Raw genomic sequence first — 144179 nt, forward strand, 5'->3', positions numbered from 1 at the left:
CAAGCTAAATAATAAAAGAAGAAATAGGTTTTATAGTTTGTTTTTATTTATCGTTTTGTATTCCCTTTAGTAAGAGATTCTTACTTTGACTGACCTTATCTAAATGGTTAGTTTGAGATTTAAAAGTCAGTAAAATTAATTTTTAGGCTAGTTAAAGATTTATAAAACAACTTTAAAAAAATTAACCACACCACCCCGACATGATCTTTATTAATAAAAGGTTGTGAATCTAACCTCATCCTTATTTTTTCAAAAAAAAAAAATCCTACTAAGTGAAAGCTAAACTTATTTAAAATAAATATAAGCTTTTTTTAATTTGTAAAATCTTTTTTTACACAGTTTGTATTATCAATATAGGGCAAACACATTTTAAACTTGCATGTAACTTTTTAGCTACATTTTGCTTATTCAAATAGTAAAAACTATCAAAAGACAATGTTAATTAGTTAATATTTAAGAAATATTAAGTGTGATATGTAAAGAAAGTAGGTTGCCTTTGTTTTATCTAAATACTGTAAGATAATCTGAAAAAAAACAGATGTAAAAAATAACGGTAAAAGTTTTATGAACAAGTACTAAAACAAAAATCAATATAAACACAAATAAAACTATGAAATTTTGTAATTTTTACCTATAATGACTTTTAAAAAGTTTTTTATAATTTTTGGTTTTGAAAGTTTTAATTTTGTTTTATATGTGTTGACAATTGGTTTTTTATCTGCAACAATTAATTCAAAATGTAAACTTTTCATTCAGTAAATTCAGTTTGTTAACCATCATTAAATTTTAAAATGCATGTTGTTCAAAACTATATTTTTAATTCACGCAGTGCTGCAATTCATTGCTGATCCAAACTTGAATTTTTTAAACAACTAATTGTATAGAAGATTTTAAATGCAGCTGACAAAGATTGTGCATATTTATTTTAACTTATTTTACTAGTATTTAAAGGTCAAAAAAAGTATCAAGTTTAACATTAAATTTGATGAAAAAACGAGAAAAGACTGAAATAAATGAAAAATTTGTTTCTTTTTCTATTGTTTTTTGATAAAGTCGAAAAACAGCTCCAGTGTGCCGTCCCGAAGACCCTGGTATGATCTATTTTATTGTACTTTAATAACCTGCACTTAGTAAAATATTTTTTATCGTAAAAGTATATTTTTAGCAATAACATTCAATATGCTAAATATTTTATTTAGTTTTTATCCTAGTTTATCTATCAAGTCAATTGTCGTAATATGGGTGAAATAGTTCTTTCTTACTTTTTAAATCTATTCCTACTTTTAATATTTTAAGCCGACATGTTACCAAGGGGTCAAAACAATGTAGCTCATTGGCCAAATATGTACTGTGACGTGCAATTAATCTAAAAAAATAAAAACACATTAAATGTCTTTGTCTAAAGTTTACTAATATGGTTGGAGTATAGACTAAGTAGAATATGCTGCCTAATTAGGTTTATTTTATTAATTTAGCCGTTTTAATAATACTTCACATTTTAAAGATACTCTTTTTAAAACTAGTACTCTTTGTATAACAGTAATAAACCAGCTATCATGCAATATCGGCGTTCTGTGCATATAACAATTAAGTCAGACAATAACAATAAATTAACTATAATGCAATAAATAAAGCAAACAAATAAATAAAAAACTAAATTAATTAATTAAAGTGAAAATATATAAAACTCATTTTGCATCTCATTTCTTCGTCTGCTTCGTAAATTAAAGTAATTATTTTCCCTTTCTATCAGTCTTTTTCTGTATAGTAAATCGGTACTTGGCGCATCTCATTGCTAGCAGCTTCTACTCATCAGCTCTTATATTTAAGCTATTAGGTCGCGCGTGCATACGTCCTTGAAACGTAGATTTCGGCGACTTCGCTTTCGTTTGCCAATAAAGAACTCTCCATACAACAAAGACTTTGGAACTCGCTATCTATTTATCCTAAAGACCGAGCTAGCAAACCCTGTGCTGACCGAGGGTATACAGTACGTGGTTTTAAAACTAGTACGTCTCAACAACTCCTCGTTGGTAATCTTTTGATGCCATGCTTTTCTAAGTTTTGACTTTGTTCTGCTTTGCGCGAGGCAACGTCCTACATAACAGAATATTGCATGTCATACACGGAAACAACAAACATTAGACTTTGTGCGAATGCTTAATTTTAGTTATCCCAAACTATTTCAGTCAAACGACTGAGAATGTCCAAGATTTTACAAATACGACTCTTGGTTTCTGTGTCCAATAATGCGTTTTACAGAAAATTTTAGTCAAAGTTAAAAACATTGTACTTAAACCCGCCTGGTAAGTTTAAAGCGGTTTTTCGTGACTATGCCTGCCTGATGAGTCCTAATAAAAACAAAAATGGTTTAGTTTGTCTCAGAAGCTGTTGTTGTTGGTCATGTGTTGAAGTTTACAATTTACTTTTATTTTAGTTTATACTGTTGTATTATATGTTTATTAAATGTTTCTTATTTTTTATTTATGATAGTACATTTGAAAAATATTGTTATAACAAAAACAAATTAAGTTAAATTTTCAATTTTTTTATAAGACGAATCAAAATGTTTGTTATTCAATAGAAGTCAACAAGAGTTTGTTTAACAGTTAACACATTCTAATTTTTTTAAAAGTATATTTAAGTTTAAACTTAAAATGTAACTTTTACATATAGTTCGTATAGCTTCTCCTTATATAAAATTTAGTCAGAGCGAAATGATGGGACACGTTCAAAATCCACCTGCGTTCAAAATCCACCCGCGATCAAAATTAAAAATCATATATTTATTTTTATTAAAATTTTTTATTTAGATTTTTGAGGAACTTTTCATAAAATTTTTTTTTTTAAATTTCCCATATATTATGAAAATAGAATAAAGTTATTTTTAAAATCTATTATCTGTTATTCAAATAGAGTTTTAAAGAGAGCAGCAAAAATGGAACTTTACAACTTACATATAAAAAGTTAAACCTTCATCATTAAAAACAATTGATTCCAAACGGTTTAAGTATTATGAAAACAACAACAGTTTACTTCTAAGCAAATATAAGAAGTTTTTTAATATTTATTGACATTAATATACTGTTTTAACCTTACACTTTAAACAACAGCCATATACATTTTTTTAGTTAGGTGTTATTTAAACAGCTTCTAGGCTTCTATATGTTAGGTAGTACATATTTTACTTGATCAATAGTAGAATATCTAAATATTTGATTTTTATACTTCACTTTAGAAAGTGAAATAAGAGTCTAATGTTATGTTTTTTTTTTCAATATAAATAAAAGCATCTAGCTTAGCTTTAAAGTTATCTCTTAACTTATAACTTAATAAATAAATTTTAATAAATTAAATATTGACTTTTATTACAACTTTATTATCTGTATTTTTAAACCAAAGCATAACTTGGTTTGCATCTAAAAATTATATACTAGTAAAATAGTTTAATCTAAACTATTAATTTTAAGCTATAAAAGTTAAAAGATCATAATGAAAACTAGTGAATTTAGTAAAAACCTCAAGTATCAAATTTCAATATTTTTAAACAATACACAACTTTACTTAAATAATATTTCAATAATAGTCGAATTATAATGGTCTTTTTTTTGTAAAAGAAATCAAAAAAGAATATTAGATATTATTCTGAAATACCAATGTAATATACGCCTCAAAGTTTGCTTTAATTTATTTATTAAAAGTGTTAAAAAATTTTGCCTCACAATATTGTGTTCTAAAAGTATATCATTTATTCAAAATTTAGTAATAAACATTGTATTTTTGCGAAGGTAAATGTTATTTCTAGTTCAAAAACAGAAAATTAGAATCATATACTTTTCGTTTTTTAATTTTTAATTAGACTTTTGAGGAACTTTTCATAATATTTTTTTAAACAAATTCCCATATATTACGACAATACAATAAATTTGTTTTTTAAAACTAGTTTCAACTAGAGAAGTAAAGAGAGCAGCATAAATGGAACTCTAAAATTCACTCATAACAAGTTAAACATTCATCATTAAAAGTTTAGCAAAAAAGCAAAACCAAATCTTTAGATTGTGACAACGTTTAAAGTAAATAAATAAAAAATAAAAATAATGTATATTTTAACTTTATATTTTCAAAGGATTGCATAGGCTTTAAGGAACCAGTCAAAACTTGCCTTTTCAAAATAACTCAAACTTAAATTAATGATACTCCTTAAATTATATCATGTTATAAAAGACTTAGGTTATTTAAATTATTTGCGTAACACATAACTTTTTTATTTAATCATGATATATATTAGATTGAAAATTTCTTTAGAAATTTAATATTGAAAAGTAGAATTGTTAGTTTTTGTTTATAATTAAACATATAACAAAAGTACTTACTAAATATTATTTTTTCTGTGCAAAATGATTATAGTAACTAACAAAAAGTCTTACTAAATCTATTTGAAATAATCAATGTTAGTAAAAATGCACTACACTAACTACTTTCCTACTAAACTTAATTTAGTAGTTAGTCGTAGTTTTAAATTTAAATCATACTTAGATGTTGTAATTTATTTAGTTTGTTTTTTTTTTTTTTGTTTAAACAGTTCTAATAAACAGCTCTTTTTCCTTAACAAAACTTATCAGAAATGTTTTTAATACATTAATACATCAATTACTTAAAATTTTATAATCAACAAAACTACAATATAAGCATCAAGTTAAATACTTATACAAATTTGTTGAAGGTTCAATAGATAATAGTTTTTAGTTTTTATAATTAGTATAATGTCTTAACTTTTACTTGTTAGTAAAGTTTATCAAGCTTTAGTTCTCTTTTAAAGTATTGTTAAGATAGATAAATAATTGTGTTGGTAACTTACGAATTCTAAATTTAAGTATGTAAGATTATTAAAGTATGTTTTTTGTCGTACAATACTTTGCAAAAATAAAAGAACCTAAATTGTTTTGGAAAATTAACATTCAAAATGTGACATAAACTTGCTCTTTTTAATGTATTCGTTGAACCGTGACCAAAAAATTACAAATAATAGCTTAGTTAAAGTATTTTTATCTTAATTATTATGGACTCTAAAGGTTTAGCCCCACCAAGCAAGGATCAAAAAACTGTTACAACAGACCAGTCAAATAAGCTGTCTAGTTGCAAGACTCAACAGAGTTTTGGTTGCTTCTTTCCTCAGCTAACAACTTCTACCGTTCGGAATGACTCAGGGTACAATAGTTTTAACGCCCAAATGAAAAATGACTCGTACTATCCTCAAAATTTAGGTAACCAACAACATGGTCATTACGTACATTCAAACATTCCCTATGATAACAGTAGCTTGTCTAACGCCCAGTATCTAGGTCCACAACAGCCACAGATGATGTCTTGGCAGAACAACAGTCAACAACATGCGACTTTTCAGAGTCAGCATGACGGTCGAAATGCTTCTAACCAATACAACGGGAGACCAATGACTCATGTGCAGAAATATAACCAATGAAACTTGGTTCACTATTAATATAAGCTTGGTAACATAATATTAATAACTATAAACTTGGTAACACTTATAATATAAGTATATAACAATTATATTTATAAAAAACTATGAAGGTTAAAAGCAAGGTAAAAAAGTATGTAGTTTTTTTTAAAAGGTTGTTGGCTGTAACCACAAATCAAAAAGTTATCGATATTTGTTTTATCAGATTTTCGAATTGTTGGCAGTTATATAATTTTATGGCAATTATATAAATTACGCATTATATGATTTTTAAACATAAATCAGTTTAGTTGTGATTAATTTAAAACTTAAACGGGTATTTAATGAAAAAATTATTTGTTTTATCAGGTTTTCGAATTGTTGGCAGTTGTATAATTTTATGGCAATTATATAAATTACGCATTATATAAAATCAGTTTAGTTAGTATTAATTTAAAGCTTAAACGGGTATTTATAGCACAAATATTTGTTTTATCAAATTTTCAAATTGTTGGCAGTTATATAAATTAAGCATTATATGATTTTTAAATATAAATCAGTTTAGTTGTGATTAATTTTAAAACTTAAACAGGTAATTAATGGCACAAGTTTATGGCAATTATATAAATTACGCATAATGCGATTTTTTAAACATAAATTAGTTTAGTTGTGAATAATTTAAATTTTAAACGCGTACTTAGTGATAATAATGTTTACTTTATTTTTATATTATTTTTTCAATCGTAATTAGAGTTAATTGATACCATTTAGTGATATTTGTTTCCGTTTAAACGCTTGATATAAAAAAGTGAACACTTTTTTACTGAAACGTTTTCAGATTAAAATACTACTAATTAAAAAGATTTTAAAGTTTGTTTACTATAAAATATGTTTACTTTATTTAGTTATTTTTTGTCATTGTTACGATTTATTTACTTAGCATTTTATGCAGACGAAATGTTTTGAATAGTGAACAAGACACCTATTAATAAAAACGACCAAATTGTTTTAGGTAGACTTTAGTAAATCAAAACATACAGCTTTCTTTTCTCCAAAGAACAAGTAAGTATGATTTTAATTTAACTTTTATTTTAATCTTATTCTTTTGTTACAAAAAATTATTAAAGCATTACCATAAATTTAAATAAAGATATTTAAAAAAATGTTGAACAAAGCTTTGGACATTTAATAAATCATAATGTTATTATATACAACTTACACATATGGTTGAAATTATTAAATAGTATAACTTATCATATTTACTGTGATATTACAGGTTTGCCACTTTACCTGGAAAAACCTGGATATTGACAATTTAGGCAAAAAAAACTTTGAGTTTGAGAAATTTTGAAAAAAAAAACACTGGAAAACCCTGGAACTCTAAACAGTTTTTTCATGTTAAGTAAGAAAATTTTGATTTGACACAAAAAGTCTACCATATAGATAAATAAAATATGTCATTATTCTAAGTTTTTTAATTAAAAAACACATTTTAAGAGTAGCTTAACAGTATCTTTTTAATGTTGTTTTACTTCTAACATATTTTTACCTTATATTTGATTGACCCAGAAGCATTTACTTTTGAAAACTTAAATGAAATTTCTCACAAACCAGTGGCCAACCTGTTATTAATTGAAAAATCATCACTTTGTATTTTCTGTTTTATTTTTTTTCAGCCCATATGATCAGAGTCGGATTAGCCTCTGGATTTGATCTACATTTGGACAACAAACAGAAGAAGCTGCCCACAATTTCACCAGGTTGGAAATATATTTTGACAACTAGAAAGTTAATATTATTCTAGTTATTGATATTTAACTTGATTATTTGAACTATATATATACAAGAATCAATTAATTTAGTAAGTATAAGTATTTTGTAAAGAAAGACGAAAAAACCAAAATTGTATAACTTTTGTCCAATTAAATTAACATTTAAACCATTAGATAGTTGCATGTTTAGCATTTTCATAGGCTAAAGTGTTGTAGGTAGTTATGACAATATAAATATTTTCTAAATACTTTATGGCAAAATTAAGTACTATTAATATAACTATATGTAACAAAGTTTGATTGGATATCATAAATAAATATTTGTCTTATAAATAGAAGTTAAATGGTAATTTAAAATAAAATTTGAGATAAAGTTACATTGTGGTAAATTTCTAAATGCAAAAATAAAATTAAATAAAAGGCAAGGTTTACACACATTATAAACAATTTAAAACAGTTTGAAGTTTTTTAAATTTCAGAATGACTCAGTCTAAATAAGACTAATTTAAAATTTTCTGAAAACAAAGTATGGCTAACTATTTTACAAAAAAATTTGTTAGAGAACTGATGTTGTTGATTTAATTTTTTAAAGGATTTGATTTAATAGAACAGTTGTTTAGCTCTAAAGAGTGGAAACTTAAAAATATAAACAATAAAATTAAACATAGATTATGTTAGCTTCTAAATTGTTATTAAGATAAGTCTTGAATTTAAATGGCCAACAAAATTCTAACATGGAAAATATCCAATGGTTTTTAAATGTTTGATAGAACTCTTCATCAAGCCTGATTAAATGCAGTAACTTTTATTTAAGTTTGTTAGTTTAAAAAATAGTTAGAAAAAAAAGTACATCATAATTTTTCTGTATATGTCCTTTCAAATATTTATCACCATATTTAACCAAGCATCCATTGATAATGGGTGGCTTGTACATAGTATTTCATTTTTTCTCATCATATTATGTTTTAATTGTTTTCTTTTGAGACAAGCTCTGACTTGGTAAGTATCTTACCAATTATTGCATGAGTTTGGCACTTTTTAGTCCTCAAAGCTAGTTTTTATTTCTTAAAAGTTTGCAAGTGTTTTATATAAAAAGTTTTTTGAAGAGTGAGACAATTTAACTGTTAGTTTTAATAAGATAGTGTAGAGTAATAATGTCCTTCTTTTAATTAAACTATCTTATGTATTTAAATTTTCAAGTATGTGACATCCAAAAACAAAGTTATTCTTTTCTAGAGCAATAAATACAAATTGCATAAATAATCATTATATTTTGGAAATTTAAATTATGTGGTTGCATTATAAATATTTTTAGAAATGTCCAGTCTGGTATTAGAACTTCAGTACATTTGGTAATAATTAATTTATTATTAAGTTATTTGTATTTAATTAAGAAGTTTTATTTATATTAAACAATTAAATATTACTTCTTAATTAACCTTTTTTTTCACTATTGGTTTAATATAAGGCTGATTTTGATTAGTGTTTGATCACTCAGATTAGATTGGCCTCAATGCTTCAAAAGCCTGTCATAGATTAGCCATAGCATTTATAAAAAAAACAAAATAGTTTGTCTCTTTTATTGTTTATTTAGGTATTAAAAATATCAAAATTTTTAGGTTACAAGTGTTGATTATAACTTATTATTTTTTCTGCAACTTATTTGTGTTGACAGGACATCTTCGGAATATACAATCGATGAAATTTTGACCACTGATGAACATGAATCGTCTCAAGGACACAGCAACTAGATCTCAACCAAGGAAGGAGACTAAGTGTTCACTCTCAATAACAAGGTAAATACATAATAATTCTTTTTTGTTCTAATCATAAACAACAAATCATATATAGTTAAATACAAAGAGAGGTGACAATATTTTCTAAATTGATTTAATTTTTTTCAGTGAAAGATGTTTGAATAATTAGTCTTCATAACTTTGACATCATTAAGTATTGCTTTAAACACATCAGAAAATTAAAAAAATTGCTAGTACATAAAATCATTATTGTAAATATCAAGTATACTTAACATTTTTCTGTGAGCTTATTAATAAAAATTATTGTGGTCATTACAAGTAAATAGTAAAACTTAGGAAAAAAAACGTTAAATTTGGTTTAAAAACTAATAATGAATTTGGTTTAACTATTAAACACAATTAAGAATGCTTGTTTTTAGGAGGTGGATTAATTTATAAAATAATTAATTAATTATTTAAAATGTTGTTACAACAAAATTAATTTTACTCATTTATAGTATTATGATAGTTTTAAATGTTAAAGTTTGGTGAAGAAAAAAAAAAAATCTAGTGTTTTTCTTAAACTCAAGCAATTTTGTTTTCACTAAAAGTAGTAAAAATAAAGAAAAAGGCTATGATAAAATTAGATAGTAAACCATACTTGATTATTTTTGCCCATCAACAACTATATATATAATGTTATGTATTGATATGTATTATAAATAAGCTTGATGATAACTTACCACTTAAAGTTTATTGTTTACTGAGATATTAGCAGGCTTCGAACTAAATTTTCAAATTATCATTAATTGAGAAATTCATAAAATGTAGCAAACTTAACTATTGAAAAAATTATTGAAAAAAAACAACGAATTTTAATTTTAAACGTAACAATCATATTTCTAAGGTTCAGAAATAATGTCATTAATCTTTTATAACCACAGTCTTAACAAAAAATTGACCAGTTTTTTAGTCTTTTAAGCTTTAATTTTGGTTTAGAAAAATTGTATTTATAAAATAATGTAAAAAAAATATTTCCACTAGGTGGCACCACGGAGTCGCAATTTTGTACCGATATTGAAAAGACTAAGAATTAAGAAAATAATTTTAACTTCTTTTACGTGTTTTTCTGTCACTGTTATGGCTTTCAAACCTTAATAATTAACTAAAAAACGTAAATTACAGGGATTTTCACATATTTTTCAATTATTTCTAGGGATTTTCAGAATATGTGCATTTTTAGGGATTTGTAGGGAAGTGGGAAGCCTGTATTAGTTTTAGTTAGATGTGTTGATTAATGTCAGTGTTTAAGTATTTTTAAATATACAAAAACTATGAACAAATAAAAACACAAAAGCAGATGTTATTCAGCTATTTATAGTTATAGTTTCACAGAGCTAACTTTAAATTATTTACATCAAATGTTGTAGGTTATCAGTTTGTATATTAATAAGTTGTGTGCATAATATAAATGTTAGTGGAAAGTTTTTGTTTAATTTATAAACACATAAGTTATAAATTGTAAAGCATAAGTATTATTAACATAATAGTTTTGTTAAATCTTACAATAAAATATTGTCATTGTTATTTGAAATCGCTATAAGTTTATCATTTGAAGCTGTTATGTAACTTGTTTTATACTATCTATGTTAATTTCAAACTGCTGTTAATGAAATATATTTAGTCCAACTGAATGATTAGTAATTATCTATAGTATACAGCAACCTGCCAGCTAGGTACGAACTGCCGGTATGATACGCACTTTTTAGCCGAAGAACACAGTGATTAAAACAATTTTATTAATGAAATGTTTTACACTACATATTATAATTTTAATTTTGTACTTTATTGTACACTGCCGGCTGGGTACGCATTTTTGCGATGTATTCAAAGTTGGTAGGTTACTATAAAATAGTTACTACCAAATTAAGTTTAATATAATATCCATTTGAAAGTGTTGTTATTAATAGAAAACTTATAATTTAATAATATTTAAAGTTACCAATTTTCAATTGTTTTCATTCCTATGTTTTATTGAGCAAACGATTTAACATATTAAAAAATTAAGTTGTCGCTTGTATATCAATAACACTAAAGCATGTAAGCTGTATAACAGTTAGTATAATAAATAATCTTACACCAAATCGAACAACAGGATGTTATCGAGTTTGCGGAGTACAGATGTGGAGTCAACTTCAATGGAGTAGCAACAACTACTTTTTCAGCTAAGACGAGTGGAAAGATACGCACTGATTTAAATTTTGTGTTTTATTTTTAATAAACCCATGCCAATTTACATTTTTTTGATTATTATTTTCATTACATTTTAATTTGCCACCAAAGTGATATATAAAATTCCAATTAGTTGCATTTATGCATAAAGCTTGTTTTAAAACCACTAAAAGTTCTATTTTTACTTGCCATTGTTGCATTAAATTGAAATATTCTGTCTTATACCAAATTTAAAGCATATTATATAGTCCAAACATCAAACTCTTACCATTTTTAGTTGATATTTTTAAAAGTTTAATATTAATAATTTCGCAGAAAAATTATTGAAGAATAGGAGTTTTGTAACAAAATTTAATGTCCTTACAGCCAGTTCATAACATTTACTGTATTTAAAAATAAACTGTTCCTAATAGATACCTAAGTTATATTTATAGAATAAGTCCACGATTATAAATTTCAAAAGAATTTGACAAATAGAGTACTTGTAGTTGTTTAGCAACATGTTTTATTGTTGTTTTTAAGCAATTTTTTCAACTATATTGGAAACTAACGGTCTCCTAAATCAATATTCCGTAATCTTAAGGTCATTGCTACTAACGTAGATTACGAATCGGTTAATTTAATTATCCAAAAATATTACAACACGTACAGTAACCTCTCGCTTATTTACGCACATTGTGTCCATAGAAAAAATGCGTAAAGATACGAGAGGTACCAAAATATACTTACTATAATGGATGTTTTTTAATATTCTTCTAGTTAAAAGCAGACTGGGGACTTCCCACTTTAAGTATTTTGTTTACTTTATTTAAAATTATGAAAAAAAAAGATAAAACTATACTTATAGTACAAAATGTATTTATATAAAATAAAAATACGAGTAGAAAAACTTCACTAATTTCGTTAAAAAGTAGATTTTTAACTTTTGTTTATATTTGATATTTAACATACTACTTAGCTATTTATAAATAAGTATCTTTTTACAATTATAAAACGATGTTTATTCATATATAGGGCGAGAGTGCTGTATTGTTTATTCGTATTTTAAACTCTCATGATTTCATAATTCTTTTAGAACTTGTATTTAATCTCTTATTAACAAAATTTCTGATATTCTGAGGTATAACTAAATGTTTACCAATTAGTCAAGGATAATAAGTCTAAAAATATAAAGAGATGAGTTAGCATTTAAAAATTTTAAATTAAAAGTATGCAATAAACCTAATTTGTGCATCATCAAAAAAAATTAATCTTTGATATGGAACTAAGCCATTTTAAAGTGCATAATGACACTTCTACAATTGTCATAGAATACAATAGCACCAAATATACAAAGCCTTTTTAAAATACATTATCAAAACGTCCATCTACTCAAAATCAACACAGCACCTCCCCCTAATAAATAAAATTAATCAAAAGCTGAAAAAACGAAAAAGTGCCGGTAGGCACTTCTTCGTTTTTTTCAGCTTTTGATTAATTTTATAAGTTTCACTTTAGGGAAATTCCCAAAATTCGCGGGCGGCTCCCCTCAATTAAATTAAAAAAAAAATAAGACCTTTTTATATCACAAAATACTATAGAAACCACTAAATATAACATTATTTTTCGAGATACATCCCAACAAATTTTAAGTATGTAACTTATAGTTTTTAAAGTTCCGTTTAACTGAAAAGAACTGCTTTGTGAGTAACATGTACCAATATAAATTGAACAACAGTACAATTGATCAAGCCATACCTAAGTTTAATAATTATTGTCACATGCCTATAACAGCATAAATAATAATTGCATGCAAATGAATAATATCATCTGAAAATTATTTGTAAGAGAAGGCATATGAAATATAACACAATGGCAATAGACTTTAAACATTAAGACAGCTATCTAATGATAGAAGCAATCATTTTAAAATATGCAAATACACTCTTAAGCAGTCTATAAAAAAATTCTAAAAGGTTGATTTTATTACAGTTAAAGATACTTGTTTAAGATGGAAGCAAAGAATTTAATTAGTATGACTTTCTTTTTTAGTTGCTTGAAGCTTAAATAAAAACAATGCTGTTCAGCCAGTTCAAAAGATTCTTCTAAGATGCTACAAAATTTAAATATGTATTCACATTTGTAAGAACAATGCAACAAGCAATTGTTTAAAACTTCAACAAACAAAAAAAATCATTATTTGTCAAAAGATGCTGATTTATTAAAGTTATAAATACCTTTGTAAAATGAAAACAAAGAATTCAAATAGCGCAACTGTCAAATTGTGATTGCTTGAAGCTTTCAAATTATCTTAAATGTATTTCAACACCAGTGTTTCATCAGTTTGAATAAGAATAATGATGTTTACAAGTAATAACTCCAAACTCTGAAACAAGTATGTATATTCAGCAGTTACAAATACAATAAGAAGAAATTGTTTGAAATTTCAACAAAATAGTACAGAGCTCTTTGATAAAAGATGTTGATAAACATGTATACATTTTTTACAATTTAAAAACAGAATTTAAAATAAATCACCAAAAGATTAAATCTTTTAAATCTGTATTAAGTCTAAACAAAAAAGTCGTTTAAGATCAATTGTAAAACGCGCATGTCTAAATAAAGAATTACAAATTAATGATTGATGTTTTTTATGATGTTTGTAATTGCAGAGAAGCATGCAAAAAAATAATTGTTTTATTAATACAGGACAAGAGTGATATGCAAATTATTTTAATATAAATAATCTATAAATAAGAATTATATAAAATAAGTTTGTTTTTATTTTATTTTTATCTCATTGAAGTCTTAAGCTTTATAAATAAAATACATAAGTTGTTTATTACTTTTTATTTTGTACTACAGAGAACAGTTTAGAAAGCAAACTAAAAGTTCTCAATTATATTATCTAAATTATTTATTTTATCACAGAAAGCATAAGCAAACAAAGTACAGGTTTTATAAACACAGTAAATAATTCAGTTTATACTAATTACTTTATTACAGAGAAGTGTACAAAAGAAAGCCAAGTACAGGTGTAGCGCGAAGAAGAACTGCATGATAAGTAAGAAGACGAGAACACATTGTGCTCATTGCAGGTATCAGAAGTGTATCAGGGTCGGAATGATTAAATCAGGTTTGTTTATATTTATTTGATAACTAATTTATATGTATATGTGTGTTAATATATCAGAAGTGTATCAGGGTCGGAATGATTAAATCAGGTTTGTTTTATTATATTTATCTAACAAATTTACTTGTATAAATATGTATTTCTGTATATGTATCGCAGAAGTGTATAAGGGTGGGAATAATTAAATCAGGTTTGTTTGTTTGAAAGTAAATAACTATTCTGCTATATTTTCTTTTACTTGTTTATCAAACATCAGGTACCGTTTAGTTTATAAATAAAACTTTTATAGATTCCAATTCCTATGCCATAATTAGTTACAAATATGATAAATAAATATCATTAAAGAGATTTGTTTTTAAAGAAATTAATACAATAATATAATGATACAAACTTGTTGAACTTAGTATTTTTATTAGATATAAGAACTGAGCGCAAAATAAACATTTCACCAAAGGATTAAAACAATAATTACAGAAATTTATATTTCAAATACAAGTTCTTTTTTTCAGACTTTATTTTGTGGCAAAGTGTTAAACAAACACCAATAAGCATGTATAATTGTTTTGAAATCTAATAAAGGTATTATTTTTGAGATAATTATTTAGTCTGTTTTCTTATTTATCTCATGTTTTTCGATTGTTTTATTTAGAACTAAGTGGTACAGCGGTTTTTTAAAAAAACAATTTAGGTTTTTTTTAAGTTCATTTAATTGAGCTTTCATAAACCAGTTTTTTGTTTTTTTATTTTAATTTTAATTTTTTTTTGAACTTAACATGAACAATTCGTTTGAAATTTAATAAACTTAAAAAATAAGATTTAGATGTAAATTTAATACAATCATTAATACTTATTAAATATCTGATTGTTTCATAAACTAATCGTTTTGCTAAAAAAGTATCAGAGATAGTTTATAATAAAAAATTGAATTCTATTTTTTATAAAGTATCTGTTTAGAAAACAACATAGACTATAGTTTTCTTAAGATATACCAAAAAGTTTCTAGGCTATTGTGGACTAAGTAAAATAATAAAGTATTACTAAGCATTGGTTAGTTATTAATTTGTATCAATTTTTTATGATATACATACATAAAACAAAGCTTACTTATATGCTTTAATAAACAGTCGTTTAATATCTAATACATGTACTGTAAATAAGTTTCTATTTTATTTGCACATATGCTAAACAATTTATGATTTTTATTTTTCCTTGCTATGAAACTTAAAACAAAGTGCATTCCACAACAGGTAAATTCTAAATCCATTGTAGTATACCAAAGCATAAAATAACTATAACATTGACAATTTTCGTAAGAAAAAGTTATCAACCTTTGATTGTGAATAAGCAGCTGTTCTGAGCAAAACTAAAATTTGAAACAACACTTTTTAGACACGTTAATCAGATTTATCTTGTTTAGTCTCTATGTGATTGTAATCCAACTTCTAAAACTAATTAACTTTGTACTAAGTTGCAAAAAAAAATATAAATTAACATGAATTTTTATATTTAAAAAAAAATTTTTCAACTATTTATAAAACTTCTAATAGTGTTTAACCTCGTACTTAACTACTAGAAATATATATATCAACTGATATTTTTTTAACAATTGGTTTTTATTTGCTTTCAAGTTTTTCAAATTTTTGTAAACTTTTAACAAATAGTAATATTCTTACAGCTGTACGTACCAAAGAGAAATAATCAAAGAATCTTCAACTAAAGATGATCTACACAGCCTCAATATTTATTTAACAATATACAAAGTTACCATTCCTACTGGTGTATGCAAATACTACTGGTAGTAATGATTCCATTAAGCTATTGCTTTTACCCTAAGCCTCAAAATTTGAAAACATATCCAGCATTTAGTTTTGTTTGTTCCTACCTCAGTTATTTTGCATTAAAACAATATTTCAACTATTAATTTAATCTACATTAAGCAGTTTTCTAAATGCAACTAAAAATTAAACTTTATGTTTATAAAACCAAGTACTTTGTTTTAAAGTATTCATTTGCTTACATATGTTTTTATATTCAAGTACCACGACAACTTTTGCTCTTACTTTTGTATTCAAGTAAGTAAATTTATTAGCAAGTTACTCAACCTTTATTGATTTTTTTTAAGACTTTAATATATGTACCAAAATTTTCATAGCGAAAACTTTAATCAGAAGAAACGAATAGTCTGTTAACACCTTAATCTTTTAATAACTTACATAACTTTAAAAAAATTAAATTTCTTAAATACGTAGCTATACTTTTGCAGTTGAGTAATTAAAATGTATTATCAAGTTTTTTTTTCTACTCTATTTTTTTTTAATTTAAACACTTATGAAGATATCCTTACTCACTGCTACTTTACCGTTTGTACTTGTTTGCTACTACAGGACTTTGCGCTGTTTTTTTTTTCGTATGTGTTTTAATTTTAAACATTTTGTATATTAATTCTTAAATTTAATTCAACAGTTGTCAACAAACACTATTTTAACTTACAAGTCATTCACTAAAGTTATTTTTAAATTATTATAAAAATTAAATTGAAAACACTACTGCCCATTGTGCTTAATAAAACATTTAAAACAAAACTTTGAACATACTACTTAAATAAACTTTTTTACAAAAATGTCTGTAAAGTAATTACTGTATAACTAAACTAAGCTAAAAAATAGCTTTGTATAAACTTTGAGTACACTTTTCAAAATATATATATTGCTAAAAATATTATTTTAATAAGACTCAAATGGCATTTATAACTTTGTTTAGTTTTTATAATATTAAAACTTTTTCAAACATGTTTTTATAGTTTGTGGTAATGAATTTCCTAAATGATGTGAACTTTATTAGTTTTTAACTAAAAACATTCACTTTAAGATACCACAATTTAAGTAGCAATAAATTCAACAATTTGAAACATAAAGTTAAGTATTAATAAAGTACAAGTGTTTTTAGTAAAAAAAAAATTATTTTAGCCTACTGATATATTATAAACAACTTAATGTACAGTATATAGTTATTATATAGGTAGTTTTGTATACAAAAAGACTTTTAAAAAGAAGCGATAAAAAGAGAAATATTTCTTCTCAATTAAAATGGTGTTTTTTTCTCAATTTTTACGCTATAATCAATTGTGTCAAAAAAATCCATAAAAAACCTAAGCGTAGTTAATTTTGTGGTTTCCGCAAATTAAAATTCAATTAACAAATTTAATTTAATTTTATTTTAACCAAATGTGTATTGTATACGGGTTTAATACACATTGTAGAATTTCGTGGTTTTCGCAGGTTTTTTTTACTGAATTTAAAATCTTTTTTTAATTTACACAATTGCAGCAAAAATTCTGCAATAATAAACCAAGAACTCATTTGGTTCTAGACTTAATAAAACTTTAGTTGTTTTGTTGATACGCCAATTAAACACACATAACTATAACTTGTGCATAAGTATTCAAGTCGATTATGACGAAATAAGTTAAAAAAGAGTGTATTATACACTTTGTTAGCAGCAAAAAACACGTGTAATAAAGTTTTTGTAGCTCTTCATATGAATATTTTTCTTAATTAAAAATATTGTTAAGTTTACTGTAAAGAAAAGATATTTTGATAGCAATAAAAAAACAAATTAAACATTTTGTTTATTACCAGATTTCAAAGAGAAAAAAAATCCTTATGAAACCTGGTAATAAAAAAATTAACTATTGTAGCTCTTAAATTAAAATATTCAAAGTTTTTTTAATTAAACTTAATGTTTTTAATATAAGGGTGTACACATTTAAAATTACTAAAACTTGAAAAAGATTTAGTATACTTACTTTAGTTTGACTGTCTTTAGTTTCTACAATAATATTTTTGCACTAGTTTGATTTTTTTTTTTTGTTATTTATTACAATATCTACATTTTATGTTGTAACTAGCCGTCTTAATTAAAACTTTTATAATATCAACATATATTATAACTATTAATTAACTAAATCAATTAGAAACAGCAACTATTTAATCAAGTTTTAATGATAAAAAGTTAAAAAACAAAATTAGGTTGTCATAGAAATTATTTAATGAGCTGAAACTTTGCAAAAATAGATATGTGCTCAAACTCTTACCTTGTGTACTTTCTAACATAACATTTTTAAATGTCATTTAAATGTCAAAATTTTAAGTTAAAATTTAGAAAACTTGTGGCTTCTTTTGGCACAGAGTAAACATGTGAAAATTTAAAACGACCATTTTGTGTCACATACACATGTGACAAATTAAAATTCAATTATCACAGTAATGTTTATTTGTACAGCTACAGAGGTGTAGAAACTAAAAGTATGATTGAGAAAAACTATTGTATAATTTAAATAAAATTCAAACTAGTTTTTGTGTTGTATTTTCAATTGGATAATTTAACTCTATTTGGTTTTAGACAAATGTAAGTATATCCTAGTTTGAGTTGTAATTGTCGTTTTATTAATCAAAAAAATGGATAAAAAGGCAAGAATAGTTATTATTGTTAATAAGTAATTAGTTCGGGTATATCTAGAACAAAAAAGGTTTCAGAGAATACTATGATAGAATGGCTAAACGCACACATCTATAGTAATTTTTGTTTTTTATTTAAATTACTACCCTTTAGCCAATGAACGCAAGATTTATAATTAGCACAGGGTTATATGTTTACGACAGTTTTAACAGTTTTGTAGTAATAATACACGTGAAAACAAGACACTGTCAAAAATATCGAGATTGATTTTCGATTGTTTATTGAAATTTTTAAAAAACTTTTTTTATGTTCAAACTTCGAAACGATGAACTGTTTTTGTTAATTTTGTACTTAATGAATAGCACGCGTGAATACGAAAACTGCTAGCAAAAAATATGCAAAAAAGAAAATTTTGCTGTTATTTTTTTAGTTTGTTTTTTCATCAATGCACAGTGCTTCAATTTAATAACTGTTGTATAGAATAGTTTGTTTATAAACAAAATAGTTTTAGACTTTAGAATGCAACGTGTTTATAAGCGTTTCATAAAGTAGTTGACCGTTTAAGATTTTGCTTCTAAAGGGCGACAACTAGTCATTGGACGAAAAAGCAAACGGGTAACTCGCTAGTAAAAAAGCAATATCAAACAGAGAATGATAGTTGATTGCAAATTTGTGCAAGTTAATCAGTTGTTATTACAGTTAATTGAACTAAAAAAAATGCTTTTAAATAAAAAAATATACTTTTTTATACATGTTTATATCTTTCGAGCTTGAAAAAAAATCTATTGAAACATGAATTTTTTAAAATTTTTTAAATAATCAAGTACACTTTCGTGATAAAAACTTCTAATAAATAAATTTAGTTATTTTTAATTGTACTTGATAAAAATTTTACAATTAAAATTACTATGGTTAAACTCTAATTTTGTATTACTTTTCATTACAAATAGTGTTTTTTTTTTGTCGAATCAAAACATTAATCTTTGTTTTTATCAACTTTAAATGATATATATAAACTAATGTTTTTTATTAAACTCTTATCTCATCGTTCTATATGTAAGTTTTAGCGAATAAAAACTTTTATTTAAGTGATTAGCTGTTAAACATATACTTTAAAAGTTATTATTTGTATACTTATACAACTATGCTAAATGATTTACTCGAGCATATTGACCAAAGTTTTAAGATTTTTTTCAGTAGTTTAAAATAACAACACTATAACAGTATTACTTATAAAACAAAGTAATTTCACTATGTTTTTATAAATTTTGTACTTTTCTCCAACAAAATATTCAAATATCATAATTATTTCAAATATTTAGTTTTGTTTTAAAAAAATTAAATTTACAATAAAGTTTGTACAACTTCAAGTTTGAAACGAAAGTTGGCAAAAAATAAGAAAATGTTAATGTTTGTTTTTCTCCTTTAAAATCTGCTATCGTACATGATATAAAATCTTTACAAGACATCCGCAAAATTATACTGGTTTTATAAACGGTTTAAAACTAAATCGTATGTATTATCTTTAAGGTTTTTTTTTTTGAATATTTATAAAAAATTTTATTGTTATTTGAATAAGTAGTAAATTATTTTTATTATTGTTATCATTTACCATTGTAGAATTTTTTAATTCAAACAATAGGTAGTAAATTTTAAATGATGTGAAGTAATAAATCTACAGAGTTCGTTATTTTTTGGTAAAAACTTAAAAATAATTGAAGTTAAAATATTAGACAATAAGAAAATAGCTAATATATTGTTTAGTGAAATTTATAAAGTTATAAATATTCAAACAGAATGAAGTTTAAAGAAAAGAAATAATTTTTAAATATTTATCAATATTAATTTATATATATAATAATAAACAGTAATATACATGTTTAAATACAAATGCTTTTAACTAGATAAGATTGCAATTTCAAATAACAAAAAAACTAAAATTGTAGAAAATAAACAAAGTTTAATGTAAATCATATAGTTTCTTCTGATACATGTTTATACTCTTAAGCAACTACTAAAGATTTTATAGTGGTCATTTAATGTTTCAATGGATGTTTATTTTTTTGAATAAAACTCAAAGTATTAGTAAAGCAAATTAGAAATAAAGTTAGAAGTAGTATTGTGTTAAAGTTTTATTCTTTTGCCTTAAAAAAAAGTTAAGTAAGTTTAATAATGCACTTAAATGAAACAACTTTGCAGTTCAATTCTGTGTTAATGAATATGTAGTATATAGTGATTTACCAGCTTAACTAGAACAGAAAGTTTTCAATTATTACGTCATATAACTCAATTATTTGACAAGTAATTGTTCAAGTTGACTGACGTCCTCTGTGCTAACCTATCAATGCTGCTCCACGAATTTTTTATTAAAGCTTTTAAACTAACTAGTAAGTAGTACAGCGGTCTGCAAACTGCGATCCGAGGGTCAAATTAGGCCTCAAAACAAAAATCTGTGGTAAGCAAGACATTTTCTAGCAAAAATATGTTTTTTAAGCAATTTAAAAAAAAACATTTTAGGTGGTGAAATTTTGAATCTCTTAACTTGATAATTATCACTTACGAGTGCTTTAATATCGCTTGTTATAACACATTTAAAAAGAAAATAGTGTATTTATATTTGATAATGCATTCTGCAATTATTTTAAAAAAAGTTGACGTTTTTTAAATAGTGAGCCCGCGAACAATTTGTTATAAAAAGTTTGGCTTAAGACATACAAAAGATCTCTGACCAAATATCAACTTGAAAAGCTTCATAAAGAACTCCGTAGAACTTTGTTTACTAGTTTGTTATACAAGTTTATACTACTGTTATTAGCCAAAAAACTTATTTATTTCGAAGCTTTTTAGCGAACTTATTTGGAATCTAACACTTTTTAACATTTGTCAGTAAAATTCTTAGTTTGCTTCAAGATTTTTAGGTTTAATAAACTTCTACTCACATCAACTAATTTTTTTTTTATAGTCTGAGAGACTTTAAATTTAAAACACTCGTTAAACAGCAATTATTTTCATTTTAATAGATATACATATGTTTTAAAATATCTTTGAGTAGGTACTTTGAAATTATGTAATTCAACCACAGAAAAGTCTCAAAAAAGTAAAATTTCATCAAAACAGTTTTTAAGATTATATACTTTAAATTTTAAAATTATAAAATAAATATTAACACTCGCTAAACAGTTTTTCTAAGCAAAAAACAAATAAAATGAATCATTAACTTCCGTTTGTTTAATACTTGTTTTATGGTAAGCTATCCTCAATGTTAATAATAAATTTTAATTATTTTAAGTTTTACATAAATTTTTTATAGAACGACACTTAAAAATAAAAAATATGTTTTAAAGTAATTATTTCTGATACGAATAAACTTCTTAGCTTTAACATTTCAACTAACTTTAAATTATTGCATTTTTTTATGTAATAATGATTAAAACTTAGGATGTACCATGTAGTGTTTATATTTTCATTTATTTATCTTACTTTAGTTTGTTTACGTCAATTTATATGTTAAAATTTTAAATCTAGTATACTTTTTGAAACGGAATTTTTCTTTGATAAACATTCTTAAACGCTAAACCTGTTGCGATTTAAAAAATAAAGTTCGCTCCTTTAGTTGAACTTATAACAGTAGATATATGACAACATCAAAATTCTACGTGTTTATGAAATTTTTACTAAGTGTATTTTAAGGAAAAATAGTAATGACTAACTCTCTAACTTGAAAATAAATCAAAAATATGAGTCAAAATACGAGTTTTAACAACAAAAAGTAGTAGTAAGATTAAGTAATTACTTCTAACCCAAAAAACGTTTTTTATTTAACTCGTAACGTTAACTAAATAGCAAAAATATTTTTTTTTTAAGTTTTCACTAGATTTTATTTTTTTTTTATAAAAATTGTAATACTTAACAAGTATAAATATTATATAAACCGTATTAGCATAAAAAAAATAAGAGGAATCATTTACTTACTGTATAGCAACACTTTATACGTACGGTTTCTATCCTTTCAAAAATCTTAATCGAGAATTTTTTGCAACAACTTTAAAACGCGTACTTTTTCAAAATGAGTAACCTCACCAGGATTTCCAAATTAGGCCACATGGCCTCCTTCGGGCATAAGCTAATTTTGGGGGACACAAGCTGCAAAAGGGACTGAAAGGGACCATGAGGTCACAATTTCAAACTTACACACTGACATTCTTAAAGTGACGATGAAGAGCAAAAAAAGGTCTTAGTCGTATTTAAAGCTAGTTTTTTCAAGAAGTTTTGTTGGGAGGGGCTAAAGTTGTTTTTGTTTCATTAAAGGTCTTACGAAAAAATGTGCGCAACAGTTGAACGTTTTTATACTTTTAAGGTTCTATAAAAGTTTATATGACATTTCAAACTTGGACAATTCAAATTACGACAATTTAAGCCTAAAAAAATTTAAAAGGCATTTCTCAAAAAAAAAGTAAGTTTTATAAAAAAAAAAACAAAAAAAGCGGTTGTAGTTTCAATCAATAAAACTATTATAACAACAATAAAGTGACAGATTGGTAAATTGTAGTTTTGAATTTTTTAATATCTAAATAGTGGTATACAACTTCATAATTTATTATAAATCGTATCTAATTAAATCGAAATTTGATACAATTACTAATTTTAGTAAGCTATACAAAAATCTTGGACTATTTTACTTTAGTTTCATTTATTTTTTTATCAGTCCTTATATCTTTTAAATATAAAACTCGTGTACATATTAGAATCAGCATTGAAAATAGTTTACAAATTATATTTTCTGCTTTATTTAATTGTTAAATATGTTTTTTTATTGTTATAACAAAAATAAATAACTAACTGTAACTTTATAGCTGGTTTAGTTTTATGCTGTTCTTTTTTTTTGTACTCAAAATTTGTTGCACTTTTATACCAAAAAAAAGTAAGAACCATCAGGATGCTTTCTAGTAAAAATAATCATATTGTTTAAAAGTATTCATTTTTTTTAGTTATTTGTGTGTGTTTAAATAGCTATTTTTACATAGTTTTAGCTTATTTCAGTGGTTTATATTTTTCACTTAATGCGAGAGAGTTTATATCTTGGTTAAGTTTATAGTTTGATTATTTTTTTAGTGAATTAAAAATATATTTTATGGAGCTAAATTTCTTTTAAATGTTAAACATTGTTTTAGCTTAAAACATAACTTAAAGTTGTAAGTCATTATTAAACAAACAACTGCTTTAAATTTTATATCTGATGCAATTTTTAAAATATAACTAACATATTGAAAGATTTGTTTTAATTACATTGACTTAGTATAACTAATTTCAATTGGTACAATTGTGTTGTGTCAAGTGAAATTAATTATAATTTGCTACTTTTGAAGCTAATTACATAATAAGCAGCACTACACTAAAGTTATAAGTAAGTATGTTCAAGTAATATTAACTATGTACATTAAGTGAAGCATAAACAGTATTATTACTAGTTTTGCTCTTAAGTACTTTTAATTCAAAAATATTATTAGAATCAAGAGCAATTAAAATGACAAGTGTTATATTAATAAGTTAAGAACAAGGAAGTTAATTTCGAGTGTTGGAATTAACAGGCAGAAAGAAAAAAAACACAAAAAAAAGTTTTGAGCTCTTTAATTTTTAGTTTGTAAATAACTTATAGTCAAGAAAAACTTGAGTAATTTTTTTATTATGTTACTTTATTTTATAGTTTAAAAGGGTCAGATTCTTTATTAACAACTCATTTCTTTTTAGTTTTTAAATTTTACTTATTTAAAGCATAAAAACAATGAAAATTCAAAAGCATGTTGGTTTTGTTTATGAGTTGTATGTCTAAAGTTTTGTTGTAAAACAATATTTTAGTAACTGTAATGAGTAATTGAATCAAATTTCAATTAATTTTATAAGACTAGTAATTAATGATACAGTTGTATACTACTGTTTTGTATTTAATTTATTCAAATTTATAACTTACAAGCTTTTTTAATTTATATTAGTAAACTAGACGTTGTTTAAAAAAATTACACGGTCTACATTTTTAGAGTTTAAATTAAATAATAACATTTAAGAGAAAATAACTAATAGAACAAACTCAGAATAGGCTGTATAAAAAAGATACATTTTGATTTCATTATAAAAAAAATTAATTTTGTTTATTTTATCTACAATCTGATATTCAGGTAAAAAGCACATTGGGGAAAAGTAGGTTTGTTGGTCACATCTGGCTGCAGTTTACTGACCCCTGTTTTGAACTTGTTTGTTATCAACTAACCTTAAAGCTCGTAGAAAAACAAATTTTAAAATTTATTTTAAGTGCTGTTGATATAAAACACTTTTATTCAGATAGTAATTAAAAGCTGTTTAAAATTTCACTCAAAGATTTAAACTTTCGCTTTTATAGTTAGTCATACTAACGATCAAGCTCAGATAAATTTATTACTCATAATGTATTAAGTAAGAGTTTTAATTATTGTATTCTATGTTATAACATATCTTATTCTAAAAACATTATAAAAATTAAGGATACTAACAATTACATTAGATTTTATTGCGCATGTAAAATATTTATTGAAATGGAGTATAAAATTAAAAACAATAAGTCAATTGGTAATTAAGAAAAGCTTTTATTTGATATAACTTTAAGCAATTAGCAAATTTAATTTATTTAAGAAGTTAAAAGCACAATAACGTATTTTAGTTATATTTTTATCGTCAAACTTCAATACATAATCAGTATTAAATGATATTTCAATACAAAAACTTTAGTTTGTTAGTTAAACGATATGGGTTAACATACTGTTTATGTTCGAAAAATTTGCTATTTTATTCATTCCGAACTACTGTTAAATTATTTCACTCATACATTGTTGCAATTTATTAGTTTAACATTTTTTATAAAAATAACAACGCTAAATTTTAATGTGACACTGCATTTGCACAATTAAAACTAAAAATACTTGTCAATTAAACAACACGTATGTTGTATCCATCTTTATGTTTAGCTTCCTTAAGCAGATAACAGTTTAAAAAAGTAATGTTCTTTTTTTAATTTGAAGTTGTTAAATTGAATTCATTCTTTTAAACTGCTTATATTGCAACAAAATTTAAACAGTTGGATTTTTTCACTTTTGTGTACTTTTTGGTTAAACAAATTAATTTAGGTTTTACAAACATATCTATTTAAGATTTGGTAGAAGGTATTAAAGTCAACTAGTTCTAGTTGAATGAACATGTGTAAACACTGTAAAAGGAACGTCTAATAGTTTTAGCTGCGAGTACTTAAATAACATTAAAAAAGAAAAATACGAACCATTTTTCCGAGTTTTATTTTTAAAGTAGCTGGTCGGTTAAATATGTAACAAAATGGAAATTGTGTACTTACTATCTTTTAGTGGTAAAAATCTTAATAATTATAATTTCTATCAATAAATACAAATTATAAAACATGATAATATAAAACCACTTGATGTTATAAAAGTTAAATATTTACTTGATCAAAGTTGTACATTAATTTTAAATTTAGCGAAGAGATACATACCGCAAAAAAAAAACTACACACTAAAACCTAATTTGTAGATTTTGATATAAAACAACATCTATTTTGCATCACAAGTTCTACGTATTCTAAAAAATTGGAGAATCACCAAGTTGAACAACAAACTAACCAAATGACCACTGGTCTTAGTCGACACGCTGACTATGACGTTACAAATGCTCGAAGTTGTTATCCGAAACATTTAAACTACAACTCAACGCTTAACAGTGTTACGACAAACCATCAAAATCAACTACAAAATATCCAACATAATTTATTAGTGAACCCAAAACAAAGCGTTCAACCTGGTTTTACAATGAACCCTAAAAGTGCCCAACTTAAAACGCAAATGAATCCTCAAAGTGTCCGAACAAATATGCTAATGAACCAACAAAGTGTCCAACCTAATATGCTAACGAATCCTCAAAGTGTCCAACCTAATACGCAAATAATTCCTCAAAGTGTACGAACTAATATGCTAATGAACCCTCAAAGTGTCAAACCCAATACCCTAATAAACCCTCAAAGTGTCCGAACTAACACGCTAATGAACCAACAAAGTGTTCGACCGGATACGCAAATAATTCCTCAAAGTGTCCGAACTAATATGCTAATGAACCCTCAAAGTGTCCGAACTAACACGCTAATGAACAAAAAAAAAGTTCGACCTGATATGCTAATGAATCCTCAAAGTGTCCGAACTAATATGCTGATGAACCCTCAAAGTGTCCGCCCTAATACGCTAATGAACCAACAAAGTGTCCGACCTAATATGCTAATGAACCCTCAAAGTGTCCAACCTAATATGCTAATGAACCAACAAAGTGTCCAACCTAATGTGCTAACGAACCCTCAAAGTGTCCAACCTAATACGCTAATGAATCCTCAAAGAGTCCGAACTAATATGCTAATGAACCAACAAAGTGTCCAACCTAATGCGCTAACAAACCCTCAAAGTGTCCGAACTAACACCCTTATGAACCAACAAAGTATCCGACCTAATGTGCAAATGAACCCTCAAAGTGCCCAATCTAATATGCTAATGAACCCTCAAAGTGTCCAACCTAATATGCTAATGAACCAACAAAGTGTCCGACCTAATACGCTATTGAACCCTCAAAGTGTACGACCTAGTGTGCTAATGAACCCTCAAAGTGTACAACCTAATATGATAATAAACCCTCAAAGTTTCCAATCTAACACGCTAATGAATCATCAAAGTGTTCGACCTAATACGCTAATGAGCCATCAAAGTGTCCGGTCTAATACGCTGATGAACCCTCAAAATGTCCGGTCTAATACGCTGATGAACCCTCAAAGTGTCCGGTCTAATACGCTGATGAACCCTCAAAGTGTTCAACCTACTATGCTAACGAACCCTCAACAAAAACTTCATCCTGATCTAACAATGAACCAACCTGATTTTAATCGATGTAACAATCAACAAGCGTTCACTAGAGTGCAACAACCAACTTGTTACAGAAACTTAGCGCAACCAGGCCAGCAGCAAGCAGGTTATCAGCCAACCAACGCCCAACTTGTGGGTAACCAACAGCGTTTCAACAACGCTCAACAAGAGGCAAGCCGTTATCAACATCAGAAACCAACTAGCCAAGACTTTGCGTCCTTGCAAAATGCCTCTTTTCAAAACAACAGAAATCAAAATAACAGCTACTTTCAAAATGATAACAATCAGTTAAGCAGACAAGATTTTCAGAACCATCAAAACATCCACGGTAACTCACATCAGCAGTACGCGCATCCACAGCAAACACATAACAGTCAGTACGCCTACCAGCAACATCATTATCCAGCTCAAGCTGCCCATGGCTATCCTCTGCAAGGAAATTACATGGCAATTGGTGAAACATTATCTTATTTTATTATTCATAAAGCTAAAACACATTATTTTATTACTGATAGTAACAACTTTTTAACAGGAAGTAATAGCGGACAATACAGTACAGCTCATTCTACGATGCGTCATACACACAGCGTAAGCGAATTATACTTTTTTATTTTAGTATATTGGTCACGCGTTAACTTTTAAATGTTTTTGTAATTATATATACTATTAGGAGAGCGAAAAGTAAAGGCACTCTCTTTTAAAATTACTTTAGAATTTAATACAATTAGTCACCTGTTCAATTTTTTTTAACATTTATTTTCCGCTTTTATTTAAGCGATATTGTTTTTCATCTACACATTTTAACAAAAGTAAAATTACAGTCAGCTCAGATGCCAGCTGGTGTTCCAAGAAGTTTATCGTCGGTTGGAAAACTCCGAAAACCACGAAAGTTAGTTTTACAATTGTTCAAAACTTACAAGTGTGTTTTGACTGTATTAAATCTAACACTACGGCACTCTTAAAATAAGTTATAAATTAACACTTTCTAGGCAAGTTTTTTTTTATGATATTTGAAGAAAGTTAAATTTTAAATATCTAATTTTGAAGTATAAAAAACTTACAAATCCTGTTATAATTATAACAGACATATCACTATTGTACTCGAACATAAAGATATAGTTTTCTTCTTTCAGGCAAAGGATAAGTTTTTCATATGATCAGCTCGAACACTTGGAGAATCATTTCTACAACATAACCGCTTACCCACGTGTAGACCAAATTAATGAGCTCACACAGAAAACTCAGCTAACTGAAAAAGAGCTGGTGGTTAGTTGTTTATAATAATTGTGTTATTTAATTTGGACTTGTTTTGATTTTCATGTATGAACAGTATTTTTTCAAATAACTTAGTTACTTTATAAACTAAATTATATAAACCAGACTATTGGAACTTTCAAAAATTCTCAAGTATTTTTTTATTTAAATAGTTAGATAAACAGTTTTATTAGTATAAATAACAGTATTAAGTATGTTTAGTTGTATATATTTTTGTCAAAAAGAGCAATAGCTTTTAGAATAAAACCAGACAGGATTCTTTTATTTATTTTTATTATAATTTGGTTTTAAAATGTAGAAAATGTGATAAATTTAAGAATAAAATATACTTTTTCAACCAAATAAGTTTAAATACATTCTATTAAGTTATATTACATTAAACAAATTATATAAGTTTTATCGACTTTTTATCTATTAAACTGAACGTTTATAGTCAATTATGTTATATAAATAAATGTCATGTATCTCTGTCCGCACAGTTTCAATTGATTATGTATATAAGTCATTAGAAAAAAAAAAGAACTATTAAAAAAAGTCATTGCAAAGCAGGATTATATAATATTTTAATGTCAAACAATTCAAATTCTTTTGAAAATATTCAAGAGACCATTACTCAAAGACTAGTATATCAAAAAAACATATGTATGTAGGTTTCATCTATATCTAGAAGCCGTTTTTTTATTTTCGCAAATATTAAAATATTTACTGAGATAATTAAATCTTTTTAAAAATTACTATTATTTAAAATTTATTCATTAATATCTAAAATATTATTAAATATTTTCTAAAAAATAAAATTTACTTGTAAAATTGTTAAGAACTACATACTTGTTTTTTTTTTTTTTTATTATGTATAGCTTATGATATGTTGCCTATTAAACATTTTTTTTGAATACCTTGAATCGGTAAGTTTTAAATAGTCGCGCACCCGCTTAGCACGGAGAAGCGTAAAAAAAAGTACAGAATAGTGAATTAGCTACCAGAAATGTGTTTTGTTAAAAAAAAATTAAATTACAGAAATAAGTACTCTTAAAATATTTTTTATTTGTAATGTGATGTCCTTTCTAATACCAAGTTTAGAGTACCAACTGTTAGATAAAAGTTTCTTATGTAAAATTGATAATTGTATCCATACACCTATACTCTTTACCCTAACCAGTTTTAAACAGAAGTCAGTTTTAAAACTTTACTCAATTTGTTCACAACGTTTTTAGCTCTTAACCGAGCAACTGTTTTTTTTAATTAGTACACAACGCTATTACGGTCTGTGTCAGGGTTTCCCAAAAATGAAAATGTTGGCCGTTTAGAAGCATTATTTTTGCAAAAAGTAGTTATTTGGCGAAAAAAAAAATGGCTGTTTAATTATTAAAGGAGCATTTAAAGGAGAGCGATAATTAGTTTTATAGTTTTGAAATTTAGTTTGATAAACCCTGATATTTAATATTTATTTAACCTCTGTCACTAAAAAATTAAGCTACTTATAAAAATAAATAAAATAAAAGGCATTATCATGCAAAACTTACTTTAAAATAAAGACTTTAAATTTAAGACAAAAGTTTGTACAAAACTTGGTAACTAAATAACGTTTTTATTCAGACTGTTTATAGTTCGTTTAACTTTGTTTGTTTCAACTAAAAATATTGTAAATTAATAAGCTTAAAGTACCTGAGAAATTTTACACATTGTCTTGGTAACTTTATAGTTAGAATAAAACACGCACTTTTAAAAGTAAGTATGTAAATTAATAAAAAATAAGTAAATAAAGGTATGGAATAAAAACTAATTTGTTTGTGAAAAATTTAAAACAACAGTCGTGTTTAACCTATTGTCTTATGGTATTTACTCTAAAGATTCTATAATTTTTTTTTCTACAGACGTGGTTCAAGAACAGACGCAGTAGAGACCGCAAACGTGGATTGGACATTTTGAGATAAAAAGTTATAATTTGAATAACTTTTTTTTACGTACCTTAAAAACTTTATGTAAGGATAAGTGTTTCTCAATTGTTTAAAATCTGTGCATAGTTGATTAGAAAATTGAATTAGACATAGTATGTTGTTAAAAAAATACACTTTAACCAACTTTGTATCAGACTAATTTTATTTTTTTATTATGTTTAAAGTTGAGCAGTATTGTATTGTTAATGATTTTTAATTAACTCTTTAAGGACTATAGTATTGATAAGTGCTTCTCAAAGGTTTTAGTTGAACACTATAAAGTATTATTGATTACTAAAAAAACCTGTTAACAACAAGTTATTAAATTAAAAAAAAAAATAACTGACACTTTGTAGTAGACTAATTTTATTTTTTCTTTATTCAACAGTAATTATTAATAATTGCAAAAAATCAAATCGAAAAATATTTTATGATATAATATACACCTATCTTTAACTATGTTATATATCTAGTAATAATAGTAGTTTAAGCTGCATGTCTGAGCACAGGTTAAAACTTTGAGAAACACTAACATATATTACTGAACTAAACGAACAGATATTAGTTAATGGCTTTTAAAGTTTATGAAAACAGTCTACGAGTTAATGAATTTATATTAATTATAAATAAAACGTTTAGGATTGGTTGTTAGAATCTTGCAATCTAGGTAAATTTTATTATGAGAATTTGTTACATTTATTGCTTAAAACTTTAGTATGTTATTTTTAATTTTTGTTGAAAATAAATAAACTTTAAAATCTAATTCTTTACAGTAATTTCTTTCTCTATGCTTAGTTTTTTATATATTGTTACTTACAATTGTTTTCTAAATTTACATTGTTTATGTCGAAGCGTTTTGGGTTTTACAATGGTTTTGTTTTGTGCTCTTTTTGAAGACAAAAAGGTGTTAATTTTTGTATTTTGACAACTTTAAAATTAGATTCTCTTGAACAATTTTTTTTTACTTCTAATGTTATAATTTATGCTTATAAGTGTTATTTATTTAAAACATTTAAAAATTTGAAATTGTGTAAACTTATTATAGGTATTATCGCCCAATTATTTTAATAAACTAACACAAATAATAGCAGAATTTTGTATCTGATAATAAGTTTTGATATTTAAAAATTTCAAAATCAAAAAATTCGGTATTTTTATGTGAGTTAAATATTTATTACATAAAGTAAGCTTAAACTACAGGCATGTTTTCTAAGACAATGAACAAAAATGCATCGGTTGGTAACTTAAGGGAAAGATTTGTATAAACAAAAAACCAAATAAGTTTGTGTTAGTGTAAGTTTAAAATACTAATTGCAATAACAAGGAAATTTATTATTTAGTTTAAATTATTTTAATTAGAAGTCAGCAAACTAGCGAAAATAATTGAAAAACAAAAAAGATTTTGTGGTTAAAACTTAAAGTTAGACGTTTAATTTCATAGATACCAATTACTAGTGCTTAGTATTAAGATCAGGCTTTTCAAAGCCTAAACTTAATAGTTTCAGAAAATTTTAATAACTTTTAAACTATCCGCTAGTTGGCTTTTTTTTCTTTGCCTCTCTCGTATTTATATTAAAATTACACTAAATCAATACAAATTTATTCAGTTTGTTTTGGCCCTTTAGTATCAGCAATTGCTGTCTTATTTATAGCTTTTCTTCGTTTCAATGTTTTGTTTATTGATTAGCCCACATTTCTTGTGTTAATTAAACATGTTTGTATAGTAATGCATTTTGTATAATTTAAATTCATTAGGACAACCATTATAAATGTATACTTTCTTTAAATAAGGATTACAAATGATATATAGGTTATATTATAGATATTGTTTAAGTTGTTTTTGTTAAATGACTGCCTTAGGTTTGAGTCCTCTCAAATATTCGGTTTATAAAATGTTATAATTATTTCTATTATTTTTACTTTCTTTGTTTATAGTACATTTTTTGATCGCTACGTTTAAGTATATAAATGCGACCCGCCTAGTAGAAACTTTTTTTTATAAGAAAGGACTTACCGATTATACACTACGGACCAACGTTTTAAACTTAGGGTGAGTAATGTTTTCTATTGGTGGGACAAATAATCTTAAAAAGATTTTTAAAGGCGAAATTTGGTACAAGAAAAAAATTTTAGATTCATAAATTTGAATAAGTACAAAAATTTAAAACATTATCGCTCAATTAAAAATATCTTTAAGTAAAGTTTTTTTTAAGCTACTACTTCTGTCCTCTGTTTTCAAAATTAAAAGAGAGCAATTTTACGAATATTTCTTACAAGAATCACATTTTTGATAGTCATAATTAAGCAATACTTTAATACCTTGTAGGCCATATATTTTTGTATTGAAAGCTACTTGGTTGACCAAGCCTTTTCTGAGAGTTAACTTTGTCAAAAACATTTTGACTGAAAAATAAAATATTTTTTAGAAAATTTGATTCAAAACTTAAAAACTCGTGTTATAATGTATAATTTTAACAAGATTGAAAATTAAAAGATTTGATTAAATAGCAGTTTCTGATGCCTAAATATTATAGATTTTTTAAATTTTTACAAAAACTCACTTATCTAAAAAAAAAACAATGTTAGTACTAATACCTCTCAATCAAAAAAGCTATTATAGTTTTTAAAATAGTTAAACTTTCTAGCCTAAATTAAACTACTTCTAACTAGATTCTTTTTTTATGAAATATTTACTATAGCCCGATATACTTTGAAAGTGCCCTGAATATTTGCAAAATCATATTATAATAAGAAAGTTTTTATGTTTTATATTAGCAATCTAATATATTTTTTGCAATAACATTCAATCTTGTTTAAATAGAAACAGTTTTTTTTTACTTACATGCTAAAATTCTTTAACAAATCGATTGAACTAAAAGGGGTAAACTAATATGTTTTACTTTTGTAATCTTTTTATTCTGTCAAAAGTTCAAGCCTACAATTTACCAAGGTCTCATCAAAATGCGGCTCATTGGCCAAATTTACCCCGCGACGTGCAGTTTAGCTACAAAAAGATAATAAACAAGATAAACATGATTTTTATACAACTAAATTTTATGATTTTGACTTTCTTCTAAACAGACCAGGGTTTCCCAACGTGGGTTAGTTCAGATATTTTCTCAAAGAGATGGATGCATAATTTGAAACTTAAGTCTAAGGCGTGTTTAAGAGTGGAGGCCACATATATTTTTTATTTCTTTAAAAGTTTCAAACGGACCTTATTAAAAAAAAGTGTGGGAGACCCTGGAGTAGACTGGGCTTCCTATTTATGTTTCTTTTGAGAATTTATTCGTTTTAATAATATTTCATCTCTTAATGTTTTTACTTGTACTTTTATGATATAATAATAATGAAAGGTCCACTATTAGCTGAAATTTGCAAGTTGTGCAGTGTATAGAAGAATAAAATCAAATAATAACAGTAAATTAACTGTGATGCAATAAATAAAGCAAACAAACTATAAATAGATAATATACATCAATTAATAAAAGTAAAAACATATTAAACTTATTTTGCTTCTCATTTCTTCGTCTGCTTCGGTTTGTTAAAGTATTTACTTTCCCTTTTTATCAGTCTTTTGTGTTTAGTAAACCGGTACTTGGCGCATTTCTTTTGAAAGCAGCTCCCACTCATCAGCTGTTATATTCAAGCTATTAGGTTGTGCGTGCGTACGTACACAACACTCAGTTTTTGGTGACCTCGGTTGCGTTTGCCAACTACCAACTAGCTTCACAACAAAAAAATTTGAGTTCGCTCAGCACTTATATACAAGCTGTTAGGTCGCGCGTGCTTAAAACCTAGTTTTGGACAACCTCACTTGCGTTTTCCAATGAAAATCTCGCAATACAACAAAGCCTTTGCTGAATTAATGTGTACCAAACACGGTGTTAAGACTAGTACGTCTCAACAACTCCTCATTGGTGATCTTTTACTGCCATGCTTTTCTAAAGATGCGACGAAAGCGTCGTAGGTTGAAGGTTTTAATTTTTTTTCTGATGTGCGCTAGAAAACGTCCATGTTTCACTACTGCATAACAGAGTACTGCATGTCATAAACAGCAACAAAAAACAATAGACTTTGTGCGAATGCTTAAATTTTTGGTTGTCCCAAACTATTTCAGTCAAACGAATAAGAATGTCCAAGATCTTACTATTACGAATTTTGAATTCTGTAATTAATGATGAGTTTGACAGAACATTTTAGTTAAGTTTTAAAGTTTTGTTCTTAAACCAGCCTGGTAAGTTTAAAGCGGTTTCTCGTAACTATGCATGCCTGCCTGATGAGTCCTAATAAGAACGAAACTGGTTTAGATTGTCACAGTTGCTGTTGTTGTTGGTCATGTGGTGAAGTTTACAATTTACTTTTATTTTAGTTTGGATTGCTGTCTTATATGTTTAATATATGCTTCTCATTTTTTAGTTTTTAAAGTACATTGAAAACTATTATTATAACAAAAAAATTAAGTTTAATTTTGAAATTATTATATAAGAAGAAACAAATTTTTGCTTGTCAATAGAAGTCAACAAAAATTTATTTAATAGTTAACATATTTAAATCTTTTAAAAGTATATTTCAGTTTAAACTTAAAAAGTTACTTTTACATATAGTTCGTATATAATTTCCTTAAATAAAACTTAGTCAGATAGAAATGATATATTTTTAATTTACGGGTCAGCTTCACTAAAAAAGTTTGCGGATCGTATTTACTAAAACAGTTTTGCAGCCCAAGTAGTTTTTAAAGATTGTTTTAAAAAACAACTCTTCAAAAACAAGACTGTCTCAATTATTATAAGGCACAAGTATGTACTAAAAATAGAATAAAAATCATGTTTTAAATTATGTGTTGAAAAACGGCAGCTGTTTATTTTATTTCTTTCCATGGGTTGTTTTTAAATACCATAAAACTAAACGGTGAGTTGCCCATCACTAATTTAAATAGTTCTGCATACAGTAGCTATTTTAACGTATACAAAAGTAGGATAGCTGTCAAATTTGCACGAGCTTACTAAATTAAACGAGAAATCAAAATTGCATAAAGATACTATTGCACGAAGAGACCTTTTAAAGAAGGGTTAATTTTGCAATAAGACACTTTTGCATCAGCAGACAATTTTGCACGGGTTGATTTTTTTTTCTTTTTTAATAATTATTTTGTTAGCTTTAATTTTTATTATTTACTTATTATATAGTTTTTTTTTATTATCACTGTTACCCCTTAACCTAAGTCTAGGTCGGTAATTTTTTTTATTAATTATTTATTTTTTAACCTTTAGTTTTTATTATATATATATTTTTTTTTTTAATCTTGTAAAAAAATGACCCTCCGTGCAAAATTGTTTCTATGCAATTTTTTCCCCTCGTTAAAGTTTTTCTCTGTACAAAATTTTTTTCGTGCAATTTAGTAACCTCATGCAATTTTGTTTTCGTGCAATTTTGACCCATTCTTAGAAATATGTATTTATGACTATTATCCTTAGCTTAAACCAAGCTATGTAAACAAATAAAATCTACATCTCTCATATTTGTGAGCAGGTTAAATTTTCACGAAGACAAAGATGCACGACATCACAAAATTGCACGAAGATAATTTTTTAACAAGGGTCAATTTTGCACGAGTTAAATTTTTGCACGAGAGTAAAAAAAATATATATAAAAATTAAAAACAAAACTTAAACTTAAAAAAAAAAAAATTTACTGACTGAGGGTAAGGGTCAGGGGTAACAGTGATAGTAAAAACATATTAATAAATGAAATAAATTATCTTCCGAGGGTAAGGGTTACGGGTTATTTTGAATTTAACTGGCTGATGATTAAAGCTTTATGAAAAATTAAGGCTTTATGAAACATATGTTCCAGAATTTTTAAAATCGCCATTTCAATAAATTATTTAAAAGCCCTTCAAGTGGGCTCAGTTGAAAGTGTTTAAGTTTAAATAATAACCTTATTTTATAACTAAATATAACTAAATTTTGCACGATTTGATTATTATTATTGTTATATATATATATATATATATATATATTTATATATATATAACAATAATAATAATCAAATCGTGCAAAATTTTCTCCTTGTGCAAAATTGTTTTCTTGCAATAAGGTCTTCATGCAATTTTATCTTCTTGCAATAGTGTCTTCGTGCAGTTTTGTACGCTCCTACAAATTTGACAGCTAATCCTATTATTTAGTGTTTGTACCGATTTATATCATAAAGTCAGTAAAAGTGAATTTAGTAACTATACTAACTTGTCAACAAATAATTTATAAACAATGTTAAACAAAATGAGGTATTACTTTGCTAGTTTTTTTATTATTTGATGTCCGTAAAGTTTTTTTTAACCATTTAGTTAGAAGTTAACATATAAACGTTTGCAAAATGTTTGTTAAATCACTTTTTCTGTATGAATAAATATATACAAAAAAGTTTTGTACAGTAACCTCTCGCTTATTTACGCACATTGTGTCCACAGAAAAAAATGCGTAAAGATACGAGAGCTACCAAATAAACTTACTATAATGGCTGTTTTTTGATATCGCTTCTAGTTAAAAGCAGACTGGGGACTTTTCTTCTTTTTAGCAATTTGTTTACTTTATTTATAAATATGAAAACAAAAGATACAACTATACACGTATTAAAAAAAATAATAAACACTTTTAGAAAAATTTTAGTAATTTTAATGATAAGTATATTTTATTTTTATTAATAAGTGACTTTTTTGATACTTAACATTTGTATTCTATTCTACCTAGCAAATTCAACTTATAAGTAAGCATTTGTTTACAATTAAGAAATGGTATAGTGTCTATATTAAATTTTGCTTCTATAGCATTTAAAAAAAAAAGCATTTGGTACTGTAATGGATTTCTTCTTTTGAACAAAAATATATAAAATAAAGGAAAAATGTTTAAAAAAAGTTGTTTATGTTTCATTTGAATTATTATTTAGATGTTTATTTATATATAGGGCAAGAGTGCTGTATTATTTATTTAAGTTTTAAACTCTCGTTATTTCATTATACTTTCATTGTTTAACACAGTCATATTTATTTCAAAAATTTAATTCAATTTTTTTTATTAACAAAACTTCTGTATACTGAGGTATAACTAAATGTTTATCAATTAGTCAAGGAACAGAGGTTTACAAATTCTAAAGATATAGAGAGGTGAGTTAGCTTTTAAAAACATTTTTTAAATTAAAAATATACAGTAAAACTAACTTGTTCAATAATAAATTAATTTAAAATTTATATTTTTTAAATTTTTTAGAAATCTAAAATGCGTAACTAAATGAGAGTGCGTAACGTACCGAGTGCGTAAACATGCGAGAGGTTACTGTATTGCTCTTGTTTCAAGAAATTACTTAAAAAATATATATTCTGTGAAACTTTTTTGGAATAAAATAAAACACTAAGTATCAATTTTATTTATCAAACATCAGCTGAATATTTAAACTTTTATACAGTTAAATCGATTATCAACTTTGGAATCCTTACTATTTCCACTTTATAAAAACTACCTTAAATAAAACAAGCTAAGATAGCATTTTAGTAGAGTTAAAATACAAAAATTTTAAGTTTAGTTTGTATTTTTACTTATTTAGTTTTTGCAGTATTAAAATACAAATAATGTGAATACTTTACTACCTTCACTTAAATACAGTATCTTCATTTTTTTTCAAATAATATTTGATTAGGCTGTACTGATAATTTTATTTGTTTTTGTTTAATTTCATAAATGGTGAAGTAAAAACATTAGTGTATGTATAATTTGTTTATTATACCTAGAAATTAGTTATCAATGAAATAAGTATAATAAATTTATACAGAAACGAAAAGTAAAATACAATACTATGTTTTTATTATAACACTATCTGTAAAGCTAATTAAATGTCTAACTATTTATTGTTTAGTTTAGAATAAACAAGTCAGTAAAATAGTTGGGTGTAAAACACAAACATGTGCAGTATTCTGTTAGTTTTTTTATTTTTAAGTCTCATACATTTATACTACATTCGTCGTCTAAGTCAGTTTTTCAGCAAACTACTTAATTTAAATTTTAATTCTTTATTGCCTAGGTGATTTTTGAAACATTCTGTTTATAGATTTTTAATTTCAATTTTTAGTAAAATGTTTTAAAACCAAGTTGAAGTTAAAATTTTGAATCTTTTAATAAAAAATTTAAAATCTAAGAGCTGTATTATGTTGCTTATTTTATTACAAATATTATATAGAACATAATGCACAAGATTTTTGTTAAGTTTTTCTATATACAATAGTTTTTGTTTCTTTATAATTTACTCTTTTTAACTTAAAATTTATCTATTTTTTTAAAAACTTAATTGTTACAATACTTAATAGAAAAATAATATCTTTATTAGTAAGCTATAAAACGCCTAACTTCTGTAAACTACATTAAAGATTTTTTTAATTTTTTTTCGACTATCAGTTTAACTTTCGGAATTTAAACTTGCAAAAGATCCTTATTAATATCAAGCAGTTAAGTTTCGTATATCAAATCATGTAGATTTGTAGTTTTAAATTTTTAGTAGAATACCTACCTTTAGTAGTTTGTATTACGCTAACAGCTTTTGAAAAAAAAGAGATTAAATGTAAAACTGCGTAAAATTAAAAGGTGTTATAAGTTCTTAGCTAATTACCAGTGTAGTATAAATATACAGGTTTAGTACAAAATGGTCACTCTACCAGAAACCAGCAAAAAGGTAAGTCATATATAGTTGACATCCGATTTTTAGTTGTTGGTATTAATTGCCACTTCAAGGTTATAAATTAACCAGACTTTTGCTATTTAATATAAAATAACCTAAAAATTTACAGTTTTATGTTATAAAATTGCTACCTAATATTTAATGCTGTTGATTTTTTAATAATGTTTAAAGCCTTGATAATTTTAAATATCCAATTTTCGCTTTTGAACACTTGAATTTTTCTAGACTATAGTATTACTTTTAAAATTACTAGAAATGTTTGTTTTTACTTTAAAATGTAATGTAAAATTAAATAACATTATTAACATAATTTAACGACACTAACTTTAAACTTATTTTACTTTAAACAGGAGCATGCAATTTAGCTGTGAGAGAAATTTAAGATTCACCTACAACGTCACAATAACATACCCACAAATCCTTACTTCAAGTTAAACTTCATAAGTTTGTTTGGTCAGGTTGGTTTATAGACTAAAACAATATTTGTATTATTACAAATTGTTAATTAGAAATTATGCTCTGTTTTATCACTTAAACTTTTATACATTAAATTATTTTCAAAAGTTGAATCAGGCTTTTCTCCACGCTATGCACCTGTTTAAATTAGTGTGAAAATACAGAAAACTAAATAATAATAAAATATTATGAATAATGTTAAATTTGTTTTCACTATTAAAAGACTAGTCTTTAAATCAACTAACTAACTTCAATAGTTATTTGAACAGTAATATATTAAACTGTTATAGTTATTAATCCTTCTTATAAAATAATTATTTTGATTTGTTCTTAAGTGTGCAATGAATTTTGTTTTTCATTTATTTAATGTGTCGAAAATTTAAAAAAGGTTGAAGACCACTGACTTAAACTACTCTGAAAAATTAAATACTACTTCTTTAATTTTCACGTTTTTGTTTCTAATAGTTCTAAAATTGTTAAAACATAATTAAAAAAACTGGTAGTAATGTTTTAAGACTTATAAATTTGAGGTGGTAAGTTTTTTTAGAAAAAATACATCTAAAATGATGCTTAGGGTATTATTTAGTTGCATCAGCTAAAGTTAGAAATTGTGGTTCATAAATCCACATACTTAGGTTTTAAATTTCATAAATTATTTAAAAGTAATCTTTAAAATATCACTGTTTAAATATTTAAAAAATATCTAAAAATCACTGTTTTTTTATATTAAATATTGTCCTAAAAATACAATTTAACTTGCAAGCTAGTAATGAAATATCTTAAATTCATTTAGGAACATTTCAATTTACATTTATCTGAAATAAATTGGTCTTCACTACAACCTAAAATGATTAAAAAAGTAAATTTGCTTAAGAATAGTTCATTTAGTTTAAAAAAAAGTGTTTTGTAGCATAATCTATATTTTATTTTAAAAGGTGTCGACTAGCGAACATATTGTTCGGATTTCAATTAAATAGAATTAAATTTTTGTCAAGTTATACAATGTCACTGTTTTAGTTTTGTAATGTGATCTTTTAAACTATTTATGTATTAATATTTAAAGTTAATACTAAATTATATCTAGGTTGGGGATGTATGAGTAATAACTGTGAACAATTGATTCCAAAAGGATTTAAAATGTTATCAAATAAATAACAGTTTACTTCTAATTAAATAAAAAAAGTTTCAAATATTTAATGACATTACAAAATTGTTGTAACCTTATACTTTAAAGAACAACCAAGAGTTTTTATTATTAATGTTGAACTTGTTATTGTAGCAGTTTTATTAATTCTTATTTTATTGGTTTAAATCACTGAAAATCCTTTTAAACTGTATCAAGGTTTTATAATGTGAGGCAATACATATTTTCTTGTTCAATAACATAAAGTTATAGCATAAAATGATAATGTTTTACTTTGAAGTTTCATGTAAGACTAAATAATTTGATTAATATATTTTATAGACAATTATTGGATAAAGTTTCCATTAAAATTCTACTTAGTTGCGAGAGAAATTTAAAAACCACCTACTACGTCACAAGTACATACTCACAACTCCTTCCTTCAAGTCAAATTTTATAAATTTGTTTGGTCTGGTCAGTTTATAAGTATAAAAACATCTTAGTGGTTACAAACTATTATCTAGAATTTCGGCTATTTTTTTAGCAATTGACCTTTTATATTTTAAAGTTTTCCTAACTGTGCTGTCTAATAACAATATTTTGAAACATCTGCTATTAAAAAATTTTAAATAAGTTTCACCTTAACCAGTGGTCTTCATGGTATGTTTTGTTGTTGTGCGAATTAAAAATACACGTGAAGGCTACTGTTCTAGTAAAACCTGATTTAAAAATGTGCATTAATAGTTGTTTAAATTGTTCTGCAAATAAACTATTTTAAGATCTATAGAAAATTTAATTAACTATTATTTTTCATTAATGTTATATTTATTTTAATGTAAAAAGATTAGTTTTATCATAATTCAAAAAACTTTAAAAGTTTTTAAACATAAATACATTAAAATCAAATAGATAATAATCTTTCTATAAATCATTTGTTTTGTTTTCTGCTTTATTATGAACAAAATTTTTTATTTCATTAATATAGTGTGCAGAAGTTAAAAAATAGGTTAAAGAACACCCATGAAAACCACTCTAGCAAATTAAATACAATTGTTATAATTTTCAAGCTTTTGTATTAAACTTTTTTTTTTCTTTTGTATAAGTTGAAATAAGTCTTGCTAACTTTTTAAAGTTTATAAATTTGAGGTGGTATGTTGTTTTAGAAATAAACTAAATTTAAATAGATGCTTAAGATATTAACTAGTTGCATCAGCTCATGTCAGACATTATGGTTCGTATAACTAAATCCACATATTTAAGTTTAAATTTCATTAGACATTTAAGACTAATCTTTAAAATATTCATAAATTAATATTTTGTTGTGTTTAAAATGTAGTTTAACATAAAAGCAAACTATAAAGTTTTTTAAATGTTTTTATGTATATTCTAATTTCTATTTAATTCAAATAAATTGTTTTGTTCTATAATCTATATTGATTAAAAAAGTAAAATTGTTTAGAATAATTCATTTAATAAGAAAAATAGTTTTTTGTAACATAATCTGTATTTACTTTCACAAAGTATCGACTAACAAATAAATTATTTACATTTAGAAAATTAAACTTAATTTTTGGTTGAGTTACATAATGTAACGGATCTAGTTGCCTAATAAAATCACTTAAACTGTTATTATTTTAATAATTTATGTAAAAATGTAGTTGTAGTAAAGGAAATATGTATTATATAACTGGTAACAATAATGATGTTCAATACTTTTAACTGCTGTTCAAAACACGTCGTTAACAGTAGAACCTAAGATTTAAAAACATTTAATGATGTCAAAGAAATGTTAAAACTCTATACTTCAAAGAATAGTCACGATTTGTTATTATTATTTATAATTTACTTAATGTGATACTTTTATTAGATGTTTTTAATATTATAGTTTTAATCCACAGAAAGGCCTAAAGAACAGTTTTCTAATATAGTGTCAGGTTTTTACTTTATTTACTTGTTCCATAATAGAAAAATTTTAGTATTTGGTTCTTATACTTCAATTTAGAAAGTGAAATAAGTGTCAAGTGTTGTGTCACATTTTTTGTTTATTTCAATATAAGAGAAAGTATGTAGCTTTGCTTTAAACTAAGAAATTAAATAAGCCTAAACTCTAATTTTTTTCATAATTTAAATATCAATTGCTGTTAGTTTAAACATTTTACTATAGTACTCTTTCAATTTTTTTTACCGAAAATATAACTTGCTTAACAATTAGATATTTATTACTAATAAAATTTTAAAAGTACAAGTAGTATTTATTTTAAAATATAAAAGTAGAAATATCAAAAAAACCTTAAAATTTAAGTATTGAAATTTGAGATTTTCAATTGTAAAAATAAATATGTTTTTTTAACTAAAATACAATCTCAAAGAAAATTGTAAAAATATTTGTGTAACTATATACATATAACTATGTTAATGTCGAGGTCAGTTAGTTAGAATGTCATGGTCAGTTGTCAATTAACTATTAAAATAAAAGTTAATGACATTAATGAATACTATTGTAATAGTATTATAGTAAGAAATGTCTGAAAATCAGCTTTAATATATCCCTATGTATAAAAGAAGTTTATATGAATTTGCTTCAAATACATTTTCTTATAAGTATATAAACTAGTTAAAATCTAATTATCAAGACTAAACATATTTTAAATTACATTAAAACTTTCAATTCAAGACAATGAATGATGAACATTAACTATATCAACATTTTTATTCTAAAATTGTGTGCAACTCATTAAAAAGTTTAATTTTGCAAAAAATTTCTCATGATATATGAATTTGTCATGTTAACACAATTGGTTATTATATAAATCAGTTTTAGATAATTACAAGGGTAGCAACAGCAAAGATTAAACTCTAATACTTGCACCTTATAGATTCAACATTCATTACTTAACAATGTAGCAAAAAGCAAGCCAAATATTTTAAGTGTTTTTAGACAATTATAAAATTAACAATTTATTTTTTCAGGGGTTCCGCAGGCTCAAGAAACCAGTCAAAATTTACCTACGCTTAAGAATATAAAAAATGTTGTTTATTTTAGCAATAAAAACACGTGATTAAAATAAACACTAGATTAGTTGTTTAAAAGAAATCTATTTTGCTTCAATATTTATCTATTTGTCTTATTTCAAAAAGAATTTCCATCTTTTTGATATGTAGGCAAAAATAATTAACGCAATAAACTAAATTACCTTTAATATGTTGTATGATAACATATTATAATAATTATAATAGGTTGTAAATAATTTTGTTTATTAAATTGCTTTACGTAATAATTAACTTCTTTATTCAAGTTTAACATATGTTATATAACCAAAAAAAATTTAATGTTTAATATTTATAGTGTTATTTTTTTACAAACGAAATTTCCATGTATTTAAATTAAGTATCATTGTACAATGTAATTATTGTTTCCCCACAATTATATGAGGTCATAATTTAAAACTTAAACTAGTTATTCTGGAGTCGATAGTGAAGACCAATTAAAAATCTCTTAGGCGTTTTTAGTAGTCGTTTTGAAACTTTTACTATACATTATGGAGAATTTAAATAATTAAGGAGGCAATAAGGCCATTATTTGAAACTTACACTAGATACTCTGAAGTTAATGATAAAGAGCAAAAAAAAGGTCTAAGAATTCTTATTGGACAGGGCTATAGCTTTTTTTATTTCTTTAAATGGGGCATTTTGAAAAATTTTTATTAAACCCTGAGTTACATTTTACCATTAAAAGTTACTCAAACATTTAAAATAAATATTCAAATGATAACATAAATAAGCATAATAATAAGGATAACAAATTACAGAGTTTGTTGAAAATTACTTAAAATGGACACTAAAGATTTATCGACTTCAAGCAAGGATCAAAATATCGCTCAGTCAAATGATCCGTCTAGTTGCAAAGTTGAAAACAAAATTTCCATTAAAACAGATATGAGTGAAAACAATAAACTAAAAGCAAAAGAAACTCAACATTGTAACTTTATACCTAAGACTGAACTCACGAGCAAACCTGTTTTTGACCATCAATCGAACAATACCAACATCTGTTATGATTATCAGGTAAGACTGGATAATTTAGTATAAAACAATTAACTTATAAGCTAAACAGCAACCCTTGTATTTCAACAATGTCTGTTTCCAGCACCAAACAAAAGTTTTAACTGATCAATCTAGTTGCAAGGCTCAACAGAAAGATTACATAAAAACTTACTTGAGTACAAATAACCACTATGACGTAAAAGACAGCCACCATAGTAATTTTGTATCTGAGGCTAAATTAGAGAAGCAGACTGCAATTAATGAGCTACTGATGAATAATACTTTAATGAGACAGAGCTATAAGGTCAGAATTTTTGTTCTCATTAAAAAAAATATAAAATGTTTAAGCAAATAGTTTCTCTTTATATAGTTGTTTTTTTTCTTTCAATTAAGTAAGTTGTTCCATGTTTAAAAAATAACAAAGAATTCATAAAGTGAAGTTTAAGATTATTACCATGTTATTTAACAATTAATGAATGTGTAATACTAGATTGATAAATTTGTAAAAAAAATTAAAAATTTAAGTTTTATCATCAACTTAATAATAAATTTAGCCTAGCTACACTCAAATTCAAGTACCTCAACAATACAAGCAGTCAGATGTGTATATTAGTGATGCTCATCAAGATGCAGGTTATTTTCCTCAGCAAACAAGTTCTGCAGTTCAGAATGACTTAGGATACAAACGTTTCACCAACCAAACGAACAGTGACCCGTACTACCCTCAACAAGCTGGTAACCATCAACATGGTCATCATGTGCATTCAACCTTTCCAAATGATAATAGCAACCTGTTTAAGACACAGTATCCAGTTCAACAACAGCCACAGATGATGCCTATGCAAAACAACGGTCCGCTTAACAGCCAAGATATGCCTTTTCAAAACCAATATGATGGTCATAATGCTTCTTTTCAATACCACCGCACACCAAGCGCTCCTGTTCAAAACCGTCACATCAATCATGGTAGGATTCAGAAGGAGTTTAAACAACCACATCATCCACAGGAAATGTATGATAGTCAGTATGGCTACCAACGGCATCATTTGTCAAATCAAGTTTTCTCTTATCCAGGGCAAAGAAGCTACATGCCTACAGGTAAAAATTCACTAATATTGTCTGTAATAACAGTCTCTAACTTAGTATAACTAATTTATATTATTTTTCCAGGTTGTAACAACGGACAAAGATGTTCAGCTTATCCAGCAAACGGTCATACAGAACAGGTTAATAATAATTGCATAAGTATTTAAGAGCTTTGATGTTTTATTTTTCAAATCCTTTTCAATATACAGATTTTAGCTTCAAGTTAAAATTGCAAAAATTAATATTTTAAGAAATTTTAAAATACTCATTAAAAAAAAACATTATTTTTACCAGTTGGATTCTTTGACAATGGATGATAAAAGAAGACTTGAGCTGGCAAGAAGATCAGCAAAACAAAGAAAGTAAAATTTTTTTACCATACTAACTAGAAATATAAATTTGTATTTTAAATGAAATTAGAATTATTGAGTTCAATTTAATTTGTTAAATAAAAAGTTCTTAAACTCTTACTTGTAAATGTTTTAAACTAGGCAAAGAATAACACTCACTGAATATCAAAAAAGGACACTTGAAAGTTTTTATCAAAACACAACAAAATACCCGCTTAGAGACCAAATTGATGACTTAGAACGGTGGACTAATTTGACATTTGGGGAGATTAAAGTGAGTTATCACAAATAAATCAAAAAACTTATAACAATTTTCAGTTGAATTTTTACAAAAAAACAATAAATTATAAAAATACTTTCAGCTGTAGACTTAAAAAATTAAAAAAAATTGTTATGTATTTTTTGGTATTTTAAAAATAAAGTTATACTTAACTAACTATACGTTTTTGGTGTTTTGAAGCTGCATTATTTTACCCTAAGGTGAATGAATACAACTTTGTGTTTTGTTCGTAGTAATTATAAAGTTTATGTAACAAAATGATAAGTTAAAATTGTACACATAGATTTCGTCTATTTTTATTGAAGGTTTACTTCTAAAACTGTTATATATACAAAAACAACAAGCATTTATGTGTTACTATAAATGTATGTTAAAAATTATTTTATTTTTAACATTTAGTTCTAAAATAATGGTTTTTGATAAATATGTATACTATCGTTGACATAAATAAGTAAATTTTATTATTAAAGTCTATTAAAAAACAAGTTAAAGCAATTCTCACTTTAATTATTTGTTTACACACCTGTAGTTACAACATAACACATTTGTAAAAAAAATCATTAATTAATTAAAACTTTTCAGACCTGGTTCAAAAATAGGCGTAGTAAATCTCGAAATGAAGGGGAAGAAATCAGAAAATAACGTGTAAAACTTGTGGTCAGATTTAATGATTGAAACGTTATTTCATAATTATATATAATTCTGAAGGTGAAAACTATCCTTCAGACAACCAACTCACTAGAAACTATTTTGATAAGAAATTAATAGTCTTTTTTTACGTCGATACTATCTTACCAGATGATTTGACTTATTTCTTGATTTTTTTATGTTGTTTATTAAGTTTGCCAACAGTTTTATTCTGCTAATAATCCTATTGAAGACGTTAAAAGATATCCAAATGGTGTACAATTTGATACCAAAAGGTTCTTATAGTATTTTGAGTGATTTTTTTTTGTCGTTCAATAAACAATCATAAAGCCTTATACTTTTTGTTATACTATACCTTTACAATAAAATAGTATCCTTATTTTTCTCATAACTTTTTTTTTTAGTTGCAGTTTTAAATTGTTAATTTAATCATTTACTAATGTACACAGTAAGATTTTTAAATAGATTGTCTATCCAAAAAATCTACTTATTCAATAATTTTGTTTTCTACTTAGAAACTTTGTAAGAAAGTTTCTATAAGTTTTTAATATTTTGAAAAATTTGATCCTTTTCATAACAAAGTCATTCATGGTTGTATTAAGCGTAAAAAATATAAAGCTTAGATAACGTATTCACATGAAACAATGTTTATAGTTGTAATCAGTTGTAACAAGATATCAAACTACATTTGATAGAAGTTTAAGTTTCATGGAAAGTTTCAAGATAAAATTCTTGTTCATTCAAGCATTTAAGAGAAAGCTCGCTAGTTCACGTTTTTTACTGATGAAATTTTATTAGAGTTTAGATAAGGATAAAATAAAGAGCAGTCACAAGTTTACTAAAGCGAGTTTGCCTTCCCATTTTACAACCATATATGTTTACTATTGTCAATTGGAGCAAGGATTTATTATAATAAATTAAATTTTAAAGCAATATTAAGTCTTATAAGCAGTTTTTGGATTTGAATTCAAAGTAGTTAAACGTAATATTATTTTCAACATTTTTTGAAATATAATTTTTTCAATTTAAAATTTGTTTGAAGGTTCTAATAATATTAACATTAATTTCTAAAGCATAAAGCTCTTTATCTTGTAAATGGTTCTTTATACTAGTTAGTGTTTGCAAATGTTTTTTATGTAAAATATGTTAATTCACGCCATGCCTAGTTTTATATAGAGTAGCCCTAATTGTTATTTAACATAAGGCTTAATTAGCTTATTGTTATTTTTTTTATTTTGGTTAAATAGTATAGTTTGTAAATATGTTAAAACCATACTCCTTAAAATTTAATTTCCCTCCTTCTATAGGTTATACAGTAAATCAAAAAAAAAAAGATATTTGTAAAAAACTATTGTGATACTAATATATTTTTTTTAATTTTAAGCAGCAAAATTTTTATCACGATTGCTGAAGTTTTATTCATAAAAAACTAAATTTTGATTTTTTAATGAAATTTGAAAAGTACTGTTATACGTTTCTTATAAGTTAATAATCTATAAAATACGTAACTTCTGTATATTACATTTAAGATGATTTTAGGTTTTTACAACTATCAGTTTTAGTTTCGGAATTCAAACTTGTTCAAGATCTATTTTAATATCAACTAGATAAATGTCGTCTATCAAACCATGTTGATTTAAACTTTGTAGTTCAAAACTTTTAGTAGAATACCTTTAGTTGTTTGTATTACACTACAACTTTTGAAAAAAAAGAAGATTAACTGTAACAATGCGTAAAACTAAAAAGTGTTATAAGTTCTTAGCTATTTACCAGAGTAGTAAAAATATACAGGTTTACTAAAATATGGTTACTCTACCAGAAACCAGCAAAAAGGTAAGTCATATTTAGTTAAAACCCAATTTATAGTTGTTTGTATTAATTGCCGGTTAAAGGTAATAAATAAACGAGAAATTTGCTATTTAAATAAAATAAGCTGAACATTTACAGTTATATGTTATTAAATTACTACAAATGTTTAATGCTGTTAGAATGTTAATAATGTTTAAAGCCTTGATAATTTTAAATATCCTATCTTTGCTTTAGAACATTTGAGTTTGTTTAGATTATAGCTCCATCTATGAAATTAAAAGAAATATAAATTTTGTACTTTAGAGATTAATGTAAAATTGAACAACATGCTTAATATATTTTAAAGACACTTAGTTTAAATATATTCTACTTTAAGCAGGAGCATGCAATTTAGCTGTGAGAGAAATTTAAGATTCACCTACAACGTCACAAATTCATGCACACAAATCAATACTTCAAGCTAAACTTTATAAATTTGTTTGGTGAGGTTAGCTTGTAGATTATACAAAACATTGATCTAACAAACAATTTTCTACATTTTAGCAATTAAAATTTCTCTAAAGGCGCTGCTTTAATACAACACATTTTGATATTTGGTTATTCTTCACGGTATACACTTGTTTAAACTAGTGTTAAAATTAACTAATTTAAGTTTTACAGAAAATTATGTAGTAAATAAGTATTTTCAACAATGTTTAATTTTCTTTTGTTGTAAAAAACTAGTTTTTTCATGAACTAACTAGTTTCAATGCAATATTTGAACAATAATATATTAATTTTTTTTAAATACTACATCTTCTTATAAACAATTTATTTTGATTTTTTCTCAAGTGAGCAAAGAATTTCGGTCATCAATTAAATAGTTTGCACAAAAAGGTTGAAGACCACTGATTTAAATTCATTCAGAAAAATTAAATACTACATCTTTAGTTTTCAAGTTTTTGTGTAAAATAATTTTGAAATTTTTAAACATAACTTTTAAAAACTTTTAGTTATGTTTTAAGGATTATAAATCCGAGGTAGTATATTGTTTTAGAAAAAAAACATCTAAAATGATGCTTAAGGTATTATTTAGTTGCATCAGCTAAAGTCAAAAATTATGTTATGTAAAACTAAATCCACATACTTAAAGTTTTAATTTTATAAACTATTTAAAAATAATCTTTAAACTACTGCACTTTTTAACTTTTTGAATATCATCTATAAATCACTGTTTTGTTGTATTTGTTGTTGTGTTTGAAAATTTAATTTTATTTACAAGCTAATAATAACATAATTATAACGCTTATACGTATGTTTTAATTTATATTTATCATAAATAAATTGTTTTTTGCTATATTGATTAAAAATTAAATCTGTTAAAGAATAATTCAATTAGTTAAAAAAAGTGTTTTGTAATATAATCTGTATTTCATTTTAAAAGGTGTCGACTAGCGAACATATTATTCGGATTTCAAATAATTAGAAATAATTTTTTGTCAAGTTATATAATGTCACTGATTTAGTTTCGTAATATTAACACTTAAATTATTTGATATTAGTATTAAAAGTAAATACTAAACTACATCTAGTTTGGGGATGTATAAGTTATAACTGTGAACAATAGATTCTAAAGGATTCAAGTATTATGAAAACAATAACAGTTTACTTCAAGGCAAGTATAAGAAGTTTTTTTTAATATTTATTGACATTACTATACTGTTTTAACCTTATACTTTAAAGAACATTCATATATTTTTTTTATTTAATGTTTAATTGCTAAATCTAATATTTTTTTTAGTGGTTTTTATTATTATTGTTTAATTCACTAAACGGTCTTTTGAACAGCTTCTAAGCTATTTTTAGGAGGTAGCACATATTTTATTTGTTCAATAGTAGAATGTTTTAATATTTGATTTATATATTTGTCTTTAGAAGGTGAAATAAATGTCTAATTTTATGTTAAACTTTTTTGTTAATTCTAATATAAATAAAAGCATGTAGCTTAGATTTAAATTTATCTCTAAACTTAGATCTTAAAAAAAATCAGTTTCAATACATTAAATTTTTAATTTTGATAATTTATAATAACTATTTCAATTTTCTTATCATATGTTTTAAAATAATTCAAAGCTTGGTTTGTATAAAAAATATTAAAACTAGTACTTTTTTTAATCTAAACTACTAATTTTAAGCTGCAAAAGTTGATACGCCATATTAAAAAAACTAGTGGCTTCAGCAATAATTACAAGTATCAAACTTTAGTTATTTAGAACTTCTATCAATCAACTCAATTCAATAGTTATTTGAACAGTTATAAATTGAAATTTTAAAGATATTAGTCCTTCATATAAACTATTTTACATGATTTGTCCTTAAGTCAGCAGAGAATTTTGTTTTCAAATTTATAATGTGCACAAAATTTAAAAAGGATGAAGACGACTGATTTAAACCAATCTAAAAAAATATATTGTACTTCTTTGGTTTTCAAGTTTTTATGTCAAATAGTTTTAGAATTGTTTTATATAAATTTAAAAAATTGTTAGTAATGTTTTAATGATTATAAATCCGAGGTACTAAATTGTTTAAGAAAAATACAACATCTAAAATGATGCTTAATGTATTATTTAGTTGCATCAGCTAAAGTCAGTAATTATGTTATGTAAACCTAAATCCACATACTTTAAGTTTTAATTTTTAAAAGTATTTAAAAATAATCATTAAAATACTACACTTTTTAACCATTGTATATCGTCTATAAATCACTGTTTTATTGTATTTGTTGTTGTGTTTCAAAATACAATTTTATTTACAAGCTAATAATAACATAATTATAATGCTTTTACGTATGTTTTAATTTATATTTATCATAAATAAATTGATTTTTGCTATATTGATTAAAAATTAAATCTGTTAATGAATAATTCAATTAGTTAAAAAAAGTGTTTTGTAACATAATCTGTATTTAATTTAAAATGGTATCGACTAGCGAATTTATTATTCTAATTTCAAATAACTAGAATTTATGTTTTGTCAAGTTATATAATGCCATCGATTTAGTTTCGTAATATGAACACTTAAATTATTTAGGTATTAGTATTAAAAGTAAATACTAAACTACATCTAGTTTGGGGATGTATAAGTTATAACTGTGAACAATAGATTCTAAAGGATTCAAGTATTATGAAAACAATAACAGTTTACTTCAAGGCAAGTATAAGAAGTTTTTTTTAATATTTATTGACATTACTATAATGTTTTAACCTTATACTTTGAAGAACAGTATATATATATTTTTAATTTTAAATAGCTTAAATATTTTCTTTTTTAGTTGTTTTTATTATTACAGTTTAGATTCACTGAACGGTCATTTGAACTGCTTCTAGGATTCTTTATGCTAGATAGCACATATTTCACTTGTTCAATAGTAAAACATTGAAATATTTGATTTTTTTACTTCACTTTAGAAAGTGAAATAAGTGTCTAATGTTATACAACTTTTTTATTGTTTCAACATAAATAAAATCATGTAGCTTAGTTATTTTTAAACTTAGAACCTAAAAAATCAGTTTTAATAAATTAAATATTGACTATTATTACAATTTTTTTATCTTTACTTTTAAACCAAAGCACAACTAAAGTTAGCATCTAAAAGTTTACTACTAGTAAATAGTTTAATTTAAACTACTTATTTAATTTATTTATAAAAGTTAAAACGTCATAATGAAAAACTAGTGAATTTAGTAAAAACCTCAAGTACTAAATTTCAGTATTTTAAAAATAAACAACTTTACTTAAATAATAGTTCGAGGAAAATGTAGGTTAATCAGTCGCACTAATAGTTGAATTGACCTGATCTTTTTTTGTTTGAGATATCAAAAAAGAATGTTAGATATTATTGTTAAATACCACTGTAAAATACGCCTAAAAGTTTGCTTTAATTTTGTTTATTAAAATTTAAAAAAAAGTTTGCATCACAATGTTGTGTTTTAAAAGTATATAATTTATTTAAAATATAGTAATTAGCATTATAATTTTGTGAAGGTAAACATTATTTCAAGTTCAAAAACAGAAAATGAGAATAATATATTTATTTTTATTAAAATTTTTGTTTTAGATTTTTGAGAGACTTTTCATAATTTTTTTTAAACAAATTCCCATATATTATGACAATACAATAAATTAAACTAGTAGTAAAGTAGTAAACAGAGCAGCAAAATTGAAACTCTAAAAATTACACATAACAAGTTAAACATTCATCATTAAAAGTTTAGCCAAAAAGCAAAACCAAATCTTTTGATAGTGACAACATTTAAAGTAAATAATATATACATTATATTTTCAAAGGATTGCATAGGCTTTAAGGAACCAGTCAAAACTTGCCCTCTCAAAATCTCCCACACTTTAATTAATGATACTCCTTAAATTATATCATGTTATAAAAAACTTAGGTTATTTAATTCATTTGCGTAGCACATAATTTTTTTATATAGTTATGATATATATTAGATTAGTAAAACTTATTAAAAATTCTAAATTCATAACTAGAATTGTTAGTTTTTATTTATAATTAAACATATAACAATAATTGAAAATTAAAATTAATTACTTTTTCTGTGCAAAATGATTTCACTTACTAACAAAAATTCTTAATAAACATATTTAAAATAATCAATGTGAGTAAAAATGCACTACACTAACTACTTTCCCTACTAAACTTAATTAGTTAGTTAGTAGTAGTTTTAATATTAAATCATACTTAAATGTTGTAATTTATTTAGTTTGTTAATTTTGTTTTGGTTAATTTTCTAATTTTTTTTAATAGATAGTTCTTTTTCCTTAATAAAACATATCAGAAATTTTTCTAATACATCACTAACTTAAAATTTTATAATCGACAAAAGTACATTATAAACATCAAGTAAAACACTTATATAAATTTGTTTAACGCTAAATAGATAATAGGTTTTAGTTTTTAAAATTAGTACAATGTTTTAACTTATATTTGATAGTAAAGTTTATTAAGCTTCAGATTTCTTTTAAATATTCTTGAGATAAACAATTGTGTTGACAGCTTACGAATTCTAAATTTAATTATGAAAGATTATTAAAGTTTGTTTTTGTTGTACAAGACTTTTACATCTGCAAAAAAAAACCTAAATTGTTTTGATAAATTAAATTCAAAATGTGACATAAGCTTGCTCTTTTTAATGTATTCGTTGAACCGTGGCCAAAAAATGACAAATAATAGCTCAGTTAAAGTATTTTTATCTAAATTATTATGGACTCTAAAGATTTAGCCACATCAAGCAAGGATCAAAAAACTACAGATCAGTCGAATAAGGTGTGTAGTTGCAAGACTCAACAGAGTTTTGGTTGCTTCTTTCCTCAGCTAACAACTTCTACTGTTCGGAATGACTCAAGGTACAACAGTTTTACCGCCCAAATGAACACTGACTCGTACTATCCTCAAAATTTAGGTAACCAACAACATGGTCATTACGTACATTCAAACCATCCCTATGATAACACCCAGTATCTAGGTCCACAACAGCCACAGATGATGTCTTTGCAGAACAACAGTCAACAACATGCGACTTTTCAGAGCCAGCATGACGGTCGAAATACTTCTTACCAATACAACGGGAGACCAATGACTCCTGTGCAGAAATATAACCACGGAAGCTTTCAGCAGCAGTTTCATAGTCAGCCACAACAGTATTCAGTTCCACAACAAACAAACAACCATCAGTATGCTTACCAACAACATGCTTCACCAAATCAAGTTTCCTCTTACCCAGGGCAGGGAAACTACACAGGTGAATATTAGTTGGTATATTCTTTAATATTAACATTCAACCTAGTAAAACTATTTTATAACTTTTCTAGGTCGTAAATACGTGCAAAACCACTCAATGTATCCTGCAAGTGGTGAAGGAGAACAGGTAACTAAAACTACATTGACATCTAAGAATTAAACTTTGTTTTTTATATTTTTTCAATTTACAGTATATAAAATTGAGCAACTATCAAAATTTGATACTTTTTATATATGAGTTATTTAAATAAATAACTAAAAACTGTTTCTTTTACAAAGGATGATAATAGAAGACTAATGTTGGCGAAAAGACCTATAAAACATAGAAAGTAAGTATATTTTTATACTACTAAATAAAAAAATTAATTATAAATATAATGAAAAAAATTATTAATGATTAAGTTTCAAGTTTAAATAAAAAAATTTTTTTTATTTAACTTGTAAATGTTTTAAACTAGGCAGAGGATTACACTCACTGAATACCAAAAAAGTACTTTAGAGAATTTCTATCAGAGGACAACAAAATACCCGCTCAGAGACCAAATTGATAACTTAGAACGTTGGACTGGGTTGACGTTCGGAGAGGTTAAAGTGAGTTTTTCCCACAAATAAATCAAAAAAATTAACAACTTTAAGTTGCATTTTCACAAATAAAAACAATAAATTAAAAATTCTTACAATGCTGTACAATGTACACTTAAAAGATTTGAAAATAAATTTTTATGTTTTTTTTTTGGTTTTTTAAAATTAAAGTTGTACTTTACTTAATATACTTTTTGGGTGTTTTAAAGCTTCATTTTTTTACCTAAAGGTGAATAAATGTTTTTGTTTTATTCGTAGTAGTTATAAAGTTTAAGTAACAAAATGATAATGTTAGTAATGTTCACATCGAGTTTGACTATTTTAACTTAAGGTTTACTTCTAAAGCTGTTACACATACAACAACATGCATTTATGTGTTGCTATAACTTCATGTTAAAAATTATTTTATTTTTAACATTTTGTTCCAAATTAATGTTTTTTATTAAAAATGTATATCCCAGTTGAAATAAATAAGTAATTTTTGTTATTAAAATCTTTTTAAATGCAATTTAAAGCGAAGCTCAATTTAACTATTTGTTTATACATTTATGAATACAACATTACATACTAATAATAAAATCATTAATTGAATCAAATTTTTTCAGACCTGGTTTAACAATAGGCGAAGCAAATCTCGAAATGATGGAGAAGAATTCAAAAAATAAAGTGTAAACTTGATAATGTTTTAATAACATCTAATATTTAAAATAGTATTTCACAATTAGTTACAATTCTGAAGGTGAAAACCAACCTTCATACAACCAACTCACTAGGAACTATTTTGATAAGGAATTAATGGTCCAAATTAAATTTATTCTATTTCCAGATTTAATTTTATGTAGTCTTTAATTTTTTTCTGTGTTATTTAACAAGTATACCAATAGTGTTATTCTGCTAACAGTCCTAGAAAAGACGTTATTGTGTACAATTCGTTAACCAAAAGGTTCTTTTGATACTTTGATTGCTGTTTTTCGTCGTTCAATAAACCATAATAAAATTTTGTACGTGTTGTAATAGTATAAAATTATGTAATTTCTCAATTTTTCTTTTAACTACTTAAATGTAGTTTTTATTTTCTAGTTTTTTCAATTACTCGAATACAAGAGTAAGATTTTAAAAAGAATTTCTATACAGAAACTTTGTTTATTCGATAGTATTGTACTTCTATTAAGAAACTTCGCCAGAAAATTGCTATGAGTCTTTGAAGTTTTTTCTTTGAAGAATTTGATTCTTTTCACAACGAAGTATAGTTATTTATGGTTGTATTGTGCGTATAAGATATAAAGCTTAGAAAAGTTTTTTACATGCAACAATGTTTCCATTTATAATCAGTTGTAACAGGATATAAAACTGCATTTGATTACAGTTTAGATTTAATGAAATAATTATAGTTAAAGTTCTTGTTCATTCAAGCGTTTAAGAGAAAGCTCGCTAGGTCACGTTTTATTATTGATAAAATTTTGATATAGTTTAGATAAGAAGAAAATAAAGAGCAGTCATAAGTTTACTGATGCAAGTTTGCATTTCCATATTAAACCCATTGTAAGCTCTCATCAGTAAGAGCAAGATTCATTTTAGATCAAATTTTAGTACTGCTAACATGTACACATTTGTGTTATTTGTTGTCTATTGTAAAGTCGTGATTTAAGCAATGTTTTTTTTTTGTACGCGGTTATTTTAATTATGTTCAAAGTATTTGAACGTAATATTATTTTCTACATTTCTTTAAGAATATTCTTAAAAATTTAAATTTTGTTTAAAGGTTCTAATATTATTAAAAGCAATTTCTAAAGCATCATGTTCTTTATAATGTATATGGTTCTTTATACTGTTGGTGTTTCGATTGTTTTTAAAAATAAAATGTGTTCACTCACGTCATGCCTAGTTTTGTATTGAGTAGCCCTAAGTATTATTTAACAAAGTATTAGTTAGATAATTATATTGTTATTTATTTATGATGGTCAAACAGTGTGGTTTGTAAGCAAGTTATAACCAAATTCTTTAAGATTAAAGTAATTTTCATCTTCAAGTTATACAGTAAATAAAAACATTTTTAAGATAACTGTGTACAACGATTATCATACTACTATTACACTATTTTTTTTTAATTTTTAACAGACCAATTTTATTAGGATTGCTAAAATTATGACGGTTTAAGTATATAAAACCATTATAAATTCTTGGCTTACAAAAAATTAAAAGTTCTAATTTTGGTTAGAAGTTAAGTAATAAATGTTACAACAAAAAAAGATCAGTCAATGTTACAAATAAGATTATTAGGTTTATAAAAAGTTGCAATAGATTGAATTTGCGTTTTATTAGATATATTATTCCATCAGATCGTCTAAAAATATAATTAAAAGTTTTATAACTATTATTCACGGTTAGCTGTCAAATTTGCACGAGCATTTAAAATTGCACAACAGGACATACTTGCACGAAGATACTTTTGCACGAACGGTCACTTTTGCACTAAAACACTTTTGCACGGAGACATTTTTGCAAGGGTTGAATTTTCTTTTTTTTTTGTTTTTTTTTTATTTTAGTTTTTTTTTTTCTTTATTTACTATCACTGTTATTCCTAACCCTTACCCTTGGTCGGTAAATTTTACTTTATTTATTTATCACTGTTACCTCAAACATTACTCTTACCTTCGGTCGGTAGATTTTTAATTTTTTAATGAATTTATATTTTAGTTTTTGTTTCGGTTTTTGTACTCTCGTGCAAAAATGTAACTCGAGCAAAATGTCTTCGTTCAAAAGTTTTTTGGTGCAATTTTGTGCACTCGTGCAATTTTATTCCTATGCAATTTAGTCCCCTCGTGAATTTAGTCTCCTTGTACAATTTAGTAAACTCGTGCAACTTTGACCCGTTCCTATTATAGGTATATCTGTAAAATATACTTCACTTATATTTTTTGACTACTATTATGCAAAAACTCTGAATCTGATAATAAAAGAATAAAACGTTATTTCCATAAAAACTTGTTTTAGGATAACTATGATAGTTTTGCATAGTTAGAATAATTTCAACTTATCTGTTTACTAAAATATTGTAAAAAAAACATCGGCAAAAGTCTATAGTCCTTAATATTTGTGAAAGCGAAAGTTTATCACAGCTTATGCTAATTGAAATTACACTGAAGTTTATAAGTCTTTAGCCGAAAATTGTAATTTTATTTATTATAATTCGTTTTTTATCAACTATTTCACATTGTCTCTATTAATCTTAATATATATAAATCACGTGCTTAATAATAAATAAACAGTTTAAAGATATCACTTTTAAGTAAGTACAATTACGTTAAATCAAGCAGGCATTTCATGTAGACATTTGCAATACTTAAAATAAACGTTACTAATAATCTTGTTTAAGAGCAGCCATAACCTCAACAAAACTCTAGCAACATCATACTACTGATTGAGGTTACAACCGTTTTTTAACAAAACTTAGCTTTCAATACACGTAATAAATAAACAGTTCAAAATTTATATAAAACTTCTATTCTTGTAAACTAATACAGAAACAATTTGTAAAATATTCTGTATTTATTAAAGTTAGATATCAAGAAGTATTTATCATAAACATTCAATTTTTCCTGCAAATAAAATGTTAAGTCAAATAAAAAATGTTTTTATGACAAAGTTAACATATAAAACAAAACATATGAAGTAGTAAAATATTTGCAAACTAACAAAACTAAGAAATGTAAGATAACCACTAAACATTAATTTATATTTTACGCATTTAGGAGACAATTATACTTTTTCTAAAAATAAGTAACATGATGCGATGAAAGAGAGTTGAAACATCAAAAAAGAAATGGTGGCTTATTTTTAAAGATATAAAACTAAATTTCTAAAAGTTTATGGAGCAAAATATTTAAAAACATCAATAAAAACTGTTTAACGACTTTTCAATAACTTTTTTATTAATTAAAGTTTTACTTAAAATAAATAAATGAAACTTGTGAGTTAATTTAATGTTGATACAAGTTGAAATATAAGATTTATATATCATCTTATCTTTTATATAACTATATTTTGATCTTTAAAAATATGGTTTTATATTGTGGTGTAAGTAAGTATTTAATTTAAATTGATTTATTTGCTTGAAAAGTTAAATTAGAGTTAAATAATAAAATTTATTTTGTTGCAAAACTTTGTATTTCCTACACATAAAGAAAACCTTGAGCTTTCCAACTTTAACAAGCTATATGTCACAACTTAATTTTAAAGAGTAGTTAAAAATCTACAAATTAAGATTAGACTTTTAAAAAAATAACCAGAGTTTTAAACCAGCTTGAATTTAAATTCAACCCATCATTATTCATAAATTGTATCTAAGTTCTAAAAAAACAGGTATTTCTATCAGAATTGGAAAAAAATACTTTAAATAAAACAAAGGCAAAAGCAGGTTCATTATGTATGGTGTTTAACAGCAAAAAGTTACTCAAAAATGATAACAAGCTAAATAATAAAAGAAGAAATAGGTTTTATAGTTTGTTTTTATTTATTGTTTTGTATTCCCTCCAGTAAGAGATTCTTACTTTGACTGACCTTATCTAAATGGTTAGTTTGAGATTTAAAAGTCAGTAAAATTAATTTTTAAGCTAGTTAAAGATTTATAAAACAACTTTTAAAAAATTAACCACACCACCCCCACATGATCTTTATTAATAAAAGGTTGTGAAACTAACCTCATCCTTATTTTTTCAAAAAAAAAAAATCTACTAAGTGAAAGCTAAACTTATTTAAAATAAATATAAGCTTATTTTAATTTGTAAAATCTTTTTTTAAACAGTTTGTATTATCAATATAGGGCAAACACATTTTAAACTTGCATGTAACTTTTTAGCTACATTTTGCTTATTCAAATAGTAAAAACTTTCAAAAGACAAACTTAATTAGTTAATATTTAAGAAATATTAAGTGTGATATGTAAAGAAAGTAAGTTGCCTGTATTTTATCTAAATACTGTAAGGTAATCTGAAAAAAAAATAGATGTAAAAAAAAAACGGTAAAAGTTTGATAAACAAGTACTAAAACAAAAATTAATATAAACACAAATAAAACTATGAAATTTTGTAATTTTTACCTGTAATGACTTTTAAAAAGTTTTTTATAATTTTTGGCTTTGAAAGTTTTAATTTTGTTTCATATGTGTTGACAATTGGTTTTTTATCTGCAAAATTAATTCAAAATGTAAACTTTTCATTCAGTAAATTCAGTTTGCTAACCATCATTAAATTTTAAAATGCATGTTGTTCAAAACTATATTTTTAATTCACGCAATGCTGCAATTCATTGCTGATCCAAATTTGAATTTTTTAAACAACTAATTGTATAGAAAATTTTAAATGCAGCTGACAAAGATTGTGCATATTTGTTTTAACTTATTTTACTAGTATTTAAAGGTCAAAAAAAGTATCAAATTTAACATTAAATTTGATGAAAAAACGAGAAAAGACTGAAATAAATGAAAAATTTGTTTCTTTTTCTATTGTTTTTTGATAAAGTCGAAAAACAGCTCCAGTGTGCCGTCCCGAAGACCCTGGTATGATCTATTTTATTGTAATTGAATAACCTGCACTTAGTAAAATATTTTTTATCGTAAAAGTATACTTTTAGCAATAACATTCAATATGCAAAATATTTTATTTAGTTTATATCCTAGTTTATCTATCAAGTCAATTGTTGTGATATGGGTGAAATAGTTCTTTCTTACTTTTTTAATCTTTTCCTACTTTTAATATTTTAAGCCGACATGTTACCAAGGGGTCAAAACAATGTAGCTCATTGGCCAAATATGTACTGTGACGTGCAATTAATCTAAAAAAATAAAAACACATTAAATGTCTTTGTCTAATGTTTACTAATATGGTTGGAGTATAGACTAAGTAGAATATGCTGCATAATTAGGTTTATTTTATTAATTTAGCCGTTTTAATAATATTTCACATTTTAAAGATACTTTTTTTTAAATCTAGTACTCTTCGTATAACAGTAATAAACCAGCTATCATGCAAAATCGGCGTTCTGTGCATATAACAATTAAGTCAGACAATAACAATAAATTAACTATAATGCAATAAATAAAGCAAAAAAATAAATAAAAAACTAAATTAATTAATTAAAGTGAAAATATATAAAACTCATTTCGCATCTCATTTCTTCGTCTGCTTCGGTTTATTGAAGTATTTATTTTCCCTTTCTATCAGTCTTTTTCTGTATAGTAGATCGGTTCTTGGCGCACCTCATTGCTAGCAGCTTCCACTCATCAGCTCTTACATTTAAGCTAATAGGTCGCGCGTGCATATGTCCTTGAAACGTAGTTTTCGGCGACTTCGCTTTCGCTTGCCAATAAAGAACTCTCCATACAACAAAGACTTTGGAACTCGCTCTCTATTTACCCTAAAGACCGAGCTAGCAAACCCTGTGCTGACCGAGGCTGTGCAGTACGTGGTTTTGAGACTAGTACGTCTCAACAACTCCTCGTTGGCAATCTTTTGCTGTCATATTTTCTGAGTTTTGACTTTCTTCTGCTTTACGCGAGACAACGTCCATGTTTCACAACTATATAACAGAATATTGCATGTCATACACGGAAACAACAAACATTAGACTTTGTGCGAATGCTTAACTTTTAGTTATCCCAAACTATTTCAGTCAAACGACTGAGAATGTCCAAGATTTTACAAATACGACTCTTGGTTTCTGTGTCCAATAATGCGTTTTACAGAAAACTTTAGTCAAAGTTAAAAACATTGTACTTAAACCCGCCTGGTAAGTTTAAAGCGGTTTTTCGTGACTATGCCTGCCTGATGAGTTCTAATAAAAACAAAACTGGTTTAGTTTGTCTCAGACGCTGTTGTTGTTGGTCATGTGTTGAAGTTTATAATTTACTTTTATTTTAGTTTATACTGTTGTATTATATGTTTAATAAATGTTTCTTATTTTTTATTTATGATAGTACATTTGAAAAATGTTGTTATAACAAAAACAAGTTAAGTTAAATTTTCAATTTTTTTTATAAGACGAATTGAAATGTTTGTTATTCAATAGAAGTCAACAAGAGTTTGTTTAACAGTTAACACATTCTAATTTTTTTAAAAGTATATTTAAGTTTAAACTTAAAATGTAACTTTTACATATAGTTCGTATAGCTTCTCCTTATATAAAATTTAGTCAGATCGAAATGATGGGACACGTTCAAAATCCACCCGCATTAAAAATCCACCTGCGTTCAAAATCCAGCCGCGTTCAAAATCCAGCCGCGATCAAAATTCACCCGCGATCAAAATCCACCTGCGATCAAAATCCCCCCGCGTTGTAAATCCCCCCAGTCAAATTCGAAAACCGCTTACCAATCAGGGGTAAGGGATAAGGGTAACTGTGATAGTGAAAAATGAATGAAAAATAAATAAATGCAAAAAACATATAAAATAGATTAATAAATATAGAAAAAAAGATTGGGTGTATTTTGAAGTCGGGTGGATTTTTATAGTATACCGAAATGATATATTTTTTTTATTTACGGGTCAGGTTCGCTAAAAAAGTATTATTCGGACCGAACTTGTTAAAACAGTTTTGCAGCCAAGTATTTTTGAAAGATTGTTCTAAAAAAACAAACTCTTCAAAAACATGATGCTCACAATAGTTATAAGGCATTAGTATGTACTAAAAGTTGAATTAAAAGTATTTTTCAAATTATGTGTTAAAAAACGGTAGCTGTTTATTTTATTTATTTCCAAAAGTCGTTTTTAACTACCATAATATTAGACGATGAGCGGCCTATCACTAATCTAAACAGTTCTGCATACAGTTGCTCTTTTAACACATAAAAAATTAGGATACCTGTTAATTTTGCACGAGCGTACAAAATTGCACGAAGATACTTTTGCACGAAATACTTTTCGTGCGATTTTTTAAACATAAATTAGTTTAGTTGTGAATAATTTAAATTTTAAACGCGTACTTAGTGATAATAATGTTTACTTTATTTTTATATTATTTTTTCAATCGTAATTAGAGTTAATTGATACCATTTAGTGATATTTGTTTCCGTTTAAACGCTTGATATAAAAAAGTGAACACTTTTTTACTGAAACGTTTTCAGATTAAAATGCTACTAATTAAAAAGATTTTAAAGTTTGTTTACAATAAAATATGTTTACTTTATTTAGTTATTTTTTGTCATTGTTACGATTTATTTACTTAGCATTTTATGCAGACGAAATGTTTTGAATAGTGAACAAGACACCTAAAAATAAAAACGACCAAATTGTTTTAGGTAGACTTTAGTAAATCAAAACATACAGCTTTCTTTTCTCCAAAGAACAAGTAAGTATGATTTTAATTTAACTTTTATTTTAATCTTATTCTTTTGTTACAAAAAATTATTAAAGCATCACCATAAATTTATATAAAGATATTTAAAAAAATGTTGAACAAAGCTTTGGACATTTAATAAATCATAATGTTATTATATACAAATTACACATATGGTTGAAATTATTAAATAGTATAACTTATCATATTTACTGTGACATTACAGGGTTGCCACTTTACCTGGAAAAACCTGGATATTGACAATTTAGGCAAAAAAAACTTTGAGTTTGAGAAATTTAAAAAAAAAAAAAACTGGAAAACCCTGGAACTCTAAACAGTTTTTTCATGTTAAGTAAGAAAATTTTGATTTGACACAAAAAGTCTACCATATAGATAAATAAAGTATGTCATTATTCTAAGTTTTTTAATTAAAAAACACATTTTAAGAGTAGCTTAACAGTATCTTTTTAATGTTGTTTTACTTCTAACATATTTTTACCTTATATTTGATTGACCCAGAAGCATTTACTTTTGAAAACTTAAATGAAATTTCTCACAAACCAGTGGCCAACCTGTTATTAATTGAAAAATCATCACTTTGTATTTTCTGTTTTATTTTTTTTCAGCCCATATGATCAGAGTCGGATTAGCCTCTGGATTTGATCCACATTTGGACAACAAACAGAAGAAGCTGCCCACAATTTCACCAGGTTGGAAATATATTTTTACAACTAGAAAGTTAATATTATTCTAGTAATTGATATTTAACTTGATTATTTGAACTATATAAATACAAGCATCAATTAATTTAATAAGTATAAGTATTTTGTAAAGAAAGACAAAAAAAACAAAAATTGTATAACTTTTGTCCAATTAAATTAACATTTAAACCATTAGATAGTTGCATGTTTAGCATTTTCATAGGCTAAAGTGTTGTAGGTAGTTATGACAATATAAATATTTTCTAAATACTTTGTGGCAAAATTAAGTACTATTAATATACCTATATGTCACAAAGTTTGATTGGATATCATAAATAAATATTTGTCTTATAAATAGAAGTCAAATGGTAATTTAAAATAAAATTTGAGATAAAGTTCCATTGTGGTAAATTTCTAAATGCAAAAATAAAATTAAATAAAAGGCAAGGTTTACACACATTAAAAACAATTTAAAACAGTTTGAAGTTTTTTAAATTTCAGAATGACTCAGTCTAAATCAGACTAATTTAAAAGTTTCTGAAAACAAAGTATGGCTAACTATTTTACAAAAAAATTTGTTAGAGAACTGATGTTGTTGATTTAATTTTTTAAAGGATTTGATTTAATAGAACAGTTGTTTAGCTCTAAAGAGTGGAAACTTAAAAATATAAACAATAAAATTAAACATAGATTATGTTAGCTTCTAAATTGTTATTAAGATAAGTCTTGAATTTAAATGGCCAACAAAATTCTAACATGGAAAATATCCAATGGTTTTTAAATGTTTGATAGAACTCTTCATCAAGCCTGATTAAATGCAGTAACTTTTATTTAAGTTTGTTAGTTTAAAAAATAGTTAGAAAAAAAAGTACATCACAATTTTTCTGTATATGTCCTTTCAAATATTTATCACCATATTTAACCAAGCATCCATTGATAATGGGTGGCTTGTACATAGTATTTCATTTTTTCTCATCATATTATGTTTTAATTGTTTTCTTTTGAGACAAGCTCTGACTTGGTAAGTATCTTACCAATTATTGCATGAGTTTGGCACTTTTTAGTCCTCAAAGCTAGTTTTTATTTCTTAAAAGTTTGCAAGTGTTTTAAATAAAAAGTTTTTTGAAGAGTGAGACAATTTAACTGTTAGTTTTAATAAGATAGTGTAGAATAATAATGTCCTTCTTTTAATTAAACTATCTTATGTATTTAAATTTTCAAGTATGTGACATCCAAAAACAAAGTTATTCTTTTCTAGAGCAATAAATACAAATTGCATAAATAATCATTATGTTTTGGAAATTTAAATTATGTGGTTGCATTATAAATATTTTTAGAAATGTCCAGTCTGGTATTAGAACTTCAGTACATTTGGTAATAATTAATTTATTATTAAATTATTTGTATTTAATTAAGAAGTTTTATTTATATTAAACAATTAAATATTACTTCTTAATTAACCTTTTTTTCACTATTGGTTTAATATAAGGCTGATTTTGATTAGTGTTTGATCACTCAGATTAGATTGGCCTCAATGCTTCAAAAGCCTGTCATAGATTAGCCATAGCATTTATAAAAAAAACAAAATAGTTTGTCTCTTTTATTGTTTATTTAGGTATTTAAAATATCAAAATTTTTAGGTTACAAGTGTTGATTATAACTTATTATTTTTTCTGCAACTTATTTGTGTTGACAGGACATCTTCGGTATATACAATCGATGAAATTTTGACCATTGATGAACATGAATCGTCTCAAGGACACAGCAACTAGATCTCAACCAAGGAAGGAGACTAAGTGTTCACTCTCAATAACAAGGTAAATACATAATAATTCTTTTTTGTTCTAATCATAAACAACAAATCATAAACAGTTAAATACAAAGAGAGGTGAGAATATTTTCTAAATTGATTTAATTTTTTTCAGTGAAAGATGTTTGAATAATTAGTCTTCATAACTTTGACATCATTAAGTATTGCTTTAAACACATCAGAAAATTAAAAAAATTGCTAGTACATATTATCATTATTGTAAATATCAAGTATACTTAACATTTTTCTGTGAGCTTATTAATAAAAACTATTGTGGTCATTACAAGTAAATAGTAAAACTTAAGAAAAAAAACGTTAAATTTGGTTTTAAAACTAATAATGAATTTGGTTTAACTATTAAACACAATTAAGAATGCTTGTTTTTAGGAGGTGGATTAATTTATAAAATAATTAATTAATTATTTAAAATGTTGTTACAACAAAATTAATTTTACTCATTTATAGTATTATGATAGTTTTAAATGTTAAAGTTTGGTGAAGAAAAAAAAAAATTCTAGTGTTTTTCTTAAACTCAAGCAATTTTGTTTTCACTAAAAGTAGTAAAAATAAAGAAAAAGGCTATGATAAAATTAGATATTAAACCATACTTGATTATTTTTGCCCATCAACAACTATATATGTAATGTTATGTATTGATATGTATTATAAATAAGCTTGATGATAACTTACCACTTAAAGTTTATTGTTTACTGAGATATTAGCAGGCTTCGAACTAAATTTTCAAATTATCATTAATTGAGAAATTCATAAAATGTAGCAAACTTAACTATTGAAAAAATTATTGAAAAAAAACAACGAATTTTAATTTTAAACGTAACAATCATATTTCTAAGGTTCAGAAATAATGTCATTAATCTTTTATAACCACAGTCTTAACAAAAAATTGACCAATTTTTTAGTTTTTTAAGCTCTAATTTTGGTTTAGAAAAATTGTATTTATAAAATAATGTAAAAAAAATATATCCACTAGGTGGCACCACGGAGTCGCAATTTTGTACCGAGATTGAAAAGACTAAGAATTAAGAAAATAATTTTAACTTCTTTTACGTGTTTTTCTGTCACTGTTATGGCTTTCAAACCTTAATAATTAACCAAAAAACGTAAATTACAGGGATTTTCACATATTTTTCAATTATTTCTAGGGATTTTCAGAATATGTAAAATTTTAGGGATTTGTAGGGAAGTGGGAAGCCTGTATTAGTTTTAGTTAGATGTGTTGATTAATGTCAGTGTTTAAGTATTTTTAAATATAAAAAAACTATGAACAAATAAAAACACAAAAGCAGATGTTATTCAGCTATTTATAGTTATAGTTTCACAGAGCTAACTTTAAATAATTTACATCAATTGTTGTAGGTTATCAGTTTGTATATTAATAAATTGTGTGCATAATATAAATGTTAGTGGAAAGTTATTTGTTTAATTTATAAACACATAAACTATAAATTGTAAAGCATAAGTATTATGAACATAATAGTTTTGTTAAATCTTACAATAAAATATTGTCATTGTTATTTGAAATCGCTATAAGTTTATCATTTGAAGCTGTTGTGTAACTTGTTTTATACCATCTATGTTAATTTCAAACTGATGTTAATGAAATATATTTAGTCAAACTGAATGATTAGTAATTATCTATAGTATACAGCAACCTGCCAGCTAGGTACGAACTGCCGGTATGATACGCACTTTTTAGCCGAAGAACACAGTGATTAAAATAATTTTATTAATGAAATGTTTTACACTACATATTATAATTTTAATTTTGTACTTTATTGTACACTGCCGGCTGGGTACGCATTTTTGCGATGTATTCAAAGTTGGTAGGTTACTATAAAAAAGTTACTACCAAATTAAGTTTAATATGATATCCATTTGAAAGTGTTGTTATTAATAGAAAACTTATAATTTAACAATATTTAAAGTTACCAATTTTCAATTGTTTTCATTCCTATGTTTTATTGAGCAAACGATTTAACATACAGTAACCTCTCGGATCTTTACGCACTCGTGACGTTACGCACTCTCGTTTAGTTACGCATTTCAGAATTCTATAAAATTCAGAAAATAAAATTTTTAATTTTTTTTAATATTGCACAAATTAGGTTTAATGTATATTTTCAAATTAAAATATATTTTTGAATGCTAACACACCTCTCTATATCTTTAGACTTTGTAAATTTATGTTCCTTGACTAATTGATAAACATTTAGTTATACATCAGTATATCAGAAATTTTGTAAACAATAAGAGATTAAATCAAAATTCTGAAATAAATATGACTGTTTTTAATAATTAAAATATTAATAATAATAAAGCATAATGAAACAATGAGAGTTTAAAACACAAAGAAATAATACAGCAGTCTTGCATTATATATTAATAATCACCATTTTATAATTGTAAAGAAATGATTAACTATAAATTGATTTGCTAAGTAGAATAGAATATAAATGTCACATATAAATAAAGATAAAGATAATTTCTACTTATTATTAAAATAGTAAAATTATTTCTACTCGTATTAAAATTTTATAGAAATTCAAATTCTTTTTTTTAATATATGTATAGTTTTATCTGTTGTTTTCATATTTATAAATAAAGTAAACAAATTGTTAAAAGTGGGAAAGTGCCCAGTCTGCTTTAAACTAGAAGCAATATTAAAAAACAGCCATTATAGTGAGTATACTTGGTACCTCTCGTTTCTTTACGATCTCTCATATCTTTACGCACTTTTTCTGTGGACACAATGTGCGTAAATAAGCGAGAGGTTACTGTATTAAAAAATTAAGTTGTCGCTTGTATATAAATAACACTAAAGCATGTAAGCTAGTATAACAGTTAGTATAATAAATAATCTTACACCAAATCGAACAACAGGATGTTATCGAGTTTGCGGAGTACAGATGTGGAGTCAACTTCAATGGAGTAGCAACAACTACTTTTTCAGCTAAGACGAGTGGAAAGATACGCACTGATTTAAATTTTGTGTTTTATTTTTAATAAACCCATGCCAATTTACATTTTTTTGATTATTATTTTCATTACATTTTAATTTGCCACCAAAGTGATATATAAAATTCCAATTAGTTGCATTTATGCATAAAGCTTGTTTTAAAACCACTAAAAGTTCTATTTTTACTTGCCATTGTTGCATTAAATTGAAATATTCTGTCTTATACCAAATTTAAAGCATATTATATAGTCCAAACATCAAACTCTTACCATTTTTAGTTGATATTTTTAAAAGTTTAATATTAATAACTTCGCAGAAAAATTATTGAAGAATAGGAGTTTTGTAACAAAATTTAATGTCCTTACAGCCAGTTCATAACATTTACTGTATTTAAAAATAAACTGTTCCTAATAGATACCTAAGTTATATTTATAGAATAAGTCCACGATTATAAATTTCAAAAGAATTTGACAAATAGAGTACTTGTAGTTGTTTAGCAACATGTTTTATTGTTGTTTTTAAGCAATTTTTTCAACTATATTGGAAACTAACGGTCTCCTAAATCAATATTCCGTAATCTTAAGGTCATTGCTACTAACGTAGATTACGAATCGGTTAATTTAATTATCCAAAAATATTACAACACGTACAGTAACCTCTCGCTTATTTACGCACATTGTGTCCATAGAAAAAATGCGTAAAGATACGAGAGGTACCAAAATATACTTACTATAATGGATGTTTTTTAATATTCTTCTAGTTAAAAGCAGACTGGGGACTTCCCACTTAAAGTATTTTGTTTACTTTATTTGAAATTATGAAAAAAAAAAGATAAAACTATACTTATAGTACAAAATGTATTTATATAAAATAAAAATACGAGTAGAAAAACTTAACTAATTTCGTTAAAAAGTAGATTTTTAACTTTTGTTTATATCTGATATATTTGATATTTAACATACTACTTAGCTATTTATAAATAAGTATCTTTTTACAATTATAAAATGATGTTTATTCATATATAGGGCGAGAGTGCTGTATTGTTTATTCGTATTTTAAACTCTCATGATTTCATAATTCTTTTAGAACTTGTATTTAATCTCTTATTAACAAAATTTCTGATATTCTGAGGTATAACTAAATGTTTACCAATTAGTCAAGGATAATAAGTCTAAAAATATAAAGAGATGAGTTAGCATTTAAAAATTTTAAATTAAAAGTATGCAATAAACCTAATTTGTGCATCATCAAAAAAAATTAATCTTTGATATGGAACTAAGCCATTTTAAAGTGCATAATGACACTTCTACAATTGTCATAGAATACAATAGCACCAAATAACAAAGCCTTTTTAAAATACATTATCAAAACGTCCATCTACTCAAAATCAACACAGCACCTCCCCCTAATAAATAAAATTAATCAAAAGCTGAAAAAACGAAAAAGTGCCGGTAGGCACTTCTTCGTTTTTCAGCTTTTGATTAATTTTTATAAGTTTCACTTTAGGGAAATTACCAAAATTCGCGGGCGCCTCCCCTTAATCTAATTTTAAAAATAAATAAGACCTTTTTTATATCACAAAATACTATAGAAACCACTAAATATAACATTATTTTTCGAGATACATCCCAACAAATTTTAAGTATGTAACTTATAGTTTTTAAAGTTCCGTTTAACTGAAAAGAACTGTTTTGTGAGTAACATGTACCAATATAAATTGAACAACAGTACAATTGATCAAGCCATACCTAAGTTTAATAATTATTGTCACATGCCTATAACAGCATAAATAATAATTGCATGCAAATGAATAATATCATCTGAAAATTATTTGTAAGAGAAGACATATGAAATATAACACAATGGCAATAGACTTTAAACATTAAGACAGCTATCTAATGATAGAAGCAATCATTTTAAAATATGCAAATACACTCTTAAGCAAGTCTATAAAAAAATTCTAAAAGGTTGATTTTATTACAGTTAAAGATACTTGTTTAAGATGGAAGCAAAGAATTTAATTAGTATGACTTTCTTTTTTAGTTGCTTGAAGCTTAAATAAAAACAATGCTGTTCAGCCAGTTCAAAAGATTCTTCTAAGATGCTACAAATTTAAATATGTATTCACATTTGTAAGAACAATGCAACAAGCAATTGTTTAAAACTTCAACAAACAAAAAAATCATTATTTGTCAAAAGATGCTGATTTATTAAAGTTATAAATACCTTTGTAAAATGAAAACAAAGAATTCAAATAGCGCAACTGTCAAATTGTGATTGCTTGAAGCTTTCAAATTATCTTAAATGTATTTCAACACCAGTGTTTCATCAGTTTGAATAAGAATAATGATGTTTACAAGTAATAACTCCAAACTCTGAAACAAGTATGTATATTCAGCAGTTACAAATACAATAAGAAGAAATTGTTTGAAATTTCAACAAAATAGTACAGAGCTCTTTGATAAAAGATGTTGATAAACATGTATACATTCACACATACGTTGTAAAAGAAAAACTAGACTGACCAACAAAAAAAGCATATCATAAACTAGAAGTGTTTACAACACAAGGGCTTCAAGAGAAATGATTCAAGTGTGAAATAAAATTTCTTCTAAAATCTAACTTTATTGTTTACGTCACAAATAAAAACAGAATTTGTAGAATTGCGCGGTCCTAATAGCCCGCCTAAGATGTATGCAAATTTTTCTTTGCTTTTTTGTAATGTTTTAAAAGCTGATGTCTACTTTAGCTGGAAATTTAATTATTTTCTATCTTTCAAATATTTTTCAAAGCTTTCGTTTATTTAAACCAAAGCATAACTTGTATTTTTAAACCAAGGCATAACTTGGTTTGCATCTAAAAATTTGATACTAGTAAAAATGTTTTTAAACCAGCTTAAATTTAAATTCAACCATCATTATTCATAAATTGTATCTAAGTTCTAAAAAAACAGGTATTTCTATCAGAATTAAAAAAAATACTTTAAATAAAACAAAGGCAATAGCAGATTCATTATGTATGGTGTTTAACAGCAAAAAGTTACTCTAAAATGATAACAAGCTAAATAATAAAAGAAGAAATAGGTTTTATAGTTTGTTTTTATTTATTGTTTTGTATTCCCTTCAGTAAGAGATTCTTACTTTGACTGACCTTATCTAAATGGTTAGTTTGAGATTTAAAAAGCAGTAAAATTAATTTTTAGGCTAGTTAAAGATTTATAAAACAACTTTAAAAAAATTAACCACACCACCCCCACATGATCTTTATTAATAAAAGGTTGTGAATCTAACCTCATCCTTATTTTTTCAAAAAAAAAAATCCTACTAAATGAAAGCTAAACTTATTTAAAATAAATATAAGCTTATTTTAATTTGTAAAATCTTTTTTTACACAGTTTGTATTATCAATATAGGGCAAACACATTTTAAACTTGCATGTAACTTTTTAGCTACATTTTGCTTATTCAAATAGTAAAAACTATCAAAAGACAAACTTAATTAGTCAATATTTAAGAAATATTAAGTGTGATATGTAAAGAAAGTAGGTTGCCTTTATTTTATCTAAATACTGTAAGGTAATCTGAAAAAAAAAAGATGTAAAAAAAAAACGGTAAAAGTTTTATGAACAAGTACTAAAACAAAAATCAATATAAACACAAATAAAACTATGAAATTTTGTAATTTTTACCTATAATGACTTTTAAAAAATTTTTTATAATTTTTGGCTTTGAAAGTTTTAATTTTTTTTTATATGTGTTGACAATTGGTTTTTTATCTGCAACAATTAATTCAAAATGTAAACTTTTCATTCAGTAAATTCAGTTTGTTAACCATCATTAAATTTTAAAATGCATGTTGTTCAAAACTATACTTTTAATTCACGCAATGCAGCAATTCATTGCTGATCCAAATTTGAATTTTTTAAACAACTAATTGTATAGAAAACTTAAAATGCAACTGACAAAGATTGTGCATATTTATTTTAACTTATTTTACTAGTATTTAAAGGTCAAAAAAAGTATCAAATTTAAACGAGAAAAGACTGAAATAAATGAAAAATTTGTTTCTTTTTCTATTGTTTTTTGATAAAGTCGAAAAACAGCTCCAGTGTGCCGTCCCGAAGACCCTGGTATGATCTATTTTATTGTACTTGAATAACCTGCACTTAGTAAAATCTTTTTTATCGTAAAAGTATACTTTTAGCAATAACATTCAATATGCAAAATATTTTATTTAGTTTATATCCTAGTTTATCTATCAAGTCAATTGTCGTAATATGGGTGAAATAGTTCTTTCTTACTTTTTTAATCTTTTCCTACTTTTAATATTTTAAGCCGAAATGTTACCAAGGGGTCAAAACAATGTAGCTCATTGGCCAAATATGTACTGTGACGTGCAATTAATCTAAAAAAAATAAATACACATTGAATGTCTTTGTCTAAAGTTTACTAATATGGTTGGAGTATAGACTAAGTAGAATATGCTGCCTAATTAGGTTTATTTTATTAATTTAGCCGTTTTAATAATATTTTACATTTTAAAGATACTTTTTTTTAAAACTAGTACTCTTTGTATAACACTAATAAACTGGCTATCATGCAAAATCGGCGTTCTGTGCATATAACAATTAAGTCAGACAATAACAATAAATTAACTATAATGCAATAAATAAAGCAAACAAATAAATAAAAAACTAAATTAATTAATTAAAGTGAAAATATATAAAACTCATTTTGCATATCATTTCTTCGTCTGCTTCGTAAATTAAAGTAATTATTTTCCCTTTCTATCAGTCTTTTTCTGTATAGTAAATCGGTACTTGGCGCATCTCATTGCTAGCAACTTCTACTCATCAGCTCTTATATTTAAGCTAATAGGTCGCGCGTGCATGCGTCCTTGAAACGTAGTTTTCGGCGGCTTCGCATTCGTTTGCCAATAAAGAACTCTCCATACAACAAAGACTTTGGAACTCGCTCTCTATTTACCCTAAAGACCGAGCTAGCAAACCCTGTGCTGACCGAGGCTGTGCAGTACGTGGTTTTGAGACTAGTACGTCTCAACAACTCCTCGTTGGTAATCTTTTGCTGTCATATTTTCTGAGTTTTGACTTTCTTCTGCTTTACGCGAGACAACGTCCATGTTTCACAACTATATAACAGAATATTGCATGTCATACACGGAAACAACAAACATTAGACTTTGTGCGAATGCTTAACTTTTAGTTATCCCAAACTATTTCAGTCAAACGACTGAGAATGTCCAAGATTTTACAAATACGACTCTTGGTTTCTGTGTCCAATAATGCGTTTTACAGAAAACTTTAGTCAAAGTTAAAAACATTGTACTTAAACCCGCCTGGTAAGTTTAAAGCGGTTTTTCGTGACTATGCCTGCCTGATGAGTTCTAATAAAAACAAAACTGGTTTAGTTTGTCTCAGACGCTGTTGTTGTTGGTCATGTGTTGAAGTTTATAATTTACTTTTATTTTAGTTTATACTGTTGTATTATATGTTTAATAAATGTTTCTTATTTTTTATTTATGATAGTACATTTGAAAAATGTTGTTATAACAAAAACAAGTTAAGTTAAATTTTCAATTTTTTTTATAAGACGAATTGAAATGTTTGTTATTCAATAGAAGTCAACAAGAGTTTGTTTAACAGTTAACACATTCTAATTTTTTTAAAAGTATATTTAAGTTTAAACTTAAAATGTAACTTTTACATATAGTTCGTATAGCTTCTCCTTATATAAAATTTAGTCAGATCGAAATGATGGGACACGTTCAAAATCCACCCGCATTAAAAATCCACCTGCGTTCAAAATCCAGCCGCGTTCAAAATCCAGCCGCGATCAAAATTCACCCGCGATCAAAATCCACCTGCGATCAAAATCCCCCCGCGTTGTAAATCCCCCCAGTCAAATTCGAAAACCGCTTACCAATCAGGGGTAAGGGATAAGGGTAACTGTGATAGTGAAAAATGAATGAAAAATAAATAAATGCAAAAAACATATAAAATAGATTAATAAATATAGAAAAAAAGATTGGGTGTATTTTGAAGTCGGGTGGATTTTTATAGTATACCGAAATGATATATTTTTTTTATTTACGGGTCAGGTTCGCTAAAAAAGTATTATTCGGACCGAACTTGTTAAAACAGTTTTGCAGCCAAGTATTTTTGAAAGATTGTTCTAAAAAAACAAACTCTTCAAAAACATGATGCTCACAATAGTTATAAGGCATTAGTATGTACTAAAAGTTGAATTAAAAGTATTTTTCAAATTATGTGTTAAAAAACGGTAGCTGTTTATTTTATTTATTTCCAAAAGTCGTTTTTAACTACCATAATATTAGACGATGAGCGGCCTATCACTAATCTAAAAAGTTCTGCATACAGTTGCTCTTTTAACACATAAAAAATTAGGATACCTGTTAATTTTGCACGAGCGTACAAAATTGCACGAAGATACTTTTGCACGAAATACTTTTCGTGCGATTTTTTAAACATAAATTAGTTTAGTTGTGAATAATTTAAATTTTAAACGCGTACTTAGTGATAATAATGTTTACTTTATTTTTATATTATTTTTTCAATCGTAATTAGAGTTAATTGATACCATTTAGTGATATTTGTTTCCGTTTAAACGCTTGATATAAAAAAGTGAACACTTTTTTACTGAAACGTTTTCAGATTAAAATGCTACTAATTAAAAAGATTTTAAAGTTTGTTTACAATAAAATATGTTTACTTTATTTAGTTATTTTTTGTCATTGTTACGATTTATTTACTTAGCATTTTATGCAGACGAAATGTTTTGAATAGTGAACAAGACACCTAAAAATAAAAACGACCAAATTGTTTTAGGTAGACTTTAGTAAATCAAAACATACAGCTTTCTTTTCTCCAAAGAACAAGTAAGTATGATTTTAATTTAACTTTTATTTTAATCTTATTCTTTTGTTACAAAAAATTATTAAAGCATCACCATAAATTTATATAAAGATATTTAAAAAAATGTTGAACAAAGCTTTGGACATTTAATAAATCATAATGTTATTATATACAAATTACACATATGGTTGAAATTATTAAATAGTATAACTTATCATATTTACTGTGACATTACAGGGTTGCCACTTTACCTGGAAAAACCTGGATATTGACAATTTAGGCAAAAAAAACTTTGAGTTTGAGAAATTTAAAAAAAAAAAAAACTGGAAAACCCTGGAACTCTAAACAGTTTTTTCATGTTAAGTAAGAAAATTTTGATTTGACACAAAAAGTCTACCATATAGATAAATAAAGTATGTCATTATTCTAAGTTTTTTAATTAAAAAACACATTTTAAGAGTAGCTTAACAGTATCTTTTTAATGTTGTTTTACTTCTAACATATTTTTACCTTATATTTGATTGACCCAGAAGCATTTACTTTTGAAAACTTAAATGAAATTTCTCACAAACCAGTGGCCAACCTGTTATTAATTGAAAAATCATCACTTTGTATTTTCTGTTTTATTTTTTTTCAGCCCATATGATCAGAGTCGGATTAGCCTCTGGATTTGATCCACATTTGGACAACAAACAGAAGAAGCTGCCCACAATTTCACCAGGTTGGAAATATATTTTTACAACTAGAAAGTTAATATTATTCTAGTAATTGATATTTAACTTGATTATTTGAACTATATAAATACAAGCATCAATTAATTTAATAAGTATAAGTATTTTGTAAAGAAAGACAAAAAAAACAAAAATTGTATAACTTTTGTCCAATTAAATTAACATTTAAACCATTAGATAGTTGCATGTTTAGCATTTTCATAGGCTAAAGTGTTGTAGGTAGTTATGACAATATAAATATTTTCTAAATACTTTGTGGCAAAATTAAGTACTATTAATATACCTATATGTCACAAAGTTTGATTGGATATCATAAATAAATATTTGTCTTATAAATAGAAGTCAAATGGTAATTTAAAATAAAATTTGAGATAAAGTTCCATTGTGGTAAATTTCTAAATGCAAAAATAAAATTAAATAAAAGGCAAGGTTTACACACATTAAAAACAATTTAAAACAGTTTGAAGTTTTTTAAATTTCAGAATGACTCAGTCTAAATCAGACTAATTTAAAAGTTTCTGAAAACAAAGTATGGCTAACTATTTTACAAAAAAATTTGTTAGAGAACTGATGTTGTTGATTTAATTTTTTAAAGGATTTGATTTAATAGAACAGTTGTTTAGCTCTAAAGAGTGGAAACTTAAAAATATAAACAATAAAATTAAACATAGATTATGTTAGCTTCTAAATTGTTATTAAGATAAGTCTTGAATTTAAATGGCCAACAAAATTCTAACATGGAAAATATCCAATGGTTTTTAAATGTTTGATAGAACTCTTCATCAAGCCTGATTAAATGCAGTAACTTTTATTTAAGTTTGTTAGTTTAAAAAATAGTTAGAAAAAAAAGTACATCACAATTTTTCTGTATATGTCCTTTCAAATATTTATCACCATATTTAACCAAGCATCCATTGATAATGGGTGGCTTGTACATAGTATTTCATTTTTTCTCATCATATTATGTTTTAATTGTTTTCTTTTGAGACAAGCTCTGACTTGGTAAGTATCTTACCAATTATTGCATGAGTTTGGCACTTTTTAGTCCTCAAAGCTAGTTTTTATTTCTTAAAAGTTTGCAAGTGTTTTAAATAAAAAGTTTTTTGAAGAGTGAGACAATTTAACTGTTAGTTTTAATAAGATAGTGTAGAATAATAATGTCCTTCTTTTAATTAAACTATCTTATGTATTTAAATTTTCAAGTATGTGACATCCAAAAACAAAGTTATTCTTTTCTAGAGCAATAAATACAAATTGCATAAATAATCATTATGTTTTGGAAATTTAAATTATGTGGTTGCATTATAAATATTTTTAGAAATGTCCAGTCTGGTATTAGAACTTCAGTACATTTGGTAATAATTAATTTATTATTAAATTATTTGTATTTAATTAAGAAGTTTTATTTATATTAAACAATTAAATATTACTTCTTAATTAACCTTTTTTTCACTATTGGTTTAATATAAGGCTGATTTTGATTAGTGTTTGATCACTCAGATTAGATTGGCCTCAATGCTTCAAAAGCCTGTCATAGATTAGCCATAGCATTTATAAAAAAAACAAAATAGTTTGTCTCTTTTATTGTTTATTTAGGTATTTAAAATATCAAAATTTTTAGGTTACAAGTGTTGATTATAACTTATTATTTTTTCTGCAACTTATTTGTGTTGACAGGACATCTTCGGTATATACAATCGATGAAATTTTGACCATTGATGAACATGAATCGTCTCAAGGACACAGCAACTAGATCTCAACCAAGGAAGGAGACTAAGTGTTCACTCTCAATAACAAGGTAAATACATAATAATTCTTTTTTGTTCTAATCATAAACAACAAATCATAAACAGTTAAATACAAAGAGAGGTGAGAATATTTTCTAAATTGATTTAATTTTTTTCAGTGAAAGATGTTTGAATAATTAGTCTTCATAACTTTGACATCATTAAGTATTGCTTTAAACACATCAGAAAATTAAAAAAATTGCTAGTACATATTATCATTATTGTAAATATCAAGTATACTTAACATTTTTCTGTGAGCTTATTAATAAAAACTATTGTGGTCATTACAAGTAAATAGTAAAACTTAAGAAAAAAAACGTTAAATTTGGTTTTAAAACTAATAATGAATTTGGTTTAACTATTAAACACAATTAAGAATGCTTGTTTTTAGGAGGTGGATTAATTTATAAAATAATTAATTAATTATTTAAAATGTTGTTACAACAAAATTAATTTTACTCATTTATAGTATTATGATAGTTTTAAATGTTAAAGTTTGGTGAAGAAAAAAAAAATTCTAGTGTTTTTCTTAAACTCAAGCAATTTTGTTTTCACTAAAAGTAGTAAAAATAAAGAAAAAGGCTATGATAAAATTAGATATTAAACCATACTTGATTATTTTTGCCCATCAACAACTATATATGTAATGTTATGTATTGATATGTATTATAAATAAGCTTGATGATAACTTACCACTTAAAGTTTATTGTTTACTGAGATATTAGCAGGCTTCGAACTAAATTTTCAAATTATCATTAATTGAGAAATTCATAAAATGTAGCAAACTAACTTTTGAAAATTTGAATTGAAAAAAAACAACGAATTTTAATTTTAAACGTAACAATCATATTTCTAAGGTTCAGAAATAATGTCATTAATCTTTTATAACCACAGTCTTAACAAAAAATTGACCAATTTTTTAGTTTTTTAAGCTCTAATTTTGGTTTAGAAAAATTGTATTTATAAAATAATGTAAAAAAAATATATCCACTAGGTGGCACCACGGAGTCGCAATTTTGTACCGAGATTGAAAAGACTAAGAATTAAGAAAATAATTTTAACTTCTTTTACGTGTTTTTCTGTCACTGTTATGGCTTTCAAACCTTAATAATTAACCAAAAAACGTAAATTACAGGGATTTTCACATATTTTTCAATTATTTCTAGGGATTTTCAGAATATGTAAAATTTTAGGGATTTGTAGGGAAGTGGGAAGCCTGTATTAGTTTTAGTTAGATGTGTTGATTAATGTCAGTGTTTAAGTATTTTTAAATATAAAAAAACTATGAACAAATAAAAACACAAAAGCAGATGTTATTCAGCTATTTATAGTTATAGTTTCACAGAGCTAACTTTAAATAATTTACATCAATTGTTGTAGGTTATCAGTTTGTATATTAATAAATTGTGTGCATAATATAAATGTTAGTGGAAAGTTATTTGTTTAATTTATAAACACATAAACTATAAATTGTAAAGCATAAGTATTATGAACATAATAGTTTTGTTAAATCTTACAATAAAATATTGTCATTGTTATTTGAAATCGCTATAAGTTTATCATTTGAAGCTGTTGTGTAACTTGTTTTATACCATCTATGTTAATTTCAAACTGATGTTAATGAAATATATTTAGTCAAACTGAATGATTAGTAATTATCTATAGTATACAGCAACCTGCCAGCTAGGTACGAACTGCCGGTATGATACGCACTTTTTAGCCGAAGAACACAGTGATTAAAATAATTTTATTAATGAAATGTTTTACACTACATATTATAATTTTAATTTTGTACTTTATTGTACACTGCCGGCTGGGTACGCATTTTTGCGATGTATTCAAAGTTGGTAGGTTACTATAAAAAAGTTACTACCAAATTAAGTTTAATATGATATCCATTTGAAAGTGTTGTTATTAATAGAAAACTTATAATTTAACAATATTTAAAGTTACCAATTTTCAATTGTTTTCATTCCTATGTTTTATTGAGCAAACGATTTAACATACAGTAACCTCTCGGATCTTTACGCACTCGTGACGTTACGCACTCTCGTTTAGTTACGCATTTCAGAATTCTATAAAATTCAGAAAATAAAATTTTTAATTTTTTTTAATATTGCACAAATTAGGTTTAATGTATATTTTCAAATTAAAATATATTTTTGAATGCTAACACACCTCTCTATATCTTTAGACTTTGTAAATTTATGTTCCTTGACTAATTGATAAACATTTAGTTATACATCAGTATATCAGAAATTTTGTAAACAATAAGAGATTAAATCAAAATTCTGAAATAAATATGACTGTTTTTAATAATTAAAATATTAATAATAATAAAGCATAATGAAACAATGAGAGTTTAAAACACAAAGAAATAATACAGCAGTCTTGCATTATATATTAATAATCACCATTTTATAATTGTAAAGAAATGATTAACTATAAATTGATTTGCTAAGTAGAATAGAATATAAATGTCACATATAAATAAAGATAAAGATAATTTCTACTTATTATTAAAATAGTAAAATTATTTCTACTCGTATTAAAATTTTATAGAAATTCAAATTCTTTTTTTTAATATATGTATAGTTTTATCTGTTGTTTTCATATTTATAAATAAAGTAAACAAATTGTTAAAAGTGGGAAAGTGCCCAGTCTGCTTTAAACTAGAAGCAATATTAAAAAACAGCCATTATAGTGAGTATACTTGGTACCTCTCGTTTCTTTACGATCTCTCATATCTTTACGCACTTTTTCTGTGGACACAATGTGCGTAAATAAGCGAGAGGTTACTGTATTAAAAAATTAAGTTGTCGCTTGTATATAAATAACACTAAAGCATGTAAGCTAGTATAACAGTTAGTATAATAAATAATCTTACACCAAATCGAACAACAGGATGTTATCGAGTTTGCGGAGTACAGATGTGGAGTCAACTTCAATGGAGTAGCAACAACTACTTTTTCAGCTAAGACGAGTGGAAAGATACGCACTGATTTAAATTTTGTGTTTTATTTTTAATAAACCCATGCCAATTTACATTTTTTTGATTATTATTTTCATTACATTTTAATTTGCCACCAAAGTGATATATAAAATTCCAATTAGTTGCATTTATGCATAAAGCTTGTTTTAAAACCACTAAAAGTTCTATTTTTACTTGCCATTGTTGCATTAAATTGAAATATTCTGTCTTATACCAAATTTAAAGCATATTATATAGTCCAAACATCAAACTCTTACCATTTTTAGTTGATATTTTTAAAAGTTTAATATTAATAACTTCGCAGAAAAATTATTGAAGAATAGGAGTTTTGTAACAAAATTTAATGTCCTTACAGCCAGTTCATAACATTTACTGTATTTAAAAATAAACTGTTCCTAATAGATACCTAAGTTATATTTATAGAATAAGTCCACGATTATAAATTTCAAAAGAATTTGACAAATAGAGTACTTGTAGTTGTTTAGCAACATGTTTTATTGTTGTTTTTAAGCAATTTTTTCAACTATATTGGAAACTAACGGTCTCCTAAATCAATATTCCGTAATCTTAAGGTCATTGCTACTAACGTAGATTACGAATCGGTTAATTTAATTATCCAAAAATATTACAACACGTACAGTAACCTCTCGCTTATTTACGCACATTGTGTCCATAGAAAAAATGCGTAAAGATACGAGAGGTACCAAAATATACTTACTATAATGGATGTTTTTTAATATTCTTCTAGTTAAAAGCAGACTGGGGACTTCCCACTTAAAGTATTTTGTTTACTTTATTTGAAATTATGAAAAAAAAAAGATAAAACTATACTTATAGTACAAAATGTATTTATATAAAATAAAAATACGAGTAGAAAAACTTAACTAATTTCGTTAAAAAGTAGATTTTTAACTTTTGTTTATATCTGATATATTTGATATTTAACATACTACTTAGCTATTTATAAATAAGTATCTTTTTACAATTATAAAATGATGTTTATTCATATATAGGGCGAGAGTGCTGTATTGTTTATTCGTATTTTAAACTCTCATGATTTCATAATTCTTTTAGAACTTGTATTTAATCTCTTATTAACAAAATTTCTGATATTCTGAGGTATAACTAAATGTTTACCAATTAGTCAAGGATAATAAGTCTAAAAATATAAAGAGATGAGTTAGCATTTAAAAATTTTAAATTAAAAGTATGCAATAAACCTAATTTGTGCATCATCAAAAAAAATTAATCTTTGATATGGAACTAAGCCATTTTAAAGTGCATAATGACACTTCTACAATTGTCATAGAATACAATAGCACCAAATAACAAAGCCTTTTTAAAATACATTATCAAAACGTCCATCTACTCAAAATCAACACAGCACCTCCCCCTAATAAATAAAATTAATCAAAAGCTGAAAAAACGAAAAAGTGCCGGTAGGCACTTCTTCGTTTTTCAGCTTTTGATTAATTTTTATAAGTTTCACTTTAGGGAAATTACCAAAATTCGCGGGCGCCTCCCCTTAATCTAATTTTAAAAATAAATAAGACCTTTTTTATATCACAAAATACTATAGAAACCACTAAATATAACATTATTTTTCGAGATACATCCCAACAAATTTTAAGTATGTAACTTATAGTTTTTAAAGTTCCGTTTAACTGAAAAGAACTGTTTTGTGAGTAACATGTACCAATATAAATTGAACAACAGTACAATTGATCAAGCCATACCTAAGTTTAATAATTATTGTCACATGCCTATAACAGCATAAATAATAATTGCATGCAAATGAATAATATCATCTGAAAATTATTTGTAAGAGAAGACATATGAAATATAACACAATGGCAATAGACTTTAAACATTAAGACAGCTATCTAATGATAGAAGCAATCATTTTAAAATATGCAAATACACTCTTAAGCAAGTCTATAAAAAAATTCTAAAAGGTTGATTTTATTACAGTTAAAGATACTTGTTTAAGATGGAAGCAAAGAATTTAATTAGTATGACTTTCTTTTTTAGTTGCTTGAAGCTTAAATAAAAACAATGCTGTTCAGCCAGTTCAAAAGATTCTTCTAAGATGCTACAAATTTAAATATGTATTCACATTTGTAAGAACAATGCAACAAGCAATTGTTTAAAACTTCAACAAACAAAAAAAATCATTATTTGTCAAAAGATGCTGATTTATTAAAGTTATAAATACCTTTGTAAAATGAAAACAAAGAATTCAAATAGCGCAACTGTCAAATTGTGATTGCTTGAAGCTTTCAAATTATCTTAAATGTATTTCAACACCAGTGTTTCATCAGTTTGAATAAGAATAATGATGTTTACAAGTAATAACTCCAAACTCTGAAACAAGTATGTATATTCAGCAGTTACAAATACAATAAGAAGAAATTGTTTGAAATTTCAACAAAATAGTACAGAGCTCTTTGATAAAAGATGTTGATAAACATGTATACATTCACACATACGTTGTAAACGAAAAACTAGACTGACCAACAAAAAAAGCATATCATAAACTAGAAGTGTTTACAACACAAGGGCTTCAAGAGAAATGATTCAAGTGTGAAATAAAATTTCTTCTAAAATCTAACTTTATTGTTTACGTCACAAATAAAAACAGAATTTGTAGAATTGCGCGGTCCTAATAGCCCGCCTAAGATGTATGCAAATTTTTCTTTGCTTTTTTGTAATGTTTTAAAAGCTGATGTCTACTTTAGCTGGAAATTTAATTATTTTCTATCTTTCAAATATTTTTCAAAGCTTTCGTTTATTTAAACCAAAGCATAACTTGTATTTTTAAACCAAGGCATAACTTGGTTTGCATCTAAAAATTTGATACTAGTAAAAATGTTTTTAAACCAGCTTAAATTTAAATTCAACCATCATTATTCATAAATTGTATCTAAGTTCTAAAAAAACAGGTATTTCTATCAGAATTAAAAAAAATACTTTAAATAAAACAAAGGCAATAGCAGATTCATTATGTATGGTGTTTAACAGCAAAAAGTTACTCTAAAATGATAACAAGCTAAATAATAAAAGAAGAAATAGGTTTTATAGTTTGTTTTTATTTATTGTTTTGTATTCCCTTCAGTAAGAGATTCTTACTTTGACTGACCTTATCTAAATGGTTAGTTTGAGATTTAAAAAGCAGTAAAATTAATTTTTAGGCTAGTTAAAGATTTATAAAACAACTTTAAAAAAATTAACCACACCACCCCCACATGATCTTTATTAATAAAAGGTTGTGAATCTAACCTCATCCTTATTTTTTCAAAAAAAAAAATCCTACTAAATGAAAGCTAAACTTATTTAAAATAAATATAAGCTTATTTTAATTTGTAAAATCTTTTTTTACACAGTTTGTATTATCAATATAGGGCAAACACATTTTAAACTTGCATGTAACTTTTTAGCTACATTTTGCTTATTCAAATAGTAAAAACTATCAAAAGACAAACTTAATTAGTCAATATTTAAGAAATATTAAGTGTGATATGTAAAGAAAGTAGGTTGCCTTTATTTTATCTAAATACTGTAAGGTAATCTGAAAAAAAAAAGATGTAAAAAAAAAACGGTAAAAGTTTTATGAACAAGTACTAAAACAAAAATCAATATAAACACAAATAAAACTATGAAATTTTGTAATTTTTACCTATAATGACTTTTAAAAAATTTTTTATAATTTTTGGCTTTGAAAGTTTTAATTTTTTTTTATATGTGTTGACAATTGGTTTTTTATCTGCAACAATTAATTCAAAATGTAAACTTTTCATTCAGTAAATTCAGTTTGTTAACCATCATTAAATTTTAAAATGCATGTTGTTCAAAACTATACTTTTAATTCACGCAATGCAGCAATTCATTGCTGATCCAAATTTGAATTTTTTAAACAACTAATTGTATAGAAAACTTAAAATGCAACTGACAAAGATTGTGCATATTTATTTTAACTTATTTTACTAGTATTTAAAGGTCAAAAAAAGTATCAAATTTAAACGAGAAAAGACTGAAATAAATGAAAAATTTGTTTCTTTTTCTATTGTTTTTTGATAAAGTCGAAAAACAGCTCCAGTGTGCCGTCCCGAAGACCCTGGTATGATCTATTTTATTGTACTTGAATAACCTGCACTTAGTAAAATCTTTTTTATCGTAAAAGTATACTTTTAGCAATAACATTCAATATGCAAAATATTTTATTTAGTTTATATCCTAGTTTATCTATCAAGTCAATTGTCGTAATATGGGTGAAATAGTTCTTTCTTACTTTTTTAATCTTTTCCTACTTTTAATATTTTAAGCCGAAATGTTACCAAGGGGTCAAAACAATGTAGCTCATTGGCCAAATATGTACTGTGACGTGCAATTAATCTAAAAAAAATAAATACACATTGAATGTCTTTGTCTAAAGTTTACTAATATGGTTGGAGTATAGACTAAGTAGAATATGCTGCCTAATTAGGTTTATTTTATTAATTTAGCTGTTTTAATAATATTTTACATTTTAAAGATACTTTTTTTTAAAACTAGTACTCTTTGTATAACACTAATAAACTGGCTATCATGCAAAATCGGCGTTCTGTGCATATAACAATTAAGTCAGACAATAACAATAAATTAACTATAATGCAATAAATAAAGCAAACAAATAAATAAAAAACTAAATTAATTAATTAAAGTGAAAATATATAAAACTCATTTTGCATATCATTTCTTCGTCTGCTTCGTAAATTAAAGTAATTATTTTCCCTTTCTATCAGTCTTTTTCTGTATAGTAAATCGGTACTTGGCGCATCTCATTGCTAACAACTTCTACTCATCAGCTCTTATATTTAAGCTAATAGGTCGCGCGTGCATGCGTCCTTGAAACGTAGTTTTCGGCGGCTTCGCATTCGTTTGCCAATAAAGAACTCTCCATACAACAAAGACTTTGGAACTCGCTCTCTATTTACCCTAAAGACCGAGCTAGCAAACCCTGTGCTGACCGAGGCTGTGCAGTACGTGGTTTTGAGACTAGTACGTCTCAACAACTCCTCGTTGGTAATCTTTTGCTGTCATATTTTCTGAGTTTTGACTTTCTTCTGCTTTACGCGAGACAACGTCCATGTTTCACAACTATATAACAGAATATTGCATGTCATACACGGAAACAACAAACATTAGACTTTGTGCGAATGCTTAACTTTTAGTTATCCCAAACTATTTCAGTCAAACGACTGAGAATGTCCAAGATTTTACAAATACGACTCTTGGTTTCTGTGTCCAATAATGCGTTTTACAGAAAACTTTAGTCAAAGTTAAAAACATTGTACTTAAACCCGCCTGGTAAGTTTAAAGCGGTTTTTCGTGACTATGCCTGCCTGATGAGTTCTAATAAAAACAAAACTGGTTTAGTTTGTCTCAGACGCTGTTGTTGTTGGTCATGTGTTGAAGTTTATAATTTACTTTTATTTTAGTTTATACTGTTGTATTATATGTTTAATAAATGTTTCTTATTTTTTATTTATGATAGTACATTTGAAAAATGTTGTTATAACAAAAACAAGTTAAGTTAAATTTTAAATTTTTTTTATAAGACGAATTGAAATGTTTGTTATTCAATAGAAGTCAACAAGAGTTTGTTTAACAGTTAACACATTCTAATTTTTTTAAAAGTATATTTAAGTTTAAACTTAAAATGTAACTTTTACATATAGTTCGTATAGCTTCTCCTTATATAAAATTTAGTCAGATCGAAATGATGGGACACGTTTAAAATCCACCCGCATTAAAAATCCACCTGCGTTCAAAATCCAGCCGCGTTCAAAATCCAGCCGCGATCAAAATTCACCCGCGATCAAAATCCACCTGCGATCAAAATCCCCCCGCGTTGTAAATCCCCCCAGTCAAATTCGAAAACCGCTTACCAATCAGGGGTAAGGGATAAGGGTAACTGTGATAGTGAAAAATGAATGAAAAATAAATAAATGCAAAAAACATATAAAATAGATTAATAAATATAGAAAACAAGATTGGGTGTATTTTGAAGTCGGGTGGATTTTTATAGTATACCGAAATGATATATTTTTTTTATTTACGGGTCAGGTTCGCTAAAAAAGTATTATTCGGACCGAACTTGTTAAAACAGTTTTGCAGCCAAGTATTTTTGAAAGATTGTTCTAAAAAAACAAACTCTTCAAAAACATGATGCTCACAATAGTTATAAGGCATTAGTATGTACTAAAAGTTGAATTAAAAGTATTTTTCAAATTATGTGTTAAAAAACGGTAGCTGTTTATTTTATTTATTTCCAAAAGTCGTTTTTAACTACCATAATATTAGACGATGAGCGGCCTATCACTAATCTAAAAAGTTCTGCATACAGTTGCTCTTTTAACACATAAAAAATTAGGATACCTGTTAATTTTGCACGAGCGTACAAAATTGCACGAAGATACTTTTGCACGAAATACTTTTCGTGCGATTTTTTAAACATAAATTAGTTTAGTTGTGAATAATTTAAATTTTAAACGCGTACTTAGTGATAATAATGTTTACTTTATTTTTATATTATTTTTTCAATCGTAATTAGAGTTAATTGATACCATTTAGTGATATTTGTTTCCGTTTAAACGCTTGATATAAAAAAGTGAACACTTTTTTACTGAAACGTTTTCAGATTAAAATGCTACTAATTAAAAAGATTTTAAAGTTTGTTTACAATAAAATATGTTTACTTTATTTAGTTATTTTTTGTCATTGTTACGATTTATTTACTTAGCATTTTATGCAGACGAAATGTTTTGAATAGTGAACAAGACACCTAAAAATAAAAACGACCAAATTGTTTTAGGTAGACTTTAGTAAATCAAAACATACAGCTTTCTTTTCTCCAAAGAACAAGTAAGTATGATTTTAATTTAACTTTTATTTTAATCTTATTCTTTTGTTACAAAAAATTATTAAAGCATCACCATAAATTTATATAAAGATATTTAAAAAAATGTTGAACAAAGCTTTGGACATTTAATAAATCATAATGTTATTATATACAAATTACACATATGGTTGAAATTATTAAATAGTATAACTTATCATATTTACTGTGACATTACAGGGTTGCCACTTTACCTGGAAAAACCTGGATATTGACAATTTAGGCAAAAAAAACTTTGAGTTTGAGAAATTTAAAAAAAAAAAAAACTGGAAAACCCTGGAACTCTAAACAGTTTTTTCATGTTAAGTAAGAAAATTTTGATTTGACACAAAAAGTCTACCATATAGATAAATAAAGTATGTCATTATTCTAAGTTTTTTAATTAAAAAACACATTTTAAGAGTAGCTTAACAGTATCTTTTTAATGTTGTTTTACTTCTAACATATTTTTACCTTATATTTGATTGACCCAGAAGCATTTACTTTTGAAAACTTAAATGAAATTTCTCACAAACCAGTGGCCAACCTGTTATTAATTGAAAAATCATCACTTTGTATTTTCTGTTTTATTTTTTTTCAGCCCATATGATCAGAGTCGGATTAGCCTCTGGATTTGATCCACATTTGGACAACAAACAGAAGAAGCTGCCCACAATTTCACCAGGTTGGAAATATATTTTTACAACTAGAAAGTTAATATTATTCTAGTAATTGATATTTAACTTGATTATTTGAACTATATAAATACAAGCATCAATTAATTTAATAAGTATAAGTATTTTGTAAAGAAAGACAAAAAAAACAAAAATTGTATAACTTTTGTCCAATTAAATTAACATTTAAACCATTAGATAGTTGCATGTTTAGCATTTTCATAGGCTAAAGTGTTGTAGGTAGTTATGACAATATAAATATTTTCTAAATACTTTGTGGCAAAATTAAGTACTATTAATATACCTATATGTCACAAAGTTTGATTGGATATCATAAATAAATATTTGTCTTATAAATAGAAGTCAAATGGTAATTTAAAATAAAATTTGAGATAAAGTTCCATTGTGGTAAATTTCTAAATGCAAAAATAAAATTAAATAAAAGGCAAGGTTTACACACATTAAAAACAATTTAAAACAGTTTGAAGTTTTTTAAATTTCAGAATGACTCAGTCTAAATCAGACTAATTTAAAAGTTTCTGAAAACAAAGTATGGCCAACTATTTTACAAAAAAATTTGTTAGAGAACTGATGTTGTTGATTTAATTTTTTAAAGGATTTGATTTAATAGAACAGTTGTTTAGCTCTAAAGAGTGGAAACTTAAAAATATAAACAATAAAATTAAACATAGATTATGTTAGCTTCTAAATTGTTATTAAGATAAGTCTTGAATTTAAATGGCCAACAAAATTCTAACATGGAAAATATCCAATGGTTTTTAAATGTTTGATAGAACTCTTCATCAAGCCTGATTAAATGCAGTAACTTTTATTTAAGTTTGTTAGTTTAAAAAATAGTTAGAAAAAAAAGTACATCACAATTTTTCTGTATATGTCCTTTCAAATATTTATCACCATATTTAACCAAGCATCCATTGATAATGGGTGGCTTGTACATAGTATTTCATTTTTTCTCATCATATTATGTTTTAATTGTTTTCTTTTGAGACAAGCTCTGACTTGGTAAGTATCTTACCAATTATTGCATGAGTTTGGCACTTTTTAGTCCTCAAAGCTAGTTTTTATTTCTTAAAAGTTTGCAAGTGTTTTAAATAAAAAGTTTTTTGAAGAGTGAGACAATTTAACTGTTAGTTTTAATAAGATAGTGTAGAATAATAATGTCCTTCTTTTAATTAAACTATCTTATGTATTTAAATTTTCAAGTATGTGACATCCAAAAACAAAGTTATTCTTTTCTAGAGCAATAAATACAAATTGCATAAATAATCATTATGTTTTGGAAATTTAAATTATGTGGTTGCATTATAAATATTTTTAGAAATGTCCAGTCTGGTATTAGAACTTCAGTACATTTGGTAATAATTAATTTATTATTAAATTATTTGTATTTAATTAAGAAGTTTTATTTATATTAAACAATTAAATATTACTTCTTAATTAACCTTTTTTTCACTATTGGTTTAATATAAGGCTGATTTTGATTAGTGTTTGATCACTCAGATTAGATTGGCCTCAATGCTTCAAAAGCCTGTCATAGATTAGCCATAGCATTTATAAAAAAAACAAAATAGTTTGTCTCTTTTATTGTTTATTTAGGTATTTAAAATATCAAAATTTTTAGGTTACAAGTGTTGATTATAACTTATTATTTTTTCTGCAACTTATTTGTGTTGACAGGACATCTTCGGAATATACAATCGATGAAATTTTGACCATTGATGAACATGAATCGTCTCAAGGACACAGCAACTAGATCTCAACCAAGGAAGGAGACTAAGTGTTCACTCTCAATAACAAGGTAAATACATAATAATTCTTTTTTGTTCTAATCATAAACAACAAATCATAAACAGTTAAATACAAAGAGAGGTGAGAATATTTTCTAAATTGATTTAATTTTTTTCAGTGAAAGATGTTTGAATAATTAGTCTTCATAACTTTGACATCATTAAGTATTGCTTTAAACACATCAGAAAATTAAAAAAATTGCTAGTACATATTATCATTATTGTAAATATCAAGTATACTTAACATTTTTCTGTGAGCTTATTAATAAAAACTATTGTGGTCATTACAAGTAAATAGTAAAACTTAAGAAAAAAAACGTTAAATTTGGTTTTAAAACTAATAATGAATTTGGTTTAACTATTAAACACAATTAAGAATGCTTGTTTTTAGGAGGTGGATTAATTTATAAAATAATTAATTAATTATTTAAAATGTTGTTACAACAAAATTAATTTTACTCATTTATAGTATTATGATAGTTTTAAATGTTAAAGTTTGGTGAAGAAAAAAAAAAATTCTAGTGTTTTTCTTAAACTCAAGCAATTTTGTTTTCACTAAAAGTAGTAAAAATAAAGAAAAAGGCTATGATAAAATTAGATATTAAACCATACTTGATTATTTTTGCCCATCAACAACTATATATGTAATGTTATGTATTGATATGTATTATAAATAAGCTTGATGATAACTTACCACTTAAAGTTTATTGTTTACTGAGATATTAGCAGGCTTCGAACTAAATTTTCAAATTATCATTAATTGAGAAATTCATAAAATGTAGCAAACTAACTTTTGAAAATTTGAATTGAAAAAAAACAACGAATTTTAATTTTAAACGTAACAATCATATTTCTAAGGTTCAGAAATAATGTCATTAATCTTTTATAACCACAGTCTTAACAAAAAATTGACCAATTTTTTAGTTTTTTAAGCTCTAATTTTGGTTTAGAAAAATTGTATTTATAAAATAATGTAAAAAAAAATATATCCACTAGGTGGCACCACGGAGTCGCAATTTTGTACCGAGATTGAAAAGACTAAGAATTAAGAAAATAATTTTAACTTCTTTTACGTGTTTTTCTGTCACTGTTATGGCTTTCAAACCTTAATAATTAACCAAAAAACGTAAATTACAGGGATTTTCACATATTTTTCAATTATTTCTAGGGATTTTCAGAATATGTAAAATTTTAGGGATTTGTAGGGAAGTGGGAAGCCTGTATTAGTTTTAGTTAGATGTGTTGATTAATGTCAGTGTTTAAGTATTTTTAAATATAAAAAAACTATGAACAAATAAAAACACAAAAGCAGATGTTATTCAGCTATTTATAGTTATAGTTTCACAGAGCTAACTTTAAATAATTTACATCAATTGTTGTAGGTTATCAGTTTGTATATTAATAAATTGTGTGCATAATATAAATGTTAGTGGAAAGTTATTTGTTTAATTTATAAACACATAAACTATAAATTGTAAAGCATAAGTATTATGAACATAATAGTTTTGTTAAATCTTACAATAAAATATTGTCATTGTTATTTGAAATCGCTATAAGTTTATCATTTGAAGCTGTTGTGTAACTTGTTTTATACCATCTATGTTAATTTCAAACTGATGTTAATGAAATATATTTAGTCAAACTGAATGATTAGTAATTATCTATAGTATACAGCAACCTGCCAGCTAGGTACGAACTGCCGGTATGATACGCACTTTTTAGCCGAAGAACACAGTGATTAAAATAATTTTATTAATGAAATGTTTTACACTACATATTATAATTTTAATTTTGTACTTTATTGTACACTGCCGGCTGGGTACGCATTTTTGCGATGTATTCAAAGTTGGTAGGTTACTATAAAAAAGTTACTACCAAATTAAGTTTAATATGATATCCATTTGAAAGTGTTGTTATTAATAGAAAACTTATAATTTAACAATATTTAAAGTTACCAATTTTCAATTGTTTTCATTCCTATGTTTTATTGAGCAAACGATTTAACATACAGTAACCTCTCGGATCTTTACGCACTCGTGACGTTACGCACTCTCGTTTAGTTACGCATTTCAGAATTCTATAAAATTCAGAAAATAAAATTTTTAATTTTTTTTAATATTGCACAAATTAGGTTTAATGTATATTTTCAAATTAAAATATATTTTTGAATGCTAACACACCTCTCTATATCTTTAGACTTTGTAAATTTATGTTCCTTGACTAATTGATAAACATTTAGTTATACATCAGTATATCAGAAATTTTGTAAACAATAAGAGATTAAATCAAAATTCTGAAATAAATATGACTGTTTTTAATAATTAAAATATTAATAATAATAAAGCATAATGAAACAATGAGAGTTTAAAACACAAAGAAATAATACAGCAGTCTTGCATTATATATTAATAATCACCATTTTATAATTGTAAAGAAATGATTAACTATAAATTGATTTGCTAAGTAGAATAGAATATAAATGTCACATATAAATAAAGATAAAGATAATTTCTACTTATTATTAAAATAGTAAAATTATTTCTACTCGTATTAAAATTTTATAGAAATTCAAATTCTTTTTTTTAATATATGTATAGTTTTATCTGTTGTTTTCATATTTATAAATAAAGTAAACAAATTGTTAAAAGTGGGAAAGTGCCCAGTCTGCTTTAAACTAGAAGCAATATTAAAAAACAGCCATTATAGTGAGTATACTTGGTACCTCTCGTTTCTTTACGATCTCTCATATCTTTACGCACTTTTTCTGTGGACACAATGTGCGTAAATAAGCGAGAGGTTACTGTATTAAAAAATTAAGTTGTCGCTTGTATATAAATAACACTAAAGCATGTAAGCTAGTATAACAGTTAGTATAATAAATAATCTTACACCAAATCGAACAACAGGATGTTATCGAGTTTGCGGAGTACAGATGTGGAGTCAACTTCAATGGAGTAGCAACAACTACTTTTTCAGCTAAGACGAGTGGAAAGATACGCACTGATTTAAATTTTGTGTTTTATTTTTAATAAACCCATGCCAATTTACATTTTTTTGATTATTATTTTCATTACATTTTAATTTGCCACCAAAGTGATATATAAAATTCCAATTAGTTGCATTTATGCATAAAGCTTGTTTTAAAACCACTAAAAGTTCTATTTTTACTTGCCATTGTTGCATTAAATTGAAATATTCTGTCTTATACCAAATTTAAAGCATATTATATAGTCCAAACATCAAACTCTTACCATTTTTAGTTGATATTTTTAAAAGTTTAATATTAATAACTTCGCAGAAAAATTATTGAAGAATAGGAGTTTTGTAACAAAATTTAATGTCCTTACAGCCAGTTCATAACATTTACTGTATTTAAAAATAAACTGTTCCTAATAGATACCTAAGTTATATTTATAGAATAAGTCCACGATTATAAATTTCAAAAGAATTTGACAAATAGAGTACTTGTAGTTGTTTAGCAACATGTTTTATTGTTGTTTTTAAGCAATTTTTTCAACTATATTGGAAACTAACGGTCTCCTAAATCAATATTCCGTAATCTTAAGGTCATTGCTACTAACGTAGATTACGAATCGGTTAATTTAATTATCCAAAAATATTACAACACGTACAGTAACCTCTCGCTTATTTACGCACATTGTGTCCATAGAAAAAATGCGTAAAGATACGAGAGGTACCAAAATATACTTACTATAATGGATGTTTTTTAATATTCTTCTAGTTAAAAGCAGACTGGGGACTTCCCACTTAAAGTATTTTGTTTACTTTATTTGAAATTATGAAAAAAAAAAGATAAAACTATACTTATAGTACAAAATGTATTTATATAAAATAAAAATACGAGTAGAAAAACTTAACTAATTTCGTTAAAAAGTAGATTTTTAACTTTTGTTTATATCTGATATATTTGATATTTAACATACTACTTAGCTATTTATAAATAAGTATCTTTTTACAATTATAAAATGATGTTTATTCATATATAGGGCGAGAGTGCTGTATTGTTTATTCGTATTTTAAACTCTCATGATTTCATAATTCTTTTAGAACTTGTATTTAATCTCTTATTAACAAAATTTCTGATATTCTGAGGTATAACTAAATGTTTACCAATTAGTCAAGGATAATAAGTCTAAAAATATAAAGAGATGAGTTAGCATTTAAAAATTTTAAATTAAAAGTATGCAATAAACCTAATTTGTGCATCATCAAAAAAAATTAATCTTTGATATGGAACTAAGCCATTTTAAAGTGCATAATGACACTTCTACAATTGTCATAGAATACAATAGCACCAAATAACAAAGCCTTTTTAAAATACATTATCAAAACGTCCATCTACTCAAAATCAACACAGCACCTCCCCCTAATAAATAAAATTAATCAAAAGCTGAAAAAACGAAAAAGTGCCGGTAGGCACTTCTTCGTTTTTCAGCTTTTGATTAATTTTTATAAGTTTCACTTTAGGGAAATTACCAAAATTCGCGGGCGCCTCCCCTTAATCTAATTTTAAAAATAAATAAGACCTTTTTTATATCACAAAATACTATAGAAACCACTAAATATAACATTATTTTTCGAGATACATCCCAACAAATTTTAAGTATGTAACTTATAGTTTTTAAAGTTCCGTTTAACTGAAAAGAACTGTTTTGTGAGTAACATGTACCAATATAAATTGAACAACAGTACAATTGATCAAGCCATACCTAAGTTTAATAATTATTGTCACATGCCTATAACAGCATAAATAATAATTGCATGCAAATGAATAATATCATCTGAAAATTATTTGTAAGAGAAGACATATGAAATATAACACAATGGCAATAGACTTTAAACATTAAGACAGCTATCTAATGATAGAAGCAATCATTTTAAAATATGCAAATACACTCTTAAGCAAGTCTATAAAAAAATTCTAAAAGGTTGATTTTATTACAGTTAAAGATACTTGTTTAAGATGGAAGCAAAGAATTTAATTAGTATGACTTTCTTTTTTAGTTGCTTGAAGCTTAAATAAAAACAATGCTGTTCAGCCAGTTCAAAAGATTCTTCTAAGATGCTACAAATTTAAATATGTATTCACATTTGTAAGAACAATGCAACAAGCAATTGTTTAAAACTTCAACAAACAAAAAAAATCATTATTTGTCAAAAGATGCTGATTTATTAAAGTTATAAATACCTTTGTAAAATGAAAACAAAGAATTCAAATAGCGCAACTGTCAAATTGTGATTGCTTGAAGCTTTCAAATTATCTTAAATGTATTTCAACACCAGTGTTTCATCAGTTTGAATAAGAATAATGATGTTTACAAGTAATAACTCCAAACTCTGAAACAAGTATGTATATTCAGCAGTTACAAATACAATAAGAAGAAATTGTTTGAAATTTCAACAAAATAGTACAGAGCTCTTTGATAAAAGATGTTGATAAACATGTATACATTCACACATACGTTGTAAACGAAAAACTAGACTGACCAACAAAAAAAGCATATCATAAACTAGAAGTGTTTACAACACAAGGGCTTCAAGAGAAATGATTCAAGTGTGAAATAAAATTTCTTCTAAAATCTAACTTTATTGTTTACGTCACAAATAAAAACAGAATTTGTAGAATTGCGCGGTCCTAATAGCCCGCCTAAGATGTATGCAAATTTTTCTTTGCTTTTTTGTAATGTTTTAAAAGCTGATGTCTACTTTAGCTGGAAATTTAATTATTTTCTATCTTTCAAATATTTTTCAAAGCTTTCGTTTATTTAAACCAAAGCATAACTTGTATTTTTAAACCAAGGCATAACTTGGTTTGCATCTAAAAATTTGATACTAGTAAAAATGTTTTTAAACCAGCTTAAATTTAAATTCAACCATCATTATTCATAAATTGTATCTAAGTTCTAAAAAAACAGGTATTTCTATCAGAATTAAAAAAAATACTTTAAATAAAACAAAGGCAATAGCAGATTCATTATGTATGGTGTTTAACAGCAAAAAGTTACTCTAAAATGATAACAAGCTAAATAATAAAAGAAGAAATAGGTTTTATAGTTTGTTTTTATTTATTGTTTTGTATTCCCTTCAGTAAGAGATTCTTACTTTGACTGACCTTATCTAAATGGTTAGTTTGAGATTTAAAAAGCAGTAAAATTAATTTTTAGGCTAGTTAAAGATTTATAAAACAACTTTAAAAAAATTAACCACACCACCCCCACATGATCTTTATTAATAAAAGGTTGTGAATCTAACCTCATCCTTATTTTTTCAAAAAAAAAAATCCTACTAAATGAAAGCTAAACTTATTTAAAATAAATATAAGCTTATTTTAATTTGTAAAATCTTTTTTTACACAGTTTGTATTATCAATATAGGGCAAACACATTTTAAACTTGCATGTAACTTTTTAGCTACATTTTGCTTATTCAAATAGTAAAAACTATCAAAAGACAAACTTAATTAGTCAATATTTAAGAAATATTAAGTGTGATATGTAAAGAAAGTAGGTTGCCTTTATTTTATCTAAATACTGTAAGGTAATCTGAAAAAAAAAAGATGTAAAAAAAAAACGGTAAAAGTTTTATGAACAAGTACTAAAACAAAAATCAATATAAACACAAATAAAACTATGAAATTTTGTAATTTTTACCTATAATGACTTTTAAAAAATTTTTTATAATTTTTGGCTTTGAAAGTTTTAATTTTTTTTTATATGTGTTGACAATTGGTTTTTTATCTGCAACAATTAATTCAAAATGTAAACTTTTCATTCAGTAAATTCAGTTTGTTAACCATCATTAAATTTTAAAATGCATGTTGTTCAAAACTATACTTTTAATTCACGCAATGCAGCAATTCATTGCTGATCCAAATTTGAATTTTTTAAACAACTAATTGTATAGAAAACTTAAAATGCAACTGACAAAGATTGTGCATATTTATTTTAACTTATTTTACTAGTATTTAAAGGTCAAAAAAAGTATCAAATTTAAACGAGAAAAGACTGAAATAAATGAAAAATTTGTTTCTTTTTCTATTGTTTTTTGATAAAGTCGAAAAACAGCTCCAGTGTGCCGTCCCGAAGACCCTGGTATGATCTATTTTATTGTACTTGAATAACCTGCACTTAGTAAAATCTTTTTTATCGTAAAAGTATACTTTTAGCAATAACATTCAATATGCAAAATATTTTATTTAGTTTATATCCTAGTTTATCTATCAAGTCAATTGTCGTAATATGGGTGAAATAGTTCTTTCTTACTTTTTTAATCTTTTCCTACTTTTAATATTTTAAGCCGAAATGTTACCAAGGGGTCAAAACAATGTAGCTCATTGGCCAAATATGTACTGTGACGTGCAATTAATCTAAAAAAAATAAATACACATTGAATGTCTTTGTCTAAAGTTTACTAATATGGTTGGAGTATAGACTAAGTAGAATATGCTGCCTAATTAGGTTTATTTTATTAATTTAGCTGTTTTAATAATATTTTACATTTTAAAGATACTTTTTTTTAAAACTAGTACTCTTTGTATAACACTAATAAACTGGCTATCATGCAAAATCGGCGTTCTGTGCATATAACAATTAAGTCAGACAATAACAATAAATTAACTATAATGCAATAAATAAAGCAAACAAATAAATAAAAAACTAAATTAATTAATTAAAGTGAAAATATATAAAACTCATTTTGCATATCATTTCTTCGTCTGCTTCGTAAATTAAAGTAATTATTTTCCCTTTCTATCAGTCTTTTTCTGTATAGTAAATCGGTACTTGGCGCATCTCATTGCTAACAACTTCTACTCATCAGCTCTTATATTTAAGCTAATAGGTCGCGCGTGCATGCGTCCTTGAAACGTAGTTTTCGGCGGCTTCGCATTCGTTTGCCAATAAAGAACTCTCCATACAACAAAGACTTTGGAACTCGCTCTCTATTTACCCTAAAGACCGAGCTAGCAAACCCTGTGCTGACCGAGGCTGTGCAGTACGTGGTTTTGAGACTAGTACGTCTCAACAACTCCTCGTTGGTAATCTTTTGCTGTCATATTTTCTGAGTTTTGACTTTCTTCTGCTTTACGCGAGACAACGTCCATGTTTCACAACTATATAACAGAATATTGCATGTCATACACGGAAACAACAAACATTAGACTTTGTGCGAATGCTTAACTTTTAGTTATCCCAAACTATTTCAGTCAAACGACTGAGAATGTCCAAGATTTTACAAATACGACTCTTGGTTTCTGTGTCCAATAATGCGTTTTACAGAAAACTTTAGTCAAAGTTAAAAACATTGTACTTAAACCCGCCTGGTAAGTTTAAAGCGGTTTTTCGTGACTATGCCTGCCTGATGAGTTCTAATAAAAACAAAACTGGTTTAGTTTGTCTCAGACGCTGTTGTTGTTGGTCATGTGTTGAAGTTTATAATTTACTTTTATTTTAGTTTATACTGTTGTATTATATGTTTAATAAATGTTTCTTATTTTTTATTTATGATAGTACATTTGAAAAATGTTGTTATAACAAAAACAAGTTAAGTTAAATTTTAAATTTTTTTTATAAGACGAATTGAAATGTTTGTTATTCAATAGAAGTCAACAAGAGTTTGTTTAACAGTTAACACATTCTAATTTTTTTAAAAGTATATTTAAGTTTAAACTTAAAATGTAACTTTTACATATAGTTCGTATAGCTTCTCCTTATATAAAATTTAGTCAGATCGAAATGATGGGACACGTTTAAAATCCACCCGCATTAAAAATCCACCTGCGTTCAAAATCCAGCCGCGTTCAAAATCCAGCCGCGATCAAAATTCACCCGCGATCAAAATCCACCTGCGATCAAAATCCCCCCGCGTTGTAAATCCCCCCAGTCAAATTCGAAAACCGCTTACCAATCAGGGGTAAGGGATAAGGGTAACTGTGATAGTGAAAAATGAATGAAAAATAAATAAATGCAAAAAACATATAAAATAGATTAATAAATATAGAAAAAAAGATTGGGTGTATTTTGAAGTCGGGTGGATTTTTATAGTATACCGAAATGATATATTTTTTTTATTTACGGGTCAGGTTCGCTAAAAAAGTATTATTCGGACCGAACTTGTTAAAACAGTTTTGCAGCCAAGTATTTTTGAAAGATTGTTCTAAAAAAACAAACTCTTCAAAAACATGATGCTCACAATAGTTATAAGGCATTAGTATGTACTAAAAGTTGAATTAAAAGTATTTTTCAAATTATGTGTTAAAAAACGGTAGCTGTTTATTTTATTTATTTCCAAAAGTCGTTTTTAACTACCATAATATTAGACGATGAGCGGCCTATCACTAATCTAAAAAGTTCTGCATACAGTTGCTCTTTTAACACATAAAAAATTAGGATACCTGTTAATTTTGCACGAGCGTACAAAATTGCACGAAGATACTTTTGCACGAAATACTTTTCGTGCGATTTTTTAAACATAAATTAGTTTAGTTGTGAATAATTTAAATTTTAAACGCGTACTTAGTGATAATAATGTTTACTTTATTTTTATATTATTTTTTCAATCGTAATTAGAGTTAATTGATACCATTTAGTGATATTTGTTTCCGTTTAAACGCTTGATATAAAAAAGTGAACACTTTTTTACTGAAACGTTTTCAGATTAAAATGCTACTAATTAAAAAGATTTTAAAGTTTGTTTACAATAAAATATGTTTACTTTATTTAGTTATTTTTTGTCATTGTTACGATTTATTTACTTAGCATTTTATGCAGACGAAATGTTTTGAATAGTGAACAAGACACCTAAAAATAAAAACGACCAAATTGTTTTAGGTAGACTTTAGTAAATCAAAACATACAGCTTTCTTTTCTCCAAAGAACAAGTAAGTATGATTTTAATTTAACTTTTATTTTAATCTTATTCTTTTGTTACAAAAAATTATTAAAGCATCACCATAAATTTATATAAAGATATTTAAAAAAATGTTGAACAAAGCTTTGGACATTTAATAAATCATAATGTTATTATATACAAATTACACATATGGTTGAAATTATTAAATAGTATAACTTATCATATTTACTGTGACATTACAGGGTTGCCACTTTACCTGGAAAAACCTGGATATTGACAATTTAGGCAAAAAAAACTTTGAGTTTGAGAAATTTAAAAAAAAAAAAAACTGGAAAACCCTGGAACTCTAAACAGTTTTTTCATGTTAAGTAAGAAAATTTTGATTTGACACAAAAAGTCTACCATATAGATAAATAAAGTATGTCATTATTCTAAGTTTTTTAATTAAAAAACACATTTTAAGAGTAGCTTAACAGTATCTTTTTAATGTTGTTTTACTTCTAACATATTTTTACCTTATATTTGATTGACCCAGAAGCATTTACTTTTGAAAACTTAAATGAAATTTCTCACAAACCAGTGGCCAACCTGTTATTAATTGAAAAATCATCACTTTGTATTTTCTGTTTTATTTTTTTTCAGCCCATATGATCAGAGTCGGATTAGCCTCTGGATTTGATCCACATTTGGACAACAAACAGAAGAAGCTGCCCACAATTTCACCAGGTTGGAAATATATTTTTACAACTAGAAAGTTAATATTATTCTAGTAATTGATATTTAACTTGATTATTTGAACTATATAAATACAAGCATCAATTAATTTAATAAGTATAAGTATTTTGTAAAGAAAGACAAAAAAAACAAAAATTGTATAACTTTTGTCCAATTAAATTAACATTTAAACCATTAGATAGTTGCATGTTTAGCATTTTCATAGGCTAAAGTGTTGTAGGTAGTTATGACAATATAAATATTTTCTAAATACTTTGTGGCAAAATTAAGTACTATTAATATACCTATATGTCACAAAGTTTGATTGGATATCATAAATAAATATTTGTCTTATAAATAGAAGTCAAATGGTAATTTAAAATAAAATTTGAGATAAAGTTCCATTGTGGTAAATTTCTAAATGCAAAAATAAAATTAAATAAAAGGCAAGGTTTACACACATTAAAAACAATTTAAAACAGTTTGAAGTTTTTTAAATTTCAGAATGACTCAGTCTAAATCAGACTAATTTAAAAGTTTCTGAAAACAAAGTATGGCCAACTATTTTACAAAAAAATTTGTTAGAGAACTGATGTTGTTGATTTAATTTTTTAAAGGATTTGATTTAATAGAACAGTTGTTTAGCTCTAAAGAGTGGAAACTTAAAAATATAAACAATAAAATTAAACATAGATTATGTTAGCTTCTAAATTGTTATTAAGATAAGTCTTGAATTTAAATGGCCAACAAAATTCTAACATGGAAAATATCCAATGGTTTTTAAATGTTTGATAGAACTCTTCATCAAGCCTGATTAAATGCAGTAACTTTTATTTAAGTTTGTTAGTTTAAAAAATAGTTAGAAAAAAAAGTACATCACAATTTTTCTGTATATGTCCTTTCAAATATTTATCACCATATTTAACCAAGCATCCATTGATAATGGGTGGCTTGTACATAGTATTTCATTTTTTCTCATCATATTATGTTTTAATTGTTTTCTTTTGAGACAAGCTCTGACTTGGTAAGTATCTTACCAATTATTGCATGAGTTTGGCACTTTTTAGTCCTCAAAGCTAGTTTTTATTTCTTAAAAGTTTGCAAGTGTTTTAAATAAAAAGTTTTTTGAAGAGTGAGACAATTTAACTGTTAGTTTTAATAAGATAGTGTAGAATAATAATGTCCTTCTTTTAATTAAACTATCTTATGTATTTAAATTTTCAAGTATGTGACATCCAAAAACAAAGTTATTCTTTTCTAGAGCAATAAATACAAATTGCATAAATAATCATTATGTTTTGGAAATTTAAATTATGTGGTTGCATTATAAATATTTTTAGAAATGTCCAGTCTGGTATTAGAACTTCAGTACATTTGGTAATAATTAATTTATTATTAAATTATTTGTATTTAATTAAGAAGTTTTATTTATATTAAACAATTAAATATTACTTCTTAATTAACCTTTTTTTCACTATTGGTTTAATATAAGGCTGATTTTGATTAGTGTTTGATCACTCAGATTAGATTGGCCTCAATGCTTCAAAAGCCTGTCATAGATTAGCCATAGCATTTATAAAAAAAACAAAATAGTTTGTCTCTTTTATTGTTTATTTAGGTATTTAAAATATCAAAATTTTTAGGTTACAAGTGTTGATTATAACTTATTATTTTTTCTGCAACTTATTTGTGTTGACAGGACATCTTCGGAATATACAATCGATGAAATTTTGACCATTGATGAACATGAATCGTCTCAAGGACACAGCAACTAGATCTCAACCAAGGAAGGAGACTAAGTGTTCACTCTCAATAACAAGGTAAATACATAATAATTCTTTTTTGTTCTAATCATAAACAACAAATCATAAACAGTTAAATACAAAGAGAGGTGAGAATATTTTCTAAATTGATTTAATTTTTTTCAGTGAAAGATGTTTGAATAATTAGTCTTCATAACTTTGACATCATTAAGTATTGCTTTAAACACATCAGAAAATTAAAAAAATTGCTAGTACATATTATCATTATTGTAAATATCAAGTATACTTAACATTTTTCTGTGAGCTTATTAATAAAAACTATTGTGGTCATTACAAGTAAATAGTAAAACTTAAGAAAAAAAACGTTAAATTTGGTTTTAAAACTAATAATGAATTTGGTTTAACTATTAAACACAATTAAGAATGCTTGTTTTTAGGAGGTGGATTAATTTATAAAATAATTAATTAATTATTTAAAATGTTGTTACAACAAAATTAATTTTACTCATTTATAGTATTATGATAGTTTTAAATGTTAAAGTTTGGTGAAGAAAAAAAAAAATTCTAGTGTTTTTCTTAAACTCAAGCAATTTTGTTTTCACTAAAAGTAGTAAAAATAAAGAAAAAGGCTATGATAAAATTAGATATTAAACCATACTTGATTATTTTTGCCCATCAACAACTATATATGTAATGTTATGTATTGATATGTATTATAAATAAGCTTGATGATAACTTACCACTTAAAGTTTATTGTTTACTGAGATATTAGCAGGCTTCGAACTAAATTTTCAAATTATCATTAATTGAGAAATTCATAAAATGTAGCAAACTAACTTTTGAAAATTTGAATTGAAAAAAAACAACGAATTTTAATTTTAAACGTAACAATCATATTTCTAAGGTTCAGAAATAATGTCATTAATCTTTTATAACCACAGTCTTAACAAAAAATTGACCAATTTTTTAGTTTTTTAAGCTCTAATTTTGGTTTAGAAAAATTGTATTTATAAAATAATGTAAAAAAAAATATATCCACTAGGTGGCACCACGGAGTCGCAATTTTGTACCGAGATTGAAAAGACTAAGAATTAAGAAAATAATTTTAACTTCTTTTACGTGTTTTTCTGTCACTGTTATGGCTTTCAAACCTTAATAATTAACCAAAAAACGTAAATTACAGGGATTTTCACATATTTTTCAATTATTTCTAGGGATTTTCAGAATATGTAAAATTTTAGGGATTTGTAGGGAAGTGGGAAGCCTGTATTAGTTTTAGTTAGATGTGTTGATTAATGTCAGTGTTTAAGTATTTTTAAATATAAAAAAACTATGAACAAATAAAAACACAAAAGCAGATGTTATTCAGCTATTTATAGTTATAGTTTCACAGAGCTAACTTTAAATAATTTACATCAATTGTTGTAGGTTATCAGTTTGTATATTAATAAATTGTGTGCATAATATAAATGTTAGTGGAAAGTTATTTGTTTAATTTATAAACACATAAACTATAAATTGTAAAGCATAAGTATTATGAACATAATAGTTTTGTTAAATCTTACAATAAAATATTGTCATTGTTATTTGAAATCGCTATAAGTTTATCATTTGAAGCTGTTGTGTAACTTGTTTTATACCATCTATGTTAATTTCAAACTGATGTTAATGAAATATATTTAGTCAAACTGAATGATTAGTAATTATCTATAGTATACAGCAACCTGCCAGCTAGGTACGAACTGCCGGTATGATACGCACTTTTTAGCCGAAGAACACAGTGATTAAAATAATTTTATTAATGAAATGTTTTACACTACATATTATAATTTTAATTTTGTACTTTATTGTACACTGCCGGCTGGGTACGCATTTTTGCGATGTATTCAAAGTTGGTAGGTTACTATAAAAAAGTTACTACCAAATTAAGTTTAATATGATATCCATTTGAAAGTGTTGTTATTAATAGAAAACTTATAATTTAACAATATTTAAAGTTACCAATTTTCAATTGTTTTCATTCCTATGTTTTATTGAGCAAACGATTTAACATACAGTAACCTCTCGGATCTTTACGCACTCGTGACGTTACGCACTCTCGTTTAGTTACGCATTTCAGAATTCTATAAAATTCAGAAAATAAAATTTTTAATTTTTTTTAATATTGCACAAATTAGGTTTAATGTATATTTTCAAATTAAAATATATTTTTGAATGCTAACACACCTCTCTATATCTTTAGACTTTGTAAATTTATGTTCCTTGACTAATTGATAAACATTTAGTTATACATCAGTATATCAGAAATTTTGTAAACAATAAGAGATTAAATCAAAATTCTGAAATAAATATGACTGTTTTTAATAATTAAAATATTAATAATAATAAAGCATAATGAAACAATGAGAGTTTAAAACACAAAGAAATAATACAGCAGTCTTGCATTATATATTAATAATCACCATTTTATAATTGTAAAGAAATGATTAACTATAAATTGATTTGCTAAGTAGAATAGAATATAAATGTCACATATAAATAAAGATAAAGATAATTTCTACTTATTATTAAAATAGTAAAATTATTTCTACTCGTATTAAAATTTTATAGAAATTCAAATTCTTTTTTTTAATATATGTATAGTTTTATCTGTTGTTTTCATATTTATAAATAAAGTAAACAAATTGTTAAAAGTGGGAAAGTGCCCAGTCTGCTTTAAACTAGAAGCAATATTAAAAAACAGCCATTATAGTGAGTATACTTGGTACCTCTCGTTTCTTTACGATCTCTCATATCTTTACGCACTTTTTCTGTGGACACAATGTGCGTAAATAAGCGAGAGGTTACTGTATTAAAAAATTAAGTTGTCGCTTGTATATAAATAACACTAAAGCATGTAAGCTAGTATAACAGTTAGTATAATAAATAATCTTACACCAAATCGAACAACAGGATGTTATCGAGTTTGCGGAGTACAGATGTGGAGTCAACTTCAATGGAGTAGCAACAACTACTTTTTCAGCTAAGACGAGTGGAAAGATACGCACTGATTTAAATTTTGTGTTTTATTTTTAATAAACCCATGCCAATTTACATTTTTTTGATTATTATTTTCATTACATTTTAATTTGCCACCAAAGTGATATATAAAATTCCAATTAGTTGCATTTATGCATAAAGCTTGTTTTAAAACCACTAAAAGTTCTATTTTTACTTGCCATTGTTGCATTAAATTGAAATATTCTGTCTTATACCAAATTTAAAGCATATTATATAGTCCAAACATCAAACTCTTACCATTTTTAGTTGATATTTTTAAAAGTTTAATATTAATAACTTCGCAGAAAAATTATTGAAGAATAGGAGTTTTGTAACAAAATTTAATGTCCTTACAGCCAGTTCATAACATTTACTGTATTTAAAAATAAACTGTTCCTAATAGATACCTAAGTTATATTTATAGAATAAGTCCACGATTATAAATTTCAAAAGAATTTGACAAATAGAGTACTTGTAGTTGTTTAGCAACATGTTTTATTGTTGTTTTTAAGCAATTTTTTCAACTATATTGGAAACTAACGGTCTCCTAAATCAATATTCCGTAATCTTAAGGTCATTGCTACTAACGTAGATTACGAATCGGTTAATTTAATTATCCAAAAATATTACAACACGTACAGTAACCTCTCGCTTATTTACGCACATTGTGTCCATAGAAAAAATGCGTAAAGATACGAGAGGTACCAAAATATACTTACTATAATGGATGTTTTTTAATATTCTTCTAGTTAAAAGCAGACTGGGGACTTCCCACTTAAAGTATTTTGTTTACTTTATTTGAAATTATGAAAAAAAAAAGATAAAACTATACTTATAGTACAAAATGTATTTATATAAAATAAAAATACGAGTAGAAAAACTTAACTAATTTCGTTAAAAAGTAGATTTTTAACTTTTGTTTATATCTGATATATTTGATATTTAACATACTACTTAGCTATTTATAAATAAGTATCTTTTTACAATTATAAAATGATGTTTATTCATATATAGGGCGAGAGTGCTGTATTGTTTATTCGTATTTTAAACTCTCATGATTTCATAATTCTTTTAGAACTTGTATTTAATCTCTTATTAACAAAATTTCTGATATTCTGAGGTATAACTAAATGTTTACCAATTAGTCAAGGATAATAAGTCTAAAAATATAAAGAGATGAGTTAGCATTTAAAAATTTTAAATTAAAAGTATGCAATAAACCTAATTTGTGCATCATCAAAAAAAATTAATCTTTGATATGGAACTAAGCCATTTTAAAGTGCATAATGACACTTCTACAATTGTCATAGAATACAATAGCACCAAATAACAAAGCCTTTTTAAAATACATTATCAAAACGTCCATCTACTCAAAATCAACACAGCACCTCCCCCTAATAAATAAAATTAATCAAAAGCTGAAAAAACGAAAAAGTGCCGGTAGGCACTTCTTCGTTTTTCAGCTTTTGATTAATTTTTATAAGTTTCACTTTAGGGAAATTACCAAAATTCGCGGGCGCCTCCCCTTAATCTAATTTTAAAAATAAATAAGACCTTTTTTATATCACAAAATACTATAGAAACCACTAAATATAACATTATTTTTCGAGATACATCCCAACAAATTTTAAGTATGTAACTTATAGTTTTTAAAGTTCCGTTTAACTGAAAAGAACTGTTTTGTGAGTAACATGTACCAATATAAATTGAACAACAGTACAATTGATCAAGCCATACCTAAGTTTAATAATTATTGTCACATGCCTATAACAGCATAAATAATAATTGCATGCAAATGAATAATATCATCTGAAAATTATTTGTAAGAGAAGACATATGAAATATAACACAATGGCAATAGACTTTAAACATTAAGACAGCTATCTAATGATAGAAGTATTAAATATGACTGTTTTTAATAATTAAAATATTAATAATAATAAAGCATAATGAAACAATGAGAGTTTAAAACACAAAGAAATAATACAGCAGTCTTGCATTATATATTAATAATCACCATTTTATAATTGTAAAGAAATGATTAACTATAAATTGATTTGCTAAGTAGAATAGAATATAAATGTCACATATAAATAAAGATAAAGATAATTTCTACTTATTATTAAAATAGTAAAATTATTTCTACTCGTATTAAAATTTTATAGAAATTCAAATTCTTTTTTTTAATATATGTATAGTTTTATCTGTTGTTTTCATATTTATAAATAAAGTAAACAAATTGTTAAAAGTGGGAAAGTGCCCAGTCTGCTTTAAACTAGAAGCAATATTAAAAAACAGCCATTATAGTGAGTATACTTGGTACCTCTCGTTTCTTTACGATCTCTCATATCTTTACGCACTTTTTCTGTGGACACAATGTGCGTAAATAAGCGAGAGGTTACTGTATTAAAAAATTAAGTTGTCGCTTGTATATAAATAACACTAAAGCATGTAAGCTAGTATAACAGTTAGTATAATAAATAATCTTACACCAAATCGAACAACAGGATGTTATCGAGTTTGCGGAGTACAGATGTGGAGTCAACTTCAATGGAGTAGCAACAACTACTTTTTCAGCTAAGACGAGTGGAAAGATACGCACTGATTTAAATTTTGTGTTTTATTTTTAATAAACCCATGCCAATTTACATTTTTTTGATTATTATTTTCATTACATTTTAATTTGCCACCAAAGTGATATATAAAATTCCAATTAGTTGCATTTATGCATAAAGCTTGTTTTAAAACCACTAAAAGTTCTATTTTTACTTGCCATTGTTGCATTAAATTGAAATATTCTGTCTTATACCAAATTTAAAGCATATTATATAGTCCAAACATCAAACTCTTACCATTTTTAGTTGATATTTTTAAAAGTTTAATATTAATAACTTCGCAGAAAAATTATTGAAGAATAGGAGTTTTGTAACAAAATTTAATGTCCTTACAGCCAGTTCATAACATTTACTGTATTTAAAAATAAACTGTTCCTAATAGATACCTAAGTTATATTTATAGAATAAGTCCACGATTATAAATTTCAAAAGAATTTGACAAATAGAGTACTTGTAGTTGTTTAGCAACATGTTTTATTGTTGTTTTTAAGCAATTTTTTCAACTATATTGGAAACTAACGGTCTCCTAAATCAATATTCCGTAATCTTAAGGTCATTGCTACTAACGTAGATTACGAATCGGTTAATTTAATTATCCAAAAATATTACAACACGTACAGTAACCTCTCGCTTATTTACGCACATTGTGTCCATAGAAAAAATGCGTAAAGATACGAGAGGTACCAAAATATACTTACTATAATGGATGTTTTTTAATATTCTTCTAGTTAAAAGCAGACTGGGGACTTCCCACTTAAAGTATTTTGTTTACTTTATTTGAAATTATGAAAAAAAAAAGATAAAACTATACTTATAGTACAAAATGTATTTATATAAAATAAAAATACGAGTAGAAAAACTTAACTAATTTCGTTAAAAAGTAGATTTTTAACTTTTGTTTATATCTGATATATTTGATATTTAACATACTACTTAGCTATTTATAAATAAGTATCTTTTTACAATTATAAAATGATGTTTATTCATATATAGGGCGAGAGTGCTGTATTGTTTATTCGTATTTTAAACTCTCATGATTTCATAATTCTTTTAGAACTTGTATTTAATCTCTTATTAACAAAATTTCTGATATTCTGAGGTATAACTAAATGTTTACCAATTAGTCAAGGATAATAAGTCTAAAAATATAAAGAGATGAGTTAGCATTTAAAAATTTTAAATTAAAAGTATGCAATAAACCTAATTTGTGCATCATCAAAAAAAATTAATCTTTGATATGGAACTAAGCCATTTTAAAGTGCATAATGACACTTCTACAATTGTCATAGAATACAATAGCACCAAATAACAAAGCCTTTTTAAAATACATTATCAAAACGTCCATCTACTCAAAATCAACACAGCACCTCCCCCTAATAAATAAAATTAATCAAAAGCTGAAAAAACGAAAAAGTGCCGGTAGGCACTTCTTCGTTTTTCAGCTTTTGATTAATTTTTATAAGTTTCACTTTAGGGAAATTACCAAAATTCGCGGGCGCCTCCCCTTAATCTAATTTTAAAAATAAATAAGACCTTTTTTATATCACAAAATACTATAGAAACCACTAAATATAACATTATTTTTCGAGATACATCCCAACAAATTTTAAGTATGTAACTTATAGTTTTTAAAGTTCCGTTTAACTGAAAAGAACTGTTTTGTGAGTAACATGTACCAATATAAATTGAACAACAGTACAATTGATCAAGCCATACCTAAGTTTAATAATTATTGTCACATGCCTATAACAGCATAAATAATAATTGCATGCAAATGAATAATATCATCTGAAAATTATTTGTAAGAGAAGACATATGAAATATAACACAATGGCAATAGACTTTAAACATTAAGACAGCTATCTAATGATAGAAGCAATCATTTTAAAATATGCAAATACACTCTTAAGCAAGTCTATAAAAAAATTCTAAAAGGTTGATTTTATTACAGTTAAAGATACTTGTTTAAGATGGAAGCAAAGAATTTAATTAGTATGACTTTCTTTTTTAGTTGCTTGAAGCTTAAATAAAAACAATGCTGTTCAGCCAGTTCAAAAGATTCTTCTAAGATGCTACAAATTTAAATATGTATTCACATTTGTAAGAACAATGCAACAAGCAATTGTTTAAAACTTCAACAAACAAAAAAAATCATTATTTGTCAAAAGATGCTGATTTATTAAAGTTATAAATACCTTTGTAAAATGAAAACAAAGAATTCAAATAGCGCAACTGTCAAATTGTGATTGCTTGAAGCTTTCAAATTATCTTAAATGTATTTCAACACCAGTGTTTCATCAGTTTGAATAAGAATAATGATGTTTACAAGTAATAACTCCAAACTCTGAAACAAGTATGTATATTCAGCAGTTACAAATACAATAAGAAGAAATTGTTTGAAATTTCAACAAAATAGTACAGAGCTCTTTGATAAAAGATGTTGATAAACATGTATACATTCACACATACGTTGTAAACGAAAAACTAGACTGACCAACAAAAAAAGCATATCATAAACTAGAAGTGTTTACAACACAAGGGCTTCAAGAGAAATGATTCAAGTGTGAAATAAAATTTCTTCTAAAATCTAACTTTATTGTTTACGTCACAAATAAAAACAGAATTTGTAGAATTGCGCGGTCCTAATAGCCCGCCTAAGATGTATGCAAATTTTTCTTTGCTTTTTTGTAATGTTTTAAAAGCTGATGTCTACTTTAGCTGGAAATTTAATTATTTTCTATCTTTCAAATATTTTTCAAAGCTTTCGTTTATTTAAACCAAAGCATAACTTGTATTTTTAAACCAAGGCATAACTTGGTTTGCATCTAAAAATTTGATACTAGTAAAAATGTTTTTAAACCAGCTTAAATTTAAATTCAACCATCATTATTCATAAATTGTATCTAAGTTCTAAAAAAACAGGTATTTCTATCAGAATTAAAAAAAATACTTTAAATAAAACAAAGGCAATAGCAGATTCATTATGTATGGTGTTTAACAGCAAAAAGTTACTCTAAAATGATAACAAGCTAAATAATAAAAGAAGAAATAGGTTTTATAGTTTGTTTTTATTTATTGTTTTGTATTCCCTTCAGTAAGAGATTCTTACTTTGACTGACCTTATCTAAATGGTTAGTTTGAGATTTAAAAAGCAGTAAAATTAATTTTTAGGCTAGTTAAAGATTTATAAAACAACTTTAAAAAAATTAACCACACCACCCCCACATGATCTTTATTAATAAAAGGTTGTGAATCTAACCTCATCCTTATTTTTTCAAAAAAAAAAATCCTACTAAATGAAAGCTAAACTTATTTAAAATAAATATAAGCTTATTTTAATTTGTAAAATCTTTTTTTACACAGTTTGTATTATCAATATAGGGCAAACACATTTTAAACTTGCATGTAACTTTTTAGCTACATTTTGCTTATTCAAATAGTAAAAACTATCAAAAGACAAACTTAATTAGTCAATATTTAAGAAATATTAAGTGTGATATGTAAAGAAAGTAGGTTGCCTTTATTTTATCTAAATACTGTAAGGTAATCTGAAAAAAAAAAGATGTAAAAAAAAAACGGTAAAAGTTTTATGAACAAGTACTAAAACAAAAATCAATATAAACACAAATAAAACTATGAAATTTTGTAATTTTTACCTATAATGACTTTTAAAAAATTTTTTATAATTTTTGGCTTTGAAAGTTTTAATTTTTTTTTATATGTGTTGACAATTGGTTTTTTATCTGCAACAATTAATTCAAAATGTAAACTTTTCATTCAGTAAATTCAGTTTGTTAACCATCATTAAATTTTAAAATGCATGTTGTTCAAAACTATACTTTTAATTCACGCAATGCAGCAATTCATTGCTGATCCAAATTTGAATTTTTTAAACAACTAATTGTATAGAAAACTTAAAATGCAACTGACAAAGATTGTGCATATTTATTTTAACTTATTTTACTAGTATTTAAAGGTCAAAAAAAGTATCAAATTTAAACGAGAAAAGACTGAAATAAATGAAAAATTTGTTTCTTTTTCTATTGTTTTTTGATAAAGTCGAAAAACAGCTCCAGTGTGCCGTCCCGAAGACCCTGGTATGATCTATTTTATTGTACTTGAATAACCTGCACTTAGTAAAATCTTTTTTATCGTAAAAGTATACTTTTAGCAATAACATTCAATATGCAAAATATTTTATTTAGTTTATATCCTAGTTTATCTATCAAGTCAATTGTCGTAATATGGGTGAAATAGTTCTTTCTTACTTTTTTAATCTTTTCCTACTTTTAATATTTTAAGCCGAAATGTTACCAAGGGGTCAAAACAATGTAGCTCATTGGCCAAATATGTACTGTGACGTGCAATTAATCTAAAAAAAATAAATACACATTGAATGTCTTTGTCTAAAGTTTACTAATATGGTTGGAGTATAGACTAAGTAGAATATGCTGCCTAATTAGGTTTATTTTATTAATTTAGCTGTTTTAATAATATTTTACATTTTAAAGATACTTTTTTTTAAAACTAGTACTCTTTGTATAACACTAATAAACTGGCTATCATGCAAAATCGGCGTTCTGTGCATATAACAATTAAGTCAGACAATAACAATAAATTAACTATAATGCAATAAATAAAGCAAACAAATAAATAAAAAACTAAATTAATTAATTAAAGTGAAAATATATAAAACTCATTTTGCATATCATTTCTTCGTCTGCTTCGTAAATTAAAGTAATTATTTTCCCTTTCTATCAGTCTTTTTCTGTATAGTAAATCGGTACTTGGCGCATCTCATTGCTAACAACTTCTACTCATCAGCTCTTATATTTAAGCTAATAGGTCGCGCGTGCATGCGTCCTTGAAACGTAGTTTTCGGCGGCTTCGCATTCGTTTGCCAATAAAGAACTCTCCATACAACAAAGACTTTGGAACTCGCTCTCTATTTACCCTAAAGACCGAGCTAGCAAACCCTGTGCTGACCGAGGCTGTGCAGTACGTGGTTTTGAGACTAGTACGTCTCAACAACTCCTCGTTGGTAATCTTTTGCTGTCATATTTTCTGAGTTTTGACTTTCTTCTGCTTTACGCGAGACAACGTCCATGTTTCACAACTATATAACAGAATATTGCATGTCATACACGGAAACAACAAACATTAGACTTTGTGCGAATGCTTAACTTTTAGTTATCCCAAACTATTTCAGTCAAACGACTGAGAATGTCCAAGATTTTACAAATACGACTCTTGGTTTCTGTGTCCAATAATGCGTTTTACAGAAAACTTTAGTCAAAGTTAAAAACATTGTACTTAAACCCGCCTGGTAAGTTTAAAGCGGTTTTTCGTGACTATGCCTGCCTGATGAGTTCTAATAAAAACAAAACTGGTTTAGTTTGTCTCAGACGCTGTTGTTGTTGGTCATGTGTTGAAGTTTATAATTTACTTTTATTTTAGTTTATACTGTTGTATTATATGTTTAATAAATGTTTCTTATTTTTTATTTATGATAGTACATTTGAAAAATGTTGTTATAACAAAAACAAGTTAAGTTAAATTTTAAATTTTTTTTATAAGACGAATTGAAATGTTTGTTATTCAATAGAAGTCAACAAGAGTTTGTTTAACAGTTAACACATTCTAATTTTTTTAAAAGTATATTTAAGTTTAAACTTAAAATGTAACTTTTACATATAGTTCGTATAGCTTCTCCTTATATAAAATTTAGTCAGATCGAAATGATGGGACACGTTTAAAATCCACCCGCATTAAAAATCCACCTGCGTTCAAAATCCAGCCGCGTTCAAAATCCAGCCGCGATCAAAATTCACCCGCGATCAAAATCCACCTGCGATCAAAATCCCCCCGCGTTGTAAATCCCCCCAGTCAAATTCGAAAACCGCTTACCAATCAGGGGTAAGGGATAAGGGTAACTGTGATAGTGAAAAATGAATGAAAAATAAATAAATGCAAAAAACATATAAAATAGATTAATAAATATAGAAAAAAAGATTGGGTGTATTTTGAAGTCGGGTGGATTTTTATAGTATACCGAAATGATATATTTTTTTTATTTACGGGTCAGGTTCGCTAAAAAAGTATTATTCGGACCGAACTTGTTAAAACAGTTTTGCAGCCAAGTATTTTTGAAAGATTGTTCTAAAAAAACAAACTCTTCAAAAACATGATGCTCACAATAGTTATAAGGCATTAGTATGTACTAAAAGTTGAATTAAAAGTATTTTTCAAATTATGTGTTAAAAAACGGTAGCTGTTTATTTTATTTATTTCCAAAAGTCGTTTTTAACTACCATAATATTAGACGATGAGCGGCCTATCACTAATCTAAAAAGTTCTGCATACAGTTGCTCTTTTAACACATAAAAAATTAGGATACCTGTTAATTTTGCACGAGCGTACAAAATTGCACGAAGATACTTTTGCACGAAATACTTTTCGTGCGATTTTTTAAACATAAATTAGTTTAGTTGTGAATAATTTAAATTTTAAACGCGTACTTAGTGATAATAATGTTTACTTTATTTTTATATTATTTTTTCAATCGTAATTAGAGTTAATTGATACCATTTAGTGATATTTGTTTCCGTTTAAACGCTTGATATAAAAAAGTGAACACTTTTTTACTGAAACGTTTTCAGATTAAAATGCTACTAATTAAAAAGATTTTAAAGTTTGTTTACAATAAAATATGTTTACTTTATTTAGTTATTTTTTGTCATTGTTACGATTTATTTACTTAGCATTTTATGCAGACGAAATGTTTTGAATAGTGAACAAGACACCTAAAAATAAAAACGACCAAATTGTTTTAGGTAGACTTTAGTAAATCAAAACATACAGCTTTCTTTTCTCCAAAGAACAAGTAAGTATGATTTTAATTTAACTTTTATTTTAATCTTATTCTTTTGTTACAAAAAATTATTAAAGCATCACCATAAATTTATATAAAGATATTTAAAAAAATGTTGAACAAAGCTTTGGACATTTAATAAATCATAATGTTATTATATACAAATTACACATATGGTTGAAATTATTAAATAGTATAACTTATCATATTTACTGTGACATTACAGGGTTGCCACTTTACCTGGAAAAACCTGGATATTGACAATTTAGGCAAAAAAAACTTTGAGTTTGAGAAATTTAAAAAAAAAAAAAACTGGAAAACCCTGGAACTCTAAACAGTTTTTTCATGTTAAGTAAGAAAATTTTGATTTGACACAAAAAGTCTACCATATAGATAAATAAAGTATGTCATTATTCTAAGTTTTTTAATTAAAAAACACATTTTAAGAGTAGCTTAACAGTATCTTTTTAATGTTGTTTTACTTCTAACATATTTTTACCTTATATTTGATTGACCCAGAAGCATTTACTTTTGAAAACTTAAATGAAATTTCTCACAAACCAGTGGCCAACCTGTTATTAATTGAAAAATCATCACTTTGTATTTTCTGTTTTATTTTTTTTCAGCCCATATGATCAGAGTCGGATTAGCCTCTGGATTTGATCCACATTTGGACAACAAACAGAAGAAGCTGCCCACAATTTCACCAGGTTGGAAATATATTTTTACAACTAGAAAGTTAATATTATTCTAGTAATTGATATTTAACTTGATTATTTGAACTATATAAATACAAGCATCAATTAATTTAATAAGTATAAGTATTTTGTAAAGAAAGACAAAAAAAACAAAAATTGTATAACTTTTGTCCAATTAAATTAACATTTAAACCATTAGATAGTTGCATGTTTAGCATTTTCATAGGCTAAAGTGTTGTAGGTAGTTATGACAATATAAATATTTTCTAAATACTTTGTGGCAAAATTAAGTACTATTAATATACCTATATGTCACAAAGTTTGATTGGATATCATAAATAAATATTTGTCTTATAAATAGAAGTCAAATGGTAATTTAAAATAAAATTTGAGATAAAGTTCCATTGTGGTAAATTTCTAAATGCAAAAATAAAATTAAATAAAAGGCAAGGTTTACACACATTAAAAACAATTTAAAACAGTTTGAAGTTTTTTAAATTTCAGAATGACTCAGTCTAAATCAGACTAATTTAAAAGTTTCTGAAAACAAAGTATGGCCAACTATTTTACAAAAAAATTTGTTAGAGAACTGATGTTGTTGATTTAATTTTTTAAAGGATTTGATTTAATAGAACAGTTGTTTAGCTCTAAAGAGTGGAAACTTAAAAATATAAACAATAAAATTAAACATAGATTATGTTAGCTTCTAAATTGTTATTAAGATAAGTCTTGAATTTAAATGGCCAACAAAATTCTAACATGGAAAATATCCAATGGTTTTTAAATGTTTGATAGAACTCTTCATCAAGCCTGATTAAATGCAGTAACTTTTATTTAAGTTTGTTAGTTTAAAAAATAGTTAGAAAAAAAAGTACATCACAATTTTTCTGTATATGTCCTTTCAAATATTTATCACCATATTTAACCAAGCATCCATTGATAATGGGTGGCTTGTACATAGTATTTCATTTTTTCTCATCATATTATGTTTTAATTGTTTTCTTTTGAGACAAGCTCTGACTTGGTAAGTATCTTACCAATTATTGCATGAGTTTGGCACTTTTTAGTCCTCAAAGCTAGTTTTTATTTCTTAAAAGTTTGCAAGTGTTTTAAATAAAAAGTTTTTTGAAGAGTGAGACAATTTAACTGTTAGTTTTAATAAGATAGTGTAGAATAATAATGTCCTTCTTTTAATTAAACTATCTTATGTATTTAAATTTTCAAGTATGTGACATCCAAAAACAAAGTTATTCTTTTCTAGAGCAATAAATACAAATTGCATAAATAATCATTATGTTTTGGAAATTTAAATTATGTGGTTGCATTATAAATATTTTTAGAAATGTCCAGTCTGGTATTAGAACTTCAGTACATTTGGTAATAATTAATTTATTATTAAATTATTTGTATTTAATTAAGAAGTTTTATTTATATTAAACAATTAAATATTACTTCTTAATTAACCTTTTTTTCACTATTGGTTTAATATAAGGCTGATTTTGATTAGTGTTTGATCACTCAGATTAGATTGGCCTCAATGCTTCAAAAGCCTGTCATAGATTAGCCATAGCATTTATAAAAAAAACAAAATAGTTTGTCTCTTTTATTGTTTATTTAGGTATTTAAAATATCAAAATTTTTAGGTTACAAGTGTTGATTATAACTTATTATTTTTTCTGCAACTTATTTGTGTTGACAGGACATCTTCGGAATATACAATCGATGAAATTTTGACCATTGATGAACATGAATCGTCTCAAGGACACAGCAACTAGATCTCAACCAAGGAAGGAGACTAAGTGTTCACTCTCAATAACAAGGTAAATACATAATAATTCTTTTTTGTTCTAATCATAAACAACAAATCATAAACAGTTAAATACAAAGAGAGGTGAGAATATTTTCTAAATTGATTTAATTTTTTTCAGTGAAAGATGTTTGAATAATTAGTCTTCATAACTTTGACATCATTAAGTATTGCTTTAAACACATCAGAAAATTAAAAAAATTGCTAGTACATATTATCATTATTGTAAATATCAAGTATACTTAACATTTTTCTGTGAGCTTATTAATAAAAACTATTGTGGTCATTACAAGTAAATAGTAAAACTTAAGAAAAAAAACGTTAAATTTGGTTTTAAAACTAATAATGAATTTGGTTTAACTATTAAACACAATTAAGAATGCTTGTTTTTAGGAGGTGGATTAATTTATAAAATAATTAATTAATTATTTAAAATGTTGTTACAACAAAATTAATTTTACTCATTTATAGTATTATGATAGTTTTAAATGTTAAAGTTTGGTGAAGAAAAAAAAAAATTCTAGTGTTTTTCTTAAACTCAAGCAATTTTGTTTTCACTAAAAGTAGTAAAAATAAAGAAAAAGGCTATGATAAAATTAGATATTAAACCATACTTGATTATTTTTGCCCATCAACAACTATATATGTAATGTTATGTATTGATATGTATTATAAATAAGCTTGATGATAACTTACCACTTAAAGTTTATTGTTTACTGAGATATTAGCAGGCTTCGAACTAAATTTTCAAATTATCATTAATTGAGAAATTCATAAAATGTAGCAAACTAACTTTTGAAAATTTGAATTGAAAAAAAACAACGAATTTTAATTTTAAACGTAACAATCATATTTCTAAGGTTCAGAAATAATGTCATTAATCTTTTATAACCACAGTCTTAACAAAAAATTGACCAATTTTTTAGTTTTTTAAGCTCTAATTTTGGTTTAGAAAAATTGTATTTATAAAATAATGTAAAAAAAAATATATCCACTAGGTGGCACCACGGAGTCGCAATTTTGTACCGAGATTGAAAAGACTAAGAATTAAGAAAATAATTTTAACTTCTTTTACGTGTTTTTCTGTCACTGTTATGGCTTTCAAACCTTAATAATTAACCAAAAAACGTAAATTACAGGGATTTTCACATATTTTTCAATTATTTCTAGGGATTTTCAGAATATGTAAAATTTTAGGGATTTGTAGGGAAGTGGGAAGCCTGTATTAGTTTTAGTTAGATGTGTTGATTAATGTCAGTGTTTAAGTATTTTTAAATATAAAAAAACTATGAACAAATAAAAACACAAAAGCAGATGTTATTCAGCTATTTATAGTTATAGTTTCACAGAGCTAACTTTAAATAATTTACATCAATTGTTGTAGGTTATCAGTTTGTATATTAATAAATTGTGTGCATAATATAAATGTTAGTGGAAAGTTATTTGTTTAATTTATAAACACATAAACTATAAATTGTAAAGCATAAGTATTATGAACATAATAGTTTTGTTAAATCTTACAATAAAATATTGTCATTGTTATTTGAAATCGCTATAAGTTTATCATTTGAAGCTGTTGTGTAACTTGTTTTATACCATCTATGTTAATTTCAAACTGATGTTAATGAAATATATTTAGTCAAACTGAATGATTAGTAATTATCTATAGTATACAGCAACCTGCCAGCTAGGTACGAACTGCCGGTATGATACGCACTTTTTAGCCGAAGAACACAGTGATTAAAATAATTTTATTAATGAAATGTTTTACACTACATATTATAATTTTAATTTTGTACTTTATTGTACACTGCCGGCTGGGTACGCATTTTTGCGATGTATTCAAAGTTGGTAGGTTACTATAAAAAAGTTACTACCAAATTAAGTTTAATATGATATCCATTTGAAAGTGTTGTTATTAATAGAAAACTTATAATTTAACAATATTTAAAGTTACCAATTTTCAATTGTTTTCATTCCTATGTTTTATTGAGCAAACGATTTAACATACAGTAACCTCTCGGATCTTTACGCACTCGTGACGTTACGCACTCTCGTTTAGTTACGCATTTCAGAATTCTATAAAATTCAGAAAATAAAATTTTTAATTTTTTTTAATATTGCACAAATTAGGTTTAATGTATATTTTCAAATTAAAATATATTTTTGAATGCTAACACACCTCTCTATATCTTTAGACTTTGTAAATTTATGTTCCTTGACTAATTGATAAACATTTAGTTATACATCAGTATATCAGAAATTTTGTAAACAATAAGAGATTAAATCAAAATTCTGAAATAAATATGACTGTTTTTAATAATTAAAATATTAATAATAATAAAGCATAATGAAACAATGAGAGTTTAAAACACAAAGAAATAATACAGCAGTCTTGCATTATATATTAATAATCACCATTTTATAATTGTAAAGAAATGATTAACTATAAATTGATTTGCTAAGTAGAATAGAATATAAATGTCACATATAAATAAAGATAAAGATAATTTCTACTTATTATTAAAATAGTAAAATTATTTCTACTCGTATTAAAATTTTATAGAAATTCAAATTCTTTTTTTTAATATATGTATAGTTTTATCTGTTGTTTTCATATTTATAAATAAAGTAAACAAATTGTTAAAAGTGGGAAAGTGCCCAGTCTGCTTTAAACTAGAAGCAATATTAAAAAACAGCCATTATAGTGAGTATACTTGGTACCTCTCGTTTCTTTACGATCTCTCATATCTTTACGCACTTTTTCTGTGGACACAATGTGCGTAAATAAGCGAGAGGTTACTGTATTAAAAAATTAAGTTGTCGCTTGTATATAAATAACACTAAAGCATGTAAGCTAGTATAACAGTTAGTATAATAAATAATCTTACACCAAATCGAACAACAGGATGTTATCGAGTTTGCGGAGTACAGATGTGGAGTCAACTTCAATGGAGTAGCAACAACTACTTTTTCAGCTAAGACGAGTGGAAAGATACGCACTGATTTAAATTTTGTGTTTTATTTTTAATAAACCCATGCCAATTTACATTTTTTTGATTATTATTTTCATTACATTTTAATTTGCCACCAAAGTGATATATAAAATTCCAATTAGTTGCATTTATGCATAAAGCTTGTTTTAAAACCACTAAAAGTTCTATTTTTACTTGCCATTGTTGCATTAAATTGAAATATTCTGTCTTATACCAAATTTAAAGCATATTATATAGTCCAAACATCAAACTCTTACCATTTTTAGTTGATATTTTTAAAAGTTTAATATTAATAACTTCGCAGAAAAATTATTGAAGAATAGGAGTTTTGTAACAAAATTTAATGTCCTTACAGCCAGTTCATAACATTTACTGTATTTAAAAATAAACTGTTCCTAATAGATACCTAAGTTATATTTATAGAATAAGTCCACGATTATAAATTTCAAAAGAATTTGACAAATAGAGTACTTGTAGTTGTTTAGCAACATGTTTTATTGTTGTTTTTAAGCAATTTTTTCAACTATATTGGAAACTAACGGTCTCCTAAATCAATATTCCGTAATCTTAAGGTCATTGCTACTAACGTAGATTACGAATCGGTTAATTTAATTATCCAAAAATATTACAAAACGTACAGTAACCTCTCGCTTATTTACGCACATTGTGTCCATAGAAAAAATGCGTAAAGATACGAGAGGTACCAAAATATACTTACTATAATGGATGTTTTTTAATATTCTTCTAGTTAAAAGCAGACTGGGGACTTCCCACTTAAAGTATTTTGTTTACTTTATTTGAAATTATGAAAAAAAAAAGATAAAACTATACTTATAGTACAAAATGTATTTATATAAAATAAAAATACGAGTAGAAAAACTTAACTAATTTCGTTAAAAAGTAGATTTTTAACTTTTGTTTATATCTGATATATTTGATATTTAACATACTACTTAGCTATTTATAAATAAGTATCTTTTTACAATTATAAAATGATGTTTATTCATATATAGGGCGAGAGTGCTGTATTGTTTATTCGTATTTTAAACTCTCATGATTTCATAATTCTTTTAGAACTTGTATTTAATCTCTTATTAACAAAATTTCTGATATTCTGAGGTATAACTAAATGTTTACCAATTAGTCAAGGATAATAAGTCTAAAAATATAAAGAGATGAGTTAGCATTTAAAAATTTTAAATTAAAAGTATGCAATAAACCTAATTTGTGCATCATCAAAAAAAATTAATCTTTGATATGGAACTAAGCCATTTTAAAGTGCATAATGACACTTCTACAATTGTCATAGAATACAATAGCACCAAATAACAAAGCCTTTTTAAAATACATTATCAAAACGTCCATCTACTCAAAATCAACACAGCACCTCCCCCTAATAAATAAAATTAATCAAAAGCTGAAAAAACGAAAAAGTGCCGGTAGGCACTTCTTCGTTTTTCAGCTTTTGATTAATTTTTATAAGTTTCACTTTAGGGAAATTACCAAAATTCGCGGGCGCCTCCCCTTAATCTAATTTTAAAAATAAATAAGACCTTTTTTATATCACAAAATACTATAGAAACCACTAAATATAACATTATTTTTCGAGATACATCCCAACAAATTTTAAGTATGTAACTTATAGTTTTTAAAGTTCCGTTTAACTGAAAAGAACTGTTTTGTGAGTAACATGTACCAATATAAATTGAACAACAGTACAATTGATCAAGCCATACCTAAGTTTAATAATTATTGTCACATGCCTATAACAGCATAAATAATAATTGCATGCAAATGAATAATATCATCTGAAAATTATTTGTAAGAGAAGACATATGAAATATAACACAATGGCAATAGACTTTAAACATTAAGACAGCTATCTAATGATAGAAGCAATCATTTTAAAATATGCAAATACACTCTTAAGCAAGTCTATAAAAAAATTCTAAAAGGTTGATTTTATTACAGTTAAAGATACTTGTTTAAGATGGAAGCAAAGAATTTAATTAGTATGACTTTCTTTTTTAGTTGCTTGAAGCTTAAATAAAAACAATGCTGTTCAGCCAGTTCAAAAGATTCTTCTAAGATGCTACAAATTTAAATATGTATTCACATTTGTAAGAACAATGCAACAAGCAATTGTTTAAAACTTCAACAAACAAAAAAAATCATTATTTGTCAAAAGATGCTGATTTATTAAAGTTATAAATACCTTTGTAAAATGAAAACAAAGAATTCAAATAGCGCAACTGTCAAATTGTGATTGCTTGAAGCTTTCAAATTATCTTAAATGTATTTCAACACCAGTGTTTCATCAGTTTGAATAAGAATAATGATGTTTACAAGTAATAACTCCAAACTCTGAAACAAGTATGTATATTCAGCAGTTACAAATACAATAAGAAGAAATTGTTTGAAATTTCAACAAAATAGTACAGAGCTCTTTGATAAAAGATGTTGATAAACATGTATACATTCACACATACGTTGTAAACGAAAAACTAGACTGACCAACAAAAAAAGCATATCATAAACTAGAAGTGTTTACAACACAAGGGCTTCAAGAGAAATGATTCAAGTGTGAAATAAAATTTCTTCTAAAATCTAACTTTATTGTTTACGTCACAAATAAAAACAGAATTTGTAGAATTGCGCGGTCCTAATAGCCCGCCTAAGATGTATGCAAATTTTTCTTTGCTTTTTTGTAATGTTTTAAAAGCTGATGTCTACTTTAGCTGGAAATTTAATTATTTTCTATCTTTCAAATATTTTTCAAAGCTTTCGTTTATTTAAACCAAAGCATAACTTGTATTTTTAAACCAAGGCATAACTTGGTTTGCATCTAAAAATTTGATACTAGTAAAAATGTTTTTAAACCAGCTTAAATTTAAATTCAACCATCATTATTCATAAATTGTATCTAAGTTCTAAAAAAACAGGTATTTCTATCAGAATTAAAAAAAATACTTTAAATAAAACAAAGGCAATAGCAGATTCATTATGTATGGTGTTTAACAGCAAAAAGTTACTCTAAAATGATAACAAGCTAAATAATAAAAGAAGAAATAGGTTTTATAGTTTGTTTTTATTTATTGTTTTGTATTCCCTTCAGTAAGAGATTCTTACTTTGACTGACCTTATCTAAATGGTTAGTTTGAGATTTAAAAAGCAGTAAAATTAATTTTTAGGCTAGTTAAAGATTTATAAAACAACTTTAAAAAAATTAACCACACCACCCCCACATGATCTTTATTAATAAAAGGTTGTGAATCTAACCTCATCCTTATTTTTTCAAAAAAAAAAATCCTACTAAATGAAAGCTAAACTTATTTAAAATAAATATAAGCTTATTTTAATTTGTAAAATCTTTTTTTACACAGTTTGTATTATCAATATAGGGCAAACACATTTTAAACTTGCATGTAACTTTTTAGCTACATTTTGCTTATTCAAATAGTAAAAACTATCAAAAGACAAACTTAATTAGTCAATATTTAAGAAATATTAAGTGTGATATGTAAAGAAAGTAGGTTGCCTTTATTTTATCTAAATACTGTAAGGTAATCTGAAAAAAAAAAGATGTAAAAAAAAAACGGTAAAAGTTTTATGAACAAGTACTAAAACAAAAATCAATATAAACACAAATAAAACTATGAAATTTTGTAATTTTTACCTATAATGACTTTTAAAAAATTTTTTATAATTTTTGGCTTTGAAAGTTTTAATTTTTTTTTATATGTGTTGACAATTGGTTTTTTATCTGCAACAATTAATTCAAAATGTAAACTTTTCATTCAGTAAATTCAGTTTGTTAACCATCATTAAATTTTAAAATGCATGTTGTTCAAAACTATACTTTTAATTCACGCAATGCAGCAATTCATTGCTGATCCAAATTTGAATTTTTTAAACAACTAATTGTATAGAAAACTTAAAATGCAACTGACAAAGATTGTGCATATTTATTTTAACTTATTTTACTAGTATTTAAAGGTCAAAAAAAGTATCAAATTTAAACGAGAAAAGACTGAAATAAATGAAAAATTTGTTTCTTTTTCTATTGTTTTTTGATAAAGTCGAAAAACAGCTCCAGTGTGCCGTCCCGAAGACCCTGGTATGATCTATTTTATTGTACTTGAATAACCTGCACTTAGTAAAATCTTTTTTATCGTAAAAGTATACTTTTAGCAATAACATTCAATATGCAAAATATTTTATTTAGTTTATATCCTAGTTTATCTATCAAGTCAATTGTCGTAATATGGGTGAAATAGTTCTTTCTTACTTTTTTAATCTTTTCCTACTTTTAATATTTTAAGCCGACATGTTACCAAGGGGTCAAAACAATGTAGCTCATAGGCCAAATATGTACTGTGACGTGCAATTAATCTAAAAAAATAAAAACACATTAAATGTCTTTGTCTAAAGTTTACTAATATGGTTGGAGTATAGACTAAGTAGAATATGCTGCCTAATTAGGTTTATTTTATTAATTTAGCCGTTTTAATAATATTTCACATTTTAAAGATGCTTTTTTTAAAACTAGTACTCTTTGTATAACAGTAATAAACCAGTTATCATGCAAAATCGGCGTTCTGTGCATATAACAATTAAGTCAGACAATAACAATAAATTAACTATAATGCAATAAATAAAGCAAACAAATAAATAAAAAACTAAATTAATTAATTAAAGTGAAAATATATAAAACTCATTTTGCATATCATTTCTTCGTCTGCTTCGTAAATTAAAGTAATTATTTTCCCTTTCTATCAGTCTTTTTCTGTATAGTAAATCGGTTCTTGGCGCACCTCATTGCTAGCAACTTCTACTCATCAGCTCTTACATTTAAGCTAATAGGTCGCGCGTGCATACGTCCTTGAAACGTAGTTTTCGGCGGCTTCGCTTTCGTTTGCCAATAAAGAACTATCCATACAACAAAGACTTTGGAACTCGCTCTCCATTTATCCTAAAGACCGAGCTAGCAAACCCTGTGCTGACCGAGGCTGTACAGTACGTGGTTTTAAGACTAGTACGTCTCAACAACTCCTCGTTGGTAATCTTTTGCTTTCATATTTTCTGAGTTTTGACTTTCTTCTGCTTTGCGCGAGACAACGTCCATGTTTCACAACTACATAACAGAATATTGCATGTCATACACGGAAACAACAAACATTAGACTTTGTGCGAATGCTTAACTTTTAGTTATCTCAAACTATTTCAGTCAAACGACTGAGAATGTCCAAGATTTTACAAATACGACTCTTGGTTTCTGTGTCGAATAATGCGTTTTACAGAAAATTTTAGTCAAAGTTAAAAACATTGTACTTAAACCCGCCTGGTAAGTTTAAAGCGGTTTTTCGTGACTATGCCTGCCTGATGAGTCCTAATAAAAACAAAAATGGTTTAGTTTGTCTCAGACGCTGTTGTTGTTGGTCATGTGTTGAAGTTTACAATTTACTTTTATTTTAGTTTATACTGTTGTATTATATGTTTATTAAATCTTCTTATTTTTTATTTATGATAGTACATTTGAAAAATATTGTTATAAAAAAAACAAGTTAAGTTAAATTTTCAATTTTTTTTATAAGACGAATCAAAATGTTTGTTATTCAATAGAAAACAACAAGAGTTTGTTTAACAGTTAACACATTCAAATTTTTTTAAAAGTATATTTAAGTTTAAACTTAAAATGTAACTTTTACATATAGTTCGTATAGCTTCTCCTTATATAAAATTTAGTCAGAGCGAAATGATGGGACACGTTCAAAATCCACCTGCATTAAAAATCCACCTGCGTTCAAAATCCACCCGCGATCAAAATTAAAAATCATATATTTATTTTTATTAAAATTTTTTATTTAGATTTTTGAGGAACTTTTCATAAATTTTTTTTTTAACAATTTCCCATATATAATGAAAATAGAATAAAGTTATTTTTAAAATCTATTATCTGTTATTCAAATAGAGTTTTAAAGAGAGCAGCAAAAATGGAACTTTACATATAAAAAGTTAAACCTTCATCATAAAAAACAATTGATTCCAAACGGTTTAAGTATTATGAAAACAACAACAGTTTACTTCTAAGCAAATATAAGAAGTTTTTTAATATTTATTGACATTAATATACTGTTTTAACCTTACACTTTAAACAACAGCCATATACATTTTTTTAGTTAGGTGTTATTTAAACAGCTTCTAGGCTTCTATATGTTAGGTAGTACATATTTTACTTGATCAATAGTAGAATATCTAAATATTTGATTTTTATACTTCACTTTAGAAAGTGAAATAAGTGTCTAATGTTATGTTTTTTTTCAATATAAATAAAAGCATCTAGCTTAGCTTTAAAGTTATCTCTTAACTTATAACTTAAAAAATAAATTTTAATAAATTAAATATTGACTTTTATTACAACTTTATTATCTGTATTTTTAAACCAAAGCATAACTTGGTTTGCATCTAAAAATTATATACTAGTAAAATAGTTTAATCTAAACTATTAATTTTAAGCTATAAAAGTTAAAAGATCATAATGAAAACTAGTGAATTTAGTAAAAACCTCAAGTATCAAATTTCAATATTTTTAAACAATACACAACTTTACTTAAATAATATTTCAATAATAGTCGAATTATAATGGTCTTTTTTTTGTAAAAGAAATCAAAAAAGAATATTAGATATTATTCTGAAATACCAATGTAATATACGCCTCAAAGTTTGCTTTAATTTATTTATTAAAAGTGTTAAAAAATTTTGCCTCACAATATTGTGTTCTAAAAGTATATCATTTATTCAAAATTTAGTAATAAACATTGTATTTTTGTGAAGGTAAATGTTATTTCTAGTTCAAAAACAGAAAATTAGAATCATATACTTTTCGTTTTTTAATTTTTAGTTAGACTTTTGAGGAACTTTTCATAATTTTTTTTTAAACAAATTCCCATATATTACGACAATACAATAAATTTGTTTTTTAAAACTAGTTTCAACTAGAGAAGTAAAGAGAGCAGCATAAATGGAACTCTAAAATTTACTCATAACAAGTTAAACATTCATCATTAAAAGTTTAGCAAAAAAGCAAAACCAAATCTTTAGATTGTGACAACGTTTAAAGTAAATAAATAAAAGATAAAAATAATGTATATTTTAACTTTATATTTTCGAAGGATTGCATAGGCTTTAAGGAACCAGTCAAAACTTGCCTTTTCAAAATAACTCAAACTTAAATTAATGATACTCCTTAAATTATATCATGTTATAAAAGACTTAGGTTATTTAAATTATTTGCGTAACACATAACTTTTTTATTTAATCATGATATATATTAGATTGAAAATTTCTTTAGAAATTTAATATTGAAAAGTAGAATTGTTAGTTTTTGTTTATAATTAAACATATAACAAAAGTACTTACTAAATATTACTTTTTCTGTGCAAAATGATTATAGTAACTAACAAAAAGTCTTACTAAATCTATTTGAAATAATCAATGTTAGTAAAAACGCACTACACTAACTACTTTCCTACTAAACTTAATTTAGTAGTTAGTCGTAGTTTTAAATTTAAATCATACTTAGATCTTGTAATTTATTTAGTTTGTTTTTTTTTTTTGTTTAAACAGTTCTAATAAATAGCTCTTTTTCCTTAACAAAACTTATCAAAAATGTTTTTAATACATTAATACATCAATTACTTAAAATTTTATAATCAACAAAACTACAATATAAACATAAAGTAAAATACTTATATAAATTAGTTAAAGGTTAAATAGATAATAGTTTTTAGTTTTTATAATTAGTATAATGTCTTAACTTTTACTTGTTAGTAAAGTTTATCAAGCTTTAGTTCTCTTTTTAAATATTTTTGAGATAAACAATTGTGTTGGTAACTTACGAATTCTAAATTTAAGTATGTAAGATTATTAAAGTATGTTTTTTGTCGTACAATACTTTGCAAAAATAAAAGAACCTAAATTGTTTTGGAAAATTAACATTCAAAATGTGACATAAACTTGCTCTTTTTAATGTATTCGTTGAACCGTGACCAAAAAATTACAAATAATAGCTTAGTTAAAGTATTTTTATCTTAATTATTATGGACTCTAAAGGTTTAGCCCCACCAAGCAAGGATCAAAAAACTGTTACAACAGACCAGTCAAATAAGCTGTCTAGTTGCAAGACTCAACAGAGTTTTGGTTGCTTCTTTCCTCAGCTAACAACTTCTACCGTTCGGAATGACTCAGGGTACAATAGTTTTAACGCCCAAATGAAAAATGACTCGTACTATCCTCAAAATTTAGGTAACCAACAACATGGTCATTACGTACATTCAAACATTCCCTATGATAACAGTAGCTTGTCTAACGCCCAGTATCTAGGTCCACAACAGCCACAGATGATGTCTTGGCAGAACAACAGTCAACAACATGCGACTTTTCAGAGTCAGCATGACGGTCGAAATGCTTCTAACCAATACAACGGGAGACCAATGACTCATGTGCAGAAATATAACCAATGAAACTTGGTTCACTATTAATATAAGCTTGGTAACATAATATTAATAACTATAAACTTGGTAACACTTATAATATAAGTATATAACAATTATATTTATAAAAAACTATGAAGGTTAAAAGCAAGGTAAAAAAGTATGTAGTTTTTTTTAAAAGGTTGTTGGCTGTAACCACAAATCAAAAAGTTATCGATATTTGTTTTATCAGATTTTCGAATTGTTGGCAGTTATATAATTTTATGGCAATTATATAAATTACGCATTATATGATTTTTAAACATAAATCAGTTTAGTTGTGATTAATTTAAAACTTAAACGGGTATTTAATGAAAAAATTATTTGTTTTATCAGGTTTTCGAATTGTTGGCAGTTGTATAATTTTATGGCAATTATATAAATTACGCATTATATAAAATCAGTTTAGTTAGTATTAATTTAAAGCTTAAACTAGGTAAGGTAGGCTTAAACCGGTAGGCACTTCTTCGTTTTTTTCAGCTTTTGATTAATTTTTATAAGTTTCACTTTAGGGAAATTCCCAAAATTCGCGGGCGACTCCCCTTAATTAAATTTTAAAAATAAATAAGACCTTTTTTATATCACAAAATACTATAGAAACCACTAAATATAACATTATTTTTCGAGATACATCCCAACAAATTTTAAGTATGTAACTTATAGTTTTTAAAGTTCCGTTTAACTGAAAAGAACTGTTTTGTGAGTAACATGTACCAATATAAATTGAACAACAGTACAATTGATCAAGCCATACCTAAGTTTAATAATTATTGTCACATGCCTATAACAGCATAAATAATAATTGCATGCAAATGAATAATATCATCTGAAAATTATTTGTAAGAGAAGACATATGAAATATAACACAATGGCAATAGACTTTAAACATTAAGACAGCTATCTAATGATAGAAGCAATCATTTTAAAATATGCAAATACACTCTTAAGCAAGTCTATAAAAAAATTCTAAAAGGTTGATTTTATTACAGTTAAAGATACTTGTTTAAGATGGAAGCAAAGAATTTAATTAGTATGACTTTCTTTTTTAGTTGCTTGAAGCTTAAATAAAAACAATGCTGTTCAGCCAGTTCAAAAGATTCTTCTAAGATGCTACAAAATTTAAATATGTATTCACATTTGTAAGAACAATGCAACAAGCAATTGTTTAAAACTTCAACAAACAAAAAAAAACCATTATTTGTCAAAAGATGCTGATTTATTACAGTTAGAAATACCTTTGTAAAATGAAAACAAAGAATTCAAATAGCGCAACTGTCAAATTGTGATTGCTTGAAGCTTTCAAATTATCTTAAATGTATTTCAACACCAGTGTTTCATCAGTTTGAATAAGAATAATGATGTTTACAAGTAATAACTCCAAACTCTGAAACAAGTATGTATATTCAGCAGTTACAAATACAATAAGAAGAAATTGTTTGAAATTTCAACAAAAATAATACAGAGCTCTTTGTTAAAAGATGTTGATAAACATGTATACATTCACACATACATTGTAAAAGAAAAACTAGACTGACCAACAAAAAAAGCATATCATAAACTAGAAGTGTTTACAACACAAGGGCTTCAAGAGAAATGATTCAAGTGTGAAATAAAATTTCTTCTAAAATCTAACTTTATTGTTTACGTCACAAATAAAAACAGAATTTGTAGAATTGCGCGGTCCTAATAGCCCGCCTAAGATGTATGCAAATTTTTCTTTGCTTTTTTGTAATGTTTTAAAAGCTGATGTCTACTTTAGCTGGAAATTTAATTATTTTCTATCTTTCAAATATTTTTCAAAGCTTTCGTTTATTTAAACCAAAGCATAACTTGTATTTTTAAACCAAGGCATAACTTGGTTTGCATCTAAAAGTTTGATACTAGTAAAATAGTTTAATGTAAACTATTAATTTCAAGTTATAAAAGTTAAATCGTCATAATGAAAAACTAGTGAATTTAGTAAAAACCTCAAGTATCAAATTTCAGTATTTATTAAACAATAAAGAACTTTACTTAAATAATATTTCGGATAAATGTAGGTTAATCAGGTGGTCAAATAGTCGGATTGGCATGGTCTTTTTTTTTGTAAAAGAAATCAAAATAGAATGTTAGATATTATTGTGAAATACCACTGTAAAATAAGCCTGAAAGTTTGATTTAACTTATTTTTTTTTTAATTTTAAAATAGTTTGCTTCACAATATTGTGTTCTAAATTTACATAACTTATTTAGAATATAGAAATTAACATTGTAATTTTGTGAATGTAAATGTTATTTCTAGTTCAAAAACAGAAAACAGAATCATATATTTATTTTTATTAAAATTTTTAAGTAAGATTTTTGAGAAACATTTCATAATTTTTTTTAACAAATTCCCATATACAATACAATAAAGTTATTTTTAAAAACTAGTTTAAACTAGAGTAGTTAAGAGAGCAGAAAAAATGGAACTCTAAAATTTATACATAACAAGTTAAACATTCATCATTAAAAGTTTAGCAAAAAAGCAAAACTAAATCTTTTGATAGTGACAAAATTTAAAGTAAATATTATAAATATTTAAAATAAATATATGCATACTTTATATTTTCAAAAGATTGCATAGGCTTTAAGGAACCAGCCAAAACTTGCGCTTTAAAAATAAATCACACTTTAATTAATGATTCTCCTTATCTAATCTTATCATGTTAAAAAAAGCTAAGGTTATTTAATTTATTTGCTTAACACATAACTTTTTTATTTAATTATGATATATATTAGATTAGAAAAACTTCTTTAAAAATAAACATTGAAAACTAGAATTATTAGTTTTTTTTATAATTAAACAAATAACAATTGTAAAAAATTGAAGTTTTTTACTTTTTCTGTGCAAAATGATTTTAGTAACTAACAAAATCTCTTACTAAATCCATTTAAAAAAATCAATGTGAGTAAAAATTCACTACACTAACTATTCTCCCTACTAAACTTAATTTAGTAGTTAGTAGTAGTTTTAACACTAAATCATACTTAGATGTTGTAATTTATTTAGTTTGTTTTTTTTTTGTTAAATATTTAACTTTTTCTAATAAGTGAATTTTTTTCTTTAACAAAACTTATCAGAAATGTTTTCAATACATTATTAAATCAATAACTTAAAATTTTATAATCGAATAAAGTACATTATAAACATCAAGTAAAATACTTATATGATGTTGTTTAAGGTCAATAGATAATAGTTTTTAGTTTTTATAACTAGTATAATGTCTTAACTTACATTTGTTACTAAAGTTTATTAAGCTTTAGTTCTCTTTTAAAGTATTGTTAAGATAGATAAATAATTGTGTTGGTAACTTACGAATTCTAAATTTAAGTATGTAAGATTATTAAAGTTTGTTTTTTGTTGTTCAAGACTTTTATATTTGCAAAAATAAAAAAACCTAAATTGTTAAGATAAATTAACATTCAAAATGTGACATAAACTTGCTCTTTTTAATGTTTTCGTTGAACCGTGACCAAAAAATGACAAATAATAGCTTAGTTAAAGTATTTTTATCTAATTATTATGGACTGTGAAGGTTTAGTCCCACCAAGCAAGGATCAAAAAACTGTTACAACAGATCAGTCAAATAAGCTGACTAGTTGCAAGACTCAACAGAGTATTTGTTGCTTCTTTCCTCAGCTAACAACTTCTACTGTTCGGAATGACTCAGGGTACAATAGTTTTACCGCCCAAACGAACAATGACTCGTACTATCCTCAAAATTTAGATAACCAACAACATGGTCATTACGTACATTCAAACCATCCCTATGATAACAGTAGCTTGTCTAACACCCAGTATCTAGGTCCACAACAGCCACAGATGATGTCTTTGCAAAACAACAGTCAACAACATGCGACTTTTCAGAGCCAGCATGACGGTCGAAATGCTTCTTACCAATACAACGGGAGACCAATGACTCATGTGCAGAAATATAACCAAGGAAACTTGGTTCACTATTAATATAAGCTTGGTAACATAATATTAATAACTATAAACTTGGTAACACTTATAATATAAGTATATAACAATTATATTTATAAAAAACTATGAAGGTTAAAAGCAAGGTAAAAAAATATGTAGTTTTTTTTAAAAGGTTGTTGGCTGTAACCACAAATCAAAAAGTTATCGATATTTGTTTTATCAGATTTTCGAATTGTTGGCAGTTATATAATTTTATGGCAATTATATAAATTACGCATTATATGATTTTTAAACATAAATCAGTTTAGTTGTGATTAATTTAAAACTTAAACGGGTATTTAGGAAAAAATTATTTGTTTTATCAGGTTTTCGAATTGTTGGCAGTTGTATAATTTTATGGCAATTATATAAATTACGCATTATATAAAATCAGTTTAGTTATTATCAATTTAAAGCTTAAACGGGTATTTATAGCACAAATATTTGTTTTATCAAATTTTCAAATTGTTGGCAGTTATATAAATTAAGCATTATATGATTTTTAAATATAAATCAGTTTAGTTGTGATTAATTTTAAAACTTAAACAGGTAATTAATGGCACAAGTTTATGGCAATTATATAAATTACGCATAATGCGATTTTTTAAACATAAATTAGTTTAGTTGTGAATAATTTAAATTTTAAACGCGTACTTAGTGATAATAATGTTTACTTTATTTTTATATTATTTTTTCAATCGTAATTAGAGTTAATTGATACCATTTAGTGATATTTGTTTCCGTTTAAACGCTTGATATAAAAAAGTGAACACTTTTTTACTGAAACGTTTTCAGATTAAAATACTACTAATTAAAAAGATTTTAAAGTTTGTTTACAATAAAATATGTTTACTTTATTTAGTTATTTTTTGTCATTGTTACGATTTATTTACTTAGCATTTTATGCAGACGAAATGTTTTGAATAGTGAACAAGACACCTATTAATAAAAACGACCAAATTGTTTTAGGTAGACTTTAGTAAATCAAAACATACAGCTTTCTTTTCTCCAAAGAACAAGTAAGTATGATTTTAATTTAACTTTTATTTTAATCTTATTCTTTTGTTACAAAAAATTATTAAAGCATTACCATAAATTTAAATAAAGATATTTAAAAAAATGTTGAACAAAGCTTTGGACATTTAATAAATCATAATGTTATTATATACAACTTACACATATGGTTGAAATTATTAAATAGTATGACTTATCATATTTACTGTGATATTACAGGGTTGCCACTTTACCTGGAAAAACCTGGATATTGACAATTTAGGCAAAAAAAACTTTGAGTTTGAGAAATTTTGAAAAAAAAAACACTGGAAAACCCTGGAACTCTAAACAGTTTTTTCATGTTAAGTAAGAAAATTTTGATTTGACACAAAAAGTCTACCATATAGATAAATAAAATATGTCATTATTCTAAGTTTTTTAATTAAAAAACACATTTTAAGAGTAGCTTAACAGTATCTTTTTAATGTTGTTTTACTTCTAACATATTTTTACCTTATATTTGATTGACCCAGAAGCATTTACTTTTGAAAACTTAAATGAAATTTCTCACAAACCAGTGGCCAACCTGTTATTAATTGAAAAATCATCACTTTGTATTTTCTGTTTTATTTTTTTTCAGCCCATATGATCAGAGTCGGATTAGCCTCTGGATTTGATCTACATTTGGACAACAAACAGAAGAAGCTGCCCACAATTTCACCAGGTTGGAAATATATTTTGACAACTAGAAAGTTAATATTATTCTAGTTATTGATATTTAACTTGATTATTTGAACTATATATATACAAGAATCAATTAATTTAGTAAGTATAAGTATTTTGTAAAGAAAGACGAAAAAACCAAAATTGTATAACTTTTGTCCAATTAAATTAACATTTAAACCATTAGATAGTTGCATGTTTAGCATTTTCATAGGCTAAAGTGTTGTAGGTAGTTATGACAATATAAATATTTTCTAAATACTTTATGGCAAAATTAAGTACTATTAATATAACTATATGTAACAAAGTTTGATTGGATATCATAAATAAATATTTGTCTTATAAATAGAAGTTAAATGGTAATTTAAAATAAAATTTGAGATAAAGTTACATTGTGGTAAATTTCTAAATGCAAAAATAAAATTAAATAAAAGGCAAGGTTTACACACATTATAAACAATTTAAAACAGTTTGAAGTTTTTTAAATTTCAGAATGACTCAGTCTAAATAAGACTAATTTAAAATTTTCTGAAAACAAAGTATGGCTAACTATTTTACAAAAAAATTTGTTAGAGAACTGATGTTGTTGATTTAATTTTTTAAAGGATTTGATTTAATAGAACAGTTGTTTAGCTCTAAAGAGTGGAAACTTAAAAATATAAACAATAAAATTAAACATAGATTATGTTAGCTTCTAAATTGTTATTAAGATAAGTCTTGAATTTAAATGGCCAACAAAATTCTAACATGGAAAATATCCAATGGTTTTTAAATGTTTGGTAGAACTCTTCATCAAGCCTGATTAAATGCAGTAACTTTTATTTAAGTTTGTTAGTTTAAAAAATAGTTAGAAAAAAAAGTACATCATAATTTTTCTGTATATGTCCTTTCAAATATTTATCACCATATTTAACCAAGCATCCATTGATAATGGGTGGCTTGTACATAGTATTTCATTTTTTCTCATCATATTATGTTTTAATTGTTTTCTTTTGAGACAAGCTCTGACTTGGTAAGTATCTTACCAATTATTGCATGAGTTTGGCACTTTTTAGTCCTCAAAGCTAGTTTTTATTTCTTAAAAGTTTGCAAGTGTTTTATATAAAAAGTTTTTTGAAGAGTGAGACAATTTAACTGTTAGTTTTAATAAGATAGTGTAGAGTAATAATGTCCTTCTTTTAATTAAACTATCTTATGTATTTAAATTTTCAAGTATGTGACATCCAAAAACAAAGTTATTCTTTTCTAGAGCAATAAATACAAATTGCATAAATAATCATTATATTTTGGAAATTTAAATTATGTGGTTGCATTATAAATATTTTTAGAAATGTCCAGTCTGGTATTAGAACTTCAGTACATTTGGTAATAATTAATTTATTATTAAGTTATTTGTATTTAATTAAGAAGTTTTATTTATATTAAACAATTAAATATTACTTCTTAATTAACCTTTTTTTTCACTATTGGTTTAATATAAGGCTGATTTTGATTAGTGTTTGATCACTCAGATTAGATTGGCCTCAATGCTTCAAAAGCCTGTCATAGATTAGCCATAGCATTTATAAAAAAAACAAAATAGTTTGTCTCTTTTATTGTTTATTTAGGTATTAAAAATATCAAAATTTTTAGGTTACAAGTGTTGATTATAACTTATTATTTTTTCTGCAACTTATTTGTGTTGACAGGACATCTTCGGAATATACAATCGATGAAATTTTGACCACTGATGAACATGAATCGTCTCAAGGACACAGCAACTAGATCTCAACCAAGGAAGGAGACTAAGTGTTCACTCTCAATAACAAGGTAAATACATAATAATTCTTTTTTGTTCTAATCATAAACAACAAATCATATATAGTTAAATACAAAGAGAGGTGACAATATTTTCTAAATTGATTTAATTTTTTTCAGTGAAAGATGTTTGAATAATTAGTCTTCATAACTTTGACATCATTAAGTATTGCTTTAAACACATCAGAAAATTAAAAAAATTGCTAGTACATAAAATCATTATTGTAAATATCAAGTATACTTAACATTTTTCTGTGAGCTTATTAATAAAAATTATTGTGGTCATTACAAGTAAATAGTAAAACTTAGGAAAAAAAACGTTAAATTTGGTTTAAAAACTAATAATGAATTTGGTTTAACTATTAAACACAATTAAGAATGCTTGTTTTTAGGAGGTGGATTAATTTATAAAATAATTAATTAATTATTTAAAATGTTGTTACAACAAAATTAATTTTACTCATTTATAGTATTATGATAGTTTTAAATGTTAAAGTTTGGTGAAGAAAAAAAAAAAATCTAGTGTTTTTCTTAAACTCAAGCAATTTTGTTTTCACTAAAAGTAGTAAAAATAAAGAAAAAGGCTATGATAAAATTAGATAGTAAACCATACTTGATTATTTTTGCCCATCAACAACTATATATATAATGTTATGTATTGATATGTATTATAAATAAGCTTGATGATAACTTGCCACTTAAAGTTTATTGTTTACTGAGATATTAGCAGGCTTCGAACTAAATTTTCAAATTATCATTAATTGAGAAATTCATAAAATGTAGCAAACTTAACTATTGAAAAAATTATTGAAAAAAAACAACGAATTTTAATTTTAAACGTAACAATCATATTTCTAAGGTTCAGAAATAATGTCATTAATCTTTTATAACCACAGTCTTAACAAAAAATTGACCAATTTTTTAGTCTTTTAAGCTTTAATTTTGGTTTAGAAAAATTGTATTTATAAAATAATGTAAAAAAAATATTTCCACTAGGTGGCACCACGGAGTCGCAATTTTGTACCGATATTGAAAAAACTAAGAATTAAGAAAATAATTTTAACTTCTTTTACGTGTTTTTCTGTCACTGTTATGGCTTTCAAACCTTAATAATTAACTAAAAAACGTAAATTACAGGGATTTTCACATATTTTTCAATTATTTCTAGGGATTTTCAGAATATGTGCATTTTTAGGGATTTGTAGGGAAGTGGGAAGCCTGTATTAGTTTTAGTTAGATGTGTTGATTAATGTCAGTGTTTAAGTATTTTTAAATATACAAAAACTATGAACAAATAAAAACACAAAAGCAGATGTTATTCAGCTATTTATAGTTATAGTTTCACAGAGCTAACTTTAAATTATTTACATCAAATGTTGTAGGTTATCAGTTTGTATATTAATAAGTTGTGTGCATAATATAAATGTTAGTGGAAAGTTTTTGTTTAATTTATAAACACATAAGTTATAAATTGTAAAGCATAAGTATTATTAACATAATAGTTTTGTTAAATCTTACAATAAAATATTGTCATTGTTATTTGAAATCGCTATAAGTTTATCATTTGAAGCTGTTATGTAACTTGTTTTATACTATCTATGTTAATTTCAAACTGCTGTTAATGAAATATATTTAGTCCAACTGAATGATTAGTAATTATCTATAGTATACAGCAACCTGCCAGCTAGGTACGAACTGCCGGTATGATACGCACTTTTTAGCCGAAGAACACAGTGATTAAAACAATTTTATTAATGAAATGTTTTACACTACATATTATAATTTTAATTTTGTACTTTATTGTACACTGCCGGCTGGGTACGCATTTTTGCGATGTATTCAAAGTTGGTAGGTTACTATAAAATAGTTACTACCAAATTAAGTTTAATATAATATCCATTTGAAAGTGTTGTTATTAATAGAAAACTTATAATTTAATAATATTTAAAGTTACCAATTTTCAATTGTTTTCATTCCTATGTTTTATTGAGCAAACGATTTAACATATTAAAAAATTAAGTTGTCGCTTGTATATCAATAACACTAAAGCATGTAAGCTGTATAACAGTTAGTATAATAAATAATCTTACACCAAATCGAACAACAGGATGTTATCGAGTTTGCGGAGTACAGATGTGGAGTCAACTTCAATGGAGTAGCAACAACTACTTTTTCAGCTAAGACGAGTGGAAAGATACGCACTGATTTAAATTTTGTGTTTTATTTTTAATAAACCCATGCCAATTTACATTTTTTTGATTATTATTTTCATTACATTTTAATTTGCCACCAAAGTGATATATAAAATTCCAATTAGTTGCATTTATGCATAAAGCTTGTTTTAAAACCACTAAAAGTTCTATTTTTACTTGCCATTGTTGCATTAAATTGAAATATTCTGTCTTATACCAAATTTAAAGCATATTATATAGTCCAAACATCAAACTCTTACCATTTTTAGTTGATATTTTTAAAAGTTTAATATTAATAATTTCGCAGAAAAATTATTGAAGAATAGGAGTTTTGTAACAAAATTTAATGTCCTTACAGCCAGTTCATAACATTTACTGTATTTAAAAATAAACTGTTCCTAATAGATACCTAAGTTATATTTATAGAATAAGTCCACGATTATAAATTTCAAAAGAATTTGACAAATAGAGTACTTGTAGTTGTTTAGCAACATGTTTTATTGTTGTTTTTAAGCAATTTTTTCAACTATATTGGAAACTAACGGTCTCCTAAATCAATATTCCGTAATCTTAAGGTCATTGCTACTAACGTAGATTACGAATCGGTTAATTTAATTATCCAAAAATATTACAACACGTACAGTAACCTCTCGCTTATTTACGCACATTGTGTCCATAGAAAAAATGCGTAAAGATACGAGAGGTACCAAAATATACTTACTATAATGGATGTTTTTTAATATTCTTCTAGTTAAAAGCAGACTGGGGACTTCCCACTTTAAGTATTTTGTTTACTTTATTTGAAATTATGAAAAAAAAAGATAAAACTATACTTATAGTACAAAATGTATTTATATAAAATAAAAATACGAGTAGAAAAACTTAACTAATTTCGTTAAAAAGTAGATTTTTAACTTTTGTTTATATTTGATATTTAACATACTACTTAGCTATTTATAAATAAGTATCTTTTTACAATTATAAAATGATGTTTATTCATATATAGGGCGAGAGTGCTGTATTGTTTATTCGTATTTTAAACTCTCATGATTTCATAATTCTTTTAGAACTTGTATTTAATCTCTTATTAACAAAATTTCTGATATTCTGAGGTATAACTAAATGTTTACCAATTAGTCAAGGATAATAAGTCTAAAAATATAAAGAGATGAGTTAGCATTTAAAAATTTTAAATTTAAAGTATGTGCATCAATTTTGTGCATCATCAAAAAAAATTATTCTTTGATATGGAACTAAGCCATTTTAAAGTGCATAATGACACTTCTACAATTGTCATAGAATACAATAGCACCAAATATACAAAGCCTTTTTAAAATACATTATCAAAACGTCCATCTACTCAAAATTAACACAGCACCTCCCCCTAATAAATAAAATTAATCAAAAGCTGAAAAAACGAAAAAGTGCCGGTAGGCACTTCTTCGTTTTTTTCAGCTTTTGATTAATTTTTATAAGTTTCACTTTAGGGAAATTCCCAAAATTCGCGGGCGACTCCCCTTAATTAAATTTTAAAAATAAATAAGACCTTTTTTATATCACAAAATACTATAGAAACCACTAAATATAACATTATTTTTCGAGATACATCCCAACAAATTTTAAGTATGTAACTTATAGTTTTTAAAGTTCCGTTTAACTGAAAAGAACTGTTTTGTGAGTAACATGTACCAATATAAATTGAACAACAGTACAATTGATCAAGCCATACCTAAGTTTAATAATTATTGTCACATGCCTATAACAGCATAAATAATAATTGCATGCAAATGAATAATATCATCTGAAAATTATTTGTAAGAGAAGACATATGAAATATAACACAATGGCAATAGACTTTAAACATTAAGACAGCTATCTAATGATAGAAGCAATCATTTTAAAATATGCAAATACACTCTTAAGCAAGTCTATAAAAAAATTCTAAAAGGTTGATTTTATTACAGTTAAAGATACTTGTTTAAGATGGAAGCAAAGAATTTAATTAGTATGACTTTCTTTTTTAGTTGCTTGAAGCTTAAATAAAAACAATGCTGTTCAGCCAGTTCAAAAGATTCTTCTAAGATGCTACAAAATTTAAATATGTATTCACATTTGTAAGAACAATGCAACAAGCAATTGTTTAAAACTTCAACAAACAAAAAAAAACCATTATTTGTCAAAAGATGCTGATTTATTACAGTTAGAAATACCTTTGTAAAATGAAAACAAAGAATTCAAATAGCGCAACTGTCAAATTGTGATTGCTTGAAGCTTTCAAATTATCTTAAATGTATTTCAACACCAGTGTTTCATCAGTTTGAATAAGAATAATGATGTTTACAAGTAATAACTCCAAACTCTGAAACAAGTATGTATATTCAGCAGTTACAAATACAATAAGAAGAAATTGTTTGAAATTTCAACAAAAATAATACAGAGCTCTTTGTTAAAAGATGTTGATAAACATGTATACATTCACACATACATTGTAAAAGAAAAACTAGACTGACCAACAAAAAAAGCATATCATAAACTAGAAGTGTTTACAACACAAGGGCTTCAAGAGAAATGATTCAAGTGTGAAATAAAATTTCTTCTAAAATCTAACTTTATTGTTTACGTCACAAATAAAAACAGAATTTGTAGAATTGCGCGGTCCTAATAGCCCGCCTAAGATGTATGCAAATTTTTCTTTGCTTTTTTGTAATGTTTTAAAAGCTGATGTCTACTTTAGCTGGAAATTTAATTATTTTCTATCTTTCAAATATTTTTCAAAGCTTTCGTTTATTTAAACCAAAGCATAACTTGTATTTTTAAACCAAGGCATAACTTGGTTTGCATCTAAAAGTTTGATACTAGTAAAATAGTTTAATGTAAACTATTAATTTCAAGTTATAAAAGTTAAATCGTCATAATGAAAAACTAGTGAATTTAGTAAAAACCTCAAGTATCAAATTTCAGTATTTATTAAACAATAAAGAACTTTACTTAAATAATATTTCGGATAAATGTAGGTTAATCAGGTGGTCAAATAGTCGGATTGGCATGGTCTTTTTTTTGTAAAAGAAATCAAAATAGAATGTTAGATATTATTGTGAAATACCACTGTAAAATAAGCCTGAAAGTTTGATTTAACTTATTTTTTTTTTAATTTTAAAATAGTTTGCTTCACAATATTGTGTTCTAAATTTACATAACTTATTTAGAATATAGAAATTAACATTGTAATTTTGTGAATGTAAATGTTATTTCTAGTTCAAAAACAGAAAACAGAATCATATATTTATTTTTATTAAAATTTTTAAGTAAGATTTTTGAGAAACATTTCATAATTTTTTTTAACAAATTCCCATATACAATACAATAAAGTTATTTTTAAAAACTAGTTTAAACTAGAGTAGTTAAGAGAGCAGAAAAAATGGAACTCTAAAATTTATACATAACAAGTTAAACATTCATCATTAAAAGTTTAGCAAAAAAGCAAAACTAAATCTTTTGATAGTGACAAAATTTAAAGTAAATATTATAAATATTTAAAATAAATATATGCATACTTTATATTTTCAAAAGATTGCATAGGCTTTAAGGAACCAGCCAAAACTTGCGCTTTAAAAATAAATCACACTTTAATTAATGATTCTCCTTATCTAATCTTATCATGTTAAAAAAAGCTAAGGTTATTTAATTTATTTGCTTAACACATAACTTTTTTATTTAATTATGATATATATTAGATTAGAAAAACTTCTTTAAAAATAAACATTGAAAACTAGAATTATTAGTTTTTTTTATAATTAAACAAATAACAATTGTAAAAAATTGAAGTTTTTTACTTTTTCTGTGCAAAATGATTTTAGTAACTAACAAAATCTCTTACTAAATCCATTTAAAAAAATCAATGTGAGTAAAAATTCACTACACTAACTATTCTCCCTACTAAACTTAATTTAGTAGTTAGTAGTAGTTTTAACACTAAATCATACTTAGATGTTGTAATTTATTTAGTTTGTTTTTTTTTTGTTAAATATTTAACTTTTTCTAATAAGTGAATTTTTTTCTTTAACAAAACTTATCAGAAATGTTTTCAATACATTATTAAATCAATAACTTAAAATTTTATAATCGAATAAAGTACATTATAAACATCAAGTAA

Source organism: Thalia democratica, chromosome 2 (assembly GCF_965202585.1).
Source record: "Thalia democratica chromosome 2, ktThaDemo2.hap1.1, whole genome shotgun sequence".
In the NCBI taxonomy this organism is placed as follows: Eukaryota; Metazoa; Chordata; class Thaliacea; order Salpida; family Salpidae; genus Thalia; species Thalia democratica.